Here is a 144,179-nt window from a genome sequence, read left to right on the forward strand (position 1 = left end):
TTCCATTCATTTATAATCAGTTTATTTGCCTTCCCTGGGACATTTTACAGTACTGTTTAATTGATGATAGATCTTACAATTCGACAAACCAAAAATGTGGCCAAGTCTCTTTGCTTAGATTTATTAATTTTTTTGGTACACAGAAAACAAGACTAACATTTTTAAACTCTGGATTTAGGCTTAGACCCACTGCATGGATTTTTGGCTTAATTTGTCTCAAAATTCCTCTTTATTTCTGTTTGCTTGAGTTTATTGTCACCATTTACCACTTTAATCTTTATTTACTACTGTAGCGTGCAGATGGTGTTAATCCAATCCTAGCAGTTTGAGCTGTAAATACTGAGCACATGTGCATAAGACCGTGTCATTAGATGGTGTGTTTTGGATCAAGGGATGATGTCATATTTGTGCAATTTGTCATCTGAGAAAGCAAACCAGTCTCAGAGGAACTAGTAGATTACATTATTTGTAATAACAAGGCAGTGCACATGCCCTCCTCGAGTGTCACACGGTGATGTCATCTATTTTTGGCCTTTAGTTAGATGCCGACTGGGACTCAAGTGCTGATTATTTTAGATATTTTTTTAGTCTCTGGAATGTCTTTGATTTCCTAATCATGGTCTGTGATTAAGGCTGATCTCCGTCAGACATTGATTGGCACATTGGCTCTGTGATTGTGTCAAGAACAACAGCAGCTGGTTTCTCATGGCCACTTGAGACACTCATTGACACATTCTTGATTTTTGATGGGTTTCAGTCTCAGGTCATCCTTTAGGGCGTTTGTTTGTGTCTATGGGAATAAGTATTGCAGTGGAAACATTGCAGTCAGGATAATAGGCCAGAAATAGTGCAGGGCAAATGCCATTCTGCATGTACACGAGTGCTTAAATGCCCTGCTTGCTTGAATGCACACTGAGGTTAAGTTCTCTCTACTGCCATCTACTCTCCCTATATTCCACACTGGCCTGTTTCTTATTGTCCAATGTCTTGTCAGCTTCATACTGCCTCCCTCAGTCCTTTTTGTATCCCAGTGGCCATTATTTAAAACTTTGTTTCCCATTATAATGTTATTTATAATGTCCATTTATAATACATTCTCACAGCAGCAGAATGTGGTTGTCAGTCCTGGTTTAGAGGGCTAAATATGGCCATTTCCATAGAGTTAACATTGGGTTGTCTGTAAGCCTTTCCTGTGTTATGGAAGTTGATGTCTTAGATTATCACAATATTAGAAAAAGGGCTTGACTTCAGTTATTTGTTTATACTAACATTTAGTTCACTCTAAGCTGTTATATTTACAGGCAAATTCTGGAAAAAAAGCATGAAGGTCCATCCTTAACTTTCTGTGGTTTGGTTGGATATTGTGTGTTATTTTTATTAATGGCTAATTCATATGAAATTGTTGAACTTTCCATAATGTAAAAATAGTTACAAAAATTGCCCTATCGGAAGTGTGTCAGTCCCATCTGTAAATACAGTCGTCTGTCTTCAAAACTGACCTTGTCAATGCATCTATATAGGGCCCTATAAAATAAATTTGTTTTATTTTTTCTTATTTTATTTTTTTTTTTTCCTTTTTAATGGTTAAATTACATTTTAATAATCAAAAAGCATGTCTAAGTAAATAAAATAATGATACTTATAAAATTTAACATCAATTTATTAAAAGTTTAACATGAAATGTTTAATATGAATTTTTTTTTTCTCACCTTATGTTTAATTGTTAACAAATTCTGTGTTTTAGCATGTCTTTTTTTGAATGCATTAAAACAACAGAAGATTTCTATTTCAAATAAATGCTGTTCTTTTGAACTTGAGAAAATTTACATCATGGTTTTCACAATATTAAGCTGCACTGATAATAGTAAAAACATGAAATTTTAATTATATTGCAGTATATACAAATATAAAATTGCAACTTAACTTGCTTTTTTCTACTGTCCATTAATTCACCATGATTTTTTTTTTCTCTTTACACTTTCAGCTTTTCCTCCATTCCTCAGCAGTCAATGTCTTCCTCACAGATGGGTGACTTTATTACACGAGAATTTCTGAGTTTGGCTGCTGGTTTGGATATTTTATCCCATTTGAACCCCAGAGCTAACAGGTGTGCTTGGTCAGAGTCATTCTTTTGAAACTCATCATTATTCCAGAGAAGAAACTCAAGCAGGGAAGTTTGTTTTTTCCTACACCACAGGGACCAGGATAGTAGAAATGAAAATCTAAACCTGTTTAACACACAGCATCATCTATTGATATTGGGAAGACAGAGTGGGAAAGACCTGATGAGTCCATAATTCAAATTATTTTTCTACTACACACACCGTCAATTTTTTTTTTTTTTTTGTCCCTCCTTTGAGCAGTTAGCACAACAATATGACTTGGCAAGTTACGTTCCCCATTGCAGAGATCTTGCTTTTCCACTCTTTCATTCTCTCAGTACCACACATAATGTCATTGCTCAGAGATGAATGGAATCTTACTTTCTCGCCCTTTCAGCTGTCCTAAAAGCTAAACACACATCCACTGTATGCAGCTGCTAGTGCACACAACCGCTACCATATGACCACTGTTGTCTTCCCCCTCTCACCCCTTTCTATACATTTCTCTCTCTCTCCCCTAATCCCCCATCCTCAGTATTGTTAATCTGATTAGCAGTGAGCAGCATTAGCACTGTAGTTACCTTGCTAGCATTTAGCAGTAGCCATGCAGACAGCAAAAGGCTCTACATCAGCATAGTGTCATAGTGTTGGAGAGATACTGTTCTCCTCCTCCTCTCGCAGCGTTTCTCTCTCTCTCTTTCTCTCCACCTCCCTTCTCTGGCTGTCCTAGGACTACTGCAGCTAACTCTGCATCACTTTGCAGTTCAGACACTGCTGCCTTTCTGCAGTCCTCTCTCACTCTCTTCTATTTTCCTCCTTTCTTTGGTCCTTCACAATCCCCTCCCTCCTTTCCGGTCACTTTCTTTTCTTATCTGTCGTCCACTCCTTATTTTATTTGATCAATATGTACCGGAACCCTTGGATCTCTAACTACATCAACCATGTCAAGTTGTGCCAAGGTGAGTAAATGGCAGTTTGGGTGGGATGGCCTACCAAATGCTGCTTGGGTTTAAATGGTACTAGAGCCTCCAAGGGCCTAAGTATTCAGGACAAGGAACTCGCTGACTCAAAATGAATAGAACTGAGGCATTATGAAGCAGAATAAGTAATTTGTGTTTTGCATTTTGTGGTTTAGATGCAAATGGTTTAAATTCCACACATTCTGTCTGTTAGTCGTTTTAAGAAAGTTCAACTTGTGGTATTGGCTTTTAATGGCTTTGTTTTGGTCTGTGCACTTGCGCAACAGCACATGCTTTTTCATTTATCCTGCGTGTACTTAGTTAAGTGGTGCATTCGCACATTTATAGCAGGTGTTTGTGTCTTTTAGACATTTTGTGCATCCAGATGAATATAATTTATTGTTTTCATTCAAATGTTTGATTTGTGGATAGTTGAAGTATTTTATAATAATCGGTGTTTAGACTGCTTTAAATGTAAATAGGTCAATGCGTATATGTATAAATGGGTTTTAGAGATTCCCCGTCACCTAATTCGCCCTTTTTCTGGAGTGCAGACACCAGCTGTCTCATTTAAGACTCTTAAAATCTTCCCCTCTGTCTGTGAATCTGTAAATGACAGTTTTACACTCATTTAAAGGCACTGAAGAATGTTTGGAGTTGAAATAATATTAAACATAGCATTAAACATCATGATTGAGTGTAAGTGTCACCAAACCTATGCCTGATGGCACACTTCCTGTGTCACACTGACTAATCCTATCCCTTTTGAAAGACTAATCCTTTATTAGATGTGACAAGTCCTACAATAGCACCTGACTGCCACATTTTGGCCCTGTGGTTTCCAGGTTTCTTTTTTTTTTTTTTAATTAATGACTAGCATGTTCTACTTGCTGACTTTAATGGTTTATCACTTTAAGTGATTAGTTGTCAATTGCTTCTTAATTGTACTTAAATGCTATAATTAAATATTCAGATTTATAAAAAATATTTATTAGATCATTACTGTTCAATACATTTGGGGTCAATACATCTTGAAAGTGTCTTAATACTTTTATTCAGTATGGATGAACTCTGTAAAACAGCACAACTGTTTTAGGCATTGAACACTAATTAAAAATATTTCTTGAGCATCAAATCAGCATATTAGAATGATTTCCGAAGGATCATGTGACCCTGAAGACTAGAGTAATGAGTGTTGAAATTCAACTTTGTCATCAGGAATAAATTCAAATATAGAAGTTATTTTAATTGTAATATTTGATAATATTACATTTTTATATAGTTTTGACCATATAAATGCAGTCTTGGTGAGCAAATGAGATTTCTTTCAAAAACTTTAAGAAATTGGCTTTTCTTTCAAAAAGTTTTTGGATTTTGATTTTGAGTGTATATTTGTTGAAATGTGATTGATTTAAACCTTTCTACATATTTGTTTAAACGGTGACGTTTAAGAGCGTTTAAGAGCCTGAGAGCACTGGGTTTATGATCTCGTCATATCACCAAACAGGCTGTGACTTGCTTCAGCTGTATCTTCCCCATGTGCTTCTACTCTGACTAATGCCAGATATCAGTGACTGAACCCTACAGTCATGCAAGTTTATCAGTCACCATATTATTTGATACTGACTATGCTGGAAAACAGGTGTGTGATATGCTGGAACATAAAATTAACCTGAACAAGTTTCAGAGCTGTGCAGTCAGCTTCTATATGATGCTTGTTGTAGATCAGAGAGGTATGCTGTTGTGTCACAGGCCTGTGGAATAACATGCGTGCCATTTAAAGTGCAGTAAATGTCGCACTTGACTGTTTCTGATTAGCATCTGTACTTAAGTGGGCACAGAGCCAAGGTGTTGTGACTTTCCATGCATGTCTGTTAGCAGTGGGTGCTCTCAACAAAACCATGCAATGCACATAATTAGTGCTTAGGATAATTTTAGTGATCAGTCCAGTTTATCTGCATTACCAACTGTCAGGTTGCATGATGGGTTTGTGTTGTTGTTCCTGCTTCTGGGAAACATTGTCATTAACTTTTAATTTACCCTGTAGTGTTAATTTAGTGAGGGCATCGGAAAATCAGTCAATGCTTTGTTTTTAACACTGGCATCATTTATCACTTGGTTTGGTTGAATGGCAATGGCTTTGTAGTTGAATTATCCCAGATACAACAATAACACATTGTAACATATGGCACAGGAAGATGTCCTCAGTGCAGGGTACCAGAACAGAGGACCTTCTGTCATTTTCTGTGAATTCTCTATTCCACTGATCCTCAAAGTGTGGAATCACTGAATTAAATATAAATTAATGTTAAAACACTTTTAAAAAGTTTGCAAAGTGGCTAAATGATGCCTGTATTTTTTTTTTTTGATCAAGTACTGTACATTTTTTTTACTTTACATTTAAGTACAGTACGGTTTTATTTAATCATTTAAGTTTTTTTATTTACCTGTATGTTAGCACAGTGTGTTCAAGCTTCAAGTATTTACAATGTTTAAAGTGGCCGACACTAATAAATATTCTTATTAGGAATAAAACTGCCTCATTTTTTAACTGCATAGCTGTAGCTGAATAATTAGGCCTACTACGCTATTGTATTTTAATGTTGGTCATTATGGTGGTATTTGGAGAGCCAAATATTTTCTGAGGTGGTACTTGGTGTAAAATGTTTGAGAACTACTGCTCTATTCTTTGAAGCTAAAAAACATCTTGAATCAGGCATAGCAGGACAAATTCACTTTATTTTGCCTCCACCCAGTATCTAAGTGCATAATTTCTCTTTCCTTGCAAAACTTTCCTGTTCTCTCTTTCCATCCCCCTCTGGTTGATGTTGCCTTGTCCACTGGCCCTGTGACTCTGAAGTGAGAAGAGATTTTTAAGCAGGGAGGAATGTTTTTCGCAGATACTGATCCCAGCTGTGAAAACTCACTCCGTACCAAAACACAGGCCATCAGCTGGCTCTCTCATTCACTTTCTCTTCTCAGATGGTTTTTATAGATAGAGAAGAAAGAAGATAATGACATCTAACCACAGTCCTTACTGTAGATTAAAATATTGAATGTTGAATGTGAAAAAGGGGGTTTGGTCTGTGTGGGTGAATGTGTGGTCAGGCTATTGATCTGTGGGTAAAGTGGAAACACATGTTCTCCTCTTCCAATCCCTCTGTGAGTCTCAGATGTCAGATCTCCGTGTGCTTATTCATAGAATTGATGCCACACCTGGATAACAACACTAGTCTTTTAATTGCATTAATCAAGTGAATGTTAACAAAAACTGTTAAATAAGTCCCATCAGAGTGAATGTATTTTTTTATTTGTTTTTAAAAGATTTCTTGTATTATATTGGCTATCATTCAGTATTGATGATTGTATTTTTTATTTTATTTTACATTTATTTATATTTTATATCATTTATATTTTATTTTCTATTTCTGCTAATTTACAAAATTGCAAAGATTTAACCTAGTATAGTAACCACATAAGCATCAAAAACTTTATTTGACGTTGACAAAATGTTTTATTTATTTAAGTAGCAATAGTATTAATAATTACTATCAATATAATAATTTTATTGCATTTTTTTTTTCATTTATTTTCCCTTACAATATAAATACTATAAATGGAATTATTATTATTAGTTCTGGGCAGAATTCATTATCACTGCATTGCTGTTTTCTTTTCGTATCTTTGCTGTTGCTGATAATGGTGCATTTCCAATCAGGAGATCTGTGAGTGTATGTTTTCTATAGGCAGTTTACTCTGTGCATACAAATGTACCTATGAGTGTATGCAGAAAGAAATCTGTTCAACTATGGACACAGCACCATGTTGACATCAGTGAAATGGATACTATTGTTTTCGTCCCTGCCCTTCACATGGGGCCTTTGAAACAACTTTCGCTGATCACTCCTGTCACCAGCAGGAGTATTTGTAGTCTGAAGGCTTTGCTTTCTTTTGTGTGCACAGGCTTCACAGGAGAAACATCTCCTAAAGTTGGCAATTCCAAACTACAACGGAGAGCTCTTAGGTAAGATCCTTATTTTTATATAACTTGGGTTTTGAGTGCTTTTATAAGCTCAATGGAAAAGATCCACACCAACAGAAATTCAGTCTTTTTAAATGTCTTGTATAAGGCTTGAACAAATTTAATAGGACTACATTGTGTACCTCCAGATGTAGTCATGCTTTGGGATGTGGGATTGAATGTTATATTTATTCTCCCAACAATTAGTTTTTGTCCTGTATGGTGCTTTGGCATTATTTGCTGTTGGTAAAATATTTCTTAACCTTATTACCCTTGTTACTACTTTAATAAAACTACTTTTTCCAGTTGTGGAAAATCACATTTTTATGTGAAGATATTGCATTTCACATTTTTTGGATAGATCTGTGTGATTTCTGCCAAGATTCAGATCCCTTTTCAGGTGCTGCTTCAACAAAAGCCGGCTATTCTGAGGCCTCTTGTTTCTGTTAAAAACATTATATGCAAAATATATTGAAATTTCAAGCTGGTTTCTCTTTCTGTCCAGTTTCCAGAAAGAGTTCTTGTTTGAAGAGAAAGACGAGGGAACCAACAAAGAATTACATGTCAGTCTGCTGGGAAATACACCCAAGGGTAAGTACAATATACACTAATGCTTCAGCTGTGTGGTTCTTTATCATGACTGTTATATCAGTTCAGTTCAGTTTGTCTCTCACTAAACCAGGAGCCATGAGCTCTGTCACAAACTCAGCAAGATTCACTTGACTTGATTTGAACACTAAATGATTTGCGGCTCTTAAGCCCATTTAATTTTAGCGTGTCTGCCCTGATATAGCCACATAAGACATTATGTGTTCACAGTAGACAACAACAGTCTGCTAAAATGGCAAGTAACAAAGTATATAATGCTAGTGCCTTGATCAAAGTTTACTAGACTGTATGTTCTTTCAATTAGCATTGTCTTGATGGTTTCTGGACACATGGAGGTCATTGGTTTGGGGGGGATGGGACGCTGATGACCTATATTTGGTCTGCTGGGGGCCACCTGTTGTTGGGCAAGTTCTCTTGCTTACTGGCCCTGAAAATGTGACAGTTGTGTGAAAGAGAGTGCCAAGATACTTTGTAAAAGTGTTTGTACTGAAATCCAATCCAGAAAATGGTTGAACATGATTTTGTGGAGCTCTCACAGGAGCAGCCTGCTTCTGGTAAGCTCCAAAAGACATTTTTGCATTTTTAAGTTGAATTCTGTCTTAGTTTTTACAAATGCTGCCAGTGGGCTAGTACATTTTGTCAGTCTCTTAACAGACTTTTTTAAAGCATATTTTGAATTGAACTTAAGCATATTTTTTTGCTTAAATGTGTGTGCATGGTCTTATTGTGAACAAATTTATTGTGCTTGTAATTGTCCATTGACATCACACAGGCTATTTGTTATTTATTTGATAGCCAAATAGCAGTTTAGAAATTTGGTTTGGCTCCATTCTAGTACATAACACCCACTTTTCACCTACAATTAATTCCTGATGGATGAAATCAAGTCCACATTGTTTCGCTTTGTTTTTTAGTATGTGTGTGTTGTAAATTTTCAGGTCACAGTAGGTGTTCCCCTTTCAGAAAAGCTCATGACAGTGATTATTCTTGGCTAAAACTTTGTATATTTTAGTTATTTTATGTCCCCCATTCGTTTTGCTGGCATGAAGCTCTTATAATTGTGTAATCCTGGCTTGTTAGAATCAGGTCTGTCTAATGTCAGTTTCATACTGCTGTTTGTTCTTCCCCACTTTCCAAGTGGGAACTTGATTTAAAACATGACATAACAAACACTTTTGCTGTGTTACTTAAAATATATTGGAGTGTCTAATAAATGAATAAAAATAAGATAAATATAATGAATTGTTCTTTTACATTTTTAAATATTTGTCCTTGGTCTTAAAAAGTCTTAATTAGCCCTTCAACAAATTAAGGCCTAAAAAGATCTTGAGGCATGTCATTAAATGTAGCACACACTTCAAAAAAATGTATATCTCCCTTAGTATTTTTGTTTCTAATACAAAAATCCTTGAATCAAGATTAAGAGAGTTAATGTCAAAAAAAAAAAAAAAACAAGCATTTGAAAATTAAGCTTTGATCAATTTTTCATAAAACAAAACTTACTATTTCATCATTTTGCTTCTCAAGTAAATGCATCTCATTTAAGAATTTTTGTCAGACATTTGCACTGGAAAACAACTCGTGGTAGGGAGCAGAGATATTCAAACCTTGAATGAATAAATGAATAAAAAGAAATATGAATAAAAAATTATGGAGATTGGTTGAACATTTTTCCAACTTCTACAAGATATTCAAGCTGCTGCATATTTACATTTAAAGACTATTTTGAAGTATGTATTGTGTTCAGTTCAATTTATTCCTTGATTTATATATATATTTTTTTTTTAATTTGGTCTTAAAAAGGTCTTAAAAAGTCTGTTACTTGGCTACACGTAACAGAAAGAGAAAACCTGCCCTGTGGGAATGAACCTGCCCTGTGTCTTCATTGCATCGCTAAGAACTTTGCTTTGAATCCCAGAGAGACCATGCAGGCTGAGGAAGCATTGTTAGAAACAAGTGTGCCGTGTGTACACATTAGCCCATGATGAGTCTCCTCTCAATCACTTCTTAGTCTTCTGGTGACTGGACACAGTTGAGTGTCAAATTTCCATGGCTACAGCTGAAACAACATTCACTGAGGATCCACCTATGATTGGCTATCTTGTTGGTATTGTCCTATGATTGGTTATATTTTTTGGGATGGATAACACACTGGACTTTTGTCTCCTCAACTATTATTGGAATTGTGTCACTGTAGCTACGGGAAGCAATACTATATAAGGATCATTTATTTTATTTGGAAAACAAATTCAAGGGATGGGATTGGCATTTTTTTATGCTTCCCACTCATTCTTAGGAATTACTGTATGAAAATAATAGTGTTGCCAAAGAACTCTCAGAATTTAGCAGTTTTATGATGCTGCTGGAGATGCCTGTGAGAGTAATACATCAAATTCATCATGAAACAAGACTTGGTATTAAACACCAGTGAGCAAAGCTAAACTATGTAAGGATTAGACTGTCCTCATGTGGTGTGAAATGTTGTTTATCTTGCAGTATACAGTAAGCTCTAGTTGTGTTTCTTTTCTTAGTTGTTTAAGAATATAACAAATATAGAATACTATTTACTATGTTTTAGTGTTTGTAATGGTTTTGATAGATTTACTTATTCTTCTGAGAGATCATTCTTTTACCAGTCCATTCTCACTTTGCTTTTCTTTTTCTCTCTTTTTTTTTTTTTTTAGTCTCAGAATTAAGGAAACGTTTTGAGAGTATAAGCTCGAGTCAGAGTTGGGACATGAACAGGTGAGAAGTTAAATCATTCTCAAAGCATGCTCAGCCAAAGTTCAGTTAATGCAGGTGTTCGGCAACAATAACAAAATTGTCAGCACACTTTAATTTACCTTTCACCACACAATTTCAAGCTTTTCACCAGAATTAAAGTAGCATACATATCCAAAAATACCCTAATAACTGAATAATGTATGATAAATGTGTACACTATCATTTAAAAGTTTGGGGTCATTACTAATTTTTTTTTTTTTTTTTTTTAATTTTTTATCAAATACATGTAGCCTTGGTGAGCACTAAAAGCTTCCTTCAAAAATATAAAAAAAATCTAGCAGAATCTAAACTTTTAAATGGTACTATATACATATAACAAAAATCTAAAATATATGGAAGCCTAACTAATAAACAAAGTATTGTTTTTTCATTAGCAAAAGTTTTTTGGTCACACTTTATTTTCAGGTCAAATTCTCACTATTAACAAACCATTAACTATGACTTTTGCCTCAATAAACTCCTAATGTGCTGTTTTTAATAGCAAGGTAGTTTTTAAATTTAGGTATTGGGTATGATTCGGGATGTTGAATATGGTCATGTAGATTAAATGCTTTATAAGTGCTAATAAATAGCCAATATGTTAATAATAGGCATGCTAATAAGCAAATAATTACTAGTGAGAATTGGTCCCTGTACTAAAGTGTTACCCCCCCCCCAGATTAAGAATTATACTGTTTAATATGCTCTTGCACCACTCCTGTTTATAGGAAAGAGCGAATTGCAAGACGTCTGGAGGGAATCGATAGTGATGTTCTCCAAAATCTCCCAGGCTGTGATGGTCTAGTTACCAATCGAATGCTAGAGGAGGACACTCCAAGATATACCCGTGCAGCAGACACCTGTGACCCCTGTACAGGTGAGAACTGTGCGTAATATTTTTATACTTTGAATCATTCACTCACCTATAACATGAATGAGAAATAATGTGCATTAAACATCTGTATTATAAGGTTGCATATCAGTACAAAAATTATAGGTTTGAGTTGATTAGAAAAGTTTAGGCAAACTGATTCAGTAGAAACTATGTATTATCTTTCTTTGTCTCTCTCATTGTAGTTTCTCTTCAGCACTATGGCAAAAATGACCCAAACTTCCCAAATCTGCACAGTGCAGAGGTTCAGTCCAGAACCCACACAGTCCTACCGGACACTGTCTGTAGCACTGGCTCCACTCATGTGGCAGAGCTGGACTCTAAAGCCGAAAGGATCGCACGCTACAAGGCAGAACGGCGCCGTCAGCTAGCAGAGCGTTACGGCATCTCTCTGGATCAGGAGTTGGAGACCGACTATACGGCTCGCTTCTCCAAAACCTCCAGAGAGCCCGACGGCTCAGACCGACAACATAGGTCAAAGGTAGAAGGAGGAGATGGAGTGGAGCATAATGATTACACCCCCAGCCATCATGTAGACAGAGCCAGTTCACACATTCACAGCGATCCAGAGTACATCCGGGATCGCACAGAGTACATCTCCGAGCGTGAGAGGATGATGAATCTGGAGAACCAGAAGAGGGCAAAGGAGCGGGATAGATTGCATGGAGGTGGAGGGGTTGCACCTGACCCATCTGCATATATGGATGTATCAGGGTCTGCCAGGGTCCCAGGGAAGGAACCAGGGCCGATGGGGGTTCCCAGCTCGCCTAATGCAGGCCGAAGGACCATGATGCCATCTCTGAAGCAGGGAGCATCTCCTGGTGATCTGTTTATTGAGCAGCAGGCTCACAACATCCTCCAAAGACACGGGTGAGTATTCTCAGCATGATAGATGTTTCTTTTTTTATCTTACAGTCATCTAGTAGTATATTTATATATCGGGGTCTTATTTTCCTTTACTTACTCTTTCCTTTCTTGGAAAGAAATGTTGGCTGGTATTCCCTTGAATCTGTCTTTCACAGGTATTTTCCCCAAAAGAAAGCCGTCAATTTGCAGGATTTGGCTTGCATACTGTTAGGAGTGTTTTAACAGCTCCCTAAAGATGGGTGGGCTCTGTTCAGTATGAGACATTGTCCATTAGCATTGACCTTTACTGTCCTTTGGCGTTCGTTTCTTTATGGCATAGGTCAGTGCTCTGTGTGACGCATTGGAATTAAAGTGCATGCCAAATTAAAAAACAAAAGATTCCAGCAGAATTAAAATTCCCAACATCAAGCCAAGCCAAAAAATTACAAATGAATATGATAAAGAATGATATTCAGGAAATACCCAAAGCACTTTTATAATGTCAGTATAAAGTTTGATTGGTTAGCTAATGTGAACAAATGAGGACTTGGCCTTTAAAATCCTGTTCCCAGCAGGCCAAGCTCAATTTTCATAACTTATTTGTGGACCTACTTTCTTTTCAGGAACCTAGTTTTTCAACCTTTTTTTTTTTTTTTTTTTTAAGAATTGTTTTTCCTCTCTCTCTAAGCATAAACACTAAACTTTAACTAAGGGCGTTTCTCAACTTATTCAGCTCCTGTAGCCAGTCAACAAACCAGTGGTCACTTCAGACTGATTCAGAAGGAGACACCCTCTCTCCGATCAACTGGCCTTCCAGGTACCATACGTTTGGGATTTATGGGTGTGTTTGACACCCTTCACTTAACAGTGGTCCCACCTAACCTCATGGCCCTATCTCAAACCATTGCTAGTCCTGTCCTATAAATGTCCTTGCTGGTATGTGAGGTAAGAATGATTGTGTCTTGTGTTTTCTAGTGGTTTATTGGATTGTAGCCTGGTTGTTCCACTTCTCAACTTATTGTGGCTAGGAACTAGGGATTGTGTGATATTTACAAAAAATATACATATATATCTTGATATTAATTGAGATTTTTTCAATAACAATATTAAAGAATATTTTGCTGATTGTGTTTTTGTGCTGGTTCCTTGGCATAAATGACACTAAATCCACCGATAGGTGGCAGCAAGTCCCTGTCTTAATGAGTGATTCACTGAATCATTCCTTTTGTTCAAAATAGCCGATTCATTTAGAAACGAAGCAAGTGACTGTTTACATGAATGGATCATTGACTCGAATGATTCATTCGAAAACAGATTTATTCAGGAATGAAACACCACAGTGTTGTATCTATATAAATATAAAAAACAAAATCCCATACAGGGATGTTTTCATAACTTCTCATTTGCAAAGTGAGTGAAATGATGTCAGCTTGCATATCGTTAAAACAACAGTTGCGATATTAAGTCGCAGATGCTAAATATTGCACATCCCTACAAGGGACCAAACTTAGCCTGGAAGACTGGAACACAAAGTTGTAAATTAGGCCTACTGTATGTGACTGTTTCTTACTTAAGAGATCATAGTAGCAACCTGGCTTTACAAAGGGACAATAAGGGCTGGTTAGGCAGTCAGGTTATTTGGAACCAGCAAGGTAGAGGGCTTATGGTGTGGTTTTGAGTTGGGCCTATCATTTCAGTAACAAAGTGGCCATCCTCGCACACATTTCTACCACTCATCCCATCCACGCTGATAATGAGTGCTGTGGGTTTGTATTCGGTCATTGAACGTTTAGACCTCTTGCTGCAGTTTACCCTTAACTCTCGCTAATATACTTCAGGCACAGTCCAGTTACTTTGTGTGTGTGTAGTTTATCCCTATATGGCAGTTATTGTATTGTATTTCCTCGTATTGTATTTCAGTACCTGGCTAAATCAAGTGTGACATATTTGAGTTTGTGGTATTGTGGTGGAAAATAAAAATTTTGAGCTATGAGTCACCAAACTCAACAAGAATGTAAATGCAGATCATTTGGCCTGCATTAGCTCAATATGCCAAATGGAGAGTGTGATAACTTGATTAGTCATGCAAAACACCAGTGCCAAGTTTGCTGTGAATCATTTCACACGCAAATTGTGTTCCTGTTTTGCATCTTTTTTTTTCTTCTATTCTTTCCCTGTGCTTTCATTCTCACTTTTTATTCTTTTAAGTTCTTCCAGAGACTATTCTAGTTTAGTGTTTTATCTTACAATGTGGACATATTTATATTTTGCAATTCCTTGTCACTTAATGTCCACTGACCTTAATAAACCCAATATAGATAGAAGAGATGTGTAGAGAGAGAAATGGAGAAGGATGGGCTCTCAACCTCCTCTGAAGAAGAATCTACAGAGTATTTGCACAATCATAACCTTGATCAAGTCTGAGATAGATGCTTTTTGAGTTAATGTTCAACTGCCATGAATTTGCTTTTAAAGTTGACATGAAATTTTATTTAGATATTTAAATATGTGATATTGGTCATATTGTAAACATAGACTTTAAGTTAATAAACCTCTGTGTTTATATTTGCATTTACTTTTTTTAAAGACTTTTTTTTTTTTCGTGAACCATATCTCTTGGCCACTTTTGTTAGAGACATTTTTCTTATTTAGCCTTGAAAATACAGTCTGCTTAGAGAAGGTTAAAAACAGTTCACATGACTCAACAATTACAGAGTGTAGTGCATGGTTTCACTTAAACAGGGGTCCAGAGGAGCTCAACGGAGTGCATGGTACCATATGTGAAACTCAAGTGTGAGTGTATAGATGGCAGCTATCAAGCTCGCTTCAGGAGAAACAGCTTTTATCAGCTACAGGAGTGTGGGATAGAACTCATAAAAGAGTGATGTGTAGAGGATGGTTGACTTGTTTGCTAACTTTTGTTTTTTAATAGTATTATGGCTCTAAACTGAAGGAAAGCAAGCATTATTGTAGGTGAACAGGTGGAGATGGAAGAGATGGACACAGAGAGTGTAACCCTATAAGAAACAGACATTTTTAAAAGGGTTATAGGAAGTTTTCTTTGTGATATAAGTCCCTTCAATGGTAGTGCACTGACTGCTAAAGCTTTTAGATGAGAGAGTCTTTTGCCTCCCCCTGCTGAGAGCTTTGATTCTGCTGACCTAACATTACAAAATAAGCTAGTTTATCAGCAAACCTTTTTCACCCAGCATGTAATGAAATGCTGTGTAGTGTGAAATTAGCTGGTTGTTTAGATGTCCATAGCTATAAATTTATAAGATAATAAATAAGGGAGAAACCGCCTTTATGTATCAAAATGGTTTGAGCTTTTTCTACAGTTCACAGAAAAGCTTATTCAGAATTCTCAGTGCAGAATCTCTTGGTTTTTCAGCCATTTGTCACATGAAGCAGGGCTTTTCAAACTGGGGTTTGTGGAACCCCAGGAGGCTCTAAGGAAGTCGGGGGTCACAGTTAATTTGGAAAAAGAAAATATTTGATTTAAACTTCATTTTTTTCTCTTCAGATTTATTTATGCTACACTACAGATATTTTCCAGTTGTTAATTTTTAAAAAGGATAGTTCACCCAAAAATGAAAATGTTCATGTACTTACCCTCATGTGGTCCCCATTGACTTCAATAGTATTTCTTTCCCTGCTATGAAAGTCAGTGGGGACCAACAACTGTTGGGTTCTTCAAAATTCTTTAATATATCTTCTTTTGTCACTGGAATGACATGAGGGTGAGAACATGACAAATTTTTCATTTTTGGGTGAACTATTCCTTTAATGGTTTTGTAATTTGGCATAGTATGAATAACATAAAATTGTATAAAAGCTAATTATTGTTTTGCAAACATGTTTTCTTAATTTTCACAGTATTTTTCATAACAGTATAAATGGCTCAAGCTTGAAAATATAGTTGCCTATAAACAGTTTGGGATTTGAGGAACTGTTATCATAGTTAGAAAGCCTCTGATTCAATAGACTGACCTTTTATTTATGATGTTTTGACTATAATCACTATTTTGAGATTGTTTCAGTATGTTTCAGTTGTTTCAAATATCACAGTTGTTGTTTTGCTGCTCGATTTTTGTTACAGTAAGCACAACATTTTTCACATGGTTCTCATTATTCCAACCACTGAAGACATCAACTTTGATGCACACTTTTAGTGTCTCAATGTTTTATATTTTATTCCAAACACTGTCAAAGTTGCTGTTTAACCACATTCTAAAAAACACAAACCATACTGAGTTCTACTATTTCTGTGGCTTCGGTTGTTTTGGTTGGATCAGAATTTCTTGCTTCCACTCACTTCCAGGGCCATGAAATGGTTCTGTTTTTTATTTCTTCTTTTGCAGAGTCAGTTAATATCTCTTTTAAGTCTAAGTAACCAACCCTTTTCTCTTCTTCTGAAATCCGAGTTAGGGAGAGACTGGCCTGTGACGAGCCATTTCACAGGGGTCAAACAACAGAAGGACCTGCATACAACCAGTTTCCCCAATCATACCCTCGATATCTCCCTCACAATCGGAACCTACCTGATGCTCCAGCCAAACAGCGACTAACCCATCCTGGACAAGAGGAACGCCATGACTTGCAGTGCCAGAGCTACTTCTCTATGGGCAACGAATCCGGTTCCAGGTATAAACAAGAGACTCAAGAAGTGCTTGAACCAGAGGGAAAACAGGATGTGAGGACAGTGGGGCTCCTGCGGAGCAAGAAGGCAGTTTTACCTTCTGAAATTCGTCGGAAAGAAAGGAGCACTGAAGACCCATGCCAAGGAAGTACTGACAACATAGAGGTAAACCCAGGCATCAGTCGGCACAGAAGGGAGGATATTGCAGATGAACTCAGAGGGCGCCGTGGAGGTCAGTCAAGACGGGAAGTTTACACAGAGCATGTGTCCCGAATTCAGGCTGCAGAGTCTATGCAAACAAGAGCTCGAGAGGCCCATAGAAGGGCTGAAGCTAGCTGCTACGCCCCAAACCAGACCTCCAGTGGGAGATATATGCCAAAACCTTTGGATGCTGGAAATGTCCAACAGAATGCCATCCAGAAACCAATCAGAGAGCCTGCCCCTCAGGAGAAAGTGCTTAATGGTGATCACCTATCCCATGATGCAAGGGTTTCAGTTGCCCAACTCCGCCACACCTACCTGGAAAGTGTTGCGAGTCCCCGGAAAGCCGAACTGTAGGTTGTGGTACATTATCATTATGTCGACTTACTAACATTATCTAACATTGATGATTAACATGCCGTTAATCAAAATCTCATCTTATGTAACTGCTTTGAGAAACAAATGTTAGAAGAGACACTGTGATCTTACAGCAGGATCACTCATTCAAAGTTGACCAGCAGATTTTCACGCTCTGTTCTTTCAGCCATCATGCTGCTCGGCTTGTCTAGTGCGCACTTTGTCAGTAATAATTAACCATTTCTGCCTGTCTGTCTGTCTTATCCTGGCTTGGCAGCTTTGTATTTCTAGAGACAATTATGTGTGTATTTATGCTAGTTGTGCTGACAAAATAATTCTTAACCACTTTTTATGTTTGTAGGGTTTTCATTAGTTAGTTTAACCCACTGTGAGGTTGCTTAGATGAAATATTCATCCAGCATTAGCATTTTGCCTGTGCACCTGCCAGTCTTCAATGCTGCCTCATTCAGTCATGCTTTGTGACATAATAGGGCAGAAGAGGTGCCTCCAGATACACATGCACCCTGGAGAAGTGAGAGAGTCAAAGATCGCTCATCTCGTCGCCCTTTGCGGTATATATGTCCTACTGAGAATAGAAAGACATCTGAGAGGTTTAGAACACAGCCTATCACATCAACTGAGCGTGAACAGTCGGACCGGTAGGCATTTTGAGTAGTTTTATGCACGATATTGTGTATATATAGTTGTCAAAATTAAAATTGCACTTGATGTGCAGAAAACTAAGTTAGCTTTTGGCTTACTAAATAATTTTACTTCTTTAACACACTGTATACTGTTTTTATGTGTAGTGAATTCTAATACAAAGGTTTGGTCAGTGGTTTTTATGAAAGGCTCTTTGTTGTCTTTTTTTCTTCTTCCTCTTCCATTTCTGTGGCATGTTGCGAAATCTATAATTCTGTCAAACACTGTGGATTAAGAAGGCCTGATTATGTTTTCTGCACTTTCCCACTCGCTGCTTTGTGTATTTTCCTGATTCTCTTTTTCCTAAATATGCTGCTGCTTTTGTCTGCTTACACTATTGCAAGTCAGCTGGTTGACCTAATCATTTTAAAATCCAAAATGATTTGATGTTTAATTGTAACCCTTTTTTAAGTTTTCAACTTTTGTTCTCTTTAGGTCTCATCTAAGCCCTGAACCACTGAGCCCTGAAGGTAAGTCTTTTTTCTTTTTTGCATACACAACACAATCTGTGTTATCACTTAAGGTTTGATATAACATATCTTTCTATTGTGTCATTTTTAAAATAGAAAGTCACTCTAGCCACCTTTAGTTGCTGTCTTGCTTATGTATACAAACTTTGTGATGGGGCAGGATGACACAATAACATTACAAAACTTTTGCATTAGTTTATGTGTGCAGCTCAGTATTACAAACTGACATGCTCATACTGATAGTACATAGAATTATTGAAACAAATTTGTTGAAACAAATGTGTTGCTTAATATATTTGTTGTAAACCATAATACATTTTAGTGTTATTACACTTCTGCAAAGAACAGCATTTATTTGGGAAAATAAATCAGTCTAATGCATCCTTGCTGAATAAAAATATGCTGAATTAATGCTGACCCTAACATTTTCAACAGTTAAAGTTCTGCCTTGAGCAAGATGTAAAAATAAATAAATCGTATTTGATACTTTGACATTAAAATTTGGTTAATCTTTGAAACACAAATTAAGATATTTTTAATGAAACTTAATGACACATGATTCTAAGTTTTGGTTTCCTGAACTTTCAATGGAGGTATAGAAGTCTCTCTAGTTTCATTAAAAATATTTGTATTTTGAAGATTAACATGGTGGCAACATGGTGAGTAAATGGTCACAGATTTAAATTTTTGGGTGAACTGTCCCTTTAAGTGTTTCATAAATCATGTCACACTTTATATTAGAGCAGATTTTTATAAAATACGCTGCATTTGATAGATGTATTTTCCCCTGGTTTGTCTGAGGTTAACCTTCGTGAAATCAGTAGAGAAGCAGAAATTTGCTTGTGTAATCTTTCTACCATGTGTTTAGCATTGTGTTTGTCCTCTGAAAGTCTTGGGATTTAATGAAATAGTTCTCATGAAAAATCTTCTGTGTTTAGCATTGTGTTTTCTTCTCTCCTTCCTGTGTAGTTGGATGAGCGAGCAAAGCTGAGTGTAGCCGCCAAGCGCTCTCTTTTCAGGGTATGTGGTGCTTGAGTGTGTCTGTGCTTCTCTTCCAAACCCTGAAAGTGAGCTGCTGTCTATAAAGACAACATCCTAACCAAAATCTTTTTAAGTGGCTTATTTGAAACGTTCTGTGTTGGCCACAACCCTGCCAATGGTTATGCAGACCACACAAATATTGTCCCTTACATGAAGTGCGCATAAGAATCGACCACAGATCTGTTCTATATTCCAGTGGAGTCTAAGCGAACTATTTGATGCTCTAATAAACATAACAAATGCATAACACACCAATATTGGGTGAAGTTCTGCATTTTAAATTAGATAGCACAATATTTAATTGTTACATTTCAGTGCTGAATAAAACATGACTCTTAATCATCCTGCCATCTGAATGAAGATGTACATTTTCTCTGAGCTTGTGGCAGTGCCCCCCCCCCCCCCCCAGTTCAGTTCTCGTTCTCTCTTTGATATAGGTTTGATGTATGATATATAACAGGATTGGTGACTAACAATGTAGCTTAAACTTTCAGTTTTCTTGTTTTTGGAACAGAACTTGTCTGTCTGTGGTTGTACGTGCTTATTAATTTGGCATTCCAAGAATTGTGGGCACAAAAGAGGGCACACCTCAGTCCATTATGTCTCAACTCTCACATTATACAAACATGCACATTCCTTAAATATGACATTTGAAACTTCGGGAAATAACTAATTGCGACCATCAAAACAATTTAGTGAGTCTAATAGAAACCTAACTTAAAGGAAAAACATCTAATATCTTGAACAAGCTAGTAAAGTTCCACAAAGTCAAATGCAGCATTTTAGTGTTATTTATTTTTTTTTATATTTATTTTAAGTTATTTATTTTAGTCTTCCTGTTTCTTAGGAGCTTGAAAAGACTTCAGATGGTTCCATTTTGAAGGCATGGAGCCGTAACCCTGCTGTTGAACGCAGGCTGAGGAGAGGTCAGGATCGCTCCCGCACTCAGCCCGTCACCTCAGAGGAAGTGGTCATTGCTGCTACGTAAGTTTTATAGTATGTGACGTGTTCAATAATTCAGGTTGAGGACACAAAACCCCCCCAAATGTTTACATTTGTTAGCTTCAAAATTTGGCAAGATATAAACTACAGTTCAGTGGTGTGTCTGTAACTTTTTTTAACGTTTTTGAAAGAAGTCTCTTATATTCACTATTTATTTGATCAAAAATACAGTAAAAACAGCAATGTTGTGAAATTATTACAATTTAAAATAACTGGTTTCTATTTGAATATATTTTAAAATGTTATTTAGTCACTGCTTTAAACTTCAGTGTCACGTGATCCTTTAGAAATCATTCTAATATGCTGATTTCATGCCCAAGAAACATTGTTGAAAACAGTTGTGCTGTTTAATATTTTTGATGAAATCGTGAAACTTTTTTTTCTTAGTCTTTGAAGAATAGAAAATTCAAAATAACAGCATTTATTTTAAGTATAATCTTTTGTAACCATATAAAAGTCTTTACTGTCACTTTTGGTCAATTTAAAATTGAATAAAATTCTATATTTTACTGTCCAAACTGTAGTGTAAGCATCATACATGTATCAGTCAACAAATGAATCGGTCATAAAAGAGCTTTATTGCCAAGTATATTTGCATATACAAGGAATTAGTTTTGGTGACAAAAGCTTACAGTACCCAGAGACAACAACAACACATAACAAAAGTAAAGATATGTGAATAAAATGCACGTATGTATGTGTTTTTTTTTTAATGTTTTTTGAATAAAATGAATCTATGTACAGGTGTGTTATAAATAGAATAGAATAGAAGTATGTACACTGTTTTTTTCCTTTAAATTCTATCCCTTTCTTTTCTTCCGTGTGGTGTATGTAGTTATGATCTGTTTTCTTCAGTTTTTTTCCTCTGTCTCTGTTTCTTTCCTTCTGCTCTGTGTGGTTTAAAGTGTCCCTGGCCATTTGTCACAGTCCGTGACTGTACAAACCTCTGTAACGCGTGTTCCTAGGCCCACTGTAGTCAGCAGCTCTGTGACCAAATTCAGGTACCCAGGACACACATACAGACACTCCCATGAGCGTGTGTGTGTGTAATAAAGGCATGGTCACTCTTATCAATACTAATGTTTGTCACTTGCATGTTCACAGATTTGTCTTTACAAAGATTTCTCTTTCTTTAGTTTCATGCATCATGATAAAAACACTCAACGATTGTATTCTGAAATATCATTACAATTTAAAATAATTGTTTCCTATTTTAGTACATATGCAGTCTTCAGGGTCACATGGTTCTTCAGAAATCATTTTAATATGCACATTTGGTTTTCAGGAAACTTTTTTTTATCATCAGTCTAAAAAACAGTTGTGCTGCTTAATCTTTTTTTTTGTTTGTTTGTTTTTTTTTCTTTTGAGAATTTTTTGGGCATCATTTTTTTCCCTATCAACATAAAATTAAACATGAAATTTTGAAGAAGAAAAAACACATTTTTCCTGTAAATCATACTCCAAAAATGTTTGTTTTATTTACAACTTTGAAAAGTCAAATTAAGAACCAGGAAAATTCAGATCATTAGTTTACGTTACTAGAATTAAGAGTACACCCACAATTTCATGACTACAAATAAACTTATCCTGATCATCACTGACTTGTGTTGAGCTATAATATATGTTATTAATGTTTTGTATGGTCATGAAATGTTAACAGTTGTTAAATGTGCCTGAATTACTTGTGAAAGTATGATACATTGCTCGGAGGGATTCGAGTCATGTTGCTTGTGTTTTTTTTGCTTCATCAGCGACACGTCGAGCATATAAAATGCATGACATGTTTATCAGCACATGCTACTATAATCTTAATATGAAGAAATGTTTTATTTGTCCTTTCACGCAGACATTTATTCATTTGTGTTGATAAATGGACTGCTGAATGAACAACACATCCAAAATGTTTCTTTGGGGTTACCTTTGCTTTATTCATACTGTAACATGAATCAGGATTGCTTGTATATTCTATGCATGCACGTGTGTTTAATCCAAGTTTATGCAAGTAGTTATTTACACAAAATGTTGTGATTCTTTAGTATTATCATAATTATATATGATAAATACAGTAATGCAGCCCAGCCTTACAGGTGATATAGTGGAATTAATATGAAACACATTGAGTGTTCCTGAACAGTCTGGTGTTGATGTGCCCTACAGCTTGCAGGCTTCATCTCAGCAGAGCTCTAAGGTGAGGGAGCAGGCCAGAGAGGTTCGGCTGGCTCAGGAGGCAGTGGAGACGGATCGAGCTCACCATGCATCTCCAGGCCAGGATAGCCTAGAGGAGCCAGATCTTTCCACACTCAGTCTAGCAGAGAAGATGGCACTCTTCAACTGCCTGGCACAGCCTTCCAGCCACGGCCCTCGGGCCAGGGGAGACACTCGGTCACGTAGGAGTAATGCCCGCTACAAGACTCAGCCAATCACACTAGGAGAGGTTGAACAGGTATGTAACATTTCTGTCTCTTCATTAAACACTTAGACCATGCTTATTCATGTCGCAGTTGAGAATTGTATCAGTTTAGTGCATTACTCATCGTGTAATTTAAATCATGAATCATGACTGGTCATTAAATTTAAGCACATATGGGTGTGATCTTTGGGTGTGCACATGCTTTTGGCCATATAGTGTCAGTTAAATACTGGAGGAGAAGAGAAAAAAACTGAAACAATGAAGCTATAAAGCAAGTCAGAAATCAAGGGTTAAGAAGTCGCAGGCTGATCCTGAAATTACATACACTGAGAAGGTACTTTTTTGTTTTTAATACTTACTTTGCAGCCTTTAAAAATTATGTTCTGTATAGTATTAATGGGTGTAGCGTCAATTAAATCAGATGCATTATATTCGTAATATTCTCATTTGTCATGACCTGCAGCAAGTTACATCGCTTCACTACCATTCATGTTCTGTTTTCCACCTATTTTATGTTACATTTCACTGTATAAAAAGTGAAAATGAGTCAGGTTAAAGTACATCCCTACAATCTTTCAGCAAACTTTTGAAAGGTAATGTGATGGGTTTTTTTGTTGATCGAACAGTCAACACCCAGATACACAATGATGATGTGAGGTTGTTCAGTTAATCTATAATAACCATACATTTATATTGTGTCGTTAGATTTTCACTTTTTTAATAGGTCTACTATTATTTTGGAAATTGTCATAAGGATGTTTTTCTTATCAATCAAAATGTTTAGCAATATTGTTGTTATATTTTTGCTCATATTGCTCACTCTTACAGTATAAGTTTATTGGGCATATGTTGAAGTATTGCATCCACGGACATGTAATCAATCTTAGTTCTACACACACAGACACATACGATTGAACATTTAAAGTGGCTTGTCTCTGATGCAGGATGATTCTGATTCTGAGATGTTTGACGAGGAATCGGAGTTCTCAGAGCTTCTGAGTGATCTGGAACATATGAGGATACCAGAGTCCTCTAGAACCGTATGATATTTTGTAGAAACCAAGGTTTTACTCAGCCTGCAGTAAAACCATTGTCCCGTGTCTTAGAAGCAGTTGTCCTAATGCTTCAGCATACATGTCCCTATGTGCCAGTAGGCTGAATTCTGGCATTTCTTTTAAGCATCTTGTTTAGAGGATTGTACAACTCCAAAGAAAGCATGGAGGTAAATGCTTCTGTTTGTGAATGTAGTTCCAGATTGCTGGTAGATCAAGTACAGGCTTCGCTGTCTTTATGTGCTTTTGAAATGGAGTTGAGAGATGTTAACAGATATGATGTTTTGTCTGTTTATTGTGTTTCATGTATAAACATAATTAATGCTGGGTTACTCTGCAAAGAATTTTGCTATATTGTGTTTTGCTTTCTGTGATTAGAGAATGACGAAGCAAAGAAAATTTGTGGAAAATGCACACTGGAATTTGTGTATAATGAAGAAATAACTATTTCTAATCACTGTGGGCTATTATTATAGCCCATTTTTAGGGCTTTTTTTAGGGGTTTGTTTCATTTGGGCTTATATGTTAGTTGTGTTCGTGCTGTTACTAAAATAATCGTTTCTAACATCACCTGATCGAGTCTTGGCCCAATTGAAAACTCTGGGGTGGTTGCTTGTGGTGAAAAAGCAATATTACCCAACAAATCAAACTGTATTGTAATGCAAAATGTTACTTAAAAAGATAAAGAGGTACTTTGTTGTTTTCCATTGCAAAAAGACACTACTGCTTTGAAGTACACTACCACATACTGCCAACCTCTATTCATTATTGTTCATTTCTATACTTACTATTCGATGATCTTATTCTGAATGGACATCCCAACTCTGCCTGAATCCCTGCTGACACAGTAGTGTTAAATTAAATTTTTTTTGTGTCTGTGACTAAGTGTGTCTGTTTCTGAGGGCATGATGGGAACAGTCGGGTTCAGTATATAAAGGGCATGGCTTTGTGAATTGTTTTGTTATTGGCTGATTCAATGCTCGTCTTTCAGCTACAGGAAATGCACTAAGTCAGCCTCTGATTAGTCAGCATGATTGACGTGTGTCTGCTGATGAACTGTTGATGAATGTGCCATTTCCTGCCCATGCTGACTCACTTTTTGTTCTCATCTCATCCCTCTCTCTTTGCTCTAATCTTTCTCTTTCTCATACTGTTCACTCTGAAATCTTCTGTCCTTTCCTTTTCTGCTCAAACTCTTCATCCTTTTCTTTTATTGTCCTCTTATAGCTGCAGCCTGCAGGTGGAGCTCGTTTTGCATCCACCTCTACCTCGGCCCTGAGATCCTCAACCGTTTCCACTGAACATGCTGGTGACATCCACCTGACCATGCCCAATGTATCTGGCCCTGCCTATTATGAGCAGACACTCTCCCCACCTTACCAACCTCAAGCTGCTCATCAGAGCCCAGATGTGTTCCCGGAGGCCCAAGGAGAAAAGCAGTTATTAAGCATGGGGAAGAGGAAACTCCCCTCTCCAGAGAGCATGAAACAGACACCACATGCTCAACCGGCCAGAGACTGGGAGGAGTATAAAGGGCACAATGAGGCTCTGGTGACCCCTCAAGACCCTTCAGAAACAGATGGAGAGCACAATTCAAAGGCAGCCATATCAGGTAGAGAAATATAGGTGATGTTTTTTTCTAAGTGGCACATCTTCTCATAGGTTTCTGTACTTCAAGGTATTTAAACTCTTATCTTTTATATTTTTTAATCTGTTTTTCCAAGTTAATTATATGGCAAGATGCTCTCTGTAAGAGCAGTGCACATTCACTGATATATAATTAGACACATGCAGTGAAACGTACAAGCTGGTGACATAGCATCCAATACATTTTATTATTAGGGGAAATTGAAGGACATAGTTATTTAGTTATAATTTAATTTTGCCTCACTGTTTGAGTAAGATGAGCCCCTAAATAGGACAGATAGCCCCTTGGGAGAGAAGTCAGGTCACGACTGTCATTGTATATTTACTAAATATGCCAAATATATCTGATATCATTATAAATAATACTTCCAAGCAAAGATTTAGTGGAGTCAGTAAGATCTTACTATATATATATTTATTTATAAGAAATTAATACATTTATTAAGAAAAGTTGCTTAAATCAAAGAAAGGCGATCATATGATATGAAATATGAAAGTATGACATTTCCAAAATGACATCTCTGAATAGTTTGTGTATTTTGTGATTTAATGATATGAAAGGAAGACAGCAGAGCAGTGTATTTCTTTAAAAAGTGTCATTAATATTTTTAAATTAATTTAATTAAGGTCACTCAAATGGAATACAATCATAACTGCCAAACCTCGAAATCACAATCTTAAACAAAGTGTTAAAGATTAGTTATATGGAATTACTAAATGCTAATTCCAATTAATTATCATTTAAAATTGTATTTAAAATATTATGTAAAAATTTGCCCACTTAAAAATTTTGCATTTTACCCCAAGGTTCTGATTTGACTGTTCAATTTCAAAATGAAAAAAAAAAAAAAAAGCATATTTCCCTATTTAGACCTAAATGTATTACTGTGCCCATGATGTGCATCTTACAAATCACACAGTCATATACTGTCTGTTTTATCAAGCATGGCTTGTTATGATGGTTTCCTGTAGTGTCTGCTGTACATGTGTTTTGTGCTGATGTGCGTATGTTCTGTAGAGTCTTCCTGTTTGGTGTCTGTCATTCAGGCTGGTGGTTTTAAACTTTTCCCCATTTGAAAAGACAGAAGGATGTCTGTCTAAGCCACATGGTCACAGCATGAGCAACAAAGCTTCCTTTTATGCTTAGAAACTGATGCTCATTTCCTGTGTTACATATTCATAATTTTACTATGTGTGTATTCACATGCTCAAGTGAGCATCAATTCTTGACAGGACTGAGTGTGTGTGAGAAAGTTTGACTATGTTTGTATGTGTCTCTGGTGGCTCCGCCTGTCAGTGAGCTGTTATTGATTGTATCACTGGGGCTGCTCTAAGCCTTTCCTGTATCTGTGTTTAACAGATCTTCCTGTGCACACAGCCACAGTACGTGCAGCAGCAGCTGTATCGCAGGGCCCATCCTCTTTACGGAGTGGCTCTCTCGCACCGCACACGTACACAGAGTCTGCCGGACACCTCTCGGAGGATAACAGGAGAGAAGACGAGCAGGAGACTGACTTTAAAACAGAGGAGGGAGACAAGTTCTCAGACATCATGTCTGCCAGACAGATGTCCATCAAAGAGAGGTTAGTGTATGAAAGCATTAAATATCCAAAATGACATCTTTGAATAGTTTGTGAAGCTTACGATGTGGTGATATGAAAAAAAAAGTCAGCAGAATGTCATATTTAAGTATTTTCTCTTGCAAAGGTCAATGTATATCTATAGATGTATATTGAAATACGATACCTTTCTATCTCTATAAAGCAGGACATTGTAAATTGTGTAAAACAAAGCTGCCTTAGTCTTTTCTGTGTGTGTGTTCCACTTTGACTATTTGGGGAAAGTGGGTTGCACTGTGTATTCTGAATATATGTCAGTTCAATAATTCTATTTAGAATGAGAGCTGAGAGAAAAATTACGTTAGAAATGGAAACATCAGATGCTCCAAGTTCTTACACAACATTTTTGACTATAAAATAGGTCACTGTCGATAGTAATGATGCTGCGGTAATGTCTTCGTGCCATCTGACTGCCTCCTTGTGTTGTCGTCTGACAGCAAGCACACAGATGGAGGAGGACAGATATTAAAAAAAAAAAAACTTACTGTGTAGCATATTCCAGTTCCGTGTAACACTATATTGTGTATAACTCTGTATAGATTGGTTTATTTAGTTTTGTAAGAGCTGTACTGCTGTGTCCGGTTTAAGATCAAAGTATTATGTAACTGATGGGCATCTGTCTGTTGCCATAGGAAGCAAGCTGATGCAAGCTATTCAAATTGATTAATGACAAAATGTTCTTCAATATACCCTTTTTTTCTTCTAATATACATAAATATACATTCTGGATTGCTTTTCAACAGTGTTGAAGGAGTTCCCAAACATGCTTGGCTTTTGTTAGCTGCTTCACTATCTGGTCCTTCTCATCCATTAAATGTTTTTGTTAAGAAATGTAAAAGTCTACACAATTATTAATTAGTAAATGCATCTACAAAATTAATTTCAAGCATTTCAAAGTTTATATAAGAATTCATGATGACACATGATTGTGTCTCTCGCAGGCTTGCCCTGTTGAAGAAGAGTGGAGAGGAAGACTGGAGGAACAGGATAAATAAAAAACAGGATGTGGTGAAGGTTGCTGTATCTGAAAGACACGCCCAGCTATGGGAAGTGGAGCAGAGCTTCAAGAAGAAGGTAACCTCTGAACCTTGAACTGTCTCAGGTGACCGTACAGGTCATAGGTCATGGTACGTTCTCTAATTTTATATACGGTGTGTATTCAACAGCTGTTGTGAGATATATATTGTAACATCTTGTATTATCAGCTCTGGTTGATTCAGAGCAAATATCATGCAACTCGTTAATTTTGTGATTTTGTAGTTTAGTTTGCATTTGTTGCATAGTCCAGCATTTCATCTTAGAATTGGCCTTTGTGCAGTTGAGTAACTCTAAACAGAGAAGGGTTTGTCCTAGTCATTGTTTTCTTATCCTGTATCATTTCACTTTATTCTGTCCTTTCTGTTAGCATGGTTTTGTGGTGTGCATGGGTCACTTTTTCAGTTGTTTTTAAAATTGCATTTTATTTGCTTCTGTGTGAAACTCAAGAGTTCTAATCTGCACACAATCTCTATAGCAGACAGGCTTGCTCAGAGCTATTTACTTTTTAATAGTGTAGTCTGATTGTTAATGATGTTTTGAAATGATCAAATTAGAGGTAGTATTTATGCACTCTTAATTTCTGTGACTGAAATTAAAAAAAAGTTTTGTAGAGATCACGGTCATCATGAATGTGTACATAATTTTTATAGCTAAGGGTTCTGGATTATTTGCACATTTGGTACAGTATGTGTTCTTAACCTGCATAATCTCTGTCTTTCTGCTAGTCCACTACTTTACTGCATGTTTTTTTTTTATATTATTATAATAAAACCTGTTACAAAACTTTGCATGCTTGATGCTAATTCTCTAGAACGGTGGGGGATGTGGTGCCTTTCTCTGTTTGGATTTATTCTCTAGACTATTCACTTCACTTGCAGCGTTTTGATATTTTAAGGTTGCATTAATTCTGTAATGTGATTCACTTATAACATAACTTATCACAAAGTTCAGCATAGGAAATTAGCTATCATTAGAGCCAATACTCAGCTGAAGATCTGGCAGATCAGATTTAACAATCACAATTTATTTACAAGATCTTCTTTCATCAGCATGAAATTAATTTTTTGATCTTCCTGTGGTCTTGTGGTGATGTGTGCCTCTACTTAGTCTACTTAACCCTTTCCTTTCTCACAATAAACTGCAAGCTCGCATTCAGATCTGCCTCCATTCAATTAAATGTTTCACTCTGATGTACATGTAAATACGGGAAAAAACATATTCAGATGTATTTAGTTTCATTGCGGCTTCAATACTTGTAGATCAGAAGACGTTTATACAGTATTTCATGCTGATTTAATAAATTAGTTAACTTCTAATATGAGTAGCATTTTAATAATATGTAGAATCACAATCCGTGTTACTTTATTATTAGAATTAATGCAGGTAGCATCTTCAGACTGCATAGTAAACATGTTTATTCTTCACAGTAACCAGATTTAAGGTTAAGTTCAGTATCCAAGCTTTTAGTAGGGGATAATTTCTCCCCTGTTCATTTTACCCCTTTTTGTAGGATGATGGGATGATGATTGATGACTTTGCCGTGTCTGATCAACTTTGGGTAAGGCTGTTTATTAGCTGCTGTGCTAACAAGCTTAGCATGGGTATAGCCAGTGTACAAGGGTTATGGTTTTGTTTTTGTGTTCAATCCTTGTAATCACGGTGACGTCAGTGTGCTGTCATGGTGTTTTGGATCTTGTTGTCAGCTCAGGATTACCCAGGTGCTTGTGGTGGTGATTTTATTCGTTTGTTCCTCTCACATTGCTACCATGCTGACGGTATGAGTTCTGCAAAGTTAAAGTTTACTTTCTATTATATTTTAACAGCCATTGTGATGGCTTTGTCATTTTATCCAATGGTGACTTCATGGTTATGGTGTGGTATTAATTGCCTTGTTCAACCACTCTTATAGAAAGGCTACAGGCTTTCAGTTAGCTTTAGTCATAAATTTTACACACAGTGACAGTATCAATTAATGACAGCCTGATGAGCCTGTGAATTTGTGATTTATTTACAGTACTGTATCTTATTTCATTTGATTCCAGTACTTTCCATTAGGGTTTCTCTTGAAAATGCTTGATTGACAGCATAGTTTGAAAAACGATTTAAGCATCATTAGATTCAGGGTGGTTGTACAAGGATGGTGATTGTGTGTTGTATTTTAGATTTAACTATAGAATTGTAGCAAGTTACTTTGTCCTGTCTAGAGTCATGTGGTTATTTAGAGTTCACATTTTGTCTAAGACTAGACCAGTGTCACCTGCCTGCTGCCTGTCCTTGGACTTCCTCTTCATTCCCTCCTGTTTTTTCATGTGTCTCTCCATCTTTTGTCTTTTGGCTCTCCCTCTCTGTCCTGTCTGTAGGATCCTGTCTTTTCCTCCTCATTTTCGTGTGCCTCTGAATCACTGGATCAAATAGCAATCCTCCCCAAGGTGAGCAAAAACATCCAATGTAAACTATCCTCCTCATTCCACCCTCTGATACTGACAGCTGCCCTCTTTTGACCACTCATATTTTTTTTTTCTTTCCATTTTTGCTTTCTGCCCCATACTAAATCCTTTTAAATTTATGGTTAAAAAAACATGTCAGACCAGAAGTCCACCTTACAAAATACAGGGACAGTGTTTCAGGGATGGCAGTTCATTGCCTGTATATTTTACCTGTGTTATACTTGCATGTAACAAAGTAATGTACATAAATGGTAACAAAACAAAAAGAAGAAATATAATTATTAAATAAACAACATCTGGCTTCAGGGAACATCCTTTAACTTGTTTATAGTTTATAAGAGTACACATACTTTTTTCTTACAAGTAAACAATTCTAACTATTTTACTGAATATTTTATATTCTGTACAGTGTAACAATGCACAACATTATGTAAAAGTATTTCTTGAAGTCTAAGAAATTACCTCCTTTGTGTTTCTTGTATTAATTTGATGAGCACTCTCAGTTCTTGTCTTCTTGACATACTCTTGTCTTCTACTAAGTACCTCTTAAACTCTTGAGCTTTAAATAACTTTGTGTTGTTGTTTTTTATATATATACATTTTATATATTCACTTAATGCTTAAACCTTTAGGCTTGTATAAATCTTCCTACCATCTTCATTATCTTGGCCAACTGGATACATGCATGCCTATATAATTCTGTTTGACTGTAAAACTAAACAAGGTGTAGCAGGTCAGCAGTGCAGTGAAGAATCACCCTCCTATGTCTATTCATAGGAGCCTCTTTAGTCTAGCATGCATCCTCTCACCTTTTATCCTTTCTTTCCATTCTTTTCTCATCCCTCATTCCTCCCATCTGTCTTCCTGCTCTCCCCTCCGTGTGAAGCTACCCCCCTGCCCGTGCAGGTGGATGAGCGTCACCCCTGGAGACGGAAGGTGCCTCTCACCCCCAAACACACATCCACTATTCCTCCATAACACAACAATAAGACTTGTTGTAATGTATGTAAACGTATGTATGTTAAGTGTTTTTGTGGTGGTGTATTTGGTGTCTTTTTTGGAGTAAATAACTAGATAGTTTGACTACATATGAATATTTTGTATATTTTAGATGCTTTCAGTTTGGTTTGTTTTCAGGTTAGGAAAATGGTGGCTTAGTGTGTATACTGAAAAAAGTTCTTTTCACAATTTAATTAGATTTTTTTCTCTTGGCTAAATCTTTTATGAGATGTCTTGATTCTCTCACTACTTTTGTAAACAAAGTTTCTCAGCAAAGCATCACTTTTAGATTAAAGCTCAAAACAATTAAAAATATATTTAAATTAAAGTGTGAGAATATGGTTCACCATGACATTTATGTAAATGCTTATATTTTTTTCTCATTTGTCATCTCAGAGGATGGGAAATGAGGTAGAAGAGAGTCAGCAGATTGAGCGAACCGAGATGTCTATTCAGGAACGCAAACAGCTCATCACCGCACAAGAGGATGCCTGGAAGGTCAAAGGTTACAGAGCATCCAATGACTCCACTCAGTTTACAGTGGCTGGACGTATGGTTAAAAAGGGTCAGTGAAAAATGCACATATTGCTTCACAGCAGTGACACAAAATAAGACTTTTTAATGTATTTTTGTACTAGGTGGACATATAGTTTTGATGCATATAGTTTTCTTTTGTAACAGTGTGTTTTCTCCAAACCAGGTCTGGCAGCTCCCTCTGTTCTCACAAATCCAGTGCTGTCCCCTCTGTCCTCTAAAAACAAGAATGCCTCCCATACCATCTCAAAGCCACATGAAGGTGAGAAGCTCATTTCCTGGTCCCTCTACCCTTTTTTCCAATTGTATTTTCTGTTCTCTTTCTTCAATGTCTGTCATATATTTTTTATATGTCATATATGCATACATATAGTTATATCACTGCTGTATTTTCTTGCAGAGATAGAAGTAAGACAGGACATGAAGCTGGAGTCAGACAAGAAGCTGGAAAAGTTGGAGTCATTCCTTGGTCGGCTCAACAGTAAAGGTGAGTGTGATAAGAAAATATGTAACAAACTTTAAAGATGTTACATTTTCTCCTATATCAACTTTATTGAGTTTATTCTTAATGTTTTTTTTCTTTTTTTAGTTTCTTGAATTGGAGAGGATTGGATTGAAGGAGAAGTCCGTTAAAGAGGTCATGACTGTGGATGATGAGATCTTCAATAAGTTTTATAGACACACAGAGGATATGGCCAAGATCACTAGCGGGGTGGAAATCAATGACGATTTTGATGCCATTTTTGGAGAGCAGTTGCCCAGGTAAAGCCAAAAGAAATATTGTGTAGCAATTGTGGATGTTGAAGTCATTTCTGTACAAAGAGCCATATTTTTGTTTTAGAATATTAATTTGTTTATTTACAGTTTGACAAAATTTTTTTTTTTTTTTCTTTTTTTTTTTTTTTTTTTTTTTTTTTTTAGCAGCACAAGCGTGCAGTACGGCCAACCAGAAACGTTCAGTCATCCAAAAACCCCCTGAAAATGCTGGCTGTTCGGGAGGACATCAGACATGAGTACACAGAACAGAGACTGAATATCGGCCTTCTGGAGAGCAAGAGGATGAAACAAGAAAAGAGTGAGTGATTGAAGAAGGGTGTAGAATTGGACTACTCAGTTTATGAACCCATTTCTTTTAAATATGCACATTTATATTAGCAATATCACACTTGTAGATGTGAGATATGGGTGCATATAGGCTTGTATTATCCTTTTATCTGTTAAGGGTGATTTCTGATGACAGCACAGTTTGGTGCATTTGTTGGCTGCATACAAGCTTTTTGAAAGAATAAATAACTTCCTTGCTCAAAACAGCACTTTAATATTTTTCAGTTGAAAAATCTTTACTGCTGACTCGTAAAAACATTCTCTTGATGATTTTTGAAATTTTATATATTTCATTTGCTTTGTTATTTAAAAATCTGCTTAATAAAAAAATATATATATAAAAAAAAAAAATTTTTATTTTTCATTTGAATTGTTTTTTATGATTATTCTTAATTTACTAAAATCACCATAACGAACAGACACACCGTTTCCTAATACTAAATACTACTATTATTTATTTAAAATATTATTTATTGAATAATTATATTTCATAAAAAAAAACAACCATCATAAAATTTGCTAGGCAATTCGGTCAAAAGTACAAAGGCAGCACTATGACATACAGCATTGAAGTTACATAAACATGATGAGATTTTCCCAAAACTATTTGCTCTGGAACAAATAATAGCTTAATGAGACCAAAGACTGCCCATTAGATTTGCCCAAAACGAAAAATATCTCATGTTTAATCACTATAGAGACACCAGAGCCAGCGGTAAATTCCAGAAGATCTAGCCGAGGTGAGGCGCTCTCTCCGCGGGTTTATGAGCTCTGAATGACTGCAGAATAACCTGGAGCTTACATCTCCAAAACGTCAAAGCAAATTTTCAAATAGACGTTATCTTTATTAACAAACGGCATATTTGAAGTCCAAACAAGTACATTCTTGTCTAAAATGCTCTTAAAACTAAACTCTGTGACACGAAACTGTATTATTTTTAGATTTGACTATAGAGAAATTCAGCGACTTCGGCTTGGCAAGCGGAGTGATACAAACGGTGAAATGGCTATTGGAGTTCTGTTGGACTCTAATATCGACACTATAACCAGCCAATAAGATACGAGGACCAGAAAGAAGTGTTGTATAAAATGAGTTATAGTGTTGGAATTTCATTTTTTTTAACTAGACATCTTTTTCTACAATAATAATAATAATAAAAAAATCTGCACAAGGATTTATTCAGTGAATCATTTTTTGGATCTCTTGCCACCAAACTAACACAAACCGTTCCAAATGAAAGAGTGAGGATAGTGTAGCGCAGTACATTGAAACACTGTTTTGAGGTACTCTCAAGCTCTTCATGCTCTTGCTGTCTGTTCTTTTCCTCTCTTTCTTAGTGAATAAGAACAGCGGTTTCTCTGAGGTTGCTCTTGCTGGATTGGCCAGTAAGGAAAACTTCGGCAGTGTGAGTCTGCGAAGTGTGAATGCATCTGAGCAGAGTTCCAACAACAGTGCCATGCCCTATAAAAATCTCATGCTCATTCAAGTCAAAGGTGAGTGACAATGACACAGCTGTTTTCAAAATTTCAGCTCAGTGACAGGGTGGAGGGCTCCTTTTACAGATGGCTCTGCTGATCAACATCATCCATTCTGACCTTGTTTGGGCACAGCTTTATTCACAACAATGTTTCATGTAAAGATTAATGGTCTCTGATTAGCAGCTAGCCATATAGGGTATGCTGTATCTATGTGTTTCTGTAGAGACAGCACTTATTTGGCAGTGAGACAGCCATGAAGGGTGCTGTTTACTTAAATGTAGGAGGGAGAAGACATCTTGCGTGAGGCCTGCTGCTTTTGTTATGGGGACAGCTGTCCTTTGGATACCAATTCCTCATAAGGCATACCTCTCAATCTAAACCTATGTGCATGTTCCCAAAACAGCATTCTATCCTTAATAAAAACAGAGAGAAAGAAACCAGATTGGCAGTTCAACAACAACAACAACATATTATGGCCAACTGTAGTAATGTTCTGTTTAAAGGGAAGTTTATGCTGATTTTTACTGTTTTCAGTGCACATTTTATAAAAGTAAACTATAACATTTCATTGTAATGTATTATATCATAACATTAGGTGTCTTGAGTTTAAAATTCAACCAAGATTAAGCAGTACAGTCAAAGCAAATCACTTGGTGTGTTTGCGCCTGACATCATGGGGTTCAGCATGTGACTCACATTGATAGTGTCCCAATTTCTCTGTGCATTTTAATCAGGTCGAAGGCATGTCCAGACCAGACTGGTTGAGCCCAGAGCTTCCTCCTTGAACAGTGGTGACTGCTTTCTTTTGATCACACCTCATTATTGCTTCATCTGGATTGGAGAATTTGCAAATGTTATTGAGAAGGCCAAAGTGAGTTTTTTTTTCATTATTGCTTCATCTGGATTGGATATTTTTTTTTTTTTTTTTTTTTATATGATAGGTACCAACAAATACACATCACACTAACAAGCTTTAGCATTGTTTACTATCCAGCTGTTAGCAGTGTTGTTATTGTTAATTAAAACTAATGAAATTAAAGCTTAAAATAAAATAAAATATATAAATAAATGTATTAAATTGAATCTCTCTAACTTGTTTTATTTCAGTTAGTTGTCAAGGTAACATTTCAGTTTTTGTCTAAATTTTAGTTGGACAAAACCTAATAAAATGAAAAAACAATTAAAATGGAAAGCTAATTCAGAATTTTAATAAACACTATTAGTATAAATAATACTAAAATAACACTGTTTAGTGCAAGATGTCAGTATTAGTGACTCAAATGTTCTTTTGGTTCTCAAGATGTTGTTGCCTTTAAATCTGTCATATCCTGTACTCAGCTGTGGTGTTTTCAGTACTATTCATATGTTGGTGAGTCCCCCACGTGCAGGAAGTAAACAGAATTAACCACAAAGGAAATGTCATATTGTTGTACAGGAAGCAGGGGGTGAATTGTAAAAGCTCCTGTGTCTCTCTTACAACTTTCTATTATTGTTCAATCCAGACTGCAGGTCTGAACTCTGAGTTTGACCTACATCTCACCAGTGATGAAATGGTTATTGTCTTAAACTAATGGAAAAGTTTTTTTAGGGGTTCAAGCGCATAGCACTGAAATCCTATTGTAATTGTTAAAATGGCCTGATGGTGATGCTTCAGTGATCAGAAATCACTCAACTCCTAAACTTAGTTGCAGCCTCAAGTGTCTTATATCGTTGGAATCCTTAGCTTATGGCTGTGCAATTAATCGAATCCGATTGTCATGTGCATCTCGTCATGATTAGTAGTAAATCTCAATCACCTGCTTTCAGATTGAGGGGCATTAACTACACAGAGCCGTAGTACACTGACAATCAGTGAAAAAAATACAAACATAAAACCATCTATAACTACACCCCCGTTAGTCCGATCGATTTGAAAATTGGTATGTCATGTCTTTTGTCCAAAGGGCCACAAGTGTCTATCAAAAAAACATGGCCACTATTGGCCGATAAATTTTGAACATCTATTAGCCAAGGTTAACTAGTCCTAGTTTTTTCACTCAACCGTGATATAAGCACTGCAGCACGATTTTCTGAACTCTCTAAATCAATTATTATAAAAAAAAAAATTTAACTTTACCCTTGGGTTGCTATAATGGGTTCGTTTAGAAAAGGGGCATGTCCAAAAGCCTATAATTTCTAAATGAAAACTTTTAGAAAGCACGTGCGACAGATGTTTCTAAACAAGTATGCAAAGTTTTAGGTGGCGCTATAACAGCCATAAATAAGCAGCCATAAATAAGGTAATTAGCATCATATTTTTATGGTAAATTACCTGTAATTGACAAAAATACTATTTTTAATCACTGATTAGCTGACTACAGGCTTGTTAAATAAAATAGTGTATTTTTCCTTATGTCCTTAAATGTCTTAAAGTGCTTGAAATCTGGTCTTATTATATTATATTATATTATATTATATTATATTATATTCAATCATGCAGGCTGCAGAGTTAGCTACGTTCATTCAGACCAAGCGTGACCTGGGATGCAGGGCCTCGTATGTGCAGACCATTGAGGAAGGTGCCAACACTCACACTCATGCTGCCAAAGAATTTTGGAAGATTCTTGGTGGCCAAGCCAGTCATCAAGGTAAACTAATGTGTAATTCCCTCTGCTTAAGGAAGAGTGTCTGAACATCTGTTTTTTTGTGCACAAGCATAATAAGGCATTCTGATGTTAGAGCAGTTTAATGTCCTTTACTTACCACAGTCCCTGTTAATATGGCCCTCTCTACCCTACAGCCGCTGGCACTCCAGAAGAAGATGAGTTCTATGAGAGTGCCGTCGTAGAAACCAACTGTATCTACAGGCTCATGGAGGATAAACTTGTTCCTGAAGATGACTACTGGGGTCGAGTTCCTCGTTGCTCCATGCTTAACCCTAAAGAAGTACTTGAAAATGCTACATATTTAATATTAGGGATGGTTTGATAAAATTAAATAAGATTTGTTTTTTTAAACTTTAAACTAGCAATATATTTTATTCATATTTTAAGCAGCAGTCTACAAGTTTGCATCCTTGAAGTTAAAAAAGTTGCTTGTTTTAGGGTGTATGGTCATATTTGGTACGATTATCTTTAAATAGCCTACTCAGGCCAATACCTGACAATTAAATTAAAATAAATTAAATTCAGTTCAATTGTAAATATATTGTACATCTCTGCTAAACACTGTATATTATATAATATGAACTAAAGTATGGGAAATTCAAGTTTAAACCAACTTTTTTTTCCTGTTTGAAATCTAGGTGCTGGTGTTTGATTTTGGTAGCGAGGTCTACGTATGGCATGGTAAGGAGGTGACGCTGGCACAGAGAAAAGTGGCGTTTCAGCTGGCAAAGCACTTGTGGAATGGCACCTTTGACTACACCAACTGTGATATTAATCCTCTGGACCCTGGAGAGTGCAATGCACTTATACCCAGGTACAAAACAGAGCGGAGTATGTTTGGCTGTGCTGATGCATACTGTTCCATCATAAATCAAAGTTCTGGCACTTGAGACCTTTTAAAGCTCATTCACACAGGCCTTTCAGATCAGAATTGTGCTGATGTTGCTAAACTTACTATCCCTGTCAAAACAGTAGCTTAGTATCTCAGTGTTCATAAACTGCCAGTTTAATTTCTGAGACCTGATGCGTATCTCCTAAAATACATCTCATGGTTTTGTTTTGTTCTATTCTTATGAAGTTATATAGAGACGTTATATACAGATTTGTATAAAATCTTCATGAAATTAAAACAATTGTTGTCTTTTCTGAATCTGTTATTCATAGGAAAGGCCAGGGACGACCAGACTGGGCTGTGTTCGGCAGGTTAACTCAGCACAATGAGACTATTCTTTTTAAAGAGAAGTTTTTGGACTGGACTGACTCCAAGAAATCCACTAAGAAGAATGGTGACTCGAATGTTGTAGAAAACAAGGTAGACTAGCCCAAAATAAGTTACTAAATTGTAATCATAAACTTCAGAATATATTTAAAATTTTCAAAATGTCAAATAAAATTGGTTGGTTTATTTATTTAGGAGCATCGGGGTGGGGAATGTCGGCCATACGATGCGTCATTGATGTTGACGACAGTACAGACGCCAGTCAAGACCGTTTTGGATGGGGTCAATGTTGGACGAGGTTATGGTTTGGTGGAAGGTGACGAGGGGCGTAACTTTGAGATCAGCACGTTATCTGTTGAAGTCTGGCACATTCTAGAGTTTGACTACAGGTAGGATGGATCATTTGTTTGTTAAGGCTATTAGATTAATGGGGTTCATAAACAAACGCTCTCTCTTGCTTGTTCAAGTCGTCTGCCCAAACAGAGCATCGGTCAGTTCCATGAAGGAGACACATATGTGGTAAAATGGAAGTACATGATCAGTACAGCAGGTGAGTTGTATGTTGGAGGCGTGCATTGTAATGTTGTTTTGTCAACTAAAATATAAAAATAAAAAATTTCAGCAATTGAAATAAAATAGAAATTTAAGATGGAAAACTTAAATGGCCTGATGTTATTCCCACTGTGTTTCCATCATGCAGTCCATCTATATTCAAATGTTCTCATTTGTATTTATTTAATTAAGTGAAACCACAAGATATAGTGTTTCTGAAAATGTTGTTTGACCATGATCCAAAACTCTCTGCTTTTTTGTACAGTTGGCAAAAGACTGCATTCAGAACGGATCATCGGTCCAGGGAAGGAGAAATGTTGTTATTTCTTCTGGCAGGGTCGCAACTCCACTGTGAATGAAAAGGGAACCTCAGCACTGATGACTGTAGAGCTGGATGAGGAGAGGGGTGCTCAGGTATTCACTAAAGATCATCTTATACTTTAAAACTCATTTTTAGGATGTTCTTAAGCCTTTACTCCACTGCTGTTTAAAGGTTTGCGGTCTGTAAGATTTTTTGTTTGTTTTTGAAGAAGAAATCTCTTATGCTCACCAAAGCTGTATTTATTTGAATTAAAAATACAGTGAAACGGTAATATTGTAAAATATGTTTCAGTTTAAAATAACTGTTTTGTATTTAAATATTAAAAAATATGTATATTTTAAGCTTGATATTTTAGCTTGATTCTGAAGAAACATTTGTTATTATCAATGCTGGAAAGAGTTGTGATGCTTAAGTTAAGTATATTTTGTTAATTGTGAATTTTGTTATTTTTAGCTTACCCTCATGTTGTTTCAAACCCGTAAAAGCTTAGTTCGTCTTTGGAACACAATTTAAGATATTTTGGATGAAAACCGGGAGGCTTGTGACTGTCCCATAGACTGCCAAGTAAATTACACTGTCAAGATCCAGAAAAGTATGAAAAGCATCGTCAGAATAGTTCATCTGCCATCAGTGATTCAACCGTAACGTTATGAAGCAATGAGAATACTTTTTGTACACGAATAAAACAAAAATAACAAATTTATTCGACAGTTTGTTTCCTCTGTGTCTCTCCACATCACCGTAGCGCCATTTTGGAGAATCAGAGCTGAACGCAGGCAGCTTACGCTCTTCTGTGTCAGCCGTATGCTTTTCATACTTTTCTGGACAGTGTATTTTACTTGGCAGTCTATGGGACAGTCACAGGCCTCCTGGTTTTCATCCAAAATATCTTAAATTGTGTTCCGAAGACGAACAAAGCTTTTCCGGGTTTGGAACGACATGGGGGTAAGTGATTAATGAATTTTCATTTTGGGGTGGAATATCCCTTTAATATTTTTGACATGTTTTTCAATATAACAGCATTTATTTGAAATGAAAGTATTTTGTAAGATCAAGTCTGTTTAACATGATGCTTGTTATGCAGGTCCAGGTACAGCAGGGAAAGGAGCCTCCTTGTTTCTTGCAGTGCTTCAATGGAGGAATGATTGTTCATGCTGGAAAGAGAGAAGAGGAGGAAGAAAATGCACAAAGTAATCTTTTTGCTAGTTTTACCACTGTTTATATTTTACATAATTTTACATCTTGAAAATCATATTTTGAACAGATTACTACTTATGGACTTGACTCGATTTCCCTTATTTTTTTACAGATGACTGGCGCTTATACTGTGTGAGAGGAGAGAAACCCATAGAGGGCCATCTGCTAGAGGTTGTGTGCCACTGCAGCAGCTTACGGTCTCGCACCTCTATGATCCTCCTGAACATCCCAAAAGCAAGCATGTATTTGTGGCATGGCTGCAAAGCACAGATGCACACACGTGATGTGGGTCGTACCGCTGCCAACAAAATTAAAGAGCAGTAAGTCAACTCACGTGCAAACAAACAAACGGCACTTCACGTCAAAAAGGTTGCAGATAGCTGAAGTAGACTGTCTGGTCTCCAGGTGTCCTTTGGAGGCGGGGCTGCACAGCAGCAGTAAAGTGTCCATCCAGGAGTGTGATGAGGGAGCTGAACCACAGGGCTTCTGGGAGGCTTTGGGAAGAAGAGATCGAAAGGCGTATGACTGCATGCTGCAGGGTGAGCAGAGAAGCATGTGTCTGTGTATTTGCATGCTGACGTGCGGGTGATTTACAGCATTCCTGTGGGTCCTTAAGAAGTCTTAAATTCAGTATGATCAGTTTAAGGACATAAAAAGTCTTAAATATATTAAATAGTACAACAAAGTTTTGAGAAACTGTTCACCAAAACTGAAAATTCTGTCTTTTTTTTTGCTCACCCTCAAGTTGGAACTATTCACTGTTCCTTTAATTATCATTTTAAGAGATCTTGCGTTTGGAGACAGGAAAGCAGGAATCGTGATACAGCCTAATGTGATTATTAAACTAAATATGAGTGCTGCACATATCAAAATAAAAATGCAGTGCTGTTGTGCATTTTACAGGCTCATAGTTTTAGAGGAGTTCACAATCAGTCAATACTGCACATTTATGCAAAGCCATTGCTTATAATCTATTAGCAATGTTTACTTTATAGTGTTTGTTTTTAACATGTTGTAGATATTGTATTTCATCTCCTGAAATTTTTTTTTGAATGAGCAGCTGTTAATAGTGATGCATATGCTTTTCAGAATAAGAGTCTCAAACTTAAAACTTTAAGAAGTCTAGCCTTAGGCATACATTTTTTTCCTGGATATTATTGGTATATTGGTTACATAATAAACTGTATCCAAAATTTAGTTCAATATAAACTCTTGCTTCTTCTTTCTGTGGCACACTATGACAGGAAGATTGAAACTAACATGGTCACATTCAATAGATAGATTTTTTTTATTTTTATCAGCACAGTCTGTTAATTTTCTTTCTTTAAACACTTTATTAGCAAAATCCAGCAATGATCAACTTCTAATTCGTATGTACTGATATAATAGTACATAAACCAAGTTTAATACATACATACTGTATATATTAAATAAAACAAAACTATTTTAAACTTGCAGTTACCCTGTTTTGCGCTTGAATATGTGCCTGTTTACATTAAAGAGATGTTATTTATTTTGAGATTGTTTGGATTTGCTTTAAATGGACATATAGCATTATTTTATTTGTATATGTTTTTTTTGTTTTTTTTTAAATTGTTTATTATTTTGTCATGTTTCTCAGATCCAGGAAAGTTCAACTTCACTCCCCGGCTGTTCCAGTTAAGCAGCACTTCAGGAGAGTTTGTGGCAGTGGAGTTTGTGTATCCGTCTAGGGAACCAAATTTGGTCAACTCGATGCCTTTCCTACAGGAGGATTTGTATACAGCTACTCAGCCAGGTGCTTGACATATTCATGTTCACTAAACACTGTTAAGAGTGCTGTCTGATGTAACTTGTACTGTTGGGTATTTTGGGTGGGTGTCAGTTACCACTTTAATTAGGCTTTTCTACACTCATTACATGCATAATGTATTAAGGAAATTTGATTCTTCGCAGTAATTTAAAAATCATGAGATTAGTCTGTGGCAGTGTCATAATGTCTCTTCTTGTGTTTGATTGTCTTTTAGCTCTGTTTTTGGTGGATAATCACCATGAAGTGTACCTATGGCAGGGCTGGTGGCCTCAGGACAGTGAGAGCACGGGATCAGCTCGCATACGATGGGACTCTGACAGGAAGTGTTCAATGGAAACAGTACTACAATATAGCAAAGGTGACTTAAAAAGACACACCAGTCTTTAATGGTATTAGGAAAGAAACAAGAATTATATTAATAAAGCATGATATGTTGACTTTCTAGCAGCTCCCCGTTTAAACTACTTAAAGTCTTAAAGTCTTAGTCCCAAACAAAAATGCATGTTTGAGCTGTCTTAACTACCTGATCAAATTTTCATTAACATCGCTTTGCTTTCGTTTTTATAGAAAAAAATGAGAAAAAAACTCCAAAATCATACCTGATCCATGCAGGACTTGAGCCTCTTACTTTCACTAACATGTTTCCCAGCTGGGAACACAGAGAGGACATCACTGAGATCACAGAGAAGGTGAGAGAGAAAGTTTCATCCACATACCAAGTTAGTGATATAAGAATATGGTTTAAAGATTTTGTTGTTTTCTGTGATTTATAGGAGGCGGAAGTATGTGATCAGATCATTCTGGTTGAAGACGTCTTGACTAGACTCTGCAAGACCACTTACCCACTTGCTGATCTTCAAGCCCGTCCACTACCAGAAGGAGTTGATCCTCTACGTCTTGAGATCTACCTTTCAGATGAGGACTTTGAGGTGAGAAAAATCACATTAACAGTAAGCTTTCAAAAGATTACTCAGCTGATTCAGTAGTGTTTAAGTTTCATTAGTTGTGCAAAAAAGCCTAACTTTATAGTTCTGGATGATTTATAGTATTGTATGATTTTGAGACATTGGACAGGGATATTACTGAAGTGTATCTGTTCTGTAACATCTGTCTGCCTGTGTGTGCTCATATGTTCTGTCTTTCAAGTACTATCTACTATTATTTTGCATTTTTTACCCTTCATCTGTTTCATGTTTCTCCTTCTGCTCCCACTGTCATCTTAAAGCAGCCTCTCTTAACCTGTCTCTACCTGCATCTTTCTGCTTTTCCCCTTTTTGCTGGTGTAGTCTTGCGTCTGATGAGGTTAATTTTTCCCTTCACATGCCAGGGTGTAGGGGCTTCTGGGAAGGTGAGTTTTGTTTCAAGAGGAACACGGGTGTTTACTCACTAATGCCGCATCCTCACTGTGTGAACTGCATCACCGTGTGCTTGTGTATCACATGCCATGGCACAAACCGCCTAGTATCTAGCAGTGTGTGGGTCACGGTTCAGCACTGTTATCTCACTGATTCTCAGGTCTCACACATGGGGTTGAGTTTTCTTGGATGTACACTATGGTCCAAAAGTTTGGGGTCATTAAGTTTTTTTTTTTTGTTTTTTTTTCTTCAGTAAAAAAACATTAAATTAATTAAATGTTTAATTAATTCTATTTTCTATTTCTTTTACATTTCTATGTTACAGAGGATTTCAATTTCAAATAACTGCCTTTTCAACTTTAAAAACATAAAGCAGTTTTGAAAAATGTATTACAGCTTACACAAAAATAAACAAATAAAAAATTAAGAATTTCAGCCGTGTTAATGTCTTGAGCACCAAATTAGCATATTCCAAAAGATCATGTGACACTAAAGAATGGAGTAATTGTTGCTGAAAATGTGGCTTTGCCATCATAGAAATATATAATATTTTAAAAATAGTTATTTTAAGCTGTAATAATATTTCACTGTTGTTTTGTTTTTTTGTTTTGATAAAATAAGTGCAGCCTTAGTGAGCCTAAGACTTTTTTTTTTTCAAAAACCTAAGAAATCAATGGTAGTCTTCTTTAATTTAGGCATGTGCTAATAATAAAATTGTTAATCCAGTAATTATTTTCATGTTATGGCATATAACAATAACCACTTTTTTCTAAATGAAAGAAAAAAAAAATAAAAAACTTAAATATTTAATTTTTTAAATGGGCATCACAACATTATAATATACTGTATAAGAAAAATTATATTCATTTTGATTAGATTCAACAGTGTTTTTAAATTATTGTTTTTATTAGCTTTGAGTGTTAGATGATGGTAAAGGTCATTTAAATGTAAAAATGGGAGAAATGAGCATGATTGATACCTATATATATGTAAATCTAATATCAGCTAACAACAGAATATGATACAAGTGAATTGTGCATCTCTAAATTAAATACTTTGTACTCTAATATTGTTTCTGTTTTTGGATTGGTGAGTGGCAGTGACCAATATCCTACAGCTCTTGTGTTTGTGTGTGTGTGATCATTCATCCACTATGTTCAGCACCTCAGAGTCTTGAATATGATTAACACTTGTGTGTCACCTGCATGCATTTTTAAATCCCTGTACTTAAAATTATATATGTATGTATGTTCTCTACAGAAAGCATTGGAAATGACAAGAAGTGAATATGAGGCACTGCCAGGGTGGAAGCAAGTGAATGTGAAGAAAGCCAAAGGACTGTTTTAAAGGAACTGCTGACTGAGATTGAATCTGAAGTGGAGACCTTCTCATTCCTTTTGATTCAGACGGGACAAACGCAAGTGAAGATCTACCTGTGTCAAACCACACAGGGAGGTGAAAAGGAGCTGGATGAAGGAGAAAAGACACCGATGGGCAGGGGTTTAGCAGCCTCTTGTAGCACATTTCTCTCCCAGTTTTTTTATCAGTGAATTGGCAAGATTTGTTTTCTCGTTGAATGTTTTGAGTGCTTCCCATTGTTCTGCATTGCTGTCCACATAAAGCTAGTCTCCGTCCAACATGCACAAGGCAGCCCTCATGCACTGCCCAGCTTTATATAAAGACCTAATAAATGAAAAATGCCTTTTAGTTATTATCTAATTGTAAGAAAGCTCAAAAGAGCACTTTATGTAAGTACGTTCATACCTACTCTCATAAATGGCCTCAAGATGTGTTTAAACCTTCCAGATAGATGCTTGAACTTGAGAATCCTATGTGTGTGTGTGCACATGAGAGAGTGTTTGTGAATCCATACAGTGTGTGTGTCTCTTCAGACAGGATTGAATGAAACTGTGGAATAAGAGAAAAACTCTTTCTATTCTGCATTGTATAGTGCCTTGCCTTCATGTACAGTTTATATAAAGACAGATGCTAGTCTGCATTTTGAAAACATATTTGTGATATAAATAAATAAACACTGAATAATGTAGATAATGAAAATTTTGTCTGGTGCTTTGTTCGCAAATCAGTTTGGATCATACATTTGGAAATCAAAATCATAAAATCATAATTATATTATATACTATTTTGATTTTGGTAATGTTTTGTTTGACATGCTGTGTCCCAATTTGCATGCAATCATATTAAATGGTATTTGGTTGCATAAAATAAACTTTTAACAAATAAACTTTTCCATCAACATGTAATTGTAGGGGCTCTGGGGTTTTCCTCAGCCAATATGTACTACAAATATAATTTGGCAACCATTTAAAAGCTCTTTAGGAATAGAATTCCTGTTTGTTGAAATTTACAACCGCATGCTTTATTGTGGTATTCTTGTTTTCAAGCTTTAAGTTCATGTTCTCAGTGTACCAATTTTGTAGTCATATAGTAGTGTTGTATCAAATTAATGAATCCATTTAAAAGATAAAAAATAAATAAAAATCTATAAAAACATTAGAGCAGCAGAGGGCACTGTTGTTCCATAAGTGAAAGTGATTAGTATTGCATAATCCCAAAATGTCCTATCATAAGGAAAACTGTAAAATATCTGAATATACGTTTGCATTATCTCGTTGTATCTTTTTTATTTTTCTTCAACTTGCCATATTTCTCTATAGATCCATAATTCACAAAAATAAAAATATAAATTGCCTTTTAAATCTCCATAGCTTTTGTATCTATTAATATTTTACTATAACACAGTTCTTATTTCAGGAATACCCATGATAAATGACAAAAACTGAAAGTAGGTTCAAAAAACAAATGAGCACTGCCATAAGTCCACAAGAGCACAATTAGGACACTTTGGACTTGTCAGATCAAGTGGGATTTATAAGTCACATGATCCAAAGTCAGGGCTAAAAATGTTGTATGGCCAAGGAGCTGCTTCCTGTCTGTCCAACTGAGGATTGAGGACATACCCACATCTCAGACAACAACTCAGTTGCAAATGTGCAATCACTGTACACTAACCATAGTGTACAGTAGCCATTGTTGCAATTCATGTGAACACATTTGATCGTAACATTTACATGCATTTTATATGCATGTTGGCAAAGTGTAAGTGACTTCAAATAGTAACTTAGAGGGGGGTAAAAAAAAAATTGCATGTGAATATTATGTTATATGATATGATATGCATTCAATTACTAGTCATTTCAGTTGATCTATTCTCTGTTACAACTGACATAGCACCATATTTTTGAGAATGGCAACAGGGCCTGGTTAATCCAGGATCTCATTAACAATACCCATGATCAGTGCAGACAAATCTGCTTTACCTGGAATGCAAAAAACCTCCAGGCAAAGAATCTGATTGGCTGAATGGTAAAAGGTCACTGCGTCTGATTAGCTGGAATTTCTACACTGAATTTCCTATTGGTTGGAAAAGACGTAGAGTGTGTGGTTGATGGGTAATAAATGACCTTGAGGAACCTATCGAGCAAGGAGCTGTGGGAATGTAGTGTGCTTTTATTTTCTCTGCCATGAATCTGCTCATTTTGCATTGACCTGGAGGCCTCTGTCAAGATTAAATATCTGTGAGAAACTGGAAATCACTTGAGAGCTGAACACAACATGAAACATGAGAAAAACTGAATTAAACTGTTCGACTAAAGGCCCATTGAGCTACAGAAATGCACACATCTTTGTACAACTGAGAGCTCATTCAAATAATGAGTGGTGACTGCACAGAACACTCTTCCCTTCTTCTGCTGTGACAGTAGGTCAAGTGAATTGTAGTGCACTCGGTCAGTACACAAGGAAGGAACCAAAGCGGATTTAAGTTATCTCATTAGTATCATTGCCTCGGATAAACCGTTTAAACAAAGTGAAGGGCCCTATATACAAACAAAGCTCGCATCGTGCGGATGTTCTCAGCTTTTCTGTGGTTACAGGACAGAAAACAAGCAAGAAAGGGGAAGGTTTTCCCAGCTAACTAAACTGACACACTCAAAAACTTTAGTGCTTTTTAAATGATTCATGCTCACATGCTATAGACTATATCAGGGATCTCCAACCCTGCTCCTGGAGAGCTACCGTCCTGCAGACTTCAGTTCCAACACACCTGTCTTTAATTATCAAGTAGCCCTGAACACCTTGATTAGCTGCTTCAGATGTATTTGATTGGGGTTGGAGCCGAAATGTTTAGGACGGTAGCTCTCCCGGAGCAGGGTTGGAGACCTCTGGACTATATACTATGAGCTAACTGTAAAAACTCACTTTACAATACCAAAACTCCAAGGACTATGATCCCTTTTGGTGTTCTCTTTCGCTGATATGTATTTTCATGATTAAAATAAATAAAGACATTAATATTTTTAAAATAAAAATATACAATTAAAAAACTTAATTATAAAATTAGATATTACTAAGATATTATAAACACAACATGTTATTTCCAATTTAAATAACTGGCTTTCAAATTTCCTTTATACTAAAACTAAAAGAATTTATTAAAAGGACAAATTCATTTAGTGGTAACGTTTATAGTATTTGTGAATGTCACCAATAAAATATTTTATTTATTTATTTCATGAAATATTTTATGCTATCGAAAATGAAATGAAAATAATTGAAATAAATTGACATTTATTTAGTGTTAACTTTTATTTATTTATTTACTACACCTTTGAAACAAAGTTAGTGTTAACTTTTATTTACTAAGCCTTTTTTTAGTTATTGGTTTTGTTTATTTTACACTTGAATGTGTATTAAAACAAAATATTTTTTATTTATTTATCATTTTATTTTATTTATTGTTGTTTTATTTTACAGTTTTGAAATTTTATTATTATGACAAATTTATTTAGATTTATTTATTTGTTATAGTTATATAGTTATATAGTATATATATAGTTATAACAGCCTATTAACGTGACATTTATTATTTTATGCAGGCCTATTATTTTGCTTTTTAGTTTACACTTGAAAATTACATATTAATTTAGTGTTAACTTTATTTTAAAATGTTTAACATTAAATTTATTAATTTATTTTATTTTCACGCTTTTGACAACATTGCTAACGGGCCACGTTGCTGTTGCGGAATGTGCAGGTGAACACCGGCAGGGGGCGCGCCGCTCACGGCTCATTGTTGCACCCGCTGATGTGTGTGTGCGTGCGTGTGTGTGCATGTGAGTGTGAGTCCGTCCGTGTGACTCGTAATATGTGTCAAGAGAGTGAGGGGAGACTTCTCTATGTAACGTTAGGTGACTACAGCTAATGTGTTTAACACCAGAGGTCAGAAAGAAAAAAGATCTGTCGAAGTAACAAGTTTTGATCTGAAACTCGCTTCACAACACCGGCACATATGCGAAAGTAGCGGATTTTGTGAATAAAACAAAGATTTGTCAAGCGAACTTCTGTCAAGAGGGGAAGGAAATAAGCCGGACACGTCTGAAGAGGATATTTCTTTTTGGAAATCGTAATATGAAAAAGGAGCAGGCCGAGATATTAGGTTTTGTCCCTCAGAAAGAGATCGTCTACAACAAACTTCTCCCGTACGCAGAAAAACTAGACCGCGAATCCAATGACATTTTGGCCCAGATTAAAGGGAACTTGGGTCGAGCTGTCCAGCTTCGTGAGTTATGGCCCGGAGTTTTACTTTGGACTCGGAAACTCTCCACGTAAGTACATTCAAGACTCCAAACCTGCTTTGCCGTGGGAATTGAGCCTGTTTTATTTAAACAAAGCAGGGAGAGCTGAAAGACTCGGGTAACGCTAGCGTGTAGCCGTTAGCTCGCGAGCTAAAAGCTAAGCGCTACCTGAGTCACTCAGCTGTCCTTGCTCATATGTAAACATCGCACATCTATCTGCTAGCACTCCACGATGACCTTTCATGATATCGAGAGTAATATTAACGTTACTTCGGTCTGGTTCGTCAGCGAGGCTTCAGTCGGTAAAATGCAGGACTGTGTTGTAAGCTCATTTCTAAGCTAATCAGGCTAACATTAGTGCTGGATAAGCAGCTGCCACATGCATCACTGCAACTAGTGGTTTAGACATGGAGTCCTTAAAAATACATTTTACTTGGAGGAGACTGCTTAAATATTTGTGTCATGCCTTTATGGTTTGCCTTATTCATTTCGATCTATTTTAGTATGTTTCTTATTGGCACTTCAATGTGATTCATGATTTTTTTTTTTTGACCATGTTGAATAACAGACACTTGCACATGTATATTAGACCTTATTTATAGATATAAGGGGTTATTGTTCTATTGAAATATTTAAGTTTTGTGATGCATTATTTAATGACACTTAAAAAGTCTTACATAAGTTCATGCTGCATAACATGTTACTTAGTTGTGTTAAGTGTATTATTAGTGGCTTTGACTGCTGTAGAATTTCTGTAGAGTTTGTATTACACTAAATACTTGACAGTATCTCTGCTTAAATGGGCTGTGTGTTTACAAACTTAATTCCTCATCTATTTTGCTTCTTACATAATCATCAGATTAAATTCAAGGGATCTGTGTTCATAGTAGGCATGTTGTGTAGAATTGAATATAATATGCGGTTCAGTGAGAGAGCGAGTCATTTGAGCCGATTCAGTGAATTTTTTCAATTGTAATAATTGTAGCTGTATGTGTGTGTATTTAAAGGTGTGTGTGTGTTTACAGATGTATGTGTGTTTAAAGGTGTGTGTGTTTACAGATGTGTGTGTGCCTTTACAGTATATATACTCTGCTCTCCCATACTGTTTTCAAGGGTACTACAGTTTAATAGTTGCTGAGGAAACTCTGCCAACTGTAAAAATAAATGAATAAAAAAGACCCAAATGGGAATAAGTCTGAACTTTTAACATTTAGTTGAATGTTATATACTCTCTTATATAATCTGTTTTGAGGACCAATTTCACGCTTTAGTCAGTCACAGCTCTCTCTGTTTGTCTCATGATCACATGGTGGCCTTCGCACTTGCATATTTAGTGATAAGGTCAAAAGTGCTTCTACACTTAACTGATGGCCATATGTTCTTCTCTCTTATAGTCTTTTTTGAGTTTAGGTTAATATTTTTAGTACGTTTTGTAGAATGTTTGCATACACATGTTATTTTTTTTTATTTAGCATTGACATGAAAAAGATATTTCACATTAAAGGTGTTTTTTATATATAATCCACAAGAGAAAATAATAGTTGAATTTATAAAAATTACTCCATTCTAAAGTTTGCATACACTTGACTCTTAATACTGTGTTGTTACCTGAATGAACCACAGCTGTGTTTTTTTTTTTTTTGTGATAGTTGTTCATGAGTGCCTTGTTTGTCCTGAACAGTTAAACTGTACTTAATACTAAGAACTAAATAAAAGTAACATGCATTTTGTATGATCGCTCCTATTTTGGTAAAATATATTTTTTAAATAAACATGTTGCTGAATCTGCAAGATGTATTTAAACTTTTGTATATCAACTGTATATCTATCTATCTATATATATATATAAAAAATATATATATATATATATATATATATATATATATATATATATATATATATATATATCTATATATATATATATATATATATATATATTATATATATATATAGATATATATATATATATATATAATATTTCCACCCAGGCTTTCCGAATAGTCACTGTATTATTATTGCATTGTATTAAATATTATTGTATTATAATACTACTCGTTATTTTGGGGTGGTGGATGCTCACTTTCATATTTGGTGGTTTATTATTGCTTTGCTGTGTTGATTTAACAGTAACCTTGAAATTAACTCAAAATTTGTTTTAGAAATAGTGTTTAATTTCTAGACTTACAGACTACACAAGTTTTGGTTTAGTGAATCATGCTGTATCTCTCCTGCTCTTACCACTCTGACATGATCTCTGATCTTTTATAGGTACCTTCGGCTGTACGGGAGAAAGTTCAGCAAGGAGGACCATGTGCTCTTCATCAAGCTTCTGTATGAGCTGGTCACCATCCCCAAGCTGGACGTCAGTATGATGCAGAGCTTCGCACGACTCCTCATCAACTTACTGAAGTACGCCATCAAACACCTGACCATTGCCACACATTTGAAAATTACACAGTCGATTTGTTGTTGGATGATTAAAATGTTTATTTACATGAATGAATGATTAATTGTTCAAAATAATTATAATTAATTGCATATAAAAATCTTAGCTTTGATTAATGCATTATTATTATTATTAATGATGATATAATTATATGTTTTAATTATAATTTGTTATAATTTAGTGAATTCCTAATGTTTCTGAGCACTTTTTTTTTTTTTTTTTTTTACATACAGGAAGAAAGAACTGCTGTCCCAGGATGACTTGGAATTGCCTTGGAGGCCTTTGTACGATCTCTATGAGAGTATCCTGTACTCAAAAACTGAGCATCTCGGTCTTAACTGGTTCCCAAAGTAGGCCTCTTGCTCTTTTAATCTTTCTACCTAAATCTGCTGTAGTCTCACTGATATGTTGTGAACTATGGAAACAAGTCCAAACAAAATCTTCCATGTGACTCGATACTATGTTTTTAATAGCATGGTACCTGATGACCAGGCCCACACGGAGAGTGCTCTGCTGACTTTAAATTGCCATCATTCACAAAGTTTTACACACTGTTTAAAAGCTATAGTTAATTTTATTATGCTTTCAGCTTCTGTATATACCATATTTATAATTAGGTATACAATATTTAAACCCATTCAATAGATTTCCATCCCAAAATCAGCACAGAAAATATGAAATGAAGTCTTTAGTTTCTTTGTGGGCCTGTTCATGACATATTTGCAGAGATGTAAAGTATTTCTGTGAACATGCATATGACATATGATTCATTGTGCAGGGCAAGGTGAGGTTTAAAGTATTAAAAAATGTCAGTGCCAAGACTTCATGGTTCATGGAAAAGAAGGACCCTGATGTGCTGCCTAGTTTTATTTTTGTCTTCGCACATTTCAGGCCTTTTAACTGGGCACTGCAGACTCTTGTAACACAAACATTTTAGATTGATGTTATTGGTATGTCTAGCATTGGCTTATGCATTTTTCCTTTTCTCACATTCAGTTATCGAGCAGAAGCCTCAACTAAACAAAAAATGCTTAGTATTGTGCGCAAGCGGTAAGCACAGCCCATGTTTTACATGCACTGTACCTTTCCAAGGGCAAAAAAATATATATTTATTTGCATGTGTCCAAAATGTAAAGCAAATCAACAATCTAAATGAAAATCCCATCACAGCTTACACCTGCATTTGTATTTATAATCTTTGTTTCTGTTGTAGCCTAGTCGTATCCACTTAATAACATGCTTCATAAACACATCAGGAAATGGTGCTCCTTTTAAAGTTTCTAATATTTCATCTTTGTCTGTTCGAACACAATTCCTGGATGCTCAGAGGGGTCAGTCAGCTCTTGTATTTAGACTAAGAACTCTCCTGAAAAACTACAACAGCACAATGACAAAAAGTTGTTGTAAATAACTGTTCTGCAGCACCCCTCCTCCAGGAATGGGATACACTCATTGCTGTCACTTTATTCTCTTTATCTAAGAATCCTCTGATTGTTCTTACAGGAGGGCGAACTGTTCTGCAGCATTTCTGATGGATGATTTGACACACAGCACTTAAGTATAAGTCGCATCAGTCCAAAAATACGTCATGACTAATTAAAAAACATATATAAGTCGCACTGGACTATAAGTCGCATTTATTTTGAACCAAGAACCAAGAGAAAAACATTACCGTCTACAGCTGCGAGAGGGCGCTCTATGCTGCTCAGTGCTCCTGTAACCTTTCAGATCGGCTTCATATTTTACAGTTTGTAATCTGCAGAATAGGATTTTCTTTTGGGGGGCATTTTGTTTGCATTCAGTCTTTCTCAGTTGTCTTTAAGTTAATATTTCAGTTAACAGTTTTCAGTTGTTTTTCAGTTAATGCGTGGGCTGTAAAAGGGTCGGAGCACTGAGCAGCATAGAGCGCCCTCTCGCGGCTGTAGACGGTAATGTTTTCTCTTGATTCATTTCTCTTCGTTCATGTCAAACTAATTTTGATAAATAAGTCGCACCTGACTATAAGTCGCAGGACCAGCCAAACTATGAAAAAAAGTGCGACTTATAGTCCGGGAAATACGGTACATGCATCTTGCGGAATGAACAATGTAGCCTGATGCTACTTGTTTCTGTTTACGGATATGACGAGTCACGCAGGTACTGGGCTACTCCGCAGTGGATGTTGTCCTGACAGGTCTAAAATAGTCTGAATATAAACCCTTATTATAATGATTCAGGATAAGACAAAATATATATATTAAGACATTTCTCAGAAAACTATATCTTTGTTTGGGTTCCACAGAAGCAGGAAAGTCATACAGATTTAGAATGATGTGAGGGTGAGAAAATGATGGTTGAATTTTCATTTTAAAGTGGACTATCCCTTTAAGATCACAGCGCTTTTGGAAAACACAGGGTAGTCTGTTGTCAGTCCAGTTTCTTTTAGGTCAGGCTGTATATGTGGGTCGGATCACTTTGGCTGGCTGATTTAGAGGGCAAGGTCACCCAACTTTTGCAAATTTTCCCCTCTGGTTCTGGTATCATTGTGTTCTATTTAATCTTGCCCAAACTGAGAGAGTGCTGAATGTGGAAGGTGTTTGTTTACACTTGTACCAAGAGAAAGATCAACAGCTGTTGTGTCTTGCTAAGTTTCAGCTAGTTGACAGGCCTGTCTTAAAGAGATATTCCCCCAAAAATGAAATCCCAAAATGTCATTGCAAACCTGTATGACTGACTTCTGCGGAACACAAAAGAAGATATTTTGAAGAACGTTGAAAACAGATTTTCTGTGGAGCGCAATGAATTATTTTTTGTGGAACGCCAACAAAACAAAACAAAAAACACATTTCTCAAAATATCTCTTATTTTCCACCATTGGAAGTAGGGCTGTGCAAAAAATCGAATACGATTTTCATGCGCATCTCTTCAGTAAAGACGCTCCTGTGATTAGTAGTATATCTCCAGCACATGCGTTAAGATCAGGGTTGCCAGGTTTTCACAACAAATCCTGCCCAGTTGCTTCTCAAAACTAGTCCAAAACTAGCTCAATCGCGTTTCCAGGAGGTTCCCCGATAAATATTGCATCCCGGGGTTAAAAAATAAGTTTATACGGTCAGGGTTGCCCTGGTAATATTCACATTTTAGGTGCTAAATATCACGTTATTGGTATTGGGGTCGCTTCAACCCGCAGACATGAAAAACAACCGCAGACTTGGCAACACTGGTTGGCATTTACTACACAGAGCCGTAATTCACTGACAAACTGCACAAAATTGATTTTAAAATCGCAGGCGATTCTTTGTCGATTTCGAAAGCGATTTTGTGTAGCTTGTCGGTGGACTACGGCTCTGTGTAGTAAATGCCGCTCCACCTGAACCAGTGTTGCCAAGTCTGTGGTTGTTTTTCATGTCCGCGGGTTGAAGCGACCACAATACCAATAACATGATATTTAGCCCCTAAAATGTGAATATTACCAGGGCAACCCTGACAAAAATGTATATTTTTAACCCCGGGATGCAATTTTTATCGGGGAACCTCCTGGAAACGCGATTGGGCTAGTTTTGGACTAGTTTTGAGAAGCAACTGGGCAGGATTTGTTGTGAAAACCTGGCAACCCTGATCTGAACGCACGTGCTGGAGATATACTACTAATCACAGGAGCGTCTTTACTGAAGAGATGCGCATGAAAATCGTATTCGATTTTTTGCACAGCCCTAATAGGAAGAAAGTCATACATTTTGGAATGGTATGAGGGATTGTAAATAGAATTTTTATTTTTGGATGAAATGTCCTTTTAAGTAAGCCTTGAATGATCAGGATCAGTAGACCCCAGTCGGATGTGTTTTAAGGGGCTTAATTTAGTGTTCTTGCATTCAAAAAACTAGCTGGTTTGACCACATCAGAATGGAACAGAATGCAGGTTGAATAAATCATAACTTCACACAATATGTTAAAAATGGTGCAGAAGAGTTAAAATGGCTCAGAATGATTTATAGAGCCCTTCAATAGCATTATTTGATAGAAATCTAATAAATGGTTTGGCCGAATATACATTTTATAGTAAATCACTGTCATAGTCTTTGAGCACCACAGCCAAATTTCTTTCATTTATTACTCACCCTCATGTCATTCCAAAACCAGAAGACCTTCATTCATCTTTGGAACACAAATTAAGATGTTTTTGATGAAATCCGAGAGCTTTCTGACCCTGCATAGACAGCAACGCAACTACCACATTCAAGGCCCAGAAAGGTAGTAAGGACTTCGTCAAAATAGTCCATGTGACATCAGTTGTTCAACAGATGTCACATGGACTATTTCAGTAATGTCCTTACTACCTTTCTGGGCCTTGAATGTGGTAGTTGCATCAAAAAAGTAATCAAATATATCTTAATTTGCGTTACGAAGATGAATGAAGGTCTTACGATTTGGAAATATCCGGATGAGTAATAAATGACTAAAGAACTCTCCCTTTAAGGCTAAAATCCTCATCAAATAGTTCATCTTTATTTACAACATTACATTTAGTAGCATAATTGTATTCATAAAAGTCATAATCCGCAGCCAGCAGTTTGCACATCTTGGCCAACTTTGACAAGGTAAAAAAAGCTATATTTAGGAGCAGCTTTCTGATTTGAATTGGCTGTTGATGCAGTGTGACTGTATTCAGCGTTTTGGAGCTCAGTTATAAAAAGGACCTGAGGAGAACCTGATAACCTGGCATGTTGTACTCATGTGCCCAGGCTCTGGTGTTGGGAAACTTTCATTTACACTTTCACAAAATGCACTGTAGTTGGGTTTCTGCTTTGCACGTGGTCTAATTGCATCTATTGCTTCACCCTCAAATGAGTCTAGTCTTTCATACTATATTAATGCACTTCCTTTCTCTGTCTATTCCCTCTTCCTCCCTCTAGCTCAGTGGAGAATGTGTTGAAGACACTAGTCAAGAGCTGCAGACTGTAAGTGCTTTCATCCTTCGTCATTCACTAATGTGCCTATAAATGTTCGACCCCTTTCACAAAAGAATTGCACATTGTGTTAATCAGCTTTTCGTTGTGCTGTTGAAAGAATCATGTATTCAGGCCGTTGTTAGACAAGCCCACAGCTTTCACACTGAGCCGATTACAGCTCTCTTAACACATTTTACTGTTGACTGTTTCATTCATATAACAACCACTTTTCATTGTTTTGCAAGAGCTCACATAACAAATAAACAACCATGGATCTAAGAAAATCACATGTGATTTGGTTCTCATAATGTGTGTGTGTGTGTGTGTGTGTGTGTGTGTGTGTGTGTGCTTAGTTATTTCCCTGAGTCAGCCACACAGGAGATGCTTGATGAGTGGCGGCCATTACTGTGCCCGTTTGATGTCACTATGCAGAAGGCCATTGGTTACTTTGAGCTCTTCTTGCCCACCATCATGCCCCCAGAACAGCATCACAAAGGTTTCAAGTAAGACTCTCTTATGCAATTTAGTAATGAAATAAGAGGATTGCAATCTAAAATGAATTACTCAATATTCATAAAGTGCAACCAATAAGTCTGAGCCAGTGTAATAGGAGGATTTGTGCATGTTTTAGGTTATGGTTTGATGAACTGATGGATCTCTGGGTTTCAGTGCAAAACCTGCCTGCTTGGGAGGGTGTAAGTACTTCTCATTAATGAATTCATTTGTTAAAGTGCTAAATATTATGTCACCATTGGCTTTCTATCCTCTGTTAACTCTTGTTTCCTCTTACAGAATTTAGTGAATCTTTTTGCACGTCTGGCTAATGACAACATTGGCTATGTGAACTGGGATCCTTACATTCCCAAGGTACTGTCCTGATCATATATGCTACTGTATAAAATTTTGGGGTGATGTTTTTGAGGTCTCTTACTAAGGCTGCATTTATTTTATTAAAAATACAGTAAAAACAGTAATGTTGTGAATTATTATTATAATTTAAAGTAGCTTTAAATTATAAAGTAGTTTTTTACTTTAATATATTCTGAAATATAATTTAATCTCTAGTCTTCAGTGTCACATGATCCTTCTGAGATCATTCTAATGTGCTGATTTGGTGCTTTTGAAACATTTGTAATCAATGTTGAAAACAGTTGTGGAAGCTGATTCATGATTCTTTGATCAATAGTAAGTTCAAGAACAGCATTTATTTGAAATCTATCCTGAATAAAAGTACCAAATTATTTCCAAAAAAAGCATAATGACCCCAGACTTTTGAACCATAGTGTAGATGATGATCTAAAGATATCAGAGCATTTTATACTGATACTTTGTTGTCTTCCTACAGATCTTCACCAGGATTCTGCGTAGCTTCAATCTTCCTGTTGGCACCAGCCAAATGGTCATTCCCAGATACTTAACCAACTCCTACGATATCGGTCACGTGGTCCTCTGGATTTCCTCCATGCTTGTAAGTTTCATGAATCACACTCCTGCTATTATAGGTTAGTTATTAAAGGGTGCATCTATTTACAGATCTTTATGATTTTTTTTCAGGGTGGCCCACAGAACCAGGTCCAGAAACAGCTTAATGGGCTCTTCAGTAGTATAGCATCTTTCTACCACCCTTCAAACAATGGGCGCTGGCTGGTAAGATGTTCCCTATTAGGATAAACATCCAGAACAATATGCTGCAGTGCAAAATCTTGTCCCCCTCAAAGTCCAGCCCACTTCTCGAATCCATTCTGGAACTGTCTGCGGTTTGTGTGTTGTCAGCTGAGCTTTATGTTTGCGTGCAAGAGGGAGATATGCAGTGACAGATGGTCCTTTGACAGAGTGAGGTCACGCCACATTCCAGCTACTGAAACACCACTAACAACTTTCCAGTTACTGACCACCTAATCATGCTAGACATGCATGCTTCTCATGCACTCATGACTCAGTGGAGTACCATACAGTATCGAAGGGTAGTTTGCAGATGTTATTATTTAACTCAGTATTGCAACAAAGACCAAATGTTATTAAAGAGTGTTGAGTATCACTAAGTCTTTATTCCTTTGTGCTACTTTACCGTTCAAAAGTGGTGATGCACCAAAATGATTTTTTTACAGAATCACTAGTGAAAATTGGAACAGAAAATAAAGTTTGAATAATACATTTGATTAATGGAACTTTGTATGATGTTCAGGGTGTTAGTTAGGTGATCATTTAAACTAGTCTTATTAAAGTTCTTCAACAACAAGCGACCTCTCGATATCTAAGCCATCTCAGTTTTTGCATATTGTTACTTTAGAATCCTATTTGGTCACAGTGAAGCATGTCCACACTGTTGTAGCCTGTCAACATTGTGTGCATGATATAGGGTAGATGTTAATTATGTTAATGTTTTAACTATAATGCATGGCAGGTTTTTAAAATGATTATTACTGTTTGAAGTAACTAAAGAAGCGAAGCACAGCTTCAAGTCTCATCATTCTAAAATCTCAAGCATTTTAATTTGGTACCACAAACTTAGAAAAAGAGTTCTTAAGAAAAGAATTATGGCATTTGAAGAAGTTAGAAAAGTCCATTGCAATGTTTCCTAGCTTTTTCAGATACTAAATAATTGAATTCACAAAGCCCAGTTTAGTTTTTTTAATGGCAAAAAAGAATCTAATTTATGGAAACTCTATAGTTTATTGTTCTGAAGTCTGTTCCATGCATAAGTTGCCCTACTTTCTTGAAAGAAGATGCAAACTTTATCTAACCAGGACTGAAAGAAGTGGTCATTCTCTATAGTTTGGGAATCCAAAACCTTAATTGAAAAATAAAAATAAAAGCATGCCAAATGCTGGTTTCAAAGAGTCAAGAGAAGACTATGGGATGCTGCTGGCATTTTAGATGGGATAAAAAAAAAGGCTGATCACTACTATGGGAGGTGCTACAGAAAACATAGGATGAAACTTTAGCTTCATTTCGTACTGCATTAATGATTTCCAAACTCAAATTCATCTGTTTTGGCCATCTGTGTCAGTCATATCTTAATATCGCTGCCGTCTGTCTCTTATTTTCTTCTCCAGATGAAGCTGATGAAGCTTCTACAGCGACTGCCTGCCAGTGTGGTTCGGCGGCTACATCGGGAGCGCTATAAGAAACCCTGCTGGATCACCCCTGTTCCCGCCAGTCACAGACTCACAGACCAGGATGTGACAGACTTTGTGGAGAGCATGAAGCAGCCAGTACTGATGGCCATGTTCAGCAAGACAGGCAGCATGGATGCAGCTCAGGCCTTGCAGAACCTGGCCCTGATGAGACCAGAGCTGGTTATCCCACCTGTGCTGGAGAAGTGAGTGTGAGGAACTGCTGGAGATGTTCAGGGCCTGTAGGTGCTAATGACAGGCAGATGGCGCTGACTAATCAGCCTAATTTACATAAAAGGTTATGATGACTTCAAAGCTAAACCAGCAAAGTGAATTCACCCCCACAGTCTTTTTTTTTTTATTATCTATTCTGATAAATTTGTTAGTATATGATGATGTATAGCTGATTAAACTTGCTTAATTTTGTAGTATTTAAACAGTTATTGAAGGTGAGTTGCCGTATAAATTCATGATTTTAAGGGGTCATATGATGCAATTTCAATTTGTCCTTTCTCTTTGGAGTGTTAACAAGCTCTTGGAGCATAAAGAAGTTCTGTAATGTTGCAAAGACTAAAGTCTCAAATCCAAAGAGATATTCTTTATAAAAGTTAAGACTCATCCACACCCTCCTAAAATGGCTCGTTCTAACACACCCCCACATACAGTATCTACGTCAGCATGTGGGAAGATTTGCATAACATCACCCAGATGTTCATATCGTATAGACGCTGTGTGTTTCACTGTGAAAGCGAAACTACTTTGTTTGCCCTTCCAAAAGAGCATGATATCCGCTTCGTCTTGCCTGGAGCTGATCCGTGCTGGTCGCTGAGGAAATGCATCAACTTTGTACTGTGGATTGCCGGATTGGCTTTCACCGTGGATGAAGCAGAGTCCGTTAAGGGTTTTTAGAGTGTGGTTGGTGTATTCACATGTGGTTGCTGCAACTAGAATCCGCCGGCTGCGCGGTTCTCAAGCCGGCCTCTGCTCACTCAAGCCAGCCTCTGCTCACTCAAGGCCATGGTGTGTGACGCTGTTTCATTGAGAAAGCGAAACTACTTTGTTTGGCCTTCCAAAAGAGGACACGACTAGAAATCATGTTTATATCATGTTTATAATGGGTTTTAATGTTTGTGTCTCATCGCTCCGGCCGGACAGGGCATCACAATATGTTAAGTTGCGTAACATTTCCGTCATACGCTTGAGGTATTCGGCCAATCACAACGCACTGGATAGCTGGCCAATCACAGCACACCTCGCTTTTCAGACCGATGATCTTTGTAAAAATGTACACGTTTCAGAAGGCGGGGCATAGAGGAGAAACAATAATGTACAATATGTGGAAAATAATGTGTTTTTTTTAACCTTAAACCACATAAACACATTTCATTACACCAAATACACAAAATAATGTTCTTTTTAGCAGCATCATATGACCCCTTTAAAGTCATAAAGCTGTATCATAACCTGTATAGTGGCTTCTTTTATTCACTGTCAGGATATACAAATCCAATCTTTTTAAATAGGCTTTGTAAGCAACGTAAAGCAGGAGCTGGAATTTTTCCCAAAGGAGGAACCAACTAAAACAAATATGTGAATGTGCTGCCCCCTGCAGGACGTATCCTGCTATGGAGACGCTGACAGAGCCACACCAGCTTACTGCCACTCTCAGCTGCATGATTGGCATGGCCCGAAGTCTTCTCAGCGGGGGCCGACATTATCCCGAAGGTCCCGCGCATGTCCTGCCCCTGCTAATGAGAGCACTGCCTGGTGTTGATCCTAATGACTTCAGCAAATGCATGGTGGGTAAAGTGTGACATAAACATTGACAATTAAATAAAGATTTTTGATTCCTTGTTATTGCTCTCTCGACCGTGATTTTATTCATAATTGATTTAAAATAATGTTCACATATTTTGTTTTTAGATCACGTTCCAGTTCATTGCTACTTTTACTACTTTAGTGCCTTTGGTGGACTGTTCATCAGCCCTCCATGAGAAGAACGACTTGACAGAGGTAGGGCTCTGAAATTTTATGTTAAAGACTCACTGCAGAGATTTTACATAATTATTCTTTATGCGTTCGGTCATAAAATCTTTTATTTGTTGTAGATGGAGAGAGAGTTGTGTTCTGCTTCTGCTGAGTTTGAAGACTTCGTTCTGCAGTTTATGGACAGGTGAGTCATTTAGTGAGGTGTGTGTCTGCAAAAAGTGTAATACGCATATTGTTGTGGCTTATGCCCTATTTTGTGTGTCTGTAGGTGTTTTGCATTGATTGACAGCAGCACTCTGGAGCAGACACGCGAGGAGACGGAGACAGAGAAAATGACTCATTTAGAGAGTCTGGTGGAGCTGGGCCTTTCATCCACCTTCAGCACCATTCTGACACAGTGCTCCATGGAGATATTCAAGGTTTTTATTACATTTAATAGGATTTAAACTATTTAAACTATTTTAAACATTTTCTTTAACGTTTATTATGTTTATTACAAATTGTAAGTTCTCTGTTTTCTTTGTTTTTTTTTAGTGTTGGTAGGTATGTTTTATTTTGGTTTTAACTTTTTGCAATAATTTTGACGACGATGTAAAATTTGAAAATATCGTGAATATCGAATATTTCAAATTCAAGCATACTTTCCCAAAAGAACGCAGCGATCGAAATGAAAGTGTCACTCAACCAGTTTGTGTTCTGTCATGAGACCTCGGCTGTATTGTTTGTGATTGTGATCGCTGTATAAATGCTCTTACTCAATCGCTATTGCGTGAATAGAGAAACATAGGCTATGGCAATTTGGAATTACTATTAGGAATGTCACTGTTATAATATTTTTCATTTGTTTTACCAGTTTTCCTGATATAGACAGAGAGAGTGCATAAGTCTTTGGTATCAATTTATATATATATATAAGAAATACCTATGTGCTTCAGCAGCTAGCTCCCCATCTGAGAGGGTTTTTAGTGCCATTGGGAATATAGTGTCCAAAAACAAAAGTGTTGTGTTTATAATTTTGTTAAGTGTGGTTTGTGTTATTAGGTGATTATCTTTAAAAAGTGATTGTTGAAGTTTTTTTGTTTTTAGCTGTAAACTTGTAAAAAATACTTATCCCAGCTTAATTAAAAAAAAGTTGCCAGAATGCACTTTCTGTACTTGTTTTGCACTACTTCAGTTACATATACATGTGTTCATTTAATAAAAAGCAGTAAGTGATCACTTGGTCTAGATTTTTTTTAACTGCTTAAATTTGCACTAAACTTTTTTTTATTTACTTTGCAGCAATAGCTGTTCTATCTAAATAGTTTTTTGTTTTTTTTTTAATGGGGGCAAAAGAAAATCATGTTTTTTTATTATTTAAAAGCAAATGCAAACATATCGAGATATATATTGAAAATCGTAAAAAAATTTACAATATCGAGATTTTTTATATATATATATATATATATATATATATATATATATATATATATATATATATATATATATATATATATATATATATATATATCGCCCAGCCCTACCTCTTAGTAATTAGATTTTGTTAACCTTACAATATTGAATTGCATTTATTACAACAGTAGTCTCAAACTCTGCTGTTGCGTTTTTAACATTCTTGGCTTATATTAATCTGCAGCTCAATGAATAATCTGATCTGATTTATTAAAGAAGTGAGTTGTATGACTGAATCATCCTAAGAGTCAGATCAGTGACTCTTTATGGACTGATTTCACCGGTTTGTTTTGACTGATTATTTAATCAAATTTGACAGCACGTTGCACTGTGTGGTTGCATTTGTGTAACGTCAGCGAGGACAGCAAAACATTTTTAATTATGTACATATACATTAACAATTCTTAATTTGCCAGTAAGTTTTAGGAGCTCATTTTTATTCCATCTCCTATCCTGAAAAGTCTTGCAGGATTGTCTAAAAATTATCTTCTAAAACTTATTGCCAGATTCTGGAAGATAAATTCTTCAAACAGTGATACAAGAGGATGTGGTCCTTCAAGAGTCACTCTCAACTTATCTGTCTATAAAGCCTATAAAAAAATCAGTCTTAATGTATTTCATAATACTTCAGCATGTTATTCTTATTAAGTGAGGGTCATTTTTTAGGATTTTGTACCCAAGTCTCTGAGAACCTGACACCTTGTAATTCTGAAGACTCCAGGTAGGTTGGTGGTGCTGGAGACTAAATGGTCCCTGATGGTTTTACATCTAATTCTTCACATTAATTCTTAAATCTTTTGCAGTTAACGTCTTTTTTCTCCACCTGTTTTTCTGACCTGGCTGAGCCAGTGAGCATTTTGCTGCCCAATGGTCATGTCTTAACTTTGCAATTTCTGTATTGCATTAGTTTTGAATATTTCTCATGGGGATTTAATAATTTTTTACTTTTCTGTCAGCGTTAAACCTATTTTTTTGGCTTATTTTATCTGTAAAAAAACATGCCTAATAATTCTGCACACCTGAATATAAGGAGTTTTTCACTTCCAGACTTCATGGACAGTAATATATATCACTTATAAATGATTAAATACAAAAAATAAGAGTAGTTATTAAGATTGATGTGGTTTGGAATTGGTAAAATGTGCTTGAAATATCATCAGAATATAAAGATTTTTTTTTTTTTTAATTCAGCAAGGATGCATTAAATTGACCAAAAGTGACACATTTCTATTGTTACAAAAGAATCCTGATTAAAAAATTGTATCACAATTTCCTTACAAATATTAAAGAACTTTTAATCAAATATATGCAGACTTCGTGGACATAAGTTTTTTTGTTTGTTTTTTTTTTTCAAAAAAAAAGAAAAAGAAAAACATTTCTAACTTTTGAACAGTGTATTTTCTCATACACACCTGAATATTATCTGTTAACAGCTGTTATCTGTCTATAGGTTGCTCTCGAGAAAGTCTTCAACTTTGCCACCACCAACATCTTTGAGACTCGTGTCGCAGGCAGGATGGTGGCAGACATGTGCAGAGCAGCTGCTAAGGTAGTACTTTCCCTTTGCCCAACTTGTGCCGACACACACAGCCGTGTGGCCACATTGAATCAACTGTCCTCTGCTTTGTTTCAGTCTCACCCGGCAGAGTCTCTCAGGCTGTTTGTACCACACTGCTGTAATGCCATTACTCATCTAACTGCCAGTACGTACAAGAACATAAATGACAGTTTGTGTTATCTTGAGTCTGTTTCAGCATCCTCACTTGTGTTTTGGTGTGTTCCAGATGAAGATGTTTCAAATGAGGAAGAACTGGATAAAGAACTGCTCTGGAACCTTCAGCTGCTGTCTGAGGTCAAAATAACACCATATCAAACTGCACATGAAAGATTATGTGCTGAAGAGCTTAAAATGTATTACAGAATCATGATAGCTGCCTAAAGATTTACTCCCCTCTTAATGTTGCTGCAAACTTGTTTGACTTTATTTTTTTTCTGAACAACATAAAAGATGTTATGCTGTTAGTAATCAAGCAGTTTCAGTTCCCATTGACTTCCATGTTTTTTTTTTCATATAATAATTGTCAATGAGAATCAAAACTGTTTGGTTACCAATATTCTTTAAAATATAATTTATGTTCCACAGAATACGTAAAGTCATACAACTTTGGAGCAACATGAGTGTGAGTAAATGATGACAGAATTTCGGTGGTCTGTTCCTTTAACTAGGTTAAACTATGAAGTTTATATGACATGCACTTTCCATTAGGTACAGTAATGGAGTCACTGCTTATGAAGAGTTTTTCACATCAATCACCTTACATCTGTTTAGATACTAGACAACAATAGTTGTTTATCTCACATTGCCTCAGGTGACTCGTGTGGATGGAGAAAAGCTCCTCCCGTACCGCACACAGCTGGTGCAGACTCTGCAGCTGACCCTGCGTTTGCGCTGTAAGCAGGGCTACACTCTGGCCTGCAACCTGCTGCACCATATCCTGCGTTCCACAGCACTCACTTACCCCACAGACTACTGCAGTGTGCCTGGCGGCTTCAATAGACCCCTGCAAGAGTACTTGCCCATTAAGGTACTGGGAGTGTGTCTAGACCATATGACCAGTGGAGAGAACAGAGCAGTGTATTAGATCATTGTTGATCCCATGAGTTTTCACTACCTCCCTTCTTGTTCTTTAAACAGGACTGGGGTCGTCCGGGGGACCTTTGGAACCTGGAGATCCAGTGGCACGTGCCTAGCACAGAGGAAACAGCATTCGTTTTCTATGTTCTGGACTTGCTGCTGCAGCCAGAGCTCCAGCGTCTGCAGAAATACGCACAGGGAGAGCAGGAAATGAGCAGGTCAGGTGTCAAAAGTGCACTCTGTAACAATGGTAAAGACAAAAAAACATCATTCTGTACTGGTTTTAAAAATCTTGAATATTTTCTTAAATTGTTTTTGCTAATACTGACATGTTTCTTAACTTTAAACAGAGATGATGTTCTTCAGAGCCTGTGTATAGTCCAGCACTGTCTGCTGGGTGCTGGCAGCATGCTCCCCCCTCTTGATGGACCCACAATCACTGGCCTGTAAGTCCTTAAACTCAGTGTGATATAAGTTTGATATAAGTTTGTGATATAATTTTGCTCTAAGCAGCGGATATGTGAAGGAACACATAGCGCTGATTAAGTTGTGTTTCACTTTTAAAAGGAAAAATTGGGGCTCTGAACCGGTTCAAGGAACCAAAACGAAAACCGTAAACGAATTAAATTTTGTCAGGAACAGAAACAGAAATGAAATCTAATTTTATAGTTCCACACAGAATCGAAAATTTGAAATGGCCATTAACCGGTTAATAATGTTATTTTATCGTTCCATTTAATATTTGAAATTTGCTGTCAACCAATCAAGAATTCAAGTAGTATGGCCTATGCAAATGAGAAGCTGATGTATCCAACGAGTGAAAGGCCCACTGAGCTGTGAACTCATCATTGAGCCGCAGTGACAATGCACTGGCGTTAGAGTTTATCCAATGGAGAAAACAGAATAAAACTATAGCCTTACAAAAAAGGAATATATAGACATATACAAGAAATATATTTCAAATATAAATGCAGCCATGGATTTTTTTTCAAAATTATGTTCAAAATCTTAGTGTTGCGTTGTAGTTTTATTTTTATTTATTTTATTTTTTTTTCATTCTCCTTTGTGCAGTGTACCCAGCATGGTTAGTTTGGAGGAAACAAAGCTGTACATTGGTGTCGACTATGGTAAGCCAAAACTGGGGAAGTTCACAGTAAAACTCTGCTTATGAAACCTGTTGTGATGAATGTCCAGTTAGAATAACTTGTTGTGCGTCATGATCATAGAATAGGATATCAGCTTCTCAGTAAGTAATTGCGGATTTTTCCAGATAAGTCCAGAGAGAACTACCGTGAGGCCATCTGTAAAGTGATGAGACAGTTGCTTCGTAAGTGATCCTCATTTAGAACACCTTCCAGCACACAAAACTTACTTAATCTACATTACCCACAGTTCTTAAGACAAGCTTCTTCTAATTCTGTTCTTTAGATTACATTCTGGAACACTCAGAGGATGACACCAAATCCCTTTTCGCAATTATCAAGGTAAGTGTGCACAGTAGATATTCGTGCAAATTAATTAACCATTGTTCATTAAGTTTGTATTGGATCATAAAGCAATTATTAGGCATTAAAGTTTTGTGTTTTATCAAGTTATTTGTCTCCCTCAGATCATCAGTGACTTGATGCACTTCAGAGGTTCCCACAAACATGAGTTTGACTCTCGTTGGAAGAGTTTCACCTTGGTGAAGAAGTCGATTGAGAACAGGGTGTGTAGTTGGGCCTAAAAAATCTATTGTGCCATTTATTTGAAATGTATAATTGTCTTATGAATCTTCTTATTCTTTCCAGCTTCATGGGAAGAAACAGCACATCAGAGCTCTTCTGATTGACAGAGTTCTTCTTCAGCATGAGGTAGGAGCCAATGCTAATAACCTGGCATAGTCATTTGGCACATAATAGATACAGTACAGTACAAATACAGTAAAAACATCACAATGTCTCAGCTCAAAATAATAGCCAAGGAATACAGGTGTCTTAAGTAACGACTTAAGAGTTGTTATAGTGTGTGTAGTTAAACTATTCCACAAATTAGGTGCCGAAACTGAAAAAGCTCAGTCCCCTTTATTTTTTACCTGGCTCTTGGAACATCGAGGAGCACCTGATTGGGTGACCTCAGTGCTTTAACAGGAGTTTTTTTTCTGCTCTCAATGTTTAGTTGCGAAAGTTGCTGGTCGAAGGCTGTGAATATAAGACTGTTCATCAGGACCTGTTGAGGGACCTTTTGCGTCTCTCCACCAGCACCTACAGCCAGGTCTGATTCCACATTCACCAAATTTTACAAAAAAATAATCCTCTTTATTTTATATGTTCTCATGAATATCCATTTTTGGACCCTCAGGTCCGCAGCAAGGCCCAAAATGTGTTGTTCACAGCTTTGGGGACCTATAACTTCTGCTGCCGGGACATTACTCCACGTGTCCTGGAGCTACTGGAGCCCACACGAACTGATGTCACCTCCCCAGCAACAGTTCAAGGTCTATTGTATAATTTTTTCTTTTTATATTTTTTGTGTTGTTGTGTTTTTGTTTTTTTTTTTGTTTTTTTTTTATTTTTTTTTTATTATTTTTTTTTTGGGTGCGCTCTACTGCTTGCTTGGGAACCATTGTGGAGTGTGCCTTGCTAACCTACATGACTGGGAGTGCATTGCTCAGACATGGCCGGCCATAGTGCGCTCAGGCCTCAGCTCAGCGATGTCTCTAGAGAAGCCCTCTATTGTCAGACTGTTCGATGACCTCGCAGACAAAGTCCACCGGCAGTACGAGACCATTGGCATCGATTTCACAGTGAGCAGCGTCGCCTGTTTTCTAATTTTTGAACATAAACTTTGGTATAATGTGGTGTGTCGTTCAGACTGTTAAAGTGTACATACATTTATCATTGTTTGGTGACTGTTCACAAGAGAAATACAGTAATTTTAATAGGAATCCAGATATTCTGGAATTTGTCATAAAGATTTCCCCACAGGTTCAAATTGTTCAATGGATTTGGTGTGTTATTCAGTAGAAAGCTGCTTGATTTAAAAGTGATTTTTGTGCAAGCTGTACTTCATACATCACTAAATTGTTGATAATAGACAATAGACTTTTTCTGACAGTAATGTGGGTGCACGTTTAATGGGTGTTTAAATGACACATTTTTCAAAACATTTTGGCCATTAATTTACATGACAGTGGCATTTTGGGTGCTTTTGAAAACTGGTTTTAAAGTGCAAGTTTTTGAAAACGTTATCATGCAAGTCATGTAAATTACAAAAAAAGTTAATCTGAGAAAACTGACGTCTTGGACATGCATATTATGTGTTTCTTCACAAACTGACATCGCTAACTAGTGGCCTGGCATGCATAATTCAGCGTTTCTCATCGTTATCGTGGAGCCGCGTGAAAGAGAATTGAATACAACATTTTTCCAAACAAAGGAAACATTTTTGTTTTTAGCATATCATTGTCTTGCAAACATACCGTTAGGTGGAAAATAGCATCTACCTTGTGCTGTAAGACTCATGTTTCACTGAATTAATCTTTAGGTACCTGAGAGTGCAGTTTTGCTGGGCCAGCGCATCACCGATTCAAGCCAGCCCACTCCACACATTGGCACTCCCACAGAACAGGAGCTGGAGCAGGGGCTGGCACTTCAACAAGACAAAAACAAGGAGGCAGTGCAGTAAGTGCTACACATATACACACTCACAACATTTAATACTCATTTAACATGGTGTAGAAAATCTCTGCTGTGATTCTTCTTTTAGGAAATATGAAAAGCTTGTCAGAGACCTGTTGGAATGTCTAGATGACAGGGACCTGTAAGTATCAAACAGATGTTTAGAAGTGCTACATTGTTTCTATAAAACTGGACACATAAAAGCATCACTTAATTTATGATTATGTTATTGTGTGTCATCAGGCCTTGGAAGTTTGAGCACATTGCTATTGGCTTCCTGTCACTACTTCTCAGAGATGACTATCCCCTCCCGGCCCCAGCGGTGCTCTTCTTTGTACAGAGCCTCAACCATGATGCACTTGTTGTTCGCAAGGTTCGCAGAATGCTGTTTTTTTCAGCTTTGCATAAATCTGTATCAGGGTTTGCTGGGGTTTAGCACCAGCCTGCTCTAGTACACTTACCTAGAAGTATCTATTTAGATGTTAAATTTGGATTAGGTTTAGGTCTAAAATCTGTTAAAAATATGGGGTTCAGCAAGATTTTTTTTTTTTTAAGTTTTAAAAGAGGTTATATTCCCAAAGGCATTTATGAGATTTAAATATAGAAAAGCAGTATTATTGTGCAATATATTATAAAGTAATTATTACAATTTAAAATGACATTTTGTTCTATTTTAAATTTTAAAATACAGTGCAAGATGTATTTTTCTAATGGCAAAGCTAAATTTTCAACATTAATTTTTCCAGTCTTCAATGTCACCTTTAGAAATTATAGGAGAATATGCTAATTTGGTGCTCAAGAAAGATTTCTTATCAATGTTGAAAATGTTTTTTGCCGTTTAATATTTTTGCGGAAAGTGTGGTACATTTTTAGCATTCTTTGATGAATACAGTGTTCAAAAGAACAGCATTTATTTATAATAGAAATCTTTTATGACATTATAAATGTCTTCAATGTCACTTTTAATTATTTAATGCTTCCTTGCTGACTCAAGTTTTAAACGGTGGTGTATATGCACTAAGTCTGTTACATGTTTAAAAAACATTGTGTGTATGTTATTGTTTTGATTCCAATAATTGCTGATATAGATGGCGATCGCTGCTATGGCAGGCATACTGAAACAGCTGAAGAGACCGCGCAAGAAAATACCTGTTAGTCCCTGTGATATGAGTGAGTAAACAACATCGTGCAAACAAATAAATAGTACAATTAAATGAGGAGATCCATCTGTTGGTCCATCTGTAAGATCTCAGTATCTGTGGAAGGAGATAATTACACATGTGGTGCCTTGCAGGTGGGGTAACTGAGCCGGAGGGGCTGGTGGCAGGAGACAGGCCGGGGAATGACTGGCTGCAGTACCACGGTGACAGCCTGCCGTGCACCCAGCAGGACTGGGACAATTTCTGCTTTGTAGAAAAGACACACTGGGGCTACTACTGCTGGCCAAAGTAAACACTCTCAGCCTCTGATCTCTGTATGATTCACTCTAAATCTCTGCTTCTAGCTAGTTTTCTCACTCTCTGCATTTCTCTGTTTATAGGAAGTTGATGGTGTATGCCCCAGCAGCAGAGCAGCCCAAGGATCTTTCCGCTGAGAACATGAATGAGGTATACATGGACTGAGTGAGCTAGACTTTGTTTTACTGCCAAACTTGAGAGTGTATATACTAAACATGATTTTCTTACAGCGGGAGCGCATCATCTGTGACCATTTCACAGACCCCGTGTTCATCAAACAGCTTATTGAGTTCCTGTCTCTTGAGGACCGAAAGGGCAAAGACAAGTTCAATCCTCGTCGCTTCTGTCTTTTCAAGGTACCAGCATTTATAAGACAATAATCATGGTAGATGAGATAAAAGTACAGTTTGGCAGTAGGTTAGAAAGGAAATCAACAAAATGGAGATTAAATTGACTATTTAATATGACAATATTGTCTCTACTATCATCGAAAAAAAAAAAGTATCTTTGTTTTCTCCAATACTGCATTTATTTCATTAAAAACACAAGAAAACGATGATGTGATGTAAAATACATAGAATTTGACTCAAAAGATAATGGACACTTTTAGAAAAATGGCTTTATAAAGGTAAAAATGCCCATAAAATGTAAGAATCAGTTTACACTTTTTGGTAAAGATTAATTTCTGTCTGACCACTGCACTGAATATGAAGAATATCAAAAACTTTAGGAATCAGCTGTCCACGGCAGTCCTTACCAGCACAATGACACCCTCAGCAAAATATCGTCTAATTATCGTTATCAGTAAAATCCCAGATATTATAAACCCGGATATTATTTTTTTGTCAATATCGCACACCCCTAGTTAGAACTAATGCTGTCCCTGTACAGCAGGGATAGGCAACTTCGGTCCTGGAGGGCCACTGTCCTGCAGAGTTTAGGTCCAACCCTAATTAAACACAACTGAACAAGGCAATCAGTGTTTTCAGGATTACTAGATAGATACAGGCAGGTGAGTTCTTATGAGGGCTGAAGCTAAACTCTGCAGGATAGTGGCCCTCCAGGACCGGAGTTGCCTATCCCTGCTGTACAGACTACACAATTTTTGGATAAAAGTCAAGTCAACAGGATGGAGATTTAATAAGCTTAGATTCACTGTCTCACATGTTTGATGCCATTTCATTTGCAGTTCAGTTACATTGTGATGCATTGCAGTGTATTGAATTGGCTATCGTTGAAAGCATGTTGAATAGCCTTGATGTAATCTGTAGAAATATTTTTAGATGTTCCTGTGCATCTTGTTAACAAGTCACTGTTTGTCCTTGACATTTTCTTACAGTGTCCTCTGCACCAGGCTGCATACAAAACTCTCTGATGCAGAGAGGACATTAAGATATGTTCAATCGCCACATAATTCCCCTGACTTCTATTTTTGGGTTCTCAGCAGAGAGAAAACCTTTAAAAAGTAGCATTTATTGGTTCATTATCATCCTGTTTATGTTCACTGATTCCAGCAGTTTTGTAATTCCCAACTCGAGAGATTGCACAGATTGTGAGGACGTATTCAATAAAAGATTTGTGGAGAGCAGTAAATACAATTGTGCTCCCAGCCACATCTACCTCTGCAAATCTCTGCATTTTAACCAGCTCATAAACCTGCCTTGCTCACCTGCCATACCAATTTATTACAAAATACATTTAGCTTGCTTTCTCATTTAACGCCCGCAGGGACTCTTCCGGAACTACAGTGATGCCTTCCTGCCCATTCTAAAGCCTCATATGGAGCGGCTGGCAAATGACTCTCACGAGAGCACCCAGCGCTGTGTGGCTGAGATCATTGCAGGACTGGTTAGAGGCAGCAAGCACTGGAGCTTCAGCAAGGTGAGCACCGCTGCAGGCATGAGGGACACACTTCAAATTAGGAAGCCGCTGAGATGTTTAACCACATTGATGTCTGAACCCCCTCTTTCTTTCACACAGGTGGAGGCATTATGGAAATTCCTGATTCCTTTGATGAGAAGAGCACTGTCCAATATTACTGTCGAGACCTATGCTGACTGGGGTACCTGTGTGGCAACTGCATGTGTATGTGTTATAGATCCTTACTCTGTTAAATTGTATACCACGTAATCCATCACCTGAATGTATTTATTTATTTATTTATTTATCCAAATTAATATTTAAATGGATAGTTCACCCAAAAATGACTCACCCTCATGTTGTTCCAAACCCGTAAGACCTCTATTCATCTTCGGAACACAAATTAAAATGTTTTGGAGGAAATCCGAGAGCTTTTTGACCCTCCATAGACAGCTAGGAAACCACCATGTTCAAGGCTCTGAAAGGTAGTAAGGACATTGTTAAAATATTCCATGTGACATCAGTGGTTCCACCTTAATTTTATGAAGCTATGAGAATTTTTTTTAGTGCGCAAAGAAAACAAAAATACAATTTCTTTTCTTCCATGTCAGTCTTCAATGCACATTCATTATAGTACCACATCACATTTTCTAACGTTATAAAATTTTTTAAAACTTATTTCATTTAGCAAGGTTAAATAAAATTAGTCAAAAGTGACTGTAAGTCAAATTGTACAAATTTTGTTCTTGTAACTTAAGCAACATGAAGCAGCACAACAACTTTAGTGCACAAGAAACATTTCTTCTTATCAAATTAGAATGATTTCTGAAGAACCATGTGTCACTGAATACTGGAGTAACAGTTGGAAATTCAGCTTTGCCATCACAGGAATAAAAAAATATTTTATATATGTGTATATATATATATATATATATATATATATATATATATATAAGAAAAGAAAAGAAAAACCCTTATTTTTAAATTGCTGTATACTGTTATCTGTTAAGCATAAGAGACTTCTATCAAAAATATTAAAAACTGTAATTTATTTAAAACTTTTGGGGCAGTATGTGAAGCCATGGGAACAACTAACTGTTTATGTTTGATATTTTCAGGAGAGCCGCGATCCACGAAAGCTCCACTGGCTTCTCGAGATGCTGATGGAGTGTCCTCTCAGTGGGGAAGGTGGCTCGTTTGTAGATGCCTGGTGAGTGTATTTTGTGTTTTACTTCATGGGAAATTCTGAAACCATTCAGACTTGGATGCATATTTGATATTTGAGAGATCAATCATTTCTTTCAATCTCTGTAGCCACCTGTACGTGCTGCAGGGTGGTCTGGCACAGCAGGAGTGGAGGGTCCCAGAGCTGCTACACAGATTGCTGAGTTATCTGGAGCCCAAACTCACTCAGGTTTATAAGAATGTAAGAGAGCGCATCGGCAGGTATGTGTGCAGTTGGGGTCAAAATGGTCACTGTAGTCTAAAAATACACCGGCAGTTCTCTCTTGTCATGTTTTCTGTCTTGTCATGTCTTCTCTTGCAGTGTGCTGACGTACATTTTCATGATTGACGTTTCCCTGCCATACACTCAGCCTACTAAGTCACCACACATTGCTGAGTTTACCGAAAGGATCTTGTCTCAGCTGAAGCCCCTGATTGAGGGAGACGAGGAGATCCAGAACCACGTGGTGGAGGAGAACGGAGTGGGGGAGCAGGATGAGAGGACCCAGGCCATCAGACTCCTCAAAACTGTTCTAAAGTGGCTGATGGCCAGTGCGGGGCGCTCCTTCTCTACCGCAGTACCTCAGCAACTACAGCTGCTGCCCCTGCTCTTTAAGGTCTTGCTTGCTCTCTCTCTCTCTCTCTCTCTCTCTATCTTAGCGTATGCTCTTTGTATCTCATTCTTTATACATTTGTGTGGAGTGCTCTTAAGTGGATTGCTGACTTCCACTCAGTGCCTGTTTCTGTCCATCTGTAGATCGCTCCTGTAGAAAACGATGACAGCTATGATGAGCTGAAGAGGGATGCAAAGACTTGCCTGTCCCTCATGTCTCAGGGTCTCCTCTATCCTGAGCAGATCCCTATGGTACTGAAGGTGCTACATGAGGTGAGGCCTCAGACACGCAAGACACGACCCCACATATCAGGACAACTGTTTGAAAGCTGAATATAATCTTGACTATTTTTTTTATTTAAAAGTATTGTTAGTAAATGAAACTAAAACTATTAAAAACCATTGCTGATAATTGAAATAAAGCTGAAATAAAATCAAATATTGATGAAAATGAGAAATATTAGAAATATTACCTTATTAACTACCTGAAATAAATTGCAGTTGAAGTATTAAAATTATTGAAACTAAAATTGAAGATTTTTTCAAAAAGCTATATAGAAATATTTTAAAACGACTAATGAAATGACAAAAGTGCATAACTAATTTACTAAAATTAAAATTGAAAATAAAAAATAAGAGCTAATTTAAATCAAATTAAAATAGTAATAAATAATCAAAATGCAGATTTTAACCCACCAATAATCATGATGTAGTGACAGTGGTTTCAATGGTGACACCAGCATGGAAATATTCATAATTCAGCTTTGCTGAAAACACAGAATTGTTCATTGTCACTGAATGAGTATGTAATAAGTGACACTGATTATATATTACATAGGCATTTCAAATGCTGCACGTTACTATTTCATGATTTTATCATTTAATTATATTGCTGTCTATTGTTGTAACATTGTAATATGCTAGTATCATCAGTAGAAACGTTTAAAAAGTGCATATCCAGTAAAAATATGTACTTATTTAAATATAATCTTCTGGTGAAATCGGGCATTATTGGACTAGCAAGTATTCATCCAAATATATGTTAGGTATTACATACGGTAGTATCCCACATGTTTAACATGTCAATATATATACACATGTATAGACCTTTTTTTAGTACTATATTTGCCGTGCAATCATAAGATTCTTATTTTTTCAGATTGCTGGCAGCAGCTCTTGGCATGCACGATTCTCAGTGCTAACATACCTCCAGATAATGGTGTTCTATAATCTGTTCACCATACTGAGCAATGAGCAGGCTGTTCAGGACGTGAGAGCACTGGTCATCAGGCTACTGGAGGATGAGCAGCTGGAGGTAGCTTTCAGGCCACACTAGCATCCTGGCATCATCACTTATTCACTTTTATGCAGCCTTGTTCATTAAACCTTCATCTCTTTGCGTCTCTGTGCCTTAGGTGAGAGAGATGGCTGCCACCACTCTCAGTGGCTTCCTGCAGTGTAACTTCTTGGCAATGGATGCCTCCATGCAGACTCACTTTGAGGCTCTATGCAAAACCAAATTACCCAAAAAGAGGAAGAGAGGCTCTGTGGTGGACACTATTCCTTCAGTCGGTATGATCACGCTTTAATCACACGCAGGGCTGTGCTGTTTGTATCAGAGCCATGGCATAGTGCTAACATTGAATGCCTGCAAAATTTAAGAAGCAAAGATATTTAAGTCTGGTTTAAGTCAAGTCACATTCCCTCTAATTATTCTGCCATGAAATGCCTGTAAATAAAATAATAAAAATAGCTCTAGTGTTTTATTTATATGCAAATTTTCTATTTTAAATAAAATTTGTAAATATCCTTAAGACACAATACATTCACTTGATAAGGAAAACTCAGGCCAAATGCAATTAAATGACAAGTTTTTTTTTTTTTTTTTTTTTTTTTTTGGGCTGCTCTGGTGAAATAATCTTGTTTTAAGGATATTTAGATATTTTACTGGAAAACAACATTATTTTAAGAATAAATTAGTAAATTATTAATGGGTAAATTAGTTTTCTAGTAAATATTCTAAATATCCCTAAAACATTTTTTTTTTTTCCAGAAGTATCTGAATAACCCTGTGTATTAGAATTGTTTTATTTATTATTTTTTTTATTTTTATTTTTCTTTTTATTTGTGTACTATTTTAAAAGAAAAAATGCCTTAAGAATCATATTTATCTTTTTTAAAAATGTTTTTATTTATATTATTTTTGTTTAATTAAAATGTAATTTAAAATAAGTACACAAAAATAAACTAAATCTGTTTCTTTACATTTATTGGGATATTCAGATAAAAATACATTAAATCACTGTTATTGAAATCATTTTGTTTTCTAGTAAATCTTTTAAATACCTTAAAACAAGATAAATCTGATTCCTAATTATTTTATTTTTTTTCAAAAGTATCTGAATATCCCTGTGAATAAAAAAATAATTTTCATCAATATATATTTTCTTTTTATACTTTTTCTTGTTACTAGAAAACAAATACAATTTTATTAAAACATTTAAAATAAATACACAAAAATAAACTAAATCTGTTTATTAAAAATAATGATTTCTTTACATTTATAGGGATATTCAGATAAAAATAAATTAAATCACTGTTTTTTAAATTTTGTTTTCTAGTAAATCTTCTAAATATCTTTAAAACAATATGAATCTGATTCCTATTTTTTTTTAAAGTATCTGAATATCCCTGTGAATTAAAATATATATATTTTCTTTTTATACTATTTAAAAAAAAACAAGAAAACAAATACAATTTTACTAAAATAAAATGTAAAATAAGTACATGAAAATAAACAATCTGTTTATTAAAAAAGTTTTTTTTTGTTTTGTTTTTTCAAAAGGATATTCAGATACTTTTATTGAGAAAAAAAGGAATAGAACAGAATCATTTTGCTGTACTTGACCCATGTTTGTCTATCCTCAGATCTGGTACGGCGTCACGCCGGAGTGCTGGGACTCAGTGCTTGCATCTTATCCAGCCCCTATGATGTCCCAACCTGGATGCCTCAGCTCCTCATGGACCTCAGCGCACACCTCAACGACACGCAGCCTATTGAGGTACACCGGTCACATCACAACAAACACAATTGCTTTCTGTCTCCCTCTTGTGCTCTTCGCTCTTAGGGCCCATTAAATCTAACAAAAATCAATACAAGCCTCTCTCTGTCTGATTTAGATGACCGTGAAAAAGACTCTGTCTAATTTCCGCCGTACTCATCATGACAACTGGCTAGAGCACAAGCAGCAGTTCACGGATGACCAGCTCGTGGTGCTCACAGACCTTCTCGTGTCACCCTGCTACTATGCATAGACGGGTACGTTACAAAGACACTTGTTTAAAGGAACAGCTCATCAAAAAAATGCTGAAAATTTACTCAAAATCTAGATAGTTATTTTCATCGAAACTTATTTTCAGAAGTTTAGCATTACATTACTTGCAGTGAATGGGTGCCGTCAGTCCAAGCAGCTGATTTTTGTGCTCTCATTCTGACGGCACCCATTGTAACTCCTAAATGAAATCTGTTTAGTCTATAAACACTGCTTAAATGCATGATTGTGACCTTTATCTCTTTCTTTTCAGGTTGTGACAATGTTGCTGCAGGTTTAAGTTTAGGTTTTTCTTTTTTACATATATATATTCCAATAAAATATCTTATGCATTCATGACGGTGAAATGGGAGGACACACATGCTCAGGATCTCAGCATCTACAGCAGAACCTCTCGAACCCAAACCCAGGAGCCCACTTAACCACGAGCACACAATGAGAGGGCAGGAGGCAAGTATAGGCACGAAGGAGACACGAGAAGAGTGATTTAATGACCTACACATATATTCTGTACATACTGTTTGTATGTATATATCTAGCCCATATTTTTGCATTTCAACTATACTTAATATTTAAGGTTTACCAGTGCAGGAATGTACGGCCTGCAGTCTGTAATATTATTGTACAGATAGATTTATTTCCTCTATAATCCTGTGAGTTGACATGAAGTGTGTGACGAAGGACAGAATGCCTATGGATCGCCCCATAAATCCAACTGCAAAGCCCCCATGATGCTCTCTGGCAAGGTTCTCATTGATCTGAGCATGTGAAGGTAGTCCGACGACTGAATCAGTTACGTTTAGAATTTGAAACCACTTAACTGGAAGATTTTTCATCTTTTAGCATATTTTTTTTCAGTAAACATTTTACAGCTAGCAGCATGTGATTCTTGGTTAAGTGACATTTTTGGCACGCCAGCGTCTTTTCAAGCTAAACCTCCACAGTAATCTGATGCGACAGGCACCTCTTTGTTTTAGCGATGGTTGCTCGATGCATCGGTAACTTGATGAAGAATATATTCGGGCTGAGCCCTCGTTATTTATCATCACATGAAGACGCAAGTCTGAGTACTGTGACGTTATTTTGGTATGTGTGTCATTGTCCTGTAGCGCTCTGCTCACATGCCATCATGACAGGGTTTTGTTTTGTGTCCTATTTGTCATGTGTGTATTTTGGTGTGTATGTATGCATTTATGTACTGTATATATGCATTTATCTATGAATAAATGACTGACACGTCTTCTAGCGAGAGCAGACCCGACTGGATTCAGTATGGGAGTTTGTGGAAGGCGGCGGGATACATGTGCATGTTTGTTTGAGTGTGCATGTTTGTAGTTTGATCGTGTTTTGAGCCATTTCTTACTGGCATGTGACAGAATCCAGGATTGATTTTTTTTTTTTTTTCTCATACTTTCCTCCAGCCTCAGTACAGAAAACCTTTAGATTGTTGTCTGAATCACACACAGCGCCAGGAAGGGCTTCAGGTTCTACTATGGTTAGCTCTGTTTTACATTTGGAAGTGTACATAACAGAAACATTATTTAGCGTAGTGCCAAAACTGCAGTGATTTTTCTCTATTTTTTTAGATGTTTGCTTTGTTTTACTCTTAAGGCCAATAAATGTATTGTTTTTAACAAATAAAAACACAAGGCCTCTTTTTTCCCCCCACAATGTTGCATTTTTTTATTTATTGTTTTTATTATCTGGGTCTCACAGTAAATATGCCACCATTATTAAGTCATCATTATTAGCTAGTAACAGTGGTGAATTTTTTTTTTAAAACAATAACTGATAAATTATGAATAAAAATAGATCAACTCAAAACTTTGCTTGGGTGAATCTCACAAAAGACAGACAGACAGATAGATAGATTTTTTTTATTTTTAAAAAGACCACATTAAAGTAAAACAATATAATATTTTATTAAGTACAATGTTAGTGTGAATTTGGTTGGAACTGAAACAGTTAATTGTCATTAAATGTTAAACAGTGGAAAAGGTTTCAAGAACATGTTTAATTTGGATTATTCAAATTATTTTATTTTTTGAGGGGGGGCTTAATTGGTGATTTAAACATGTTTATGTTCATGAGATTCACATAAGCTATGGCTTATTTGAAGATTAGGATGGCAAGGAACTTTAGAAATAAATAGGAAATGGCTTTGTAACATATTCAAGTATCCTGAGTAAAATTAACCAGCCTCTGAAAATTACAGTTTCATGGACGCAACAACGTACATTATGTGCAATATACTGAAATCCTTTTCTTGATTCGTATCTCAAGGTTTAAAGCGAGACAAATGATGTGAAATGTCACATCTTGAAATCAAGTGCAGATTCAGTAGAGCATGCATCGGATATCATAATCTATAAATGAGGAACAAAAAATGGACTAAATTCCTGAGTTTTTCAGAAGATAGCAGATCACTCCATCTCCTTCTGCAGCTCCTTCACAAGGCGCTCCAAAGAGAACAGGTGATCGTCTAAGTCTTCAGGTATAAGCTGCCTGAGGGCTTCGGCGAGCTCAAACAGGTAATCTGTATTCTTTCCACTGGGGCCTACAGACTTCACAATCTGCTGAGCAATTGTCTCCAAAGGTGCTGGGCCAAGGTAATTTGGGTTGTCACAGGAGCCGATGTAGAGCAATGTGTCCTGCATTGGTTGGTGTTCTTCATCTTTGGGATGAAAGGTGACTGTGATCACCCCATAGCCGCCTTTCTCTCTGTAGTCCAGATACTCCTTCACTTCTTTTTCTCTGCCTGATGGCAATTTATAAGCAACGCCCCATACACAGCCCTACAAGCAAATAGAAGGTGAACAAACAGGAAAAAATCTGTTGGATTATTCACTTTTGTTTGGATTAATCTCATTTGCATGCAAGCATAAAAAAAAAAAAAAAAAAAAAAAAAAAAAAAAAAAACTACTTTTAATACATGAAAAATGTGTATTATTTTATATTATTAAATGATTTATTGATGTATCACAAATTTATCAAAAATATGGCACTTTACGTTACTGTACAAAACGGGGTCTTAAACTTTTTTAAAACCATTAAATAAACAGCCAGATGTTGACTCAGAAGGTCAAAATAAAATAATTCATTTTAAAAAAAGTACAAAAATATTAAAGTGAATTAAAAGTAATCATTGTATAAATAATACTGTATTCACCATTTAAGGTGGGATATACAGACATTTGATTTGTTTCAAACTAGCTAAATATAATGCTAGGGTAATTATGTTTGATAGTTTATTTAAAAATTAATGAAAAAAAATATATTTTTGAAGCGGAATAAAAAATAAATAGACACTGTATATTGCATCACCATTACAAAGCTGGATATGAAAGAATTTTTTTCAAAACTCATAAATATTTAACATTTCATGCTAGGTTAATTATGTTAGATAATTAATAATTTATTTTAAAAAATTAAATATTAATGTGAATTAAAAAATATATTGACACTATAAAAATACAGCATAATCATTTTAAGGTGGGATACAGAAATTAGATGTTTTGTTATATAAATAACAGTTTATTTGAAATATTAACTTTTAATATTATTAAATATTATTTTTAATAAATTTTATAATTTGTATTAATTTCATGCTAGGTAATTATCAATGTAGTAGTCATATATAATAGACAATAGTTTATGAAAAAAAAATATATATATATATATAAGTAAAAAATAATAATAAAAATAAATAAGGGGGGGGGGGCAAAAACAAAGTGTACAGCATTCGTGGAATGTAATGTGCCATATGTATCGGCTTTGTATTGGTTTGAATTTGATAAATCGAGCTGTATTTAACAGGTTGCCAGTCATTACCTCAGGGTCCTCTATTAATGTCACCACTCGCCCAGGCTGAAACAGAATCAGTAAGAAGAACAAGTGTTAATCGGTCTGTAGTGCTCTGTCATCCTGAAAGGTCACGATGACTGGGCACCTGCTGTTCATTAACTCTTGGGTCCAATAATTGGGTCCATACCTTCCCAGGCACCCCGCGATGATCCGTACTCCCCTGCCAGAATCTGCGACTGAAACCTCTGACGAAACCCACTCGTTTCTCCTCGAATGGAAAGTCAACTTTCCAAATCAAAGATCCGTAACCAAAAACCCACATGCTTCCTGCTGACAGTTCACGGTGTGTCTGAACACATACTCAACTCATATATCGATGGACGGGGTTTTTAGGGCTCGTGCACCGCTGACGAGTTTGGTTAGGTATGGTGACACCCTTCTCATAGGTGTGGACACAACACAGTAATTAGTATGCTAAAGAGTACAAAAGAAAGTCATAACGTTAGTTACTTGCCAAGGGCAGATACAGATCTAGCCGAAAATATCTCGCATCAAGTCTCACATCCGTTTCCTTTTGATTTACAAGCTGCCACACACACTGCGCGTTAGAGTTTATATATGCTTTCGCTAAAAAAAAAAAAATATCAACGTTAAAAGCCGTACGGCATTAGTTGAATGTATGAACAGGGTGACGTTACTAGTAGAGATTATTTTTCAAAATAAAAGCCAGGTCACCGGCTTTAAAAATAAACCCTTATAAAATAATTAATAAATAAATCTACCATGATAACCAGACTATCCACTATTATATTAATACATTACTGTAGTAATTTACAGAATATTTGCAATAATAACTGTAGTAGAGAAGGCATTCCGATGAAACCTATGGGTGTAATCGTTTTTTATGTAAAGGAAGTTACATCCGTAGAGCTGAGAACATTTTTAAAATATTATTTAATTATAATTATTATTATTTTTAAATACGTATGTTCATATCACAAATATAACTATTACAGTTTTACGTTTTCTGACTGTGGGAACCCTACTTGTTCACTTGACAATCAATGCTTCATATCACGTTTATTGTATACGTTGCTGTCTTAAGTTATGTAATTATATCTGATCTGAATGAAGAATTCTGAACAAAAAATGACTAAGCTACATACTGTTAGTTATTGAATAATATCTCCTTATGATGAGATGGTTTCCGTCTAGCGGATGGATCAGCTGAAAATATGTCAAACAAAATACTGGACTTGTTTTTATAATGTTGTTGTTATTTTTTATTTCCTCTTATTTTTTTATGGACGGAACGAAACATTACACATATGTGTTCTAGCCGGAGCTCTGAATCAGCCAATCAGAAAACAGCATCGCCGGAAATGTCCATTAAATTGATCTTGTCCTAAAACTAATGGAAAAATTCTGTCGTCACTTTTTCATGTGTGTACCGTAGACTGTATAAAGGTGTGTACAGATGTTTTAGGACCGCGATGTGGTTTTTTGTTTTTGTTGTTTCTTGTGGACATATTAAAGATTCAAAGTGGGAAAGTCGAACGAGATTACTAGACTAGTAACGAATACTAAAAGTGGCACAGCTGTTAACTTATTTTGCAACCAAAACACTGTTATCTGGCCAGCTTATTATAATTATTGGTGTAACCTAGTGTGAACTTGACCTGGTTGTGCATTATAGAGGTTTAACCTGTGGCACTGCAGTGTAAGTTAGGTGTAATTTAAGACCTTATCCTGTCAACTTGCACTCGGAGTCGCTGTGTGTAAATACTGAGAGAACACGAGCTCTTTCAGTAATGTTTGAGGGATAGTGTTGTGTTTTTAAACGGACAGTAATCAGATGGACTTCACGGAGTGCTATGGAGACACCTGCTCAGCCGTCGCGGTGGCAGCCCGGGAGGGGAAGGGTCGACGGGTGCAGAAGCTCATCCAGAGAGGCTTCGCGGTGGATGTGAAAGATAACCGGGGCTGGAACGCCCTGCACGAGGCTGCGGCGGCTGGATCAGCGGAGTGTGTGCGGCTTCTCCTCCCTGCAGCCGGTAACGACTTCAGACGGGGCTTTAGCTGCTGTGAACGCGTGGAACATCACGTAGTGTGACCCGTTTAGACAAGGAACGGATAGTTCACATAGAAATGCATATTCTGGCATTTACTTAACCTCATGTCGTTCCAAACCTGTGCGACTTTAAGTAGAGCACAAAAGGAAATACTTGGCAACACGTTCACGCTGCTCTTTTCCATTGCTCATTTAATCGCAATGAACGGGGACTGGGGCCCTCAATCTCAACAACAGACATAATTGTGCAAGAATGTTTATCTTTACCACTTATGCACCATTTATCATATTTTAGGATAGTTTTGTGTGTAAAAGTGAAGTCTTGAAAATGGGACAGACAAGTGATTTTTTTTCCTACTCTCATTATTATTATTATCATTAACCAAAACTATTTTAAAACAATTTTGTTACTTGAAATAAAATAAAGCTTAACTGAAATACAATATTACAAACTTAAACTAATTTTATTTCATCTAGTTACCACTGAAGCATTTCTCATTTTTGCTTAATTTCATTTGAAGTACTAAAATAACTAAAACCGTAATTAAAATCAATAAAAATTACAGAGACCTATTTAAAATAATGACAAAAATGTCTTTCATTTTCGCAGAAGAGACAAAAACAGTCAAGTAAATAAAATCGATACAGATTTTAATCAAAGGAGGATAAGTAAATGATGACAGAATATAATTTTTGGGTGAACTATTAACGGTCACCTGTAAGACCAATAATCAGAGCTCTTTTGACACATTAGTATGTTTAGTAATTATAAAACTGTTTAAGATACAGTACATTTTTTTTTCTAATGTGCAATTCATTAGTTGTATGTCCCTGTTCACTTCAGTCAATTGCGAAGACTACGTCAACACTTTGACACATAACTCAGAGACTCCTCTTTATTTTGCCGCGAGGAATGGACATCTCCGGGCAGTGAAGTGCCTTATCAAGGGTGGTGCGGACATTAACAGGACAACCAATGAACTCTCCTGTCCCCTCTTTGCAGGTAAACTCAAAGTACCTATGATCACAATCTCATATCATGTTAATTTATTTTAAGTCTCATTATATATTTGTCTCATTTTTTGTTTCTAGCTGTAGATAGTGGGCACAAAGATGTGGTGGAGCTGCTGGTGGAAAATGGGGCAGAAGTCAATGGGACTTACTCTGTGTCAGGCTGGTCTTGTCTCCATCAAGCTGTTTACAAGGTTATAGCTTTAATCTACAACTCTGATTTAAGATTGATGTTTTGGAAACATCAAAAATTGCACAAATACTACATTCACATGCCTTAAAATGTTCTGCAGCTCTTCTTACTCACTTTTAAGTGTAAATGCTTATCAGCTAGTTGTTATCAGGAAAAAACATAACAACAATCTATTTCTAAATTTGTACCTATTTCAATAAATGCTTCTAAATGTTTAATTAAGCTTCAAATAATGAAAGCCCAAGGCAATTTTGCTTATTCTAATTTAATCAAGTTTTTAAATCCTACATCTAAGGCAGTTATCAAAGTCTTCCATCAAAAAGAGTGATGAAATAAATATATGTAAAACCATTTCCAGGGCCATACAGAGATTGTGAGGTACCTGGTGAGCATGTGCTCTCTGGAGGCAGTTGATGACTATGGGATCACACCATTATTTGTTGCTGCACAATATGGACATCACCAATGCTTAGAGATCGTTGCAAATGTCGGTGAGAACATTTCTTTAATGATTAACCCTGTATCTGCTGCTTCTAGCCAGTCATATGCTTCCCTTTTTGTACATTACATACTTTGATCAATGTTCAGTGTTAAGTCTTGCAACATCACACTGCTATTTACAGTGACGCATTCTTCAGAGGCAGATAAAGAGTTTGATGTAAGGGTCAATGACATGCTGCTCATTTTTGTTCAGATCTAATAATTTATTCAAAAATGCACTTCATACATCCAGAAACTTGAATACAGTTATATTGTAAAGACCCCTGCAGACCCTTGTGACTCTTTGTCCAGGTCAGTAGTTCTCTGAATAGAACAGATATTTGAATTTTTTTATTAACATGCAAGGTTAGTTTAGGTTGTAGAATGTCATGTGGCGCGAATCCAAACCAAAAAAAAAAAAAATTGATGTTCAATTTTTATAGTCATTACAATAAAATTTCTCCTGAAAATAAACATTTGTGAAAGTCTTATGAAACTAAAATGAAGACAAAGATTAATTTGATTTATGGTTTGATTTTTTTTTTTTTGGGCTTTTTTTTTTTTTTGCTTGTCAAATAAAGGAAGCAGAAGCCACGCTGCAGTCGTGTATAAGTTTGGTTGCCTAAGCACAGCTTGTCTTTGCCACAGGGGCGAATGTGAACTGCCAGGCAAACGATCTGGCCACGCCGCTGCTCATTGCTGCTCAGGAGGGCCACGTACAGTGTGTGGAGCTTTTACTGGCTCATGGAGCTGACCCCAACCTGTACTGCAATGAGGACTGCTGGCAGCTACCCATCCATGCTGCGGCCCAGTTCAGTCGTCTTAGGTATGGCAGATCGGTTAATGACGTATGCGACAGTTACTTAGTATAATGATAAACACGTTTGAAAGCTAACCTTTAGTACTTTTTAAACTTAGATGTTGAGAGTGTAACTTTGGCCTTTATGAAAAAAAATTTGTTCAACTGCATTAATTTGGCTGCTCATCTCTTGTCGTTCTCTGTAGTATTTTAGAGAAGCTGATTCCGGTAACGAAGCGAGAATGTGACCGGGGCGAGGGAAAGGTCAGTCCAGTTTATTTGGCAGTGCTTAGCGGACAAGCGGACAGCCTGCGGGCCTTGCTAAAGAAGGGCTACAGTCCAGACGCCCAAAGCTGTCGACAGTTTGGCTACAGCTGCCCTTTGGACATGGCTCTGTGGTGCAACTCTTGGAAGTATGACATAGATGTGTCCCGCTTTTTTATTTTAAACACAATCAGTTGGACAGTATGATGCATTTTGTCCTGTTTGTCTCTCAGTTTGAACAGCGAGTGTCACCAGATTCGTGAAATTACTCTGATGCTCTTGGCAGCAGGGGCCCATGTGAGCATGGGCATCTATGCGTTTACGTTACAAGGCCACGTACCAGAGCACCTTCCCTTGATCTTAGAGCACGCTGGCCTTCCTCAGGGTGACCGACTCGAAGAACTGGCCCACAGAGCCATTGGTGAGATGCAGAGTGCATCTTTCTGGCTCCCCCTGCTGCTCAAAGCAGGAATGGACCCCATGCTGCTCCTCCAGGACAAAATGTAAGCAACACATTGCGGTTGTTGTGCCACACAGGTTCTTATTTTAATCAAGAGTGGATTTACCATGCGTGCCTTTTAATAAATGATTGTGCCTTATTAACGTCAGAGTTAAAAAAGCACTGTGTTAAGCTCTTCTCTTCTGCCTGTTATGCTCTAATTGGGTGCAGGCTTGAAGAAGCTGAGAACAGAGTGCTTAATTTCTTTCTGGAGTTCATTAATTGGAAGACTCTGCCCTCCTCAATGCTTCAGATTCTCTCTCACCGTCGAGCAGATGGCTCCTGGACACCACGGAAGCATTTCGGTATGACCTGTACACTTGAATTCACATGTGTATGTGTGGGTTTCATGACATTGTTTAGCCATTTTATTTTTTTAATATAGCCAACAGAATGTTGCATATATCAAATATTTATAAGTATATTCATAGTTATTTTGTTGGTGATATTAAATTAAATGAATGGTTCATCAAAAAATTTAAAATTACTCCTTTACTCCCTCTCATGTATCTTTCTTATGTTGAACACAAAAGAAGAGATTTCGAAGAGCCAAACAGTTGTTGATCCCCATTGACTTCCATAGTAGGGAAAGAAATACTACTGAAGTCAATGTGGACCATCATCTGTTTGATTACCTTCAAAATATCAATCTTCTTCCATGTTTAACATAAGAAAGAAACTCCTACAGGTTTGGAAAAACCAGAGGGTGAGTAAATGATGACAAAATGTTCATTTTTGGGTGAACTATCCCTTTGAGAAACATAGTGAATGATTATATTACACTTTTTTTATGTCCATTAAGTTTCCTTAACAGTAACATGGTAAATGATTTTATTATACTTTTTATTTGTCCATTAATTTTCCATAAAGAGTTTCTGCATTATAGTTGATATTTTTTATTTTTTGGAATCAAATTGTTTCAACAAGGCACCGATTAGCCACTCAGCCTTTAACCCACTCAAAATTTGAACCAAAATGTTTATGTATTAAAATGTTTTGTTACATATATCTGTTGGTAAATGTTGCCGTTAAATGCTATGTATTTTTATATTGTGTAAATTAAAATATCATTCTTTCATGATTATTTTAACTATTTAATCTATGCAAAATAGATGGCTGATTGAAAATGTGTGTGTGTGTATATATATATATATATATATATATATATATATATACACACACACACACACAAAGGCTTCATTTTTATTGTCAGAAATTGTGAAATATTTTAGTTTAGTATTTTAATGTCATTTATGCCTGTGAAACCATGATAATTTTTACAGGACTCTTTATGAATAGAACAGTAAAAAAGAACAGCCCTTAAAATCCGAATTTCTTGTAACAATGTAAAAATCTTTACTGTCACTTATGATCAATTCAGTGCGTCCCTGCTGAATGAAAGTATTGTTTATATCACAAATGTTTGAAAAAACAGCTCCATTGTTTTACTGTATGCCATAGCTGTATCATCTGTTGTGGTAAATGGCCACAGCTCAGTAAGCTCTTGCCTTTGGTTCCAGAATCGGTCCCTGTCCTCACCCATCTGTGCAGACTGGCCGTGCGGGCAGCGGTGGGCAGCAGTGCTCTGTCTAAGACGTCCTTCATCAAACAGCTGCCTGTCCCCACACTGCTTCAGGACTACCTTCAGTTCAGTGACGTCTCAGGCTTGCTTACATAGCGGCCTGACTGTCAAGTGTGGCTAATTAAGTTATTTCAACTTGTTCCACTGCAGTATTTTGTATATAATGTTAATAAAATTTTAATGACTGCTCAGTGATGCTGGACTCTAGCTCTTTTCACTACCTTGATATTTAGAAAACGTGGGAGGACAAATGGAGAATTCCACCAACTTCTCCTCACTGTGCTGTTCCCCTCTAACACAGCTGGCCTTCATACTGGGTTGGTGTTGAAATTCACCTCTGCTCCGTGTCTTTGGTCTGCCTCGTTATCTTCTCTCTCTCAGCGGCTCTCCTCTCTGTCTGTCTCCAAGGTCACTCTGCCTCAAAGACGCGTACTCTCTTCGAATGTTAATTGCCAACACAGCCACACTTATTCAGTGATGCTACTATCTGCCTTTGGTCATGCTATTTATTTAACATTTTATGTTACCTTTTAGCAATGCGCATAAACACACCTTCAAAAGCTTGCCGTTAATTTAAATATCTCTCTGGCGTGATGCTCTCACCCTCTTGCTGCTTTGTGAATAGAGGTGTACTGTTATGAACAGGCAGTTCATCTGTTTAAACTGAAAGTGTTTTCAGGCTCAATGTTCCACTATTTTTTTTTTTTTTCTGCAGTATATATCCTGGCAAATTGTTTTTTAGCACCTCTAACATCAATTATGGAAAGACCAGCTGATGCATGTGTTATTGTGTTACAAAAATCGTGTTATATAACATCAAGGTGTTCCTTATTTCCTAGCCATTTCTTTTGGAATACTGTATACCATGTGCAAACAGCAGGGGGAGAACACGGATAACTGACAGCATGCCCACCAGTCCTACCCACAGTACCTAGCAGCCTGACTACATGAAAGAGGGGAGCCATTTCTGCTCCCTCCCTGATATTTTGGATTTAGAGCAAACCAGAGGCTGTGTCTCAGCAACTCTGTGCCTTGTTCTAGACAATCAGGCCACCTCTCTGTGGGAGACTCTGGAAAGGCAAGGCATCAGTAATCATGTGCATTAAGCTTTTCTTGTGCTGCAGGTAAGCTCAGGTCCAACAGTTCGCCTTTGATTAGCAATCAGGCTTTTGAAATACACCAAAGGAGTGACTGACTGACTTTCCCTCGTTCTCTCAAATTTGCACATTCATTTTCATTTTTATAAAACGTATTAGAGTAAAAATAGAATTTCGGCTTGTTCAAACCTCATTGAGAAAAATCTTTTAATCTTTGGATATAGTATGTATAATATTTTATTTGAAATAAGGTAATACTTTTCATATATATTTAATATGTACATCTATTGCTAGAACATACTGTACATGCATTTATACTACGGAACCACTGAATGCTTGAATCTGATTGGCTGACGAGGGTTTTGAGGTGTGCAATTATTTTCAGGGATACCCACCGCGAAAGTAGTCAGCAATAATAAAAAAAGGTGAACATTTATTAATAATCCATCTATTTAATTATTTTTTTCAACTTATTAAAAATAAAAATGTATTGAATATATTAATAAATGTTATTTTCCAACCTACTTTGGGTTCATTTTAAGTAATAAATATAGTTTATAGTTTTTTTTATTTTTTATTTATTATTATTAATTTTTTATATCAATAGCTGAGTTAAATAAAACTACCCAGAAGGCTGGGTCAAAACAATCACTGTGTTTGTGTTTAACCCACCATTTTTTTAGAGAGAGAGAGAGAGGCTGTGTGTGTGTGTGTGTGTGTGTTCTTTAACTCATTTCGAATATAGATAGATACTGTTTTTCTTTTTCACATGTACTATCTGTAGTTTACAATAAAAAAAAATCATAAATGTTAAAACCCAGCCTCAAATAACCCCTTTGATTTGTCTCCCCTAATTAAAATTTGACAGCAGCATGGAGGAACCATGTCTAGAATAGAGCACGTACATAATTGATGCAACATAATCTAAAATGTATCAGTCCTGAAATGTGGTGCACGTTCTATAAAAAGCCAGTGTGACGTGCAGCCCTAAACCAGTCCGCCCGTTTGCAGCTGTAAGCCTGAATTGTTGAACAGCCATCACCCTTCATACTGTGAATTTTGTTGATTCCAGAGTGGCTCAGGATTTGGAGGCTTTTGAGCTCTGGGGAAAATCATCACAGCGGAGAACACTGTCTGTCTCTTTTTTTTAGTCACATAGTATGTCTCACATTCGTGTGCTTGGGCTTTTCAGAAATGTGTTAAAGAATTCTTTCTCTTATAGCTTCTCTGAGTGTTCATTACACAAACGTAGTTGACCATGGCTCTAGAGCATTAGCTTTTTCAGTGATATAATAGGTTTTTATCTGCGTGAATGAGCTCTCTTTTTCGTATTTCTTATACACGGGGATTTAGTTTGTCTCAGTGTAAGATCCAGCTTGGAAACATAGAGCTGTGATCATTGCCTCATTGTGCTAATCTCACCATGGACCTGAATCATGAGGACACAGTTGCCTGGCGACCTGCTGATGGGAAATATCTGCTAAAATATTACCAGGGGAGTTGTTTTTCCTCTAGACCCTCTAGAACATCTCGAATACGTGCTAATACTGTATAGATTTCAATCAGTAAGGACAAAAAGCATTAAGGCTGCTTTACCTCGGCATATTACATCACCTGTTGGGAATCGTCCAGCTTTGGTGCTGTATGGATGATTTATTTTCGTCAGTATGATTAGATAATTCTTGCCTTTTTGATGGAAGAGTACTGGATCTTATTGCATTTGTGCAGTCTGTTACCCACTGCTAACACACTCCAAGGAAATAAACAAGGGTGATGGGCTTCTGTTTGCTTTCACTGAACATGAGATTAATGTGTTTTTCCAAGTCAATTTGTTGTTTTATCTTCCAGGTCCTACATGTCTCATCTCATTGATTTTACTCTTTGCCACTTCACAAACAGGTCATTATGTATTCGTTTGCATGTGTTTGTGTCAGTGTGTTTGTTTTGTCAGGAGTAATCTGGACAGAGGAAATGGGCCATTTCATTTGGACATTTGTTTCAGGGAGTAGAAGAAGAGAGCTGCGGTGTTGATATAAGACTTGCTGTTGGTGGGTGGAGGTGTTCTCACTCATTGGAAGCCTCATTTTCATTCCTGTCAAATATAAATATGGCGCTACCATGACTAAGGATTAACTGGAACAGTGAGAGCATCAAAAAAGTTGGCAAATGCTCAACTTTATGCAAATATCATGCAAGAACCGCAGGGTGGGAGATACATTTAATGATGTCTGCAATGAGTGTTTAAATATCTGCCGAATTTGCTGGAGTTTCTGCTGGATTTAGTCTCTGAATCATATCGTTTACATGTTTCATCCTTACTTTTAATAAAGTTTGGATGCCTTCACTGTAAATAAATTGGCTGTGTTTACAAAAGTTTATTAAATTGATGCTGTATCTGGACACAAAGCTTGCATTCTTCCACCTGTTATCACGTATATGATGATTATGTTGCCCGTGTGCTGAGAAAAAAATGAAACATGCTTGCTACAGGCACACCCAAAAGTGGAAATGTTGTAGCAAATTGAGCGATACAGAGTAGAGTTCTGCATTGGATATTCAGTCAAGGTGTGAGGTTACGTTAGTGAAATGTCTAAATTCTGAGAGACTATTGTCTACTGTCAATAGTGTAGAAGTCACATTCAAACCAAGCAGTTTTCTGTTGTTCAGCATGATGAATTCATTTGAAATTCACCCACAAAATTTTACAGAGCAACAGTAAATTTGACTCCACCTTTAGAATATAGGCTATAAGTATGGACTACGTACAGTGCGTGTTTGTTCATGTTCATGTTGTGTCCAGAACATTGTTGGCTTTCATTTTAGAAAAGAGCATCTTGAACATTCAGCAAAATGTCTCCTTTTGTGTTTCACGGAAGAATAAAAAGAAGTAGGCCTAAATGATGACAGAGTTTTCATTTATAGATGAGCAATACCTTTAAAACACTGCTCTGTTGTGTATTCTGCGTCGTCCTCACTTACTGGAGCAGATTAGCAGAAATAATTGGCGTGGATCTGTAGTTTCATCACATGGGTGTTCCAGGTGTGAAACAGTCGCTGATTGTGTGAAGAAGTTGCTGATTGGGAGAAATCTGAACCTCCCCGGTGAGGTAACGTCCGTTTAAATAATGACTGCAGTCAATCACTTAGACATTGTGTTAATCAGTGAGGTACAGAGCCCAGCAGAAGAGAAGATGGAGGAAATTACTTCAGTAGGTAAAGAGAGAGAGAGACTCCGACTGCAGAATAATCCTCCACGGTCCTATACTCTCCATTCAGCCGTTCATGTTTATCTATTTTGTGTGAGCGTGTGTTATTGTCTTTGCATGACTACATCAGCCTTATCAAAAACTCGGAAATAAAATTTTTAATTAACCTATATTAAAAGCAGGCCGCTCTTCTTAATGAGGTCCCTGAATAATTAAACAGGCAAACTGATGGATTTTCACACTTCACATGCTTTGTTTGCTGGGAATGTCCACAGTCACTCGACACCTGCAGTGACCCTGCTGAAATGATACGCCTCTGCTCTGGTTCCCCAGGCAAAGAATCAGTTTTAACCTCATATGTGATCTCAGTGTTTGAACAGTTGGTCGTTTCTTATCAAGCTTATTCTCAACAACTTGCGAGTCCATAAGAAATGACCCCTTGGCAGCCTCCACACCAGAAGACTTAACTCAGTCACAGACCCCGCCAGCTCCCCAGCCAGACGAACATAAGTGCTATCGGATGAAAGCGCATCACAGAAGGTTACAGTGACAGCCGTGGCGGAGAAAAAAAGACTAGTGTTAGATCATTTAAATGCTAATTAACCATTTTCAATCCCTCATAAACTTTAACTGCAAGCCTTTGAGATTTGAACAAAAATAAAATCTTGAGAAAGAACGTCCCCTTGGGAGGCGAAGTCTTTTCATTTTCCTTTATATTAAAAAAAAAAGTATTATTCACAAGAGGAAATTAACATGCTTTACCATTTCAAACCATCAGAGAATGAATTTCTTCCATTTCCAATCTGCACAGGTTTACTTATTTATGCCACAGGCATCCTTGTTCTTGATATTGTATATTGTTTTCAAATATGAAGCAGAACCATTTAATCACAAGCATCAAGGCCATAAGTTAGGGACTGTGAAGTATTTTTTTAATCACACAATAGTAGCATGTAAAATACAACATAGAAACAAAACAAGTGCAAATTGAGGCACTGTCCAAGTTAGTATATGCCGTGTACACAAACATTTTTCTTGAGTTACTTTTAAATGGGGTCATAAACTGAGAAATCAAAATTCCATTTATCTTTTGATATATAAAAGAAGTCATTGTACTATAAAAAGATCCTATAAGTTTCAGAACTTTCTCGTTAGTCTAAAAACAGCTCATGTTGAAGCCAATCTGCTGAAACACAGGTTGTGGAATGTGCCACTCTATTACATAATAGTGTGGCTAAACACCACCTCCGCAGAAGATCATCAACACCTGCTTCTACATCAATGCCTGTTTAGCTCCGCCCACCAATTTGCGCATGTAGTAGGTAAATGACATGAGCGGCAAATGCAGGTCTACACAGAAACCAAACAATAAACTTTATTTGATGAACTTTATTTTTAATGACGTTTCAGACTGCATCAGTAAGAACTTTGTCCTTTGTTCACTCTTATTACAGATCATTTGATATGCACTGTATTTAAGTGTTTTTTTTTTTGCGTTTTTTTGCGGATATTTTGATATGCAAAGCTTATTGAAACGGAGCGTTCCATTGAACGGGGGTCAAAATACCCTACTTCTATATTATGATGCTTTTTTGATGTATAAAGCATCAAAAAACTTTATTTATAAATACATTTTATGTACAGATCTGAAGTATTAAATTAGGCAGCTGAATTAAAGAGATAATTTTAAAAAGTGTGTACAGTATGGTGTTTCCAAGCAGCTCTGTGGACTTGAGACCTTAAAACTGCTTGAAACCAGCAGTCAAGAGAAAAAGAACTGACCTGTGTGTGTTCCATATTTAGGTTTTGGAATATCACCACTGATAAATTGTATATAAATTAATTGTATGTACAAGTCTAAAGTATTAAATTAGGGAGCTGAATTAAAGAAAATTAATGAAAAATGTTGTGTATAATATAATGAAATTGGCTACATCCAAGATAGGCCTAATTAATCCGGGTTTTCATAATGATATTTTTGAAAACAAACAAAGTGGTTTAATTCTGTAGGGCTAAAAATAAAAAAGTTAAATCATAATTTATTGGTTATATAAAAAAATAAATGGGCAGCTGTTTTTTTTTTTCTTTTTTCAAACGACCACAAAATATGCACATATCATCAATGTCAGAATATTTAGAAATGGAGAAATTACTGATTTTTTTAAAAGTGAACCTAACTTAATTGACTGCAAGCTTGCATTCAGATCTCAGCTGAATGTCAGAACCAAGTCCTCATCCTATTTTTTTTCCCCAATGATCTGTTTCACTTGGATGTATGTCATAGGAAGCACACAGCAGAAATGATCTTTTGCAACTTATCTTGAAACACGTCTCCCACAGAACCTTTCAGGCACAATTCCTGTAGAGTTTGTGAAGATCAGCTTTTGTTGTGATACACTTATTTCAGTCTGATCTATGGGAAACATGTCTTGTTTGCACACAAAACTGCTTTAAGCACTACACAGGTTAGCAGCAATTAAAATATCAATGTGATTATCGATAACATAGTGCTGCATATAACAATGTGACTATCAACTGCTTTAATTACACATGCGGGTGAATGATAGTTTTAATTGTCAGGTGTGTGTGAATCAATAATGCCTGTAAAAGACTGATGGCAGACATACATGAACTGTGTATGAGAAATCTCCAATCTGACAGGCCATCAATCAGCCGTTTGCCACTAGATGTCACAGTCCAATCATCCATCTTTCATTGTTGTTGCTGACAGCATTGGCCATTAAGATATAATAGACCTCATGATGTCAGTCTCATTACATTCCTGCCACGTTTGTCTTTTTTGTCGTGCTGCATTACAATTATTGCAGGGTCTAATAAATGTGTTTTATACCCAACAGATCTTCTAACACACACAAAAACACACAAGGGTTTTTATATAAACGGTAAAATATACAGGTAAGAACCCTCTGGGATTGTCGCATGCGAGTGTATCGTGTAAATAGTAGCCCGTGTCTTTTGTCTTCGGTTAGTGGGATTTCCTCAGCCGCGGTCCTTTAGGGTGAACAGCAATTCACAGAGCTGTTCCTAGGGACTGCGCAGAGCTTTGTCTGATTGAGATTAGCCTCGGGAGGGAACCCATTGCTAAAGTGTGACTGCAGCCTTCTCAAGGTCCTCTAAAAGTCAAAGGCAGAAAATCAACTTGGCTCCCAGCAAGCCGTTCACAGAATCGGAGCGGAGCTCTGATGAAAGTGAGACGCTTTGAAAGACCGTTAAGCAAAAACGCCAGCTCTGCATCCTGCATCTGTGCTTTTAACTGCGGAAAAGATCCGAATCCTGCCTTTGGCCCCCAGTGTAACAAATGTTATCTTGGTAATTGTATTTGCTGTATTCCTTGCTTAATGTTTTATCGCTGATTCTAAATGTCGTCTTGGGCTTGTTGCCATGGTGACATTCCCTCCAGAAGTCAGCTCAGCCCCTCCATACAAACACCTTTGAAGCAATTACTTTCATCCTGCAAAAGAAGAGTGGGCCATTTTGAACTATGTCACATTTTACCAGTCTTTGATGCTTTGCACTTATGGCCTAGCTTATGGTGTTTCCAAGCACCTCTGTGGACTTGAGACCTTAAAACTGCTTGAAACTGGCAGAGAAGAAAAAACTGACCTGTGTTCCATTTTTAGCTTTTGGAATATCACCACGCTCGCTACTGCTTTTTCAAAGGTGATAAATATACTATGTAACGTTTGCCAGGGGGCCAAGGCTCTCTGACGGAGCTGTTTAAAACAGGGAGAGGGAAGAAAACAGAACCCTGTAATCATGCCTCATTAAAACAACCTCAACTTGTCATGTAGAAAAGCCTTGCACAATCAGTTGTCATCATCCATTAAATTACGGCCTTCGTCTGTGCCAGATTTTAATGCTTCTGCCCAGTTGCACTCTCAGCTTTGTCCTCACTTGTCAGTGAGAAGGCCAGAGTTGTAATTATGTTACAGCACATTAAGGTGGTTTGAAAAAAGTAGAACTGCATATGTATTAAATATATATTCGCTATAGTGTAAAATGCAGTTTATGACATGATATGACAAGTGTGCCAGATGGATATAGATTGATTATAGCTCTGGGAAGTAATAAAACAGATAACATGCATAAGAACATTCCATGCAGTTTCTAATTGATAGAAACAGATTTCAATGGAAGGCCTATGCAGAATTTCCAGTAGAATTGACACAGGATCCAGGATGTACTTCTGACAGCACACATGACTCAGATTTACTTAAAATGGTTAGTAATTAAGAGATAGGTTAAAATTAGGTTAAAATTACATAGATTCTGCCTAGGCTTAAACATCTTGTGTCAGACTGAACAGTAATGCCCACATCATAAATTTAAATCTATTTTCTATATATAGTTTTCAAAATGTATAAATGCAATCAGAGGGTAAAAAATATAATCAAAAAATAGAAATAAACAAAACATTAAAATGTTTACCACTATTATTACATTTCATATTTTAAATGAATTGGTGTACTTCTGCTTTCAAAATAAATAAATAAAAAATAAATAAATAAATAAATAAATAAATAGCTATATATATATATATATATATATATATATATATATATATATATATATATATATATATATATAGGATCCACACATGTCATAACATGAGATTATATCTGGCTGGTTTGTGTTTGAAAAGGGCGCCCTCTAGCTTTCTGGAGGAATCGAACAATTCTGAAGAGAGTGTTTGACCGCCACGTTCATCGTGTCGTATCATTTAGTAGAAATTAACATGAAGAGTAACTCGTTTTAAAATCAAAATAAATAAAATGGACGTAATTTACTGAAGCCTGGTCCTGTCAGAACAGGAGTTAATAGGTATGTGCGTCTTCATTACTTTTTTTTAATGTTGTAAACTCTCGTTTAGATTTTTGCTTGTTTGATGTGTAACTTCTGACACAAGTTGGTATTCTGTCGCTGTATCATTTTATTGGCTAAAATACTGGTCAGTGGTCATAACTGGACTGTTATACCACGATTAATTAAAATTACGATATATTATATGTTATGGTAGTGCAGTTTATGTAAACAAATTGTAGTAGCCTACTAGTGAATGTAAACAGCATCACTGGAGATCAATCTTCGTTGATTTAAGATGATTTAACCCAAACTGGGATGTTTTGTTGTTACCAGGGCTCATTATTATTATTATTATTATTATTATTATTATTTTTTTTTTTTTTTCCGAGGCATAAAAGTCAGTTACATGGAAGCAATTGTTCTCTATCTCACATTCTCTGAACTAGTAAGTAATTATGTGTATTTTTTTCTTCTTTATTTACTTTCCATTACCTACTCACTGTATTTTGTATTACTTTACTTGGTAATTTAGAAAAACTAAACCAGTGTCAGGGCAAACAGTACTAGCAACGCCCACTATAACATATGTGAACAGTGCATTATCCTTCCCATTCTTGTTTTTCTTTTTCTTCTTTCAGTGATGTAGCATCACATAAATGTGCTTTTGCTGTGGCAAATTGTTTTCTTGTCTTTAATAAGGGGTGCTGTGTTGCCAAGTTGCTTTAATAACATCTTCTAACTGTTATTACTGTAGCAGCAAGTCTCCCTGGAGCTTTGTAGAGGGACAGAATAGAGCACATCTGAGAATGATGCAATTAAGGGGAAACTTAACTAACATTGTACCCGATCTGCTCGATCCGATGTTTTTTTTTTTTTTCTCTTTGAAAAATGCATTTTTCCTTAGCTGGAACGCTTTTTCTCAGTGCTGTACCTCCAAGGCGTTAAACATGCATTTGAATGACATCAAAGGAAAAGTGATTTCCCAGAAATTACCAGCATAATTCCCATTTTTGGCCGAAGAAATGGGGGAAACACTAGTAATGACGTTTTTAAATCGGGAGACCTGTAGCATATCTCTTTAATTATACCTAAAGAGAGAGCTGAAAGTCCTTAAGGCACTGGAGAAATCAGCTTTTGTATTACATAATGTGGCAGGGAATGAAAATGAGCACAAGGAGTGAAAATGCCCAGGAGAGCCACTTTAAAATAAAAATTCACATGACAGAGTCTCCTGTGCCTTTGTCAAGGGAATAGTAAGCACAAGGTTCTTAGGCGGTGTGTTGAAGTCGGTTGCATTGCAATGATGGCAAAATGGGGTGGGCGCGAGGTGACAGGCGGCTCGGGTTAGACTTCTAGTATTGAAAATCTTGGCTTGGAGTACTTGTTCACCTTATGAAGTTGCTGATCAGTCTTGATGAGGCACAGCTGTCCTCATGTCCTATTTTTGGCCACTTTCTATTGCATTACCATTACCATTACCTACTGCTTTCTTTATATACTGTAGCTGTTTTGACACAGTGGCTGCTGTTCATGGGCTCAAGAGCAGTATGTACGTATTTTTTTTTAATTTTTTTTATATGTGTAAAGTGGGTGCATGGGGTGAAATACAATGAAAAACAAAGAATTCGTAGGAAACACTTGTGTAGAAATGTTCTCCAGTGCCCACAGGCACAGAGTGAGTAATATTCACAATGATTTGCTGGCACCATGCAGAATTTGACCTAATGTAATAGCAGCTAATGGTATGTTTCCAGCTTGAAGTGCTGTGTTATGTGTACGTTCATGTTATTCAAGGTTACCAAGGGTATTTAACTCTGCAGGCAATGCCTGTGTGTGAAATCAGTTTAATGCTATGCCTTATTTCACTCAACATGATGTGGTTTACTGATGAAATGCATACATGTAAGCTAATGTAAGACCACCACAGAGAGTCCTTATCATCAGCTGGGGATTCTTATTAAACCTATACATCGACAAGCCTTTTAGGCGTGCAGGGCTTGGCAATGTGACTAAAACACAGCTAAACATGTCACACCACAGCGTGTCAGTGTGTTTTTCCACTCTAGTGTGTCAGGCTGCCTTGAGGATATTGTGGTAAACTATTATACTATTATTTATATGTTTATGTATGGTTCAGACAGGCTGCAATGTGAGCAGCTACCGTCGGATCATCTGGTTGGAATGAGAAGTACAGTTGAGTGTCACCAGCATAGCAGTGATAAGAAAAGCCATGCTTCTGAATAACAGATTCTAATGATGACATGTAGATGGAGAAGAGAAGAGGTTCATGCACTGAGCCTTGAGGAACCCCAATAGCAAGAAGTTGTGACTTAGAAAGCCCACCACATATCATAAATACTCAACACATATCAAACGATCTGTAATAACAGACAAAGCAATAGTGATCACGTAATGAAAACAGTTACTCGCACTTGTGTGGTGCGACATTGGATCCAATACAGTCGACATAGCATCTTTTAGTTTCAATCTTTCTGAAAATCCCACGTCGAATTGTGCCTCGTTTGTAAATGAATCGGCGGTACTTAAAGTTTATCATTTGGTTTCTGTGTAGACCTGCATTTGCCGCTTTGTCTTTTACCTATTATGTGTGCAAATCGGTGGGCGGGGCCAAACAGGCAGTGATGTAGAAGCAGGTATTGATCTTCTTCTGCGGAGGCGGTGTTTAGCCACACTATTACATAATAGAGTGGCACATTCCACAACCTGTTGTTTTGGCAGATTGGCTTCAATGTAAGCTTTTTTTAGACTAACGAGAAGTTTGGAGTTCTGAAATTTACAGAATGTTTTTATAGCACAATGACCTCTTATATATATTAAAAAAATCAAGGGAATTTAGATTTCTCAGTTCATGTCCCCTTTAACTAAAATCAGGGAATAAATTAGTAAATCGTGGCCATGATACACATATCATGTGCAGGGCTCTGTAATTTAGAGTACTTTTAGGGTGTCCTTTTTCGGGTCCTCATTCACTTTTGCTGTATGATAAAGAGCAGCGTGGACATTCTTCAAAAGGTCTCCTGTTGTGTTCCACGACGAAAGAAATGTAAAACTGAGTAAATGATGACAGATTGACCTATCCCTTTATAAGCACTTTAAATTGCATTGATTCGTCCTCCTTAATGTTTAGCAAAGGCATATAGGGCAGTACTGCTGAGAGTATGTCAGTCTCTTCAGAACAGTACATAGGCGACAAAAATATGAACCTCTGCCTCTGTAATTACCAATTTTGGGCACTAAATTCTGCCCTGTGTTTTAGTTGTTAAATATCTCAAAAGCATTACAGATAATACTGTTACACTGCAGGACTGAAGCCAGCACGTGTCTCATTCTGCATCAAATGACAGATTTAAAGGCTGAATATTTTATTGCATTTTGACATTTATCTGACATTTGACGTCTTCATTGCACCCCCCTGAAAATATGCTAATGTGCAAGTGAGTGCTGTGGCCCATCAAGTCAGAATGTGTCATCACTGATGTTTACAGAACAGCTGGATTGGACGAGATATAGATTTGCCTGAGCAAATATGTGCCTTTGATTATGGGTGCAGAGAGAGCCTGCCGTGGAAACCTTGCCGTAGGATATTAGAAGGCTGTTGCCATGGTAACAGCACCTTGGAATATGAGTGGAAAGCAGAGGTGCTCTCTTCTCCTCTGTTTCTGCTGTCATAGATGTGCCGGAGGTGTATTTGATGGAGTTCATCATCTAGGCACTACTGAGGAGGTCCTCTGAAGTTCCACATCCACGATGACTAAAACATCCATTAGTGTGTTTATTTAGCACTTTAGTTGATGGCGTGTGAGAGCAAGTTAAAATGTGTATGTGTTTGTTTGTGCATGTTTTGGGTCAGTGTGTTTTTTGCAGTCATTACTCTTCTTTTGTTCATAGCTTCACTCTGCTTCGATCCCTGTCCCAGCCAACTGGCTACTCTGAACGACCTGGTCAGATGCCTGTTCGATCCAGTGAGTGTGGGCCGAAAGCCCTTGTGGTTTCTCAGTAAAACTATAAAAACACTGTCGCAAACGGATGGTTCATCTTCAGGGCTTCAGACCAACATAGAGAAAGGTGTGACCTGTTTCTTTTTTAGATTAAGCTGATCTACTCTGTAGACCTTTCACTTTTATCCCAAGGGACTTGTATTTATGCTATCCACCTTATTTTTTGCAACATGGAATGTGAATATGCGAGACTTTTTGTGATTTCATTGGCCACTATGGGTAAATAATTAAATGCCATTTTGTAATAAAAAATGCATCATAACCAGGGTTGGGGAGTAACGGAATACATGTAATGGCGTTACGTAATCAGGATACAAAAGTCTAGTAACTGTAATCCGTTACAGTTACTTCAAAAAACAAAGTATTCAGATTACAGTTACATTTTGTAGAAAGTGGGAATACTATCAGGATTACATTTTTCTTTTTTAAATTAAATAAATGAGTATTTTGACATAACAATATATATTAAGCGCTGCATAGTTCCTGGTTCTGTTGACACATGTTGACTCACGTGAGCTGCCTGCTGGTGCGTGCGCAAATAACACAGTCTACAATAATTGTCCTCAAACGCGGGATGACTGAGACGGTGCTACAGTAAATTAATTACAATGCTTCCTGCTGTGAAAAACGTTTTCATGTCTGGAAATTTCACAGTTATTTTGCTTTCAAAGAGGATAAAGGAAATAATATAGTTATACAGCGTAGGCTGTGCATGAAGACTCTTGCTTTAACAAAGTCTACTCAACCAACTTGAACATTTGCAGGTGCGAGTCCGACTAGCATGGAAATCATCTTGTTAGCTAAAATTGAGTGTTTGTTAGTGATTTAAAATTCCATGTTGTGCATGACTGCAGTTGTAAATTTTCTAGCAGAAAATGATCCTGGAAATGTAGAAATTAATAGAGAGTCCCCAGACAGTCAGTTCATCAGATCAGTCAATGAAATAAAGAAAGATCATAGCATTTCACATGCATTTCGAGATGTAGGCTTATTTTAAAATAGACTAATATGTATATGGTGTCAATTTTTAAATGTTGTATATAAACTATATTTATTTTTACGTGTACATGTTAAAGAAATAATAATAATAATAATAATAATAATAATAATAATAAAAATTGTAATACTAAACTGTATAGCCACTAGATTTCTGCATAGCCTTTTATATAAATATACGGCCTGTAATATCTAGATGGTGAAACAAGATATGATTTTTAATAGTTTCAAATAGTTTTTACTATAGTTTTTATTATTTTTAGTTTTAAAGTCATAGTTAAATAAAAGTACTTAGATATTGCTTCTTTGTCTTATTTACATATGTAACTTGAAGTAATCCAAAAGTAATCAGATTACATTACTTTTATATCGTGGTACTTGGATTATGTTACTGAATACTTTTTTAATGAAGTAATTTGTAACTGTAACAGAATACATTTTAAAAGTAACCCTCCCAACCCTATACTGTTTTTCTTTTTTACAGCTAAAGTAACTGTTAAGTTAAAAATATGGTGGACCATCAGTTTTTTCTTGGAATCAAACATATGGGCTGCGTCTGAAATCGCATATAAGGTACTTCTTTTGAATAATTATTTTGTGACTTAAAAAAGTAGGCTATGTTCTGTGTCTTATGTATATGAGTAGTATAAATGTAATCCAGAAATTCTACATTCGCCATTTTGTCATTTTCACGTGACCTACCAGCTTCAGTTGCATCGCTTCACTGCCATTCACATACTGTTTTTAACCTAGCCATAGTAGAGAAGTATGCAAATTTGGATGTAGCAACAGTCTTGGTGTTGCTAACGCAATGTTCTACCAGTTGAATGGTGTTCTTAAATTAACCTTAACACAATCATCAGCTTTTACATGACCTTGTGGCATTCATATAGCTCGTGCTGCTGTTATTAAAGTTATCCAAAGATATTCAGAAAAGTTTTCAATTCAACCTCAAGTTCACACTGCCATGCTTATAGTTTAATTTGCAATGAAAATAAAAAACAGTAGAAGCATTTTTATTAGATCTCTCACACTGTAGTATGTGTCTCTGCTGAAGCTCGTTTTAACCTCTCTCCATTTTAAAGTGGGATAGCATTAAGTTTATTTATAAACCATTACATCTCACTGTCGCATGTTCTCTCTAGTAATCACAAGTTGCTCTACACACTGTGACGTTATGCAGAACTTTTCAGCTTCTTTCTTTAAATAGTTGCAGCAGTGTTCAGCCAGCCAACATTAAACAGCCTCCATCAAGATGGCCACAGAGGAATTCACGATTACGCATCCTACATGGGGGGAAACAGTAATACACAAACAAGCATCTGAATTTATAAACTAGTCAGCCTTAATTGCCTGTGCAAATAAAATCATAAACTCCCACTCATGTATCCCTCATTTTCTCTGCCTTTTTTTGTCCTGCACTTTCTTTTCTCGCACACCGTGACTCACAGAATCCCACCAGATCCTCCTGCACAGTGTGAGGTTCAGTACAGCAGAGGGTGGTGAAGACACACTGATTTAGAGATAACTAAAGTAATCCACCCTAAAACAAGTCCAGCTCATGAGGCATGGGGTTGTCGTCTGGTCACTCAATATGAAGTATCTGACAGTCTGGCAAACAGACAAGGGATGTCTGGAAGAGGAAGTCGGAGTACTTTTCGACAAAGTACTATTTCTACAGTCTGACAGAAGTATAAGGCTGATCTGTTGGTCTTTCCCTCAGGCTTTACAGCCTGTCGCGGACACGCTCTGAAAAGTGGGCCTGTGTGGTCACATGAAACTCAACACTTGACCTCTCGAGAGGCGAACAGAAAGCTGCCCTCTGGCGGGCCAGAGGTGTCCGCACTTGCTCGTTGTACTTCCTCCCTGTTAGAGGTGCCATGTCGACCTAAGGGGACAACCTTGACCGACTTAGAGTGAAGAGAGAGAGCAGATCACCATCTCGTTTTAATTACCTTATTTCAGACGTTGATTTGCATATACACACACTCTGCTGCTCTCGCTACAGTTTAAGCTTCAGGTTTATTAAAACTTCCTCATTTAAATATCACCTCAAACATTGAATCACACTACTTTACCAATTAGAATTTTATTCCTCAGGAAATTAAATAAACTTTCCATACTTGCCATTAATTAGCTGTGAAATGAAAATATTTTGCGCTTAATGATGTACGGGCATTATAACGGTACCGTTTGTGTTGATAGTGATGCTGAGGTTGGGGCAGAAGGGTGTGAAGGCTTTATTATGCTGAATTTAAACATTTAGATTTTTTGTTTAAGGTTCAAAAAACACATTATTTTCCACATATTGTACATTATTGTTTCTCCTCTATGCCCCGCCTTCTGAAACGTGTTGATTTTTACAAAGCTCATCAGTCTGAAAAGCGAGGTGTGCTCTGATTGGCCAGCTATCCAGTGCATTGTGATTGGCCAAATACCTTAAGCATGTGACGGAAGTGTCACGCCCCTTAACATATTGTGATGCCTTGAGACAAAAACATAAAACCCATTATAAATGTGATATAAACATGAATTCTAGTCGTGTCCTCTTTTGGAAGGCCAAACAAAGTAGTTTCGCTTTCTCAACGAAACAGCGGCCTTGAGTGAGCAGAGGCCGGAGGCCTAGAGTGAGCCGCGGCCTAGAGTGAGCGGAGGCCGGCGGCTTGAGAACGGCGCGGTCAGCGGATTCTACGAAGGAGCGTTCGTTGGGCTTGTGGCAACCACATGTGACGACTCCGTGCTGGACTCTGCTTCATCCACGGTGAAAGCCGATCCAGCGATCCACAGTGCAAAGTTGATGTATTTCCTCAGTGACCAGCATAGATCAGCTCCAGGCATGACGAAGCGGATATCGTCCTCTTTTGGAAGGCCAAACAAAGTTTCAGTTTCGGATTTAGACACACAGTGTCTATACGACATGGTGGCGGCGGCAACAACAATACTACAATGAGAATAAAAGGTATGCTGCCTTTCTTTGCGTGAACATCTGGGCGGCATTATGCAAATCTTCCCACATACTGCTGTGGATATGTGGGGGTGTGTAAGAACGAGCCGTTTTAGGGGGGTGTGGACGAGTCTTAACTTTTATAAAGAATATCTCTTTGGATTTAAGACTTTAGTCTTTGCAACTTAACCGATCTTCTTTATTCACCAAGAGCTTGTAACACTCCAAAGAGAAAGGAAAAACTGAAATTGCATCATATGACCCTTTTAAATAAATGAAAACTTTTATTCTGCAAGGACCCATTCAATTGATCAAACATGACAGTAAAGGCATTTATAATGTTACAAAACTATTTCAAATAATGCTGTTTTTAAGCTTTGTATTCATCAAAGAATCCTGAAAAAAATATCACATTTCCACAAAATTTTTGTTTTCAAAATATTTTCAACTTTTCTTGAGCAGCAAAAAAGCATATTAAAATGATTTCTGAGGGATCATTTGACATTGAAGGCTGGAGTAATGGCTGCTGAAGGAACAAATTACATTTTAAAGTATATTAAAACAAACAATTATTTTAATTTTAATAATATCTTACAATATTAGCTTTTTTATCAAATAAATGCAAACTTGCTGAACAAAATAGACTTGAAAACATTTTTTTTTTAAATCACAAACTTTTGAAAGATAGCGTATGAAAATCCTATCAAACATGCCTCAATTAAACCCTCATTATATTTAAAATGTATAGATTTAAAGTCTATTTCCAAAGCTAAAACCACAAGACATCATGTACAGTGTTAAAATGTGTTTGATTGGCCATCATTTTCCTTAACTGGCTTATTAAACTGAAGTGGCCATAAGCTGGTGCAAATGATGATCATCTTAAAGAACATCTGCACTAGGCTGGAGATACTGTACATAAAACAGATACAGGAGAACACCTGCCCACTGTTGTATTCCATGGCTGCCCATGTGGGACTGCTTTGGTTGAATGCATTACATACACAGATGACTGTCTATACCAGTCCTCTTAGCTTGTTCATATTTCTGTTCACTTTTATCATCTTCAAACTGGCTTATCACAGATCTGAGAATGAAGGACAGAAGACCTAGTGGTGGTCCACAAATGGCCAAACCAAACCTTGAATGGCAGGTCTGGCAGAGCTGTTGGCGGACCCTCTCTTAAGGCTGCCCAAAAGATCAGACATCGACTCTGTTCCAAAACCTAGTGAGCTGCCTTGTTGGATTGCCTTATCTGTGAAGGATACTTGTGATGCTTCCAGACAAGGCAGTGTAATTATGTTCTTTGCCTTTTGGCACAGCCTTTGTGTCCTATGATGCCGTAAAATGCTGCCTACTTAGACAGCTCACTGGGTTTGGAATTGAATCATGCCGTCTTAAGCTCAAGGGGGTTGTTATGTTAGCTAGATTCTGGCATCTTTGAGTGCATGTTCACCCTTCAGATGAGGGTCTCTTGAGATTGTACCATCTTGTATTGGAAGATTCTGACACCATCTCGAGATTTCACCACAAGGATCCTTTATTCTGGTAAGTGGTGTAGATTTTGTCACTGGTGACAGTTAAAATTATTCAACCCAGTGATGTTTTTCTACAGGGTTATTGTTTCTCTTGGCAGTTGGTAGATGTTTTTGGCTAGTTTATATTTTTCAGAAAGGCATGTGTAAATGCTTCCTGCCCAAATACTGAAAAAGTCAACTCTCCTCTTGGACTGGTTAAACACCCTTTTTTTTTAAGGTCAGTCGCTCTAGCACTTAAAGGTGCCATGAGTGTTTCCAGCCACTTTGCTAACTTCCAACACTTTGCTACCTTTTACATCATGGCTACTTTCCAAAAGCTCAAAGATAGGATGGATGTAGAAGGATGTATGTGTGGTTTCTCAGGCTGTTCCAAAGTTTAGGAGTCACATAAAGTGATGGCTCTTCCTTCTGCTCTGTATTTCATTATTATTAGTAGTGGTAAAACACCTGCATTTTGTTACTGTAGGGGGTGCAAAAGGCTAAAAGACTTTGGAGATCTCTCAGGTACTGGAGGCTAGATTGTTTAGAGCTGAACATGTCAATAGCAGTATTTTAAAGTCAATAAGAAGCTGAACAGGTAGCCAGTGCACAGTGGATAAAATAGGCCTGCTGTGCTAAAACTTTATGGATCCAAGATTTCTGACTGCTGTGTTTTAGACCTGCTAAAGCCTGATTATGGATACATACATTGTGGATTAAATATTCCAAAGGAAGTTGAATTATTGAATGCATTAACTCAGTACCTCAAATCAGATATTGAAAGCATGATTCTTATTTCATTACAAAAAAAGGAATAGTTTATTTTTACGTTTTTTTTTTTTCATTTATTTGCATCTGTTGCATTGTAAAAAATAGGCCTAAATGTAATCAAAGTGTGAAAATGGTTTAAATATGGCTATCCATAGAACAATGAAGATTTAGTTAAAATGTGTGAAATTTACATATAATAAATTTATTAATTCGTATATAAATCTATTGTGTGTTTCAACAAATTTGTTTTATCCGTACTATTACATCTTGTTTTTATTTGTTTCTTTTGTGTATGACTGGCAAATGTGCATCACATAAACTTTATTTGTTAAAACTGTGTCCAAATGAATGGACATTTCATATGCAATTAAGACATAAATGCTAACTATAGCCCTAAATATTTAAGGCTGATTTTCCATTCCAGAGTGGCATTTCAACATTTAAAGGTGCATTTAGTATTTTAAGTTTATGTTGTATGATGGTATTACTCTGCTGGTGTTGTGATCTCAAAAAACTTATTTTATTACAGCTTTGATTGGGAGTTGTCATCTCCAGATTTTTCTTTTTGTAAAACTTTTTAATGAGGGGAAAAATTCTGAGTGCACCTTTAGATTACTGTCAGCTATGACAACACATCTTGTAGTACATGAAACCATCAAAAAAGAAATTGCTCTTGTGAACTTTGTATGTTTTATTCAGATGTTATATAGATTTAGTGACTCTTAATTCTGTTTCTTTGAAGTTGAGGAATTGCAGGTCATCAAGCCTGTAATGTCCTTTTTACAGCCAGCTAATGTAAAAAAAAAAAAAAAGAAAATTCATCTGCTTCAATCTGACAGGTGAGGTATAAACCAGGCAAGCAAATGCTGACATACAGTAGTTCTCAAACCTTTGAAAAAGGATATTATGATCTGTAGTGTCAAATGCAGCGGTAAGGTCTAGTAATAGAAGCACAGAGATATATCCATCGTCAAATGTAATTAAGTTACTCTGACAAGTGCTGTCTCCATGCTGTGACAAGACCTAAATCCTGAAGCTCTTCACTGAAGCTCTTCATGAACATTATTCTTCAGGAAGGAGCACAGCTGAGAGGAAAAATTATGTTAAATCTGAAAGTGTCCATACTGGGTAAAAAAACAGTTCACTGTAAAAAAAAAAATATATATATTATTTTTGGTAACAACTGGACTAGAATTATGTGTGTATGTACAGTAGTAGCAAGAAAACTGTCAGTGAGAATGTTTTATTGAAAATTTGCATTCTTTTCAATATACAGGTTTTTATTGCAAATTCTATAATCAGCATAACATGAGTGAAACATTGCATTGATTGGACAAATATCAAAATGGTCAATATAACAAATTTGCTTATTAGATTCGATCAGTTTCGGATTGCTCTCAGACTTGTGAGTATATTTAAACACACCTCAAAGAAAATCACTAAAAAGTGATCAGCAGATCAAAATCTACAAAACATGCAACTACTCTAATCCGAACTATACTCTAGAGAGTTATGTGAGCTGATCTCTCACCTCTCTCTTGTTAATTACATCTGATGTGTTCCTTGTCAAAATATAGCCTAAATAATCCTTCAATGAAGATAATAATTCTGGTCATATATCATATACAACAGGAAATCAGTTTTCTTGATGCATTTCTCGCACCTACTATCAAATCATCAATAGGTCACTGAATTTGTAGCATCATAAAAGATCTCCATCTATTAGAGTTGCTTAAAGATGCTTACTTGGCACTTAGGCGGCAATGTTTGCTGTGTCATGAGTTTTTCCAGTTGTTGTGGTTCATATTTCCATGAGGACCATCATTCTTCAAACTATGCAATCACATTGGCTTGTCAAATACTGGACTTGTCATAATACATTTTTTGGATTAGGATTTTTTTTCCCCCTTTGATGTTTACTTGTAATGTTAGGTGATGTTTTTGTGGCTAAATCATTTTGTTTTCATTGCCATTTTCCACCATCTTCCTGACATTTTTTTATGCTGTACCTTTAAAAGACCATCTTAGAAATAAGCTTCAGCTATTCTTTGCTAACTCTGTGATCGTTTAGGAGATATGTAGAGTTGCAGGTGCTCCACATTGTCAGAAACATATATGACTTTCAACGTTTATTAGTTCTTCTGGTGGTAATAATATTTCCTTCTTATTACCTGGTTTACATTCTTAAACCAAGTTTCTGAACACCAAATAGGTGCTGTTGAAATGTAAATGTGGGCAGTCATATTTTAATATTTCAGGCTTTTGACATCAAAAATCCAAGGATTTCAAAATGGGACATTTTTGTCAGCCTAGTTTCACTGGTAAGGAAGTTTGACATTTTTACAGTTATTTGATGATTTCTCCAGTCTCCCGACTGGAAAATCTTTTAGGCATTCAGGGTACTTTTTTGAATTGGTTCCGTCTTTTTGAACTAATAGGATGTTCTTTTTCTATATTTTGGAGAGCACACTTCCTCAACCGCACATCTTACTTGTGGTGTTCCGCAGGGATCTATTCTGGCACCAACACTGTTCTCCTTATACTTGATGCCATTGGGTGCCATTTTTTCCAAATATGGAGTATCATTCCACCTATATGCTGATGACACCCAATTATACCTTCCTTTTAAACATGATGATTCAAGTTCCATAGAGGTTCTGCTAGCTTGTTTATATGAATTGAAAATTTGGCTTACACATCATTTTTAAGCATTATATGAGATTAAAACGAAGTTATGCTGTTTGGTCCAAGTGATTCCTATGACATTGGTGATCTGGACCTTGGCGACTTAAGCTGTCATTAGATTAGATTAGATTAGATTCAACTTTATTGTCACTGCACATGTAAGGTACAAGGCAGCGAAATGCAGTTAGCATCTAACCAGAAGTGCAATAAGCAGTAAGTACAGAATATACAAGGTCTACAATATGTACAATAACTATACAGATAAGTATTATGGACAAAATTTACAGATTTTAAATACTATCAGCATGATATACAGATAGGTGTACTATGAACATATTATACAGATGAATATGTGAAGTGTATGTACACTATAGGCAGAACTATGAACATATGAACAATTTAAACTATTGCAATGGAAAGTAAAGTGCATAGAAAATATTCAGTGTGCAATGGATTATTCAGTGTTCCTGGATGAACAGACAGTAGTGCAAGTAATAGCAAGTTTGTTGTTTTTGCTTGTTGTAAATAAATAAATAAATAAATCAGTCAGATGTAGTGATGAAGTGGGGGAGGAGTCTGTGTGTATGGTGTGGGGGGTGTCAGAGGGCAGAGTTCAGCAAGGAGACAGCTGTAGGGAAAAAGCTGTTCCTGGATCTGCTGGTCCTTGTCCGGAGGCTCCTGAAGCGCCTCCCGGAGGGCAGGAGGTTAAACAGTCTATGGTCAGGGTGAGAGGAGTCCTTAAGAATGCTGCGAGCTCGACGTACACAGCGTTTCCCTCTGGATGTCCTCAATAGCAGGAAGTGGTGTCCCTGTGATGCGTTGGGCAGTTTTCACCACCCTCTGCAGTGCTTTGCGGTCAGCCACCGTGCAGTTTCCATACCAGACTGTGATGCAGCTGGTCAGGATGCTCTCGATCGCACACCGGTAAAAGTTCACCACTATGGCTGAAGACAGCTGGTTCTTCTTCAGTGTCCTGAGGAAGAAGAGGCGTTGGTGAGCCTTCTTGACCAGGCTGGAGGTGTTTGTGGTCCAGGACAGGTCCTCCGTGATGGTGGTTCCCAGGAACTTGAAGCTGGAGACACGTTCAACAACCATCCCGTTAATGTGGATGGGGTCATGCGTGCTTCCTTTCTTCTTCCTGAAGTCCACAATGAGCTCCTTTGTTTTACTGGTGTTAAGGAGCAGGTTATTGTCAGCGCACCATGTGGCCAGGTGCTGTACCTCTTCCCTGTAGGCAGTCTCATCGTTGTCACTGATGAGGCCAATCACCGTGGTGTCGTCTGCAAACTTAATGATGGAGTTGCATCCATGCACAGGCTTGCAGTCATGGGTGTAGAGGGAGTAGAGAAATGGGCTCAGCACACAGCCCTGTGGTACGCCAATGTTAAGTGTGATGGTGGAGGAGCAGGTGTGGCCAGACCTAACATGCTGAGGCCTGTTGGTCAGAAAGTCCATGATCCAGTTGCAGAGGGAGGTGTTAATGTCCAGGTCTCCAAGTTTTGTGGTCAGCTTGGAGGGAATGACGGTGTTAAATGCTGAACTGTAGTCAACAAACAACATCCGTACATTTGTGTTGTTACTGTCCAGGTGTGTGAGTGCAGAGTGCAGCACTGTGCATACTGCATCCTCTGTGCTCCTGTTTCTGCGGTAGGCAAATTGATGTGGGTCCAGTGTGGGTGGGAGGCAGTCTTTGAGGTGTGCTAGGACCAATCGCTCAAAGCACTTCATAATGATGGGTGTGAGTGCTACAGGGCGATAGTCATTCAGGCACATTGGGGAGGAGTGTTTCGGTACTGGCACAATGGATGTGGACTTAAAACATGTTGGCACAGTTGCTTGGGTGAGGGACAGGTTGAAAATGTCTGTGAAGACCCCTGCAAGCTGCTCTGCCCATGCTCTAAGCACACGTCAAGGAATGCCATCCGGGCCGGCAGCCTTGTGTGCGTTGATCCGGCTCAATGCAGTGTGGACATCTGAGGAGGTGAGTTTGAGAGGTTGGTGGTCTGCTGAGTGTGTGGTTTTGGTGGCCGTCTCCTTGCTGTCGCTGTTGAAGCGAGCATAAAAGTCATTTAGCTCGTTAAGGAAGGAGACGTCCGTGACCGTTGGAGTGGAGTTGCTTGGTTTGTAGTCACTGATGGCCTGGATGCCCTGCCACATGCGTCGGGGGTCAGAGTTGGAAAAGTGTTCCTCTACCTTCAGCTTGTAGCAGTACTTGGCCTTTTTGATGCCCCTTTTCAGGTTAGCCCTGGATTTACTGTAGGCCTGCACGTCATCTGACCTGAAGGCAGTGTTGCGGGCTTTCAGCAGAATTCGCACCTCCTTGTTCATCCATGGCTTCTGATTAGGGTATGTTGTGATCTGTTTTTCTGATGTAACACTGTCAATGGTGGTGTTGATGTAAGTCAGTACAGAGGAGGTATAGGTATCAATGTCTGTGTGAGAGCCACAGGCAGCCTGAGAAGCAAACATACTCCAGTCCGTGTGTTGAAACCTGTCCTGAAGTAAAGAGTCTGCTCCAGTTGGCCACACTTTGATGGTCCTCACTGATGGCTTCACACGGTTGATGAGGGGTGAATACTTGGGGGTGAGAAACAAAGAAAGGTGATCAGACTGTCTGAGGTGGGGGAGGGGGGTCGTGGTGTAAGCTCCATCAATGTTTGTGTAAACATGATCCAAAGTTTTGTCTCCTCTGGTGTGGCAGGAAACATGCTGGTGAAATTTGGGGAGCTCTGTCTTTAATTTTGCAGTGATTAAAATCACCCGCGACAATAAAAGCAGCCTCCGGGTGAGCAGTCTGTTGTTTACTAATGGCTGCGTGAAGTTCGTTCAAAGCAAGCTTGGCATTAGCATCCGGTGGAATATAGACTGCAGTTATTATGGTGGAAGTGAACTCCCGCGGCAGATAAAAAGGTCTACATTTAACCATGAGAAACTCTAGGTTAGCTGAGCAGTGTCTCCCAACAATGACAGTGTTCGTACACCAAGCTTTGTTAACATAAATGCACAATCCACCACCTCTTGTCTTGCCGGAGTCATCTGCTGTTCTATCTGCCCGGAGCGTGTAGCGTCCGGCTAGCTCAATAGCATTATCGGGTACGTCGTTGTGTAGCCATGTTTCTGTGAAAACCATGACATTGCAGTCCAAAAGTCTCTTACTGTGGGTGATGCGAAGTCGTAACTCATCCATTTTGTTCACCAGTGACCGCACATTAGCGAGGAAAATGCTCGGTAAAGAGAGCCGGAGCGGTGTTAGCTTTAGCTTAGCTCTTAGACCTCCGCGCTTCCCCCGCCTTTGTTTACGATCTCGACGCCGCCTGCGAGCACTTCCGCACGGCCGGGTAGAGTGCGCAGCCTCGGGTGTTCTGGCGATCTCAGGGATGAGTCGAAGATTGGTGATAAAACTGTTGGAAAAGTCCTCACCGATATCCAAAAGCTCCCGTCGGGTGTATGATGTTAAAGCAAAGCTGTTCAGTACGAACAGACCCGAGATGAGCAGGAAAAATACTGCAAAATTGCAAAAACTGGAGAGACGCTGAGCCTCGCGATGTGTACGCGCCGCCATCTTGGTTGTTATAATCTGGATGTTCGCTACGTATGGTGATGTGTACGCGCCGCCTTCAGGTCTCAAGTTTGATTAATTATTTTGTCAAATCCTGCTTTTATCATTTATGCTCACAAAAGTCAAACCTATTCTTTCTTTAAAGAACTTTGAAAAAGTTTGCAGATGGCAGATGGACTATTCTGACGATGCTTTTCATACTTTCCTGGACCTTGACACTGTTATTTATTTGGCAGTCTATGGGACAGTCTCAGCCTCCCTGTTTTCATCCAGAATATCTTAAATTGTGTTCTGAAGATGAACAAAGCTTTTATGGGTTTGGAACAACATGGGGGGGTAAGTGATTAATGACAAAATTTTCATTTTTCGGTGGAGTAACCCTTTAAAACACATTTGCTTAGTGTGGGTTTCTAATTTATTATTTTAGTGATTTTGTTTGTTGTTTGAGAGATTATAATTTGTATTTTTATTTGACTTCTATTATCTGTACAGCACTTTGGTCAACGCTGGGTTGATGATTGAATGAATGAATGATTTTATTATATATAAAATAAATTATTTAATATCATCGTACCGTTCAAAGGTTTCAAAATTATCATGATTTCGACACAAATATTAACCAGTGCAACTGTTTTCAGCATTGATAAAAATAAGAAATTAGGTCAGAAAGCACCAAAATCAGCATATTAGTATGATTTCTGAAGGATTGTGTGACCCTGAAGACTGAACAATAATGGCTTCTAAAAATTTCAGCTTTTTTTCTATCACAGAAATAAATTGAATTTTTAAATAAATTAAAATAGAAAAGAGTTATTTTAAAAGATATGTCACAATATTACTGGTTTTACAGAATGTCTGATAAATTAAAATGTAGCCTTGGTGAGCAGATTTTTCAGTATTTATTATAAGGTGAATGGACAGAGAAATTCGTTTTCTCATCATGCATCTGATTTATATTAAATAACTAATTTAAAGGTATAATGTCATAATCCTTTTTGTCATGACTGATGAATAAATTGTGTCAATATCTTATGTATATGTTGCCTGACAAACAAAACTGACAGGGTATAATGAGCTAATTTGTGTACTGAGTTATTTGGGCACACTCATGTTGTCTGTGTTTGTATGTGTGTGTGTTAATTAGATTTAACACAGAATGATAGGCCATGTGTGTGTGCTGTAGTCTTTTTTTGGCCAGAATGGGATGCTTGACCTCTAGCTGAGGGTTGCGCTAATGGGCCAGTTGCACACAGCAGATGTGTGCTGAGAGCATGTGTGCCAGTGTGGACTCTGTCCAGCTCGACAGTCAGGGAAAAATGACAATGCTAGTCACTGACATCATTTACGAGGCCATTAAACCTTCATTCCGGTGCGATAATGACATGTGATGTAGCAGAGGACGAAGGCCTTTTTGACATGAACCTTTGACTTTATGTATATAGACCCTCTCAAGGTCAGATGATGCACACACAATGTCAGCCAGACCTAGAAAGATTAAAATAGGCAGATAATCTGGATAGGCATCTTATGTGTTTCAACCTTAAGTATAGGCTTAAGCTTTGCTATAAATGCTGTTAATGAGATAAAAATGGATATGATTAAATGAATTAAAGCAAAAAAGTATAATCTACAATACACTTTGGAGTTGACAAGAAAAATGTGTCTTGGTTTTAAGTGAAAAAACACATCTCACAAGAAATAGTCTCATGACAATTTGCAAGTATTTTACATTTTGGCGAATTGGTGGCTAATTTGTATGCATTCATAACCCAGTCATGGTTATGTTTATGGATGGACTTACTTTTTGCTTACTTTTTTTCTAATAATCATACATTTTCATATGGTTCACAATCACATTGTATGAATTCATAAGAAATCACTTTGTAATAGTTTCCTAAGAGGTTAGGTTAGTATTTGTTGCACAATGTTAACAAACAAATCTCTAAACAAATCTCTTACTAACCTTTACTGTCTAAAGTGTTGCTATGACACCGTAAGGCAATCAATACTAAAATGACAAAAAATTGTTTAAACAGCTTTTCAGCTCAAATAATATACAGGTTTTAACAGAAAAATGAATGAAAGTGCTTTTATAAAATTATAAGCTTCACAACCCTTTTTTTAAGTTCTTCAAAATTGGCCCTATTTACTTCCATTGTGCTTCGTTGTAAGCCCAATTTTTTCTTTTTACTATTATTGTGATTTTTTTTTTTTTTGAGGCAATGGATGTTTCAAAACATTTTTTTGCAGTAATCAGCTTGACTTTATTGAATCCAGAATCTATCTGCTAGAGAGGGGATAAATCCACAAAATTGTGATAAGTATCTTAGGGTGGGTGACGAAACAAAAAAACAAAACCAAAAACAAAAAAATTATAAAAATAAAAATTGGTGGGGGAGTTGTGGGTTTGATGTCTGAAATGAGTTAGTAATGTTCTCAGCCAGTTCTCTCCCCTCCTGTGGAGAGAGACCTTTGGTGAATATTGAATGATGCTAATGTCAGTCTGCCTCCAAAAGTCATTCTCATTTTCCATCGACCAAAGCAAGGAAAACAATTCTGGCCAACCAGCAGAGCAGGCAGTAATGAAGCAGGGACGACAAATTAGAGCTGAAATTAAATAAAGGAGATTACACAAAGCAAGGGCGTGGGAGCATGAAATTCAGCTGAAAGATTTTCTGCATTGGAGAAAGGTAGAAAATATTAAAGGGGTCATATGACGTTGCTAAAAAAAAAAAATTATTTTGTGTAAGGTTTAAGGTTCAAATACACATTATTGGTGCAGGTGCTCCTCTATGCCCCGCCTTTCTGAAACGCGTTGATTTTTACAAAGCTCATCAATCTGAGAAGTGAGGTGTATGCTGATTGGCCAGCTATCCAGTGCGTTGTGATTGGCCGAATTCCTCAAGTGTGTGACGGAAATGTTACGCCCCTTACCAAACTGTAATGTCATGTCCCAGCGCGACAAGACAAAAACAATAAAACGCATTATAAACTAGTTATTTGTTGCATTCAGTGGGGACATAATTACTGATTATAATGACGTATACTATCTTTTTTACGCATTGCATTGTGTATCGCTCTGCATAAACATAAAACCATGTCTGTATTTGTGATCTGAGAAACGACAAACAACAAGCGCTACTCTACACTGCTCAAAACTCGTGTTTGAATCATCAGTGGCAAATTCTTTAAATATGAAAATGTACTTACAGACTAAGTCAGAAGCACCAGACTTTCCTTGCAAAGTTGTTATTGCCCAACTTTATAGAAACAGACACCATATTGTAGGCTACTCTCCCAGGAAACAGTCCTCGTCCTTCATAAAAAGCGCTGCCCACATCTGAATATTTGAATTGAACTGTTCTGTAACAGTGTTATAAATACAACTTAACCAATGATTTCTAGTTGTGTCCTCTTTTGGAAGGCCAAACAAAGAAGTTTTGCTTTCACATCGAAACACACTGCTTCTCCACAACATGGTGGCGGTAACAGCGAGAATAAAAGTTATGCAGCCTTTCTTTGTGTGAACATTTGGACGATGTTTGCAAATCTTCCCACATCGTGACGTAGATATGTGGGGGCATGTTAGAATGAGCCATTTTAGGAGTGTGTGGACAAGTCTTAACTTTTATAAAGAATATCTCTTTGGATCTGAGACTTTAGTCTTTGCAACTTTACAGATCTTCTTTATGCACCAAGAGCTTGTAACACAACAAAGAGAAAGGTAAAATTTATTTATTTTGTATTATGTGACCTTTTTTATAAATATCCCTTCTCTCTTTTTTTTTTTGTTTGTTGTTGAAGATACTACATTCAAACATATAATGGTACAGTATATAACAACTATAAACCAATCTTTTGTTCACTTTCTTGAATCAGTTATTCAATGGTGGCCAGCAATGACCGTGTGAATGGACATTGAACAGAGTCTACTTTTATCACCATGGTAACGTCTAATGCTTCTGGTTCAGATCTGAGGAGAGGAGAGAAGTCTCTTGAACAGTGTTGCGTTAGGGCTCATTAATTACAGCAAAAATCAGTTATGCCTGGCCAAGTCACACATCTGTTCAACACTCCTTTCTGCCTCTGTCTAATGCACCACTGATCACACAGAACGCAAACCTTCATGTATAATGCTCCACATATCATTCTCTCTCCTCTTCATCGTCCTCTTCTCAGTTACTTTTCAATCTGGATAATCTGATTGTTCTTCTGTGCGTTTATGGCTGTGATTTACTAAGATCCCAGATAAATGGCACTGTGTGTATGCGCTTGAATTGTGGCTGATTTGCAATATTTTCTCAACATAAATGTGTCTGATTTTTTTTCAGTCTTTTCATGATATTCAATATCTTGGTATTTGTTTCTAATTTTTTTAAAATATTTTTTCCACACTATGTTAAACTGCAGTATTTGTCAACATATTTTATCAAAACACACTCTTAAAACGCATGTTAAAAGCACCACAACCTGTGTTGTATTTTTTTTTTTCAACACATCTGTGCATCTAGTTAAGGACGACACATTTCGTGTTACTTTTAACTCAACCAATGTGTTAACCCGTTAAGACACTGTGTTAACACGCTTGTTGAGTTAAAAGCAGCACAAAATGTGTTTCCTTAAAGGGATAGTTCACCCAAAAATTAAAATTCTGTCATTAATTACTCACCCTCATTTCACTGCGAATCCATAAGACCTTCATTCATTTTCGGAACACAATTTAAGATATTGTTAATGAAATGTGAGAGCTTTCTGACCCTGCATAGACACCTATGCAACTACCATGTTCAAGGTCCAAAAAGGTAGTATGGACATCAATAAAGTAGTCTTTGTGCATTCAGTGGTTCAACCGTAATTTTATGAAGCTATGAGAATACTTTTTGTGCGCAAAGAAAACAAAAATAATGACTTTACACGTGGACTATTTTAACAATGTCCTCACTACCTTTCTTGAATGTAGTAGTTGTGTTGCTGCCTGTGCAGGGTCAGAGAGCTATCGGATTTCCTCAAAGATATCTTAATTTATGTTCTGAAGATGAACAAAGGTCTTATGGGTTTGGAACGACATGAGAGTGAGTAATGAATAGCAGAATTTTCATTTTTGGGTGAATTATCCCTTTAACTAGATGCACAGATGTGTTAATGAAGTAGTTTAGAATCACATGATTTGTTTAAAATGTGTTATTTTTATACTTAATAAAACCAAAAAAAGAAAGAAAAAGAAAAGTTAACAGTAATTGAAGTACCCTGGATTTACAAAAATAAATTGTGTACTGGTTTTACATTGCAAGCATCTTTAAACATTATAAATAATTTTACTCATAAGTGAGGGTGAGATGATGGAGCTGCTTGCAAATCTCTCTGTCATTAACTGTACAAGTGTTTTAGGGCATCTTCCATTAGAAGCTGAGTGCCAAAAAAAAGATACATTTGTTATGTAAATATATATGGTATAAAGGGGTTTTTTGGGGATTATTATTTTTGTAGTTGTAGTGGTGCCATAAAAAAGATACATTTGTAACACGTTCTCAATCCCAACTCGTCACGTATTGATGCTTGGTCAGGACCACTTGGAGTCGCTTTTTGACGTTCAAGGTACCCCTTTAGCATAATTTTTTCACTTGTTTGTCTTAATTTTATTGTTTGCATGCATTTGTAAAAAATCTAAATACTTTTATATAAATTTATACTTTCAATGGAATACCTAACCCCACCCCTACCCTAAACCTTACTTGTGAACAATATAAAACATGTGTGACGAGTCGGCTGCCTCCCCCTAATTATCATCGTCACCCCGTCCTTTAATCGCTGCCCTTCACCAGGCTCCCGACAGGAGTGGGTGTGTGAGAGAGGAGGGGCGCTGGAAGAGCCAGGGCTGGCGGCGTGTGATGAGGGACACCTGATGCAAATGGAGCCTCATCACCGCCGCTGTTTAAATGCTGAAGCACACCTCTCCTCGAGAGACCGGTCTCCTCCCCAAGCATGCAGACTGGTGTCCTTGTGGGTCCAGGAAGGGTGCGTAGAGGGACTCCTGCGCCACCAGAGATGTTATCTGCCGGACCAGCGGTTCGGACGAGAACTGCACCCGTTACACTGCTGTCGGGCCATTGTGCATTGGCGTCTAGTCCTTTCAAGCACCGCGGCCGCTGGAAGAAGCCGCAGCCCCTCACACCCTGGATCGAAGAGGAGAGCACGTGCGACTGCCGGACTGGATACCAGATTCCCTGTTTATTTTGGACACTCTTCCCCTTTGGACATATTCCCTCTTTTGGTTATCTTTTCTGTAAATAAAAGCCTCTCCGTGGCAGACTCTCCCTTTTTTTTGCAAAATTCCTCGTATGGTGGTATTTTGTCTAATTAAGATTTTATACAGCCTCCCAGCCACAAAAGGGGTAAGTGACATGTTTTCTATTGTCATTTACCCTGAGACGGAGGACTGCACGGAGAGGAATCCCCACCCACTCCGACCGTTTGGCGCCTGGTTGAGGAAGGTAGCACTCCCATGTGGGCGGTGGCCTGATGACGGGATGTCCTCCCTCTCGCAACACGCCAGAACAGGGACAGAGAATCCGGGTTTTAGTCGACAGCCTCAACCAACCACAGGATAAATGACAATAGAAACACCGTCACTTATCCTTTTTGTGGCTGGGAGGCCGTCTCCATCGTTCCACCATCCCAGTCCAGGTTTTCACGAATTTTTGCGAGCGAGAGGGGTGGCGTCATCGTGTGTTGCCCAACTGTGCTGTCTAGGCTCCACTTTGCCTGCATTCTCCATCAGTGTTGTGTCATCCCCTCTCGTTTGCAAAAGTTCACAAAAACCCATACTGGGATTGAGGAACGACGGAGACGGCCTCCCAGCCACAAAAGGAAGTTTAAGAATAGAATTAAGGTTACTTGAAAGTAATTAAAATAATGTCCTGTTATCACTACAGTAAGTACATGTAACATGTAACAAGGACGTTAAAATACAGTGTTACCAAAAGTTATTTTAAATTAAAAAAAAAATTATATATATATATATATATATATATATATATATATATATATATATATATATATATTAGTGTCAGGAAGTCTCTGTCACCAGTTACCAGCTCTGGACTCCATATCCCAGAATCCTCCCCCGGCACACACCTGTTCTCAGTCACTCTCCACACTCCCCCCTCGTCCGGTCTACTGTTCACATCACTGAACTTTACCAGACTCACTACCTGAACTTACCTGTGTTTGCTTACCTTAGATGTTCCTGTGCTGCACTAATCCCGCTACTCCAAGTTTGTCCTGCAAAGAAACAAAGATCCATTACCTCAAGATAAGCCATTCTGAAATCGACTCTCTGTGCCACACTCACCTCTAGTCAGCTCCTTTTTATCAAATAAATATATGTCTTGTGAGCATAAGAGACTTACTGACCCCAAACCTTTGAATGATGTGTGTATACATATTAGGGGTCGACAAATGTGTTTTTTTTAGGGCCAATGCCAATGCCGATTATTACAGATCAAGTAGACCGATAACTGATAGTTGTAACCGATATATGTATGGTGTAAAAATGAAAATGTCAAAATGAAGACTAACAAGGACTATGACAAAATTGTTATTTAAATGATTTTATTGACAAATCGGTTTGAAAATGACAGAAACATATATCCATAAAAATGCTTAATATCGGTGCCGATATTTGGTTGGGCCGATTATCGGTCGACCTGTAATTCATATGTGTATTTGGTAACACTTTATTTTAAGGACCAATTTTCACTATTAACTAGCCTGCATGTTACTAGCATATTGACTGTTTATTAGTACTTATAAAGCACATATTTTAAATATGACACTTTTGAGTGTTTGGGTAAAAATTACAAGCTTTCGGTTTGTAATATCTGCCTGCCGCTCTCTTTTGTTTGATAGTATGCTGAATGTCCCTCTAAAGACTTGTACATAAATTGTAGTATGTGCTGTTAAAGCTAATTATAAGGGTATTTTGGTGTTGCATGCCTGTTTTTATTTCCATCTGCTGCTGTTAAAAAAAACAAAAAAAACAAGACCAGTTATATAATTTATGTAGTTCTTCAAAACTCCATAATAAATATAAGCTGAATTACATTCTGTTTATAATGTGATCATATGTTGATAATTAAGTCACTCTAATGTTCCTCCAGCTTTAAACAATTAAATGCATGGTATATGCATGCATGGTAATATTAAACTTGATTAAGAAGGAGAGGAATGGATTAAGACTAAGAATTCCTTTAATAACTGTAATGAGGTTTAGGAGCACAGCCATAACTGCCGAACAGTAGAAGACTAAAATAGCAAGCCCTTTTCACCAGAAGTCTGTTTGGTTTGCTCTCAGCAAGACTGTGCTTCTTAAATATGCTAAAAACAGCTGTCTTAAATTAAAATTTGGATTTTCTCACTGGCAGAGTCTGATTAACACTATTTCTCTCGCACCTGGGAAAGTGGATAAATCCTGTTTCTCTCGTTAAATGTATCATTTTTGGGACCCATACCTTTGCCACTGTGTTGATCTTTTGTTTTGCTCCTTTGTTACCTGCCGGATAAACATATCACATAAGTAAATTAAATTTAAACAAGGTGTACAATTTATTTTGAGCTTTTGTGTTTGATTTTACCATTTAAAAAGGTCATAGATTGCAACATAAACTGTAACATTGTTGGAGAAATGGCCTGGTTGGTAATGAACGTGCTCCAGTGTGTTGCTTGCGGGAGGCCTTATTATGGGTCTGGCTCGGGTATTTTCTGGATTTCTCTTCCTTTTCTCTGTCCTAGCAATAAAAGCATGAAAAAAAAAACAGAAAAAAAAAACAGAATATCTGTGATTGAAGTTAATAAATTAATAAAGAAATTAATTATCCTCTCTTCACACATCTGTGAAATGGAACACAGATCTATGTGTTGAGTGGACTTCAATTGCATTTATTGTACCAAAAACAAACAAACAAAGAAAACCTGGGCGAGAAAGGTCTGGGTGTGCACATTACAGCATTTATGATACTGGTAGCTGGCTTATGATTGATAAAGGGGTGAATGCATCTCGTAATATCAGACAATGGCAAAAGCCTTCAGATGTATCCAAACTACTTGTGATCATGGAAAATGGCCCGAAATGGGAGTCTGTCAGCCAAGAAAGTATGTTTTTAAAAGCTTTTCTTTGACAAACAGCCTGAAAGAACAACCGGTTCCCACTGTGTAATACACATAAATCATCCGGCAGCCATTTTTAAAATGCTTCTAATTCCCTGAACAATTTTTGTGAAGTTATGGCATATGCATAAACTTTATTATTTATTTGGTTTTCTATTGTTAAATGTTAAGCACATTAAAACAATATGCAAAAGGCTGTGTGGTGGTAAATTACAGCAAAATAAAAATAAAAATCTGCAAATTAATTGTGATTAATTACTTCAGCAGTCTTTAATGTTTTTTTTTATTATTATGATTTTTATGATTGGGATATTATAATTTGGTCCTGGCTGATAAAGCAATGCCAGTAAGTATAAAGCATGGCATCATTAGATGGACACACAACAGAGATACTATCAGTTCCCCTCAGGGTTTCCTCCTCTGTCTCCTCTTCTTCAGTCTATGATTGTATTCGCTGCTATACTCCCTATCCTGAAATTTTGAACTCAGAACTAATAAAGTTATGTCTGTTTTATAAAGACTGCTGACCTTAAGGTTGGCCATATCAGACCATTTACTAGTGGTGTTAAATTACAGTTACAGTGTTTCTACAGACACCATATTGTTTTGTTGTATGATGGGTAACCAGATACTGTTGAATGAGGAGGGACTCACAGAGACAATTGTGCACCTAGTTCCATAACATTTTTAGCATGGCAGCACTTGGAATTTTAAAGGTACAGTATAATTAATTTATCATTTTAATAATTTACTTATAAAAACATTCAACAAAATTCATTACTATGTGTACATTATATACATTATCCATGATAGCAATGTCATTGGATCCATATGCAGGGCTGTACACCTAAAAAATAATTAGAAAATTTTAGGAGCACAGGTTTTTTTTTGTTTGTTTGTTTTTTTTAGACTTATATTAATGTCACAAATGTGCAAAAGTATGCATGAGAAAACTAAACTTATCAAATATGACAGAATTTAGAAACAAAGTGTGAAAAAAGTGAACATAAAAACAAACAAAAAACATGCATCACATCACAAACATCACAAACCCTTAAATTTACATAAACCCGCCCCCAGGATCATGCAACAAAGTGGGCAAGGCCATGTTGCGCTGCTTTAGAGAAGAGGAAGAGTTGTTGCCAAGCAGTCAAAACTAGGGGTGCACGAAAAAAATCTATTCATATATGAATTGCAATTCTGTCTTCTAACGATTCTAATGGATTCACAAGTTTCAAAATCAGTCTTAATCCTGTTCCTCGCATCCCCCTGCTCTGCACACGCTCTGCTCTGCATCTCTTTCTCTCACTCGCCTGATTCAGATGAATCAGATGATCAGCTTCATCAATGAACTGTGTTCCAATTATACACTTTATGTGTAAAGACAGACAGATATTTTTCACATAGCTACTTGCTATAATACTTGTTGGCAAACACTTTTTACTGTTACAAAATAAACAATTACTTTACAAAAATGCTACAATGCAGTCAAGTATTCTGCTGTATTAAAGCTTTAATCAGGATAAAACCGTATATTAGAAGCTTACATAAGCAGTAGCATTTACTAATAACAGTGTATCTAAAAGTATGAGACAACAACAAAGAAAGAAACATAGCATTCTGAAACTTCCTGTAAGAGCCGTGTTTGCACAGGTACTGCACGATGCTCTTCACTAATATTCTCTGGGTCTCTTTAGGGCTCAAATTTATAAGCAAGATTGACAACTCCATTGTTCACAATACAACCAGAGCGCATTCTGAGGTGAGGGGCGTGATGTTTCTAGACTACACTAAGTGGTTTAGCGAATCACAACACACTGGGCCAGCTAACCAATTTGAGCCCACTGCGTATTTCTGAGGGAGGGGCTTGATAAAAACAGGAAATCATCAGAGCGTTCATTGGAGAAGGGACAGAGCGCTGTTGAATAAAATAAAGCGGAGAAGGGACAAAGCACTGTTGAAAAAAATTAAGCGTTTTTTAAAAACGAACCATTAACACATGTTAGACTGCATCCCATAACACAATCAAGCCTAGAAAAAAAAATAAGTAAGCCACACCTTTAAACCATTAAGTTGTATTTGCAGGGAGATCTTAAGCTGCTCATTTGTTGCAAACCGATTTATAACTGATTTATAATTTGGGAAGATGGTTGGCGGATATTTTGTTTTCAAATGCACCTCATAAATGACCCAAGATGATCTGAGACACTGAAAACAGGATTGTGCATTGCACGCTTGTAAATGAACACATAGCCATGCTTCACCTTGAAACGCACAGTGCATCAGACTACAAATGTGACTGAAATGGTCAACAGCTATCAACAACCACGGAACAATGAACAAATACAATTTAACCAAGAGGAACAGCTTTCATGGCATCTATAGCACTTGAAAAGAGCCATTCTGTTAACAGCTCCTGTGGCATTATGGGATAGCAAAGTGTCTGCTGGTTGCACACTCCAAAATCTCAGCAGATGCAGTTTATCATCCCGGTATTGTTCATCTACTGTGTCATGAATACTGAGTGTTTGGATATCCTACTCATTTGACACATTCCTTTTGCATTCCATGGAGCAGGGAAGTACATTTCTTTGGACACAGGGAGAGGGAGAATGTCAGCTCTGGATGCTCTTCGTCTCTCGGGTTGGTTTGTGTCAATCCATGAGGGAACTGGTAAAGAACATTACCTTTCCCTGCCTCGCTCTCTTTCCTTACCGTACCCTGACAAAACGGCTTCTTTCAAGAGAAGACATGTGACTTCAGGTGTCTAGCTGTGCATTCAGGGACACCGTTAGTTTCACTCTGTGGTTTTCATGCATCGTCCCTAATCTGCAGAGAACAATCATTAGCAATTGATGTCGAGCTTTATAAATGGTTATGACTGTAGACTACATAAACCGTGCCATAAAAAGTTCGGCTAGAGTTGTTTCCTACATTAATGACCATTTAATGCTTCTCCTCCCACTTTCTCCAATATGTCTTCTGCTCATGGGGTGCAGTATGTACTAGGTTTTTCCGCCCCTCCCATCCCTTTCCTCACCCCTTTGCTAAATCCCTCCCCTCTTCTCTTTCTCCAACGCTCCAGTTGTCCGTTGAATGGCAGCCTGATTTTTTTTTTTTTTTTATACAGGCCCATTAAGCTCTGGAATTCCACTTTGCCAGTGAACCAAATCCCTGTCTCCTGTCTCTTCTGTCTTTCCCTATGGACCGTCCTGTGAATATACAAGATGGTTTGTGTCACCGCACTGCCCTGTGCGCTCAGACGCAGAAATACTGCGGAACGATCCATCCTCCAGCAGCTCTCTCAGCCTGTCGTTTTGTGAACCCTTTGCTATATATGCCATTGCTTCCTGCTTTTCCTCTTCAAAATATCACTTTAATTAGTCCTAGTTCTTATCTTCTCCAGCAGAAGCCGTTTCATGCTCATATCTTCAATTAGAAAGATAAATATTAAGTAGCGTAAAGGCTACATATTATTTTGTGCAGAGAATATTATACATTTAATGTATTGAGCACTAGCAAATACATATTTAATTACAACAAATGTATAACATACATTAGCTAGCTAGCAATAACATCTATTAGCTAGATAGATATCTGTCTATTCACAACACATTTGATGATACAATTTTCTCAAGGTTTTTTTTTTTTAACAAAATTTGTCCTTTTATTATTGCTTGGACAAAATGCAGCACATTTCTTTGCAAAATTGAAATGTCGAAAAAACAAAATTAAGTCGAAATTTTAAAACAAAACCCAAATCAAATAAATAAATAACACAAATAAAAGAAATGTTTTCATATAAACAAGCTTTGCCTGTGCTCTTTCCATTTAAAATTAGAGGCAACCACTGTATTTTAATCACAATGTTAAATGCGATTTGTTTGAATCATTACATATTTGTATTGATTTTCAATCTATCTATCTGTCTGTCTATCTGTCATTTCAGAAAATGCTTTGTCATTACAAGATTTAAAGTTTGCTATTCAAACTTTTCTATTTAAAAATGACATATATTGCAGTGATATTAACTTTTGAGATTTGGAACGATCAGGATTTTATCAGTCTTTTGGGAAACAAAATCCTTGTTTATAGGTACCAGCTTGATATTATGAGCGCTTAAGGAAGAATGAACTGAGCAGAAAATTAACTATTGTATAACTAAATTTCACATTGTTTTCTGTCTTCTGGGCAAATAGAAATAGTTATAATTTGCTTAGCCATTATCCACTAATTTCTAATTTCTCCTGTGTGTATGGGTTGTTTTAATGTGCCAATCTATTATTGTGGCAGCACCTGCCACTGACTTAAGTGTGTGGTTCTTGGCCAGAATAAACTGCTGTGTAGAACAGACTTTATGTAACACTTCAAAGTGTGAGTTACAGTTACAATTTAGGGTTAGAGTTTTGACCTACAGACTTGTGAGAGTGAGATCAGTGAGAGCCCAGTGCGTCAGTATATAGATATTGGAGGATGTGGATTAAGATCCATTCAAGTCCATTTGGTTCTTTTCAACAGAACATCTCTTTTTGGCTCTTTCACACTCTGATATACAAATGAATTGATATACACATCAAAAGTGGGAGACTTCCCTCCTGTGTTTGACCTCTCCTCTTCTGTGGTCTTACCTTCTTCCTAGATATCAAAGACAGTGAACATCAGGAGATTTTTTTTCCGCGTGGCGTGTGTCTTTGTTTTTTTTGTTTGTTTTGTTGCTGCTGCTGATGAGTCGTAGGTTATTGGTTTTTTTATGTTGTTTATTGTTGTTAATAATAATATGTTGTTGAATCAAAATTGTGTTAAACAGAATATATAACATAATATATCTTGAATTAAGTTTATTTTTATTTTGTATATTTTTTATTGTTTTAAGTATAAACCTCAAATTTAGCTACATTTATGCTTAATACCAGAAAAACATTATCAATGGGGTAAAAAATAACACAAATTCTGAAAACAATGACTATAAAGTTTTGCTTCTCAAGTAAATAGATTTTAAGTATTTTGTTAAAAAGACAAAAATACAGGGTTACACTTTATTTTAAGGTCCAATTTCTTACCATTAACAAACCATTAACTACAACATTTGCCTCAGTAAACTCCTAATTTGCTGCCTATTAATAGTTAGTAAGGTAGTTGTTAAATTTTGATATTGGTTAGGATTAGGGATGTAGAATATGGTCATACAGAATATGTGCTTTATAAGTACTTATAAACAGCTAATATGTTAATAATAGGCATTCTAATAAGCAAGTTAATAGTGAGAATTGGTCCCAATATAGTGTTAGCAAATAATTGTTAAAAAAATGATAATTGAGGTGAATGAGATTTCATGAGATTTCTCTCTTTTACATTTTAGTTTTATGCCAGATTAACATGATCTACCCCTCAAAAGAGCGACTGACTTACAGAATAACTAACCAAGTAACTAAACACGACATGTGGTTAAAATGTAATTAAATGGATTCACTTCATCAGTGAAAAATTAAGCTCTTTTGTGCATGCGTCTCTGTGTGTGTGTAGCTGACCAAGGGAAGCTGGTAGTTACAGATTTAATAATTTATATGCAAATCATCATAAGAATTTCCAGTAATGAGATGACATTGTGAAAAAGAGTAAAAATGACCCTGATGCAAAAAAATAAAAAAATAAAATCAAGACTCTTGGCGGCTAGTATTTAATTAATGCAATCAAAAGGCTGCGAGGTAGATCAGTTCAGTGATGAATATGCTGTTGCATCAGACTGAAGACTGGACCTGAGCAGAAAAAAGGCGGGTTTTTTCCATCTAGTAGAATGTTAGGTAAAGGTTGTGTTGCTTGAAGCTTAAGGACATTCATGATTTCATTTTAATGCATATTCTACACCTTTTCCTTTTTTTTTTTTTCTGTTCATATTAATAATGTAGGAAGGATTCAACCATGGTGACCTTGCTGTTGCTATGTATGTCTTCTCCTAGTTTAGCCTCCTTATTCAAAGATGTGGAGCTCAGCGGTGAGCTTGGTGACAATGCCTCATGGGCATAAATCAGGGCTGCGGTGAGTGTAGGAATAAAGTACATGTGAGAAACGGTCTGGCCTTGCATTCTTCAGGTGAAAAACACTTCGAATGAATGTATTAAATGGACGCCACAGCAGAAAGGAATGCACACTGAGTAGAGAAATGCATGTATGCCAATTCTCCTGCTTCAAGATCGCATTTAACATGTCATATGTGAAATGGAGATTATTTTTTTTAACATTTCTTTCTGCATTATCCATCAGTCATTCGTCATCATCTGTTCTCTGACACAAGCCATTTGGATAATTTCGCACAAACTGCGTGTCTAGCCGTGATGCCGCGCTCTTCTGAGAGTCTGATGATCTTGGTTATCATACTCACAGTTGTTTCTTTGTTTTCAGAAAGAAGTGTTGACTCATTATCTCCTGCATGCTAATATGGAAAGAAATGGACAGCAGGAGGAAGAATGGTTGCCTGGGGTTGCTATCGGTGCTTCTAAAGCTCCTTGTGCTTTTACGACCCTGTGAAGCAGACCATTCTTCATCATTATCTGTGGTTGTTAAGAAGCAGCCTCATCTGTATGCCCCTCAGTCGATGCATGGCTTGCTCACACAGCACACATTGACATTCAAGTCCAGGTGTGGCTCAACTACAAAAACACAGCTCGGCTTTAGACCAGAGCTATGTGCGAGAGATTTCAGACCTTTCTGTGATACGTTTTTGCTTTTCCGAAACGCTCCTTGTTCTGGTAGCCATTTTGTTCCTTATTTTTAATACTGTGTTTAGAACTGTCCTGCTGTCTTTATTTGGCACTGGACAAGCGGCCAAGGCACTTGCAGACAAGTGCCCGCTCCATGTCGGTAAGTGGTGAAATGGTACTCTGGCCTGATTATGGAGTGAGGCAGTCTGACTATTAAGCCCTTTTGAAGCAGACGTCTATAGTGCTGTTTTCATCCAATCACAATAAATGATTTATTCCCCAACAGACATGCGTTGCTGTAAAGCAGAGCTATAACCGGGCACTTATTCCCTACTTAAGGAGCTGGCATGACGCAAAGACTAGACGGCAGGCTTTCTGCAAAGGTAGCGACTCAGCAAAGTGACATGGACCAGAACAACAGAGCCTTTCTTTTCCACAGCATGGTGTTACTTAATACCGCTATGGGCCATCCGTGAACTAATTATATGGTAATGAACCTGTCAAAATAAGGCTGATATTTATGAGCTTAGGCCTGGCGAGCAGAACTCAAGGAAAGTATTTTCAGTGCTGTCGTGTGATGATGCCTAGGGATGGGAGTAGCAAGGAATTGAAAGATTCTGGTTTTCTGGTTCTTTAGCATTTGATTTGTTTGTACTTACAGAATAATTGATCATAATAACACAGCTTGTGCTGGATGTTTGTTTGTTTGTTTGACTCCATAGAAATAGAAAGATGTGCTGTCTACAGTCTTTCTTTCAGCATATTCAATTCAGAATTGACTAAACAAGAGATGGACAATATATCGGTACCAGATTGTTTATTAGCTGTTATTTATTTAGTTATATAAATGTTTTTGAAAGACATCTCTTACATTATGTTAACCAAGGCTGCATTTATTTGATAATTCTATAATTCTAATATGCTTTGATTTACATTTACATTAAGTCATTTAGCAGATGCTTTTATCCAGAGCGACTTACAAATGAGGACAATGAAAGCAATCAAAATCAACAAAAGAGCAATGATATGCAAGTGCTATAACAAGTCTCAGCTAGCTTAATGCAGTACACATTGCAAGGTTTTATTAAAATTATATAATAAAAAGAAATCAGATAGAATAGGAAAAGAATAGAGCAAGCTAGTGTTAGAGGCCTTTTTTGCTTTTGTTAATTGTTTGTTGTGGGCGGGGTTCGGGCTGGCACCCAGGCCATTAAGTAGAGATGCACCGATGGCAATTTTCTTGGCCGATTCCGATTTCTGATTATTTTGTTAGTGTGATTTAATTGACAGCATATACAAACAAAATCTACTTTTCCTCAACACAAAGTAAAAAAACGAATAAATACAATAGAATTAAGAGAGCTATGAAACGTTCCCTGAAGGAGGGTATGGATGCGTCACGTCGGTGACTTACGAATTTGGATATCGCTTCGATAGACCAATCTAGTTCAAGTGTAAACTAAATGAGCCTATGCACATTTGCATGCAATTATTGCATCCAGCTGCTGCTGATCACAGCGTGAGTATAAGAAGGCAGCAGGTGCAATGCATACCAGGTTTTCATTGAGGAGCCGAGCCAGCGACCCGGCTTCTCAGCAGCGGTACAGCAACTGTGGCGACGGGACGCCCCCTTTCAGTCGGTCACTCTCGACGTCACGCCGGTGACTGACGAATTGGCATCCCTACCAAAGCGCCATAGGTGCTGCCCCTTCCAGTACCCTGTGTGAGCCGCTTGCGCCCCTATTTGGTGTAGGCCGGGGCTCGGTAAGTAATTGGTTCTTATCTTTACATTATGATTTTTTATGGTATTGCGCCCCTATTAACAATGGGAAAACGTACCCGTTCCAATTGGAAACAGGGACGCTGCAGAAGCCCCATCCTTCCCAACTGAGTTTTCGGGAGCAAATACACACATTGCATCCATTTAGGTGTATATGGAGAAATTGGAGTTGATTGAAACCCTCTTGGGAAGGCAGATGTCTGCCGGGGAAACATGGGCTCTAAGGCTATACCATGGACTATACACATACGAGTACCACTTAGGTCTCAATATGGAACCCAGCCTTCCACGGTTCTCACGTATTCATTGTAAAGGCCCGGTGCCAGACGTTCCGCTGCATCCGGCTGCTGAGGGTCATAGAGGATCTCAACAGGGTCTGCAGTACGGACACTCTGGAGCAGTTTTAGCAAGCCAATACTAACCGGGGGCCCTCGGTGCCACTACCCATCTGAGATGAGAACACAGGAGGATACCAGCTCTACACAAAGGCTATAGAATCTTACGAACGTGTTAGGGGTCACCCAGCCCACAGCTCTACAGATATCTGTCAGTGAGGCAACACTTCTCACAGAGTGATATCGCAACCTGAATGGGCAGGGCACACCCTGTGCCAGGGTGATGACATCCACTATCCAGTGGGCCATCCTCCGCTTGGAGACGGCATTCCCCTTCTGCCGGCCTCCGTAACAGACAAACAGCTGGTCTGAGGTCCTGAAGCTTTGTGTCTGGTCTACGTAGCACCTTAATGCTCGGACAGGACAGAGCAAAGCCAGGGCTGGGTGTGCCTCCTCCAGGGGCAGCGCTTGCAGGCTCACCACTTTGTCTTTGAAGGGTGTAGTGGGATTACCTGGGAGTCAGCCGGCTCAACTCCAGGCACGAATCATCAAACGAAAATGCTTGCAGGTCCCCTACCCTCTTGATGGAGGCCAGTGCAAGCAGGAGCATGAGTTTTAAATGAAAGAAACTTTAGTTCAACTGAATGCAAAGGCTTGAATGGGCCCTGCTGTAGTGATTTCAGCATTAGAGTCAGGTCCCAAGAGGGTATAGAGGGGGGCCGGGAAGGATTTAACCTCCTGGCCCCTCTAAGGAACCTGATGACGAGGTCATGCTTACCTAAAGACCTCCCATTCACGGGGTCATGATACGCAGCAATAGCAGCAACCTGGACTTTGAGGTTGGAGGGAGACAGCCTTCGCTCCATTCCTTGCTGCAGAAAGGAAAGCACGACTGCAATCAGGCATCTTCGGGGGTCTTCTCGGAGAGAAGAACACAACTCGACAAACAGGTTCCACATCAAGGCGTAAGCGTGTCTCATAGACAGTGCTCTGGCTGAAGTGATGGTGTTCACTACCTCTTGGAATTGGCCAAAGAGGGGCTGTCGCGAGGAGCACTAGTTCGGGGAACCAGGTCCAAGTGGGCCAATACGGCCCATAGACTTGCTCGTTGTCTTCCTGGACTTTGCACAGTGTCTGTGCGTGAAGGCTCACTGGGAGAAACGCATATTTGCGTAAGCCCCATGGCCAGCTGTGTGCCACTGCATCCGTGCCGAGTGTTCCCTCGGTCAGGGAGTAGAACAGCTGGCAGTGAGAGGTCTCTGGAGAAGCAAACAGGTCTACCTGAGTGGTTCCGAAATGTCTCCAAATCAGCTGGACCGTCAGGGGATGGAGTCGCCATTCTCCCGGGAGCATTGCTCGAGACAGCTCATCGGCTGCCCGGTTGAGCAGGCCCGGAATTTAAACAGCAGGAAGTGACCTCAGAACCTTCTGACCCAAACGAGGAGGTGGCGGGCGAGTTGTGACATGCGACGGGAGCGCAGACCACCTTGTCGGTTAATGTACACAACGGTCGCTGTGTTGTCCATTCGGACCAGTATGTGCTTGCCTCGTAAGTGAACTTTGAGATGGTTCAAGGCAAGGTGCGCTGCTCACAACTCTAGGCAATTGATGTGCCAATGCAGCTGTGGGCCTGTCCAAACCCCTAAGACTGCATGCACGTTGTACGTGGCCCCCCCAGCCGGTGGTGGAGGCATCCGTGTAAACCACAGCATGCCTAGAAATCTGCTCTAGGGGCACCCCTGCCCGGAGGAATGCAAGATCTGACCACGGGGTGAATGTTTGGCAACAGGCCGGTGTAACTTGGACCCGATGAGTGCTGCACTTCCACGCCCACCTCGGGACTCGGCCATAAAGCCAGTGCTGGAGCGGTCTCATGTAACAGGCTGAGCAGTGTAAGGGACGCTGCAGCTGCCATATACCCTGGGAGCCTCTGAAAAAATTTAATTGGGACCACTGTCCTGCCCTTGCCCGAAGGGCAGGACCTTGTATTGATATGCTGGTCCTTCGAATGCAAACCCGCAGAAATGGTTTGTGGCAGGGAAGGATCGACACATGTAAGTACGCGTCCTTCAGGTCGATCGTGGCAAACCAATCTCGGGGACAGACGCACATGAAGATGTGTTTCTGTGACAACATCTTGAACGGTAGCCGATGAAGGGCCTGGTTCAAAACTCGCAGATCCAAGATTTGCCATAACCCACCGCCTTTCTTGGGTACAATGAAGTAAGGGCTGTAAAACCCCACCCTCATATCGGCTGGAGGGACCGTCTCTATCGCGTCCTTCGCCAGTAGGACTGCGATCTCTGCCCACAGAACAGGGGCATCGGCAGCTTTCACTGTAGTGAAGCGAATACCGTTGAACTTGGGGGGATGCCGGGCGAGCTGAATTGCATAGCTGAGGTTGATGGGCTGCAGAATCCAGTGAGACGGGCTGGTTAGCGCTGACCAGGCGCTTAGAAACTGTACAAGCGGGACCAGCGGAACCACAGCCGTACCCACAGAGGGGCAGCGAGTTGGAACACAGGGACCTAACTCGGGTGGCTTGTGAGCAGGCTGGATTGTGGTGTGAGTGTGGGTTGCAAGGCTCACCTGGTTCCACAGGTCGGCAGAGGATGCGTGAAAAGCCGTATAGGCACTGCCGGTTAGACCAGACGAACGCCTGGACGACGGGACGCGGTGTAGGTTTCCACTGGAGCCCTACCCTCTCGGCGGCCCGGGAAAGCATAGCTGCCATCTCTGGATCCAATTCAGGCTTTGCCACCATCCTGAAGGGCGGCAGCGTGGCCGAATCTTCATCCGACAGTTCTCCTTCCGATGCTGAGATTGCTATCCGGTCGGGGGGAGGTCCACTGGATACCGCTGGTACGCTCTTAGAAGAGGGCCCAGCGCGTTCCGTGGATTGCTCCGCTGAATTGGAGGTGCAAGAGCGAGGGTCTCCAGAGGGTTGGTTCCCTGCGGGGTTTGCCACCACTGTAACCCTCAAACCACCCATGCTACTGCCGGAAGTGGTTCTCGTCTGTCCGCCAGAATGAGCCCCAGATCATGGCAGATGCAACGGGACTCCGCCCCCTGAAGGTAGTGGAGCCTGGTTCGCAGCTTCGAGATGGTCATCTTCCCGCAGTGGGAACATGATGCATCCACGAAGGCCACCTCAGCGATGCCAGGTAACAACCGCACGCAGAAACGTACAGGTGAAACAGCATCCTTATAAGGATGATCCGTCGTCTCTTTCTAAAGACGCACCTGTGGAGCTCTTTTAGAGGAAATTGCTCTTTAGGAAATGCTCTTTTAGTGCTGGGGCGCACACAGGAGATGGCCACTTGCAACACGACAGGGGATAGTGCAGCCTGAAGTGTGCAACCCATGCGACACTGGAACGACTGCCGCTGAAGTGCCGTCTCCCCAACACAGGAAGCTTCCGAGAGTGTGCTGAACTGTGTGTAGTTCACAGCAGACACAGTTGAGCAGAATGATACTGTTGTACGGCTCTGAAGCGAAAAGCTGGTATGCATTGCACCTGCTGCCTTCTTACACTCACGCTGTGATCAGTGGCCGCTGGATGCAATAATTGCATACCAATGTGCATTGCCTCATTTAGTTTACACTCAAAGTAGATTGGTCTATCAAAGCGATATCCCAGTTTATTGGTCACCGACGTGACATCGAGAGTGACTGGCTGAAAGGGAACTAAGTTTTTCAGGTTAAGTAAGTTTTTATTCAGGTAAGAAGTACTACAGAAATTAAAGTAATCAAATGTAAATTTTTTATCAAAGGTAATTTCTGTAGTCTTCATTGTAAAAATTAAATACAAATTAATGCTTACAATTAAAATTATAAAACGTATTCAGTCAAGAGCAGAAAGTGATTTTCTTTGTCTTTTGTTCTTTGATTAACATGACACAGACAGCAGCAGGAATATTGGACTGTGGTTTCTTTAAGAGCTTATCCACGGACCCAGTATACTGTTACACAACATACCTTCTCTTTCTCAACTATTTAACATTCCAAAACTGACTATGTTTAACTGGATACTTGCCAAGATGGGCATTTTGACATAATTTTGTATGTATTTGAACATTTTAGTGCAGTTAGCCACTCATTTTGGTATTTTTGGCTCACAAGCTGTTTGAAACTGAGCGCGGCTTGTGCACTCCACTAATATAGATCAGTGGTGATACGTGAGCTTTTGGTTTATTAAGTGCGAAACCTACGGGAATGACTAAAATAATGAGTAATACAAGCGCCATTTAACTGAGGGGAACGAGAGGTGTGTGAGAGAGAAGTGGTCATCAGAGAGAAGAGAGAGAGAATGCGCGGCTGACATGACGATATTGCCTGTGCCACTGGTAAAAAAAAACCGGATTGGCTCGAAATTAAGACAGAAAGAATTAAGACTGATCAGCCAGTCACCAATCCGGGCCGATCATGAGGAAAATTGGCAGATTCCGATCCCTGGCCGATCGATGCATCTCTAACAAAAAGATTAGAAAAGCTAGTGTTAGTTTTTATTTATTTATTTATTTTTAAGAAAACAAGCAGTACGTGAAGTCTAAAAGTTACTGGCCCTGTATACTCTCTATCAGATCGAAACCAAAATTTGAAGTATCGCACACCCCTAATTTAAACACGGGCAAGAATTAAAAAGAAATGCATTTTATAAACTTTAGTGATGATGCAACACTGCCTTGACTGCGGAAGTGACAATTCCTGTGTCAACTGTACAGCTCGCTTATAGTGCAGATGCGATGTTATTTGATGCCATTTGCGCATTTTGAGAGGGAAAGAGAGAGGGCGCAGTGATTCACTCATGCTGTTTGGGATATTTATATCTAACAGAAAGTTTTCAAATTACATTATAAGTTATTTAATGAAATATGAATTGTACCTCACCTTCAGCATTATAATTATTTCACCTGCGCCGGACAGAGTATGATGAGACGGTGCCGCTGCATGTCATGGCGAACCTCTTACAGCAGGCACGTCATCAGCTTTAGATTGGTTTATGAGATCGGCCTTTATAGAGACCACCGATCAATCATCCCAAAGCGATTATCGGCCAATAGTGATCAGCAGCCGATCAATCAGAGCACCCCTAGTATTTAGTGCAATGATCTGTTCACATCAGTGGACGTTCAGGAACAGTTAACAGAAAATCATTCATACAGTATTTGCTTTTTAGAAATGGAACCAGATCTCATTTCCCAACCCTTCGCATGGTTGAGAATTTCCTCTGTGCGAATGTGTAAGTTTGACTGAAAGCCCACCGAACGCACACGGCTTAGGGATCCTGCACTGTCTCTGATTGATGGAGTGCAAGGTGGAGCCGCCTGTTCCCATATAACAGATTCATGAGTCAATCACACGACCGCAAATAACTCTGGCCAGCAGCATTTCTGCAGGAAAAAACGCCTGCAGGAGGTGACATCCTGCACTCGATGAAATAAACGCAGGCCTGCCCCATAGACAGAAATCCCATGAGCCCTGTCGGGGCTGCCATTGTGCTCTTTTAAAGGCGAATTTAAAGCCTGACCTCAGGAACAGTAAAGGTTAAGTAGAATCTGCTGTGAGGCCATATACCATGTGTTGTGTATGTGTGTGAAGGTAAGATGCACAGTGTCATATAACCCCCCTTCAACTCCTCTCTTCTAGCCTCCCATCTCAGATGAAATACACTCAACCCTTCCTCCAGTAGGGGGAGGGAAAAATCACACCACATCAATATCGAACGGAGGGAAGATTGTATTTTAAAATTCAATTTACTGAAGCAGAATGAGGTGAAAACGTGTCGGCGGGCTTTCGCTGACCCAATAAGAGGGTGGCAGCCTTGCTGGTGGAATGAGGTCATGCTCTGATGGGGCGGGGCAGGGGGTGTGGCACGTGGCCCAGACCTGTATGTGATCCACAGCACTTCTCATATTTTATTAATTCACTCCTGCCACACAAGTGTTGTGCTGTCTGTGATATGAATTGAGATGGCTAGTGCTTATTATATATATTCCACTTCATGCCATTTCCAAATCTGTATGACTTTTTTTCTCATTTTCAATATAATGACAGTGAATGACAATGAAAGTAAAACTCTCCTAAAAGAAAGTATCATAAAAGTAAGAGAAAAATGTATAAAGTCTGTGCTGAATTATTCTTTAAGTCATAATCTGTTGATTCAGTTCACAAAACTGAATGATTGTCTGAATGATTCTATCTAGAATTGGACTGATCCTGTTCTTAAATTCAACCTAAAATTCAAATGCAGTGATCTGGCTCAGCATGGACAGGTTTTGTGACTTGTTGAAGTTAAGATGATCAGTGAACACACGATACAATGAAATACAAGTCCTACTGACTTCTTATATGATACTTTTATTGTCCTTTTGTGGCCATGATAATTGTAATTACTTAGAACTAACTATTATTATTATTATTATTATTATACAATTTTTTTTTGTTGTGTTCCACAAAAGAAAGAAACATATATGTGTGGACATGAGGACATGAAGTGGAAAAGTTCTTTAGACTTGTCGATGTAGCACCTACTACTCTGCAATTCCTTCTCAATGATCCTGATATTAGAAATAATTTATTGAAGGTTATGTTTACAAGGTTCTTGATCATTTTTAGACACACAACTAAATTATGACTTTTCAACAACAGAAAAAAAATCGAAGAACATGAATGTAACAGTTTGCAAGATATAGAATAGACTAAATGGATATTTAGAAGTTGAGTAAACATCAGTTAGCATTGAGTGCCTCTTCTAAATAAAATCACATGGCACATGATTCTTGATTTTAACAAGGCCAATTAATTTTTTTATTGTCATTTAAATGCTTTTTAAAAACTTTACAACACATGTAAGCCTTTATAACTGTTTGTCTTTATGATTGTAATTAATTCTCTCTATATGACTACAAACAGCTATGCATCTTCTTTATAATAAGACTATGAAGTTAACAGAGAAAGAAGTTTAGTAAAAAATCCTATATTATAACCCTTTTCAAATGACCTTAATAAAATTACATTAAAAAGCAATTACTAAACCACAGTTCTGTCTTCAACTTGTTACACTGGTAATATATTCCAATGGAGCTCATGAGGGTTTCATTGTATGTCGAAATCTGCTGCATGAGAGGAGACAATGACATGTGTGGGTGGGGTTTATGAGGAGCGATGGAGGAAACTTTGATCTCTTTCACACACTAAGGCAGGTGTACCTCCCAACCAGACAGGTCCTGTCACCCACCATATCTGCCCTTTTCAGCATACACACACACACATGCACATGGATGTGCTAATGGAAGGATCGGGATTCTAGGTATGAGGGTCTGCAGCACAGCGTTGGTCTTCGTTTCCAGACAGCATGAATCACATCTTAGAAAAGGATGGCAAAAATAAAGACACAGCTTGCTTCAGTCCCGCTTACCAGACACAACCACACACACACAGCAAAGCACCTTTCAAAATGTTGAGCGGCCTTTTTCCTGCGATTGCTTTACGGTACACGGCTTCTGCCTGTGCTCGTATATTTCTTTCACACTAAGAAGCGCAGGTTCCAATTGACACATGGCTGCAAATAAACACTGTATATTGTGACCTCTTGACTCCCTGTCCTGCTGCATTCAATGGCCTGATAAATAAAAGATTTGATTTAGCTTTACTACTACTTCTGCTTAAAAGATTCGGCCTTCTGAATCAAATTCCACTTCTGCAGGAGCTAAAAGCTGCCATAGCTGCGCCCGTAGGAGCTGGTTAGTAGGGTGGCAGTTTCCCAACATATTATATTAGTAACATTTATAGCCCTGTTTGCTCAGACTTTGCGTCCTGCACACGTGGAAAAAGAAAAAAGCCAGACTCATTCCCAAAGTACTCGCTGAATGTCAGAGACTAGCTTTGAATGTTAATTCTCCATATTCCTCACTGAGTCTATTGAGCGCCTTTGACTTTTTCACCGATATGTTTTCTGTTAAAGGTGTAGCACAATACTTTTGGTTAGTGGGCTTTGTTTTGGAATCCAGTTTTTGTCATTTGTTGTGTTTGATTCTCAGAAATCACATGGAGTTGTTTTATTGTCTTGTCAGATCTCAGAAATCAGCTGGAAGGTTAAGTTCAATCCATCATGAAACTCCCTGTGTAGTCGAGACTCGAGAGTCAGGGTGACAGATTGCGAGCACAAAGCCTGTCAGTATTTTGACAATTTAAGGAAATTAGTCTAGTGTTTTCAACATAAAATTCTGAGAGTATGCCTTTAGCATTAAGTAATGTCTGTATTTCAACCCTCAAACTATTCAAAGGGGTTCAAATGTCTGAAACCACTGGAGATTTTTTTTTTTTTCATTTAATGTTTTTATTTATAAAGTGTCATCAGCATAACAGTTTGAGTGAAAGGCTGACACACTTCTGAATGTCTTAGTATTTGTTTGTCTTTTTCTTTTGAACATGAACTGTACACAGGAGTTAACATTATCAGTGTCACAAACTCTGAAACCTGAAATATCTCTTCATTGTACATGAAAATGTTTTTTTGTTTCAATTTTTTCTAAATCCTAAAGTTCTGTTTGTTTATAGGTTTAAATTGAACTAGGGCTGGGCGATATGGCCAAAAAATTACCACAATACAATTTGTCATATCAGTTGATATAGATAATTATCACAATAAATGTCAATTCTTTATTTCTTTCAAGTTTAAAGCCAGATTACTTCTCCTGAGTGAAAGTAGAAAGCAGTTAATTGTGGTTTTAAACTACTACTATGAAAAACAGTAGCCTAAACACATTTAATATGAATACATATATCACTCCTCAGATTAGGAACCCAATGTACCTTACAAATGATAGTATCCAGACACTCAACCAATTTACTGAATTGTACATCCTCCTTTGACATTACTTCAGTTCACAACCTGAATAGCTAATAGTTTCTTAAAATGAGGATTTTTAGTCTTGTGGTAGTTAATTTGATGATTCATTCGTTGATTGTAAGGTGACTGTGTCATTGTCAATTATGTAAAGCATTTGCAACACAAAGGCTTACATAAAGAACATACATATTTCTCTGCTTGTTAAAGCTGTAGTAGGCAGCAATTATATATACAGTGTGTGTATATATATATATATATATATATTATATATATATATATATATATATATATATATATATATATATATATATATATATATATATATATATATATATATACTGTATATATAATTGCTGCCATATATACTGTTTATATAGTATATCCACCCTATAGTGTATACCTTATTTTTAAGTGTGGAAGTAAGCTGTTTTCTGTGAATGTACAAGACTTCTGATTCAATAGCCAAGAAACACCAGTTTGCAATATTAAGCAGCAAAACTAGCTGTTTTGTACAGCTAAAAATAGCTGGATGCACATGAAACTGGAAGCCAGACACGTTAAATTAACAAATGGCTTGGTCTGCTCTTACGGGAAAAGTAAGGTGGATATACTGTATAGTGGTAGAAATTCCTCAACGCACCTGACTTACGATACCTGTCAGGGCCTCATTTCTGGCAACGTATCTCTAGACAAATAAATAAATATATACTTAAATTTATATACATTTATACTCTTGTCACGTCTCTGTTGAAGCATGTAGAGTCAGACAACATCTTGCCCCTTTAGAACACTATCACTCGGGGCAAAGATCTTTAGTGTTCCACTAACCTACTGTGCAGCAGTAACAGACAGACTCCAGAAAATGCCTTTTAATGTGCTTTAATCACGGCCGAGAAGACCTAATACCAATCACAGAGAATCCTCCACACACACAAACATATAACAGTTTATAGAGCATAGGTGCATGGCAAAGATAACATAACTCATTACATCATTCTTCTGTAATATAATTGGTTCTTCACATGTGCAATTCAGCAAACCTCCCCTCTTTCACTGGCAAAACAGATTTGGTTTTTGATTACTTCAGCTTATTACTCAAGTCATGGGAAGTTAGTTATTTTTATATTCAGACAGACGTCTAGCCGTCTTGTCCATTTGCATCCATTATTGCTGCACTGAAGTGTTGGTACATTTTGTTCTCAAAAGCATACAGATGTTAGGCCTGCAAGGGAAAAGGGGTGTTAGTTATGATTAATTAAATAATTTTCTTCACTATAATTCACTTATGCATTTATTTATTTAAGAAGAGAACAGATGAATAGAAAATGTGCAACACTACAAAGCAGATGAATGTTTTTTCCCCCTGCAGTGACAGCGGAGGCTACTAAAACAATAAAATATGAACAACACTTTGGCTGGATAAAAATAAAGATCCCTCGATTTTAATTGATTCTTATTTTTATGAGGGGGGCCACTGGTAAGGAGCCTTTGAGCTTTGTCTATAACCACTACACTATAGGTTTTCAGCAGTGAAAGCGCAATAGTTGGGCTGGTTTTGTTACATAGACCTGGCAACCCTGGACCACAACAAACTTCTGTCCAAGGCAAAGATGCAAATTGTAATGAGTCATCAGTCTCCCTTGGTGCAAGCATTTAAGTCCAGTTTAAAATAATAAAGTTGTACTGATATTGTAATACTATACTACTTTATCATCTGATCAACTTTTACACTACAGTAAACTGAAGTAGGTGGAGGGTTGACTTTCTCAAGTCGAGCCAAGATGTAAGTAATTGTAATGAAGTTTTTGCCCAAATGAAATCTAAGGTCTTCAAATTTATGACTAAAGTGTGAGTCAAATCAAAGTTCTAGTTTTGAGGCAGCATCTCAGTTCAGTGATTAATGAGAATGTCTGAAAGATCAACCATTAATCAGGAAGCCTGGCAAACCTACAAGCTAGAGGTCTATAATAATGAACCTTAGTCAGTGTGTTCGCCGTGGCCCTGTCTTATTTTACCATGTTCGTTGGAGTAATGTTGACGTGTTTGCTACAGAGAAGTGAAATTAAGAATAGACAGGAACAAGCAGCTATGTTTAGTATCCTTTTTTAGTACAAGGCTGTTAGCATTTCCATTTTGTTCGAGTGCATTTTAGAAGACATGGCCATTAAAATGATTAAATATTAATAAACGAGCAGTCAACAAAATGTAAATATTCTTTTAGGCCATTATTTACCATGATACATGATAATGTTCATGTCTTCATTTTTTTTAAAAATTATAATTGCATGACAAAGATATTAACTTAAATGCCAGCTAATTCTTTCATACAATACGTTCGATATGAATAGAATTGGCTGTTTATCATTATGGGGCCAATAATTAAAAATCTATTTGCCATTGGAGAGCTTGTGTGCCCATACAAATGTGGTTTTGCCAGATATCTTCTCTCATGCACTAGCGATGATGTCTGATTAGCAAACAACCAATGACTTCTATAGTCATATTTAATGATTCATGAAACTGCCTCAAACTTGCTTGTGAGTTAGTGGTTTGAATCAGGCTCATTGTGTCAGTGAATCAGTCATTCAGAGTCATTACTGACTACTTCACTGACTCCTCACAGAACTGTGAATAATTTTTCTG

General features: G+C 37.4%; 4 protein-coding genes across 7 annotated transcripts; 3 read left to right on the forward strand and 1 right to left on the reverse strand.

Moving 5' to 3' along the window:
* Positions 1-2,709: 2,709 nt before the first annotated feature.
* LOC109096621 (supervillin-like) lies at positions 2,710-46,073 on the forward strand. The gene is given in 39 exon segments (XM_042734849.1): positions 2,710-3,061; positions 7,025-7,085; positions 7,588-7,673; positions 10,376-10,436; positions 11,183-11,331; positions 11,532-12,216; positions 18,527-18,561; positions 19,383-19,405; positions 19,531-19,581; positions 20,450-20,586; positions 22,762-23,047; positions 25,294-25,678; positions 27,074-27,296; positions 28,274-28,406; positions 29,881-29,928; positions 30,731-30,799; positions 32,213-32,381; positions 32,517-32,612; positions 32,751-32,841; positions 32,957-33,134; positions 33,275-33,425; positions 34,793-34,948; positions 35,668-35,804; positions 37,413-37,560; positions 37,713-37,858; positions 38,217-38,392; positions 38,743-38,890; positions 38,993-39,186; positions 39,265-39,347; positions 39,615-39,763; positions 40,756-40,861; positions 40,981-41,188; positions 41,274-41,407; positions 42,490-42,645; positions 42,875-43,018; positions 43,228-43,349; positions 43,434-43,589; positions 43,988-44,008; positions 45,276-46,073. Coding segments are annotated over 39 exon segments (5,643 nt in total). The 5' UTR covers positions 2,710-3,006; the 3' UTR covers positions 45,363-46,073.
* Positions 46,074-49,135: 3,062 nt separating this feature from the next.
* LOC109096620 (proteasome activator complex subunit 4B) lies at positions 49,136-79,632 on the forward strand. The gene is made up of 46 exons (XM_042735464.1): positions 49,136-49,702; positions 51,941-52,081; positions 52,352-52,468; positions 57,011-57,055; positions 57,400-57,549; positions 57,678-57,741; positions 57,839-57,913; positions 58,392-58,514; positions 58,601-58,693; positions 60,103-60,368; positions 61,775-61,961; positions 62,086-62,175; positions 62,271-62,335; positions 62,420-62,570; positions 65,054-65,152; positions 65,237-65,306; positions 65,388-65,455; positions 65,973-66,188; positions 66,299-66,456; positions 66,589-66,684; positions 67,310-67,365; positions 67,509-67,565; positions 67,667-67,722; positions 67,848-67,946; positions 68,029-68,091; positions 68,396-68,491; positions 68,579-68,703; positions 68,807-69,023; positions 69,764-69,900; positions 69,986-70,039; positions 70,141-70,270; positions 70,986-71,067; positions 71,192-71,345; positions 71,438-71,504; positions 71,585-71,710; positions 73,083-73,235; positions 73,335-73,439; positions 74,333-74,424; positions 74,529-74,660; positions 74,761-75,055; positions 75,196-75,324; positions 76,211-76,366; positions 76,467-76,623; positions 77,980-78,113; positions 78,232-78,370; positions 78,637-79,632. The coding sequence occupies exons 1-45, from the start codon at positions 49,506-49,508 to the stop codon at positions 78,364-78,366; spliced, it is 5,478 nt and encodes a 1,825-aa protein (XP_042591398.1). The 5' UTR covers positions 49,136-49,505; the 3' UTR covers positions 78,367-78,370; positions 78,637-79,632.
* Positions 79,633-80,400: 768 nt separating this feature from the next.
* On the reverse strand, positions 80,401-82,639 carry chac2 (ChaC, cation transport regulator homolog 2 (E. coli)). Its single transcript, XM_042735463.1, has 3 exons — positions 82,375-82,639; positions 82,215-82,250; positions 80,401-81,178 (listed from the first exon to the last, which is right to left on the reverse strand). Exons 1-3 carry the CDS (start codon positions 82,507-82,509, stop codon positions 80,807-80,809), a joined length of 543 nt encoding a protein of 180 aa, XP_042591397.1. The 5' UTR covers positions 82,510-82,639; the 3' UTR covers positions 80,401-80,806.
* Positions 82,395-89,281, forward strand: LOC109096619 (ankyrin repeat and SOCS box protein 3-like). 4 transcript variants are annotated; one of them, XM_042735461.1, is made up of 10 exons: positions 82,395-82,530; positions 84,036-84,241; positions 85,103-85,261; positions 85,351-85,463; positions 85,821-85,953; positions 86,591-86,768; positions 86,948-87,154; positions 87,239-87,508; positions 87,676-87,809; positions 89,025-89,281. In XM_042735461.1, exons 1-10 carry the CDS (start codon positions 82,508-82,510, stop codon positions 89,180-89,182), a joined length of 1,581 nt encoding a protein of 526 aa, XP_042591395.1. In that variant the 5' UTR covers positions 82,395-82,507; the 3' UTR covers positions 89,183-89,281. The 4 variants fall into 4 exon arrangements, with proteins under 4 accessions (XP_042591395.1, XP_042591394.1, XP_018965783.2 ...); XM_042735460.1 differs by having other exon boundaries at positions 82,473-82,610; XM_019110238.2 differs by lacking the exon at positions 82,395-82,530 and adding an exon at positions 83,503-83,654.
* Positions 89,282-144,179: the final 54,898 nt, after the last annotated feature.

This window comes from Cyprinus carpio, chromosome B12 (genome assembly GCF_018340385.1).
Source record: "Cyprinus carpio isolate SPL01 chromosome B12, ASM1834038v1, whole genome shotgun sequence".
Lineage (NCBI taxonomy): Eukaryota > Metazoa > Chordata > Actinopteri > Cypriniformes > Cyprinidae > Cyprinus > Cyprinus carpio.

What these genes read in the sequence shown, in the direction of transcription:
- LOC109096620 (XM_042735464.1), top strand. Translation starts at nt 49,506, where the DNA reads ATGAAAAAGGAGCAGGCCGAGATATTAGGTTTTGTCCCTCAGAAAGAG. An exon ending in GGACCCACAATCACTGGCCT is followed by an intron (nt 66,685 to 67,309) that starts GTAAGTCCTTAA and finishes TCCTTTGTGCAG; the next exon opens with TGTACCCAGCATGGTTAGTT. An exon ending in GGACACTATTCCTTCAGTCG is followed by an intron (nt 76,624 to 77,979) that starts GTATGATCACGC and finishes GTCTATCCTCAG; the next exon opens with ATCTGGTACGGCGTCACGCC.
- LOC109096619 (XM_042735460.1), top strand. Translation starts at nt 82,564, where the DNA reads ATGGACGGGGTTTTTAGGGCTCGTGCACCGCTGACGAGTTTGGTTAG. An exon ending in TCCATCAAGCTGTTTACAAG is followed by an intron (nt 85,464 to 85,820) that starts GTTATAGCTTTA and finishes AACCATTTCCAG; the next exon opens with GGCCATACAGAGATTGTGAG. An exon ending in CTGTGGTGCAACTCTTGGAA is followed by an intron (nt 87,155 to 87,238) that starts GTATGACATAGA and finishes TTTGTCTCTCAG; the next exon opens with TTTGAACAGCGAGTGTCACC.
- chac2 (XM_042735463.1), bottom strand. Translation starts at nt 82,509, where the DNA reads ATGTGGGTTTTTGGTTACGGATCTTTGATTTGGAAAGTTGACTTTCCA. An exon ending in ATCGCGGGGTGCCTGGGAAG is followed by an intron (nt 82,251 to 82,374) that starts GTATGGACCCAA and finishes ATTCTGTTTCAG; the next exon opens with CCTGGGCGAGTGGTGACATT. An exon ending in CATTAATAGAGGACCCTGAG is followed by an intron (nt 81,179 to 82,214) that starts GTAATGACTGGC and finishes ATTTGCTTGTAG; the next exon opens with GGCTGTGTATGGGGCGTTGC.